The sequence below is a fragment of the Mesoplodon mirus genome (assembly GCF_964341445.2).
Source record: "Mesoplodon mirus genome assembly, chromosome: X".
NCBI lineage: Eukaryota > Metazoa > Chordata > Mammalia > Artiodactyla > Ziphiidae > Mesoplodon > Mesoplodon mirus.
In genome coordinates, this window is record NC_138981.1 from 111,522,370 (window position 1) to 111,640,272 (window position 117,903).

The window sequence follows — 117,903 nt, forward strand, 5'->3', positions numbered from 1 at the left end:
GGACGCTGTCGATCACGGACAGACGCAGGAAGCTCTGCCCGGTTCCCAACAGCGCAGCACCCTCCCGCTAAGCTCACCCACCTGCGCCGCGAGGGAACCCGGGGGGCCAGGAGGACGGACGCTGGCGCGCCAGAGAGCTGAGGGGTGGGTGGGGTAAGCAAAGCGCCGTCCGCTGACAAGATTTTATCTCCAGTCTCCCGGTTCCCAGCGGAACCCTCCCGAAGCGGCTCCAGTTTCTGGCACGCCTCGGGGCGGGCCGGAAGTGACGCACCTTGTCGCGCGTGATTGGCGGAAGCAGAAATTGCTTTGCGGCCGGCACGGAAATTGCTTTCCTTTCGGCTTCCGCTCCTGGCCCATGTGAGATACAGGCTGGTGAGATGACCTCGAGTCGGGCTGCGGAGAGGTGAGGGGTAGCGGACGGGAAGAGGGGTGTGGGTTTCGTTGCGGGTCGGGTTCCCGGGCTTTTGAGAAATGGAGTCGGCCTTTTAGCTGGCGTCGGTTGTTCCCCTCCCAAGACTTCGCCATTCGTTACCATTTCCATGATCCATCCTTTAAAGCCCTTTTAATTTAATTTAATTCGCTCCCTCCACTCCCCGGCTTTTTAGTCTCATCCCTGTTGGTCCTGATGCGGCCTGTCCGTCACCAGCTAAGTTAACGTGTTGCACTTTCCTCATCACGTGACTCCTTTTTCTGCCGCTGCTGGGGAGCATTTCAACCCTTCGCGCAGACAGTGACTGCGTTATAAACTCCTCTTATCTTGGAAACCTTCGCTCATTGGAGTCATCCACGACATTTTCTGTGACGTTTCATGCCTCCCGCCGGGGGAACTAAATATAATCTGTTTAGTAATGGGTACCTAGCGGAGTTTGACATATACCGTTAGATAATGGTAGACTCTATAATTTGTTTCTGGGTACCAGTCTCCTAAGTTAAGCACCTACTTTGCCGAGCAAGCTCCAGCTGCTTTCTTCCAATTCCCCGTTTCCCTATTCCTGAGAACAAGTGATCAAGATGTCACTTTTAAGTAAGCTTGCACCTTTACAGGTATCTTCCATGTGGAGGATTTAGAAATGTTGATTGTGATATTGCCTCGCCTCAAGGGCTAGCAACAGCGTCTTCTGCCACCTTACCTAGGGTCTGACATTTTGACAGCCTACCAGAGGTCAGTGGGAAATGGAGTGCCAATCAGTCACTGAAGAGTGTTAGATCTTTTTCATTTTCATGCAGTTCTGTATGGGTATTACTAACCAGTGCTCACCTCTTGCAGGTGATGCCTGCCTTATGCAGTCTAAATTTTATGTCTTGACAAATTTCCAAAGATGCTTACGCTGCTTGGTTTGCACCTCTTCCAGGGGATAGGACTGTTCTGTACTAAGAACTGCAGTTATGTTTTAGAGATCATTTCAATATAAGAAAAATTGTTTCAAGTGATAATATTTCTCTTTTATCTCCTTTAGCAGCCTTCTGGCTTTAAACCAACAGGAAGAACTAGAGGATTTGCCAAGAGAGTACCCTTTGAGCACCAGTGAAGATGAGGTGGGTGACACCCACTAAACCGCCTTCTCCAGTTTCCCTTCTGTCTCAAAATTAGGGTAGATGCCACATTTTCTGGAAAGAAAAGGGGTGACAACATTGTTTATACTTGCTCAGGTCTCACAAATAAATTAGTTACAGGTTTCCACCACTACCCAAATTAGAGTGTTCCTACGAAACTGTTCATAAGCTAAAATGGCATAAAGCAAAGAAGCTATTACCTTAGGACACACCTTGCTAATGGAAACACAAAATAAATCAAGATAAAGCATAGGTGCTCATAGACAATTCAAAGCTATGGCAACTTGATGCTGAGATGCTAAGTGTAGTTTCCCGGGAAGGGGCTTGGTGGTGCCACTCTGAGTATGTGCTGCCTCTATAACAACTCACTGCAAAACAAATGCTAGACGCTATTTTCATTTTAAGGCTTTTTGTTTGTTTTTATAAAAGCAAAAATCCTCTTCAGATTTTGTTCAGTTACCAAAGCAGGTACCAAAGTAGGTCTTTTGTGAAAGTGAAGCGGTGTAAAGCAAAGCAGACTTTCAAAAAGCAGAGGATACCTGTATTTAGTGTTTCATGTATATGATATTGTATTAAGTGCTATGGGAATTCCAAGATTGTATATAAGATACATTGTCCTCAGGTTGCTTAAGTTGAGTATATAAGACCAAAACACATGGTATTATATGATTTCCCAAGTTTGGATTTCCATAGAGGGTTATTTGATCATCTGACTGAAATATACATATGCATAATTAAGCTGGGTCTCCAACAGCTGCTATAGGAATTCCAGCTCTTTATTCTCTGGAGAAAACTACTTAAATTGGTTTTTTTATGTCAGTTTCTGTGTCAGATCACACTATATATTCTATACAGAAACATTATTCTCATGGCACTTTTCTTCTCAAAACAAGTTAAGACAGAGGCATGGCATTAGCTCCTGGTTACTAAGGCTCTATGTTCCTTACAATGAGGGACTTTGGCTTATTGAAGCATTTCTTTCCATTTGAGCTAGAATGCCTGCACTCCAGACCTCATGTGATTCACCAGTTCTCCACTGACCAAAAGAATGAGAGATTTTACATGGGCCTCAATTGCCATACTGTCTTTTCCCTCCCCTCATCATTCTGATGGTTTTTCCTTTTCTGTTTCCAGGGGGACAGTGATGGAGAAAGAAAGCATCAAAAGCTTCTGGAAGCAATCAGTTCACTTGATGGGAAGAATAGGTAACGTTCCCTTCAATTTGGACAGGTTATAACTAGCTGATTCCATGAGACTTATCTGCAGCTAACACTTATTGAGTGCCTAAGACAATGAAGATACAATTGTCAGAGCATGTACTTTGGAGACTGTAGGCAAGTTTTTTATCCTCTCTGCATGTCAGTTTCTTCAACTAGAAAATAAGATTGACATGTCCCAAAGTCACTCAGCTCATAAGTGACAGATCTAGTATTCAAATCCAGATATGTTTGAATTCAAGTCCAGTACCTTTTTCACTATGCCTACCTTGCATTGCCTATGTTTTTGAGGGGCTGAGCCTACATTAAGAGATGGTTAGACTACCATGTCCAGCTTAGGAACAGATTTCCTGGTTGCTTTGTGACAAAACCTGATTCTAGAATAGAAATGAAACCAAAGCATTGTTTGAAGAGAGAAGTGTTTGTTCCCCAGCAAAATGTATCCATTCTTTCTGTATTCTGTTTTGCTTAATTTCAGGCGGAAATTGGCTGAGAGATCTGAGGCTAGTCTGAAGGTGTCAGAGTTCAGTGTCAGTTCTGAGGGTAAGTTAACCAAAGGAAATTACCTGCATGGAACTTGTGGAGTTCCAAAAGCATAATGGTCACTTCCCAGCTGTTTTTTGTTTGTTTGTTTGTTTGTTTGCGGTACACAGGCCTCTCACTGTTGTGGCCTCTCCCGTTGCGGAGCACAGGCTCTGGACGCGCAGGCTCAGCGGCCATGGCTCACGGGCCCAGCCGCTCCGCGGCATGTGGGACCCTCCCGGACCGGGGCACGAACCCATGTCCCCTGCATCGGCAGGCGGACTCTCAGCCACTGCGCCACCAGGGAAGCCCCCAGCTGTTTTTGATGTGGTTAATGAATCATACCATAAACACTACCATGTGAGGGGGTGAAGAAGGGTAGTCAGATGCTCTTGAATTTCTTCCATTTCTAGAAGAAAGTCAAAAGGCCACAGTCAAGGTCTCCCACTGAGCTTGATAAGCTACTTCTAGGATAGAGGGACGTGAATGAAGACAGCTGCCTCTCACGAGCTTAGTCATGTCCCTGATTTCATTTTTATTTGAGTTCTCACAGTGCATTGAGTTCGGAAAGGCAGATAATCTCTCCTCTACTGCTGGAGCTCAGAGAAGTCAAGTTACCTACTCAAGGACCTTCACCTAGTACAGTGTTTCTCAAACTTTTTTCTTTATTGCTCCCCTGAGGAGCCTTTTTAGACATTTATTTTCCTCACTTCCTCCCTCCATCCTCGCCTATTCTGCCACCAGGAATAAGATTTTCTTAGATAAGGCTGAGCTTTGGAGGGACACAAAACTAATACAGTCAGCCCTCTGTAACTGTGGGTTCTACATCTGTGGGTTCAACCAATGTGGATTGAAATTTTAAATTTCAAAATATTCCAAAAAGCAAAACTTGAGTTTATTCCGCATACCAGCAACTATTTATATTGAATTTACTTTGTATTAGGTATTATAAGTAATCTAGAGATGATTTAAAATATATGGGAAGATGTGTATGGGTTATGTGCAAATATCAGTGCTGTGCCATTTTATACAAAGGACTTGAGCATCCTTGGATTTCTGTATTCTTGGTGGGTCCTGGAACCAGTCCCCTGCACATGGATGCCAAGGGGTGGCTGTATCTAAGTGTTTCATTTTTTTTTTTTTTTTTACCCCTGCCCACCGAAGAACCAGTTTTTACCCCTGGGTGGGGGAATGATACCACCCCGATTGAGAACATATGATCTAGTAAACGGCAGTGTTTTAACTTGATTTTATCTTGATAACAAGTCTAGATGCCAAATCTTTTCCACCATATTCACAGCTCACGCAGCTTGAATGAGTTATGTGCTTCTAGTAGCCATTAACATAACCTCCCAGAACTGGTAACAATATATTCTTCCAAGCTTATCCATTCAGCAAGTACTTACTATGCCTCTACCATATATCAGTTTCTGGGACTACAATTACGAATAAGTCGCAACTTCGTGGAGCTTACATTCTAGTGCAGGGAGACAATAAGTGAATTACAACAGGATGATGCAGTCAAGTGACTAAGTGTCTGCTTTCGGTTGGCTGGGCATGAAAAGCCTCTGCAGAGGCAAAATTTAAGCTGAGATCTGAATAACAAGAAAAGTCACCCATGCAAAGATAGGGAGCAGTATTCCAGGCGAGGGGGCAGCTAGTGCAAAGGCGCTAAGGAAGATACACATCCAGCATGTTTGAAGAAGGCCAGTGCGGCTGGAGCATCCTCCATCTGTGGAGGACATGAGGTTGGAGAGACAGACAGGGACCAAAGTATAATGGGGAGACACTGGAGGATTTGCAGCAGGATCATGACATGCTATGATTTACATTTTCAAAACACTCTGGCTGCTGTGTGAAGAATGAATTGAAGTGGGGCAAGACTGGAAGCAGAAAGACCAGGAGAAAAGCAAATGACTGTTTTAAATAGTTTTCTGTCTTCCACCTTCCAACACGTTTGGGAATGTAGGAAGGCAGTGGCGTCACTCTGGCTAGTGACTGAAGTAAGAGGACTATTCCTGCTTCCCTGCACACCTGCCTGTCTGCCAGCATTTTCTACTGAGGTCTCTCCCTATGTGATGTTGAGGTTTTGCCTCACTTCTCAGTCTGACCAGAAAGTTTGTCCTTTCTACAGGATCAGGAGAAAAGCTGGTCCTTTCAGATCTGCTTGAGCCTGTTAAAACTTCATCCTCATTGGCTGCCGTGAAAAAGCAGCTGAATAGAGTCAAGTCAAAGAAGACTGTGGAGTTACCCCTTCACAGAGAAGAGATTGAGCGGGTGAGTCAAAGAAAGTGTGGTCCATTAAGGGGGAGAAATTGAACTACAAGGAAAAATAGCGTAAGAAGAGAAGGGGGGATGGCCTGAAAAATGGGAGGAAGGAAAGTTGTGGTTGCCTCACCCTGGAAAAAATTAAAACTGATCTCAGGGGAAGCGTAGTCCTGAGAAGTAAGCAAGAGCTAATCTCTAGCATCCTGATTCTTTCTTAAACTAAGAAACATGGCCTCTTAGTTTCCTGCTGGTCCTTTGAGTTTGATGCTTAATTTCGTGGCTCTTTCTTTCTGTGTGCTTTGCCTGTTTCAGATCCACAGAGAAGTGGCATTCAATAAAACCTCACAAGTCCTCTCCAAATGGGATCCCATCGTGCAGAAGAACCGGCAAGCAGAGCAGCTGGTTTTTCCCCTGAGCAAGCAGCAGTCCATCTTTGCTCCCATCGAACATGTGGTCAGTGGCTGGAAGGTAAGTGCAACACGAGGATAGCACACCTTGGAAGGTGAGATTGCGCTGCGTGGACATTGCAGAGCCTGCAGTTGGTCTTGTTGGACACATTAAGCCAAAATGGCAGCTGCAGTCATGTTAGTTGAGCGGTCAGAAAGGGAGGGGGAGGGGGAGCAAGACTCGTAGCCAGTTGCCGTAGCTCTGTCATCGCCCTTCCTCAGCTTGGATTGTCCACTACATGGTTATTTGCATGTTTTTGTGTGACCACATCGGATTGCCAATAGAGAAGGAACATAATGATGTTTTCTTTTTCACACACTGTATTTTTTTAAAAAAGCTTTTAAGGGCTTCCCTGGTGGCGCAATGGTTGAGAGTCCGCCTGCCGATGCAGGGGACACGTGTTCGTGCCCCGGTCCGGGAAGATCCCACATGCCGCGGAGCGGCTGGGCCCGTGAGCCATGGCCGCTGAGCCTGCGCGTCCGGAGCCTGTGCTCCGCAACGGGAGAGGCCACAACAGTGAGAGGCCCACGTAACGCAAAAAAAAAAAAAAAAAAAAAAAGTTAGTAATCCTGTGTCGGTCCCTAAAGTTTCAATTTTTAGTCTGAACAACTTCAGAACAGCTAGCCTTTCTTTTCCAGTACATCATTGGTTATGCAGTCTATAATGCGGTGTTCTGTCTTTAGTAGAAAAATAGTCCAAAACGTCAGTGCCCAAACCATGGATAGATGGCTTTTCTGCTTTCTATAAATCCAAAAATGGTGTCCTATGTGTCAGGAAGTTGAGATAATTAAAGATCATCAAAGTAAACATGGCTTGCCGCCATAGCTAGAAATTGAGCAAGTCATTGCTTATTACGGGGATAAGCTCTGTTTTGGATACTGTTGCTGAAGTCACCAGCATTCTCTTTCTAGGATGCTTCCTTTCCCACATGAAAAAGAGACCAGGTTTAAAGTGTGGCTGCAGGATGGAAGGGAGACTTTAGGGAAAAAATTGAGGTAATACAATTTGCAGGATTCAAAAATAAGTATAGAAAATACTTAGAGAAAAGTCTGACCCCACCCTTGTCCCCCCATCTGCTCATTTTTACCTCCATACTCACCCAGAGGTCACCACTTTTTTATACGTTTTTTGTTGTTGTTAACTTAAGAGTTTTATGGATATATTTATGTTTACTTCATTTTTTAAATCAAAAAAGTAGTAGTACTACTGCACACTGTTCTGCACCTTGCTTTTTCCAAACGCTGGTATGATCTTAGAGATGGCAGGTGAATGCCAAGTTGGTCATTAAAGATGAGATGTGGGGTGGGGGGGCGGGTTGCACTGAGAACGGCACAGCCTCTGATCTCCAGGAACTCCCTGTGCAAGACAGAGTGGGGCCCAGATGCTGTACACAAACCTGCTGTACCATTCATTCTAAGGTTCATCTTTGAGAAATTATACCAACATGGCACAGAGAAGTCAGGGGGTCCTTTGTGGCTGGCAATGCCTTAGAGGGCAAAGCCCAAGGACTAGCAATATACTGGTATTTCTGGAGGTTAAGAATCCAGAGTGTCTGCACTTGTAGTTTTGGTCCAGCTTCCTAAAATTCCGTTTGACTCTAGCTGAGAAGAATTAAAGGGGATAATGTGTGAGAAAGCATTTGTAAACTGTAAAGTGCTAGAAATGATGTAAGGTAACTTCCCACCACTCCCTCCTTCCCTCCACTGGCAGCCGACACTAGCATTTCCCAAAGTGTTCTCCTCAAAACCTTCCTTTTTCAGTATGCCCTGGGAGTGGGACTGGGTGGGGGTTTTGGTAGGGTTCCATTGCTAGAAATTGCCACATGGCCCCTACTGGAGATTGGCGGTCCACAGTGTATGCTAGACTTTTTTTTAAAATAAATTTATTTATTTATTTTTATTTTTGGCTGTTGTTTGTCTTCGTTGCTGTGCATGAGCTTTCTCTAGTTGTGGCAAGCAGGGGCTACTCTTCATTGCAGTGCACGGGCTTCTCATTGTGGCCTCTCGTTGTGGAGCACGGGCTCTAGGTGTGCAGGCTTCAGTAGTTGTGGCATGCGGGCTCAGTAGTTGTGGCTCACGGACTCTAGAGCACATGCTCAGTAGTTGTGGCGCACGGGCTTAGTTGCTCCGCGGCATGTGGGATCTTCCTGGGCCAGGGCTCGAACCCATGTCTCCTGCACTGGCAGGTGGATTCTTAACCACTGTGCCACCAGGGAAGCCCCTATGCTAGCCTTTTAAAGGCTATGAAAAGATAGTAAAGAAACCCCTATGACTTACTCTAACCCAGGTAGGACAGACTGATTTTATTAAAAATCGAACACATTGAATTTTAAACTTTTAAAAAATGAAGTAAATCTTGTCAGCTGCTGAGGAACATGCTTTGCGAAGAGCTGGTCTCCATTCTCTCACCTTCTTCCCCTACTGCCTTCCTGAAACTTCTCTCAGAAGGTGTTAGCAAGGGGCCTCCCAATAGCCAGATCCCAAGTCCTCTGCGTGTTCAGCCTATTTGACACTATTAACACATCAAGTGGTTAAAACTTCTCCCTTGGCTTCTGTGACGTTGTCCTGCTGTTGTTTTCTTGTCTGTTTCTTTTGCTTTTTATCTGACTCTCCTTAGTCCTTTTTATTCTTGCCCTGTAGACATGGTACAGATCACTCTCAACTCCTTCTGAGTTCCGGGCCCATGTTCCATATGACTAGCAGGCCTCACCTGGCTCTCCCCTGTGCACCTAAATTTTTCAACAACAAAGAAAGCCTGGCATTTTCCTTCCCCAGACCCTGAAGCTCTGTACCACGACCTTCATGCTATAACTCAGTCAATGGCATAACTCCTCCCCTCAACTGCCAGCACCCCCAGCCCATGCAGGGGGTCTAGTCCTGTAATTCTGTCTCTGTAATATCTCTCACATCCCTGGTTCCTCTCCTCATTTTCATTTGACACCTTCCATAGAACCCCTTACACAATCACCAGGATTTTCTCTCCAAAACACAAAACCGATGATCACTTTCCTGCTTAAAATCCTTCAAAAGGCTCTCCACTTACAGAATAAGACAGAAGTGCCTGGCATCTTAGCTACACTGGACAGTGCATTGTTCCCTGACATACCTTTGCTTTCCCTAGGTCTGTGTTTTTGCTTATACTCATCTCTCCATTTGGCTTTTTCCACCTCCTTGTAGAATTGTGCTTATGCCTCAAAGCCTAATTCAAAAAGTCTCTTCCTGGGGCTTCCGTGGTGGCACAGTGGTTGAGAGTCCGCCTGCTGATGCAGGGGACACGGGTTGGTGCCCCGGTCCGGGAAGATCCCACATGCCGCAGAGCGGCTGGGCCCGTGAGCCATGGCCGCTGAGCCTGCACGTCTGGAGCCTGTGCTCCGCAACGGGAGAGGCCACAACAGTGAGAGGCCCGTGTACCGCAAAAAAAAAAAAAAACAAAACAAAAAAAGTCTCTTCCTTCCCCGAGCCACCCCACCTCGTAATCAGAATTAATTGTTCCTTCCTCTGTGATTACTCCTGTGGTCTAATATTTAACCCATTATGTTGTTAGTGGTGCATATGTTTCTTTCCTCTGAAAGGCTGTGAGCTCTATGAGGACAGGAACTATCTTAATTGTGTATTCCTAGCACCCTGCACAAGTGCCTGGAATGTAGCTGCAATCAATAAGTGTTTGTAAATTGAATTGAGTTGGAGGGAGATTACAACATTGTAATATAAATCACTTTGTAGCCTGTGATTGATTACTACTGCAAATACTAAAAATGGAAGAACATGCATCTTTACTATTCAGTAGAATAGGTTTATGGTTAGATCCATAGTGCCGTGTAACGTGTGATGATGTGTGTTTATGCATTTGTCCAGATACTTGTAAGTTTTAACACTGACCGTGATGTATATGGCCGTTGAAGAAAACCATATAAAATACATGCATGAGGTTTGAAACTGGCTCTTGCCCCGGGCTGTCTTTGTGCCTTGCCAAAGTGGACCATGACACAATCAGCCTGATTATTTTAGCCATCCTCACAATATCAGTCAAGCAGCAAATGGGGTCTTTTGTTGACACGTAAAGTCAGTGGTTCACAGTCCGTTCTTTCATCTGCATAGACACCACCTAGTATGCAAAGTTAACTGGCAACTGAGGAGTTGGAGCCAAAGTTAGAAACTGATGAGAGTTAAATTTGAACTGTCAGGAAGCAGGCTAATTACCTGAAGGTCTTATTGTTAAAGGCAGTGTCTTTTTGTGCTCATCTTAAGACCTAACCTCCCCTTTTCTCTAGAAATATTCTTAAAAGGAGGCTGATATGGATCTGAGGTCCCTAACTTTATGTTAAGGGTATCGTGCTTCAAATATACATAACAATACAGGGACCGTTTTGTTTTGCAACTCTTAAGACTGACAATTTGGTACTGCTGTTCCTCTCTCCTGCCAGCATTGACCTTAAGGGCATCCTGCTTTGATTCTTGAGAGAATGGTATTGTTTTACATATATTGGTAATCTGAACACAGAGTGATCCCCCCGGTAATATTAGAGAGTAGCCTCGGAGTCCCCTTGCTGAAGTTGATTTAAAATCAGAATAAAAGTTAAGGCTTTATCTACACAGCTGAACAGCGAGCCTGGAACCCCCTTCTCTTGCTGTAACAGTCAATCCTATCCAGTTTGTGATTCCAATTATAATGTCATAGAGTAGATGGTCATAGGATTGTAAAGAGGGAGACTCTAGGAGCATGATTTAAGACTTAGAGTGTTCTGTTACCTCCTTAAGGCAAGAACTCCCCTGGAACAGGAGATTTTTAATCTCCTCCATAAGAACAAGCAGCCAGTGACAGACCCTTTGCTGACTCCCATGGAAAAGGCCTCTCTCAAAGCCATGAGCCTGGAAGAGGTAAGTGTGCTAGGCCCTTTGATCCACCCAGGCATGCTCTCTTTCTCCCAGCATTTGCCATCAAGCCCAGGGGTCACTGTAAATGTCATTCGTTATAGGTGAAGATGCGCCGAGCAGAGCTTCAAAGGGCCCGGGCCCTGCAGTCCTACTATGAGGCCAGGGCTCGAAGAGAGAAGAAAATCAAAAGCAAAAAGTAAGGAGGCCCCTGTGTACCGGCCTTGGGTTCCATGGAAGAAAGTGACGAGGAAGAATCGCGAGTCCTTAGGAGAGAACCTTGCCCATGGTGGCTGGGGTCATGTAGGAGAGGTCCCAAAGAGTAGTGACTAGCCTCTTTCTTTTTCAAACCAATCTCAGAGAGTTTTGCCTCCTTCAGCAGTACCTGCTCCTGTGGCTTTGGCTTTCCGTCTTGGTTTTGCTAAAAAGAGGGCTGTTCAATTACTTTCTCTCCCTTCCGGGACATCACAGAGTGGTTCTGCCAAATGAGCTCTTGAGTTCTACAGCTGTGGAGGCCAGCAGGGCTTCCTTCCTGCCTTTTTGCCTCTTTGGATCCTATTCTGCTCTTCCCTTGCGTTCTAGAAGCAGAGGGGACTCTTCGCTCTGCAGAGGTCTGCCCTTGGGGGCTGCAGGGACTGAGAGTCCCGCAGGGCGTCGCAGGTCTCAAGCCAGCTCCCTGCAGCCAGCTAGCTCTGTGATGTCCGTTCTATTCCCCCACATAGGGAAACCCCTTGTGTGGCGGGGCACTCGTATGTGGTGCCAGTGGTTCAGCTAAATCTCTTCCCCCGTACCCCTCTCTCATCCTATAGGTATCACAAACTTCTGAAGAAAGGAAAGGCCAAGCAAGCCCTAAAAGAGTTCGAGAAGCTGCGGAAGGTCAATCCTGCTGCAGCATTGGAAGAACTGGAAAAACTCGAAAAGGCCAGAATGATGGTGAGGCTGCCTCTGGCCCCCAACACTTGAGCCAGCTTTCCCCGGAAAGCAATAAGGATCTCACTCTGCCTTTCTTTCCAGGAGCGAATGAGCCTTAAGCACCAGAACAGTGGGAAATGGGCAAAGTCAAAGGCAGTTATGGCCAAATATGACCTGGAGGTAAGAGACCATCAGGGTGAGAGACCATCCAGCCTCGCTGTTCAGCTGTGTAGATAAAGCCTTAACTTTTATTCTGATTTAAGACAACTTCAGCAAGGGGACTCTGAGGCTACTCTCTAACATTACCAGGGGGATCACTCTGTGTTCACATTACCAATATATGTAAAACAATACCATTCTCTTAAGAATCAAAGATGGAATTGGAGGAAAGAAAGGAAAATCCATAAGGATGCTAGCAGAAGCAGAGTTGGGAAAGAGCCATGAGGATGCCTGGAAAACCAGGACTCTAAAAAGGCATCAGAAAATCTCTAAGGCAGAGAGGAAAATGACTAGGAGCAAGGTGGAAAGGGAAGCAGCATTGAAGGCAAGTCCAGTTAAAGGGGAGAGGAGGGCTTCCCTGGTGGCGCAGTGGTTGAGAGTCCGCCTGCCGATGCAGGGGACGCGGGTTCGTGCCCCGGTCCAGGAAGATCCCACATGCCGCGGAGCGGCTGGGCCCGTGAGCCATGGCCGCTGAGCCTGCGCGTCCGGAGCCTGTGATCCGCAATGGGAGAGGCCACAACAGTGAGAGGCCTGCGTACCACAAAACAAACAAACAAACAAACCTTCTTTCACATGTTGATTCCTTGAGGACAAAGAATTTGTCTTCCATTTTATTCCATAGCTGTTAACACAATGGTATATGTGCAGTTTGAACAGTAGGTACCAGTAAGAAATACTTAAGTCAAATTGAGAGGAGGCAGCTCTAAGAAATGGACCGAGAAAGGTGTTACTGTGGTCACTAATGACAAGGTGCTCGTGCCGTGACCCTTTCCTCCAGGCTCGCCAGGCTATGCAGGAACAATTGGCCAGGAACAAAGAGCTGATGCAGAAGATCCAGGTGGCCTCCGAGAGTGCGGAAGAAGAGGGAGGTGCGGAGGAAGAGGGTGAACCCTTTGTCCCTGACGTGGTGAATGAGGTGCAGGTAAAGGCAGACAGACCGAACCCCTGGATGTTCAGGAATCACTCAGGTGACACAAAAGAGGCTGAGGTCCAGGGGGACCCTGAAGAACTTGCAGAGCCTGCAGTCCAGGAGGCTCCTGAAAGTGAGGAAGAAGGACCAATGGTGGCGGAAGAAATTCTGTTGAAAGAATTTGAGGAAAGGCGATCACTTAGACAAAAGTCTGGGCTCAACCAGATCGCCACGCCGGTGGGCAGTCAAGAAGCAAAAGGTGAGCAGTGGTGGACCAGGTGGGGAGAAGTGCCTAGTGCTGGTGCTCTTGGCAGACTGAGAGGAAAACCGGGTCCACCCACCTGTGTCACAGAGTGATTAGGCTTTAGGTACTTTCAAGAGAGTGCCCTGGGTCCCTGAGAGAAAACAGATTTGTAATGACCATTCTCCTTCAAAGGCATTTAATAAGCAGGTATCTGCATGGATCTAGAGTGCGTGTTCAGTCTTCAGAAAGACAGAAGTACACCATCCTTGAAGGAAGGGCAGGAGTTAACATCACTGGTACCCACAAGCCAGCGAGAAGTGCATGTGGTGGACTGGCAAATCTGAAAGTCGTTCACACCCACAGACACAGAGGCGTATTTTGAGACATTATGAAGTGTCTTCAAATCATCGCTGCAGTTTTCTGTCCGTAATGCTGGTTGATATGTTGACATTGGGTGTGATTTTCTTGATAGGAATGAATGACTCCACAAGGTACAGGGTAAATTAGAATTGTTACGCCATGCTCAGACTCGATTTGCATGTTATATATTAATTAGCAGCCTTAGCACCCTTGAGGCAGGTCAGAGTTCCCATTCTGGGGACAAAGCCTTATAAAGCCTGCTTAGGAAACTAACTGCCTTCAGAAGTCACCTGAATCTGGACAGATTATTGGGTCCGATTATATTTCCTAGAGGAATAATGAATGCATTTACACGACAGCAAGAATCTTTTTCAGTGGCAAAAAAAAAATTTTTTTTTTTAGAGCTGTCATTTAGAATGTATTGGAGGACCTTTACTTCGGGTTTTCAGCTAAAGACTTCTGGGATTAATAATTGCAAGCAGTCACTTCCGAGAGGATTGCAGAAAGCAGCACTGCAGGCTGAGATGGTTCCTCCCAAGCCCCCTCAAAAGCTGCCCATCTTGTGAAATGTGTAGGACAGTTGGTTGCAGAATGAAAGGTGGATTTGGATTTCCTTGGATGATAAATAGAATGATCCCAAACCTTTGGGGAAATAGTATCCTAAAATAGTGGGAAGGCATGGACCCCAAACAAAATGAGCAAGGAAAGTTGGTCCTTGAAAATAAACATGCATGTCCTCAGGCCAGATCTAAGTAGCTTCTTCCAATGGCTTCAAGCCAGAGCTAGAGAGCAGGATGAACTTGGGAATGGAGGCAACTTGAGTCAACGCAAAGGACAGTTGAGAAGCATGTCACGGCTGTGTTTCCCTCGGGGCTCTCAGAGACTAGCAGTATTTGCTCAGATGATGCTCATGGCTGGAAAGTGCGAGCTACTTGACTCTGCCACAGCAGATTGTGAAATGCTGCTTTAAGATAAAACAATGCTGGATACAGTTTTTACAAGTAGGAAATAACAGTGTAAATTACAAATTGGAAATCACAATTTTTTAGCAATTACAAATAATAAATGACAATGAAGTTGAATTTAGAGGCCACTGGCTAAAACAGCTCTTTTAATACAAATTTGGAATTTGGGGTGACCTTCCCAAGCAGAGTTTACTCTACGGGGAAATAAGCCACAGCTCCAGTTATACAGTGAGTCACTGGCAAAGCTGGGAATAGGACCCGGACATCTGCTTCCCAACATGCTGCTTTTAACTCCTAAACTCCATTGTCCGCGACTTGACAGGTAATGATTAGTGAACTCGCGGGGAGATCCAGCGAATGGGATCTTCTCTTACCCATTTGTCCTCGTTAGCATGTCTCCCATGGTGCCCAGCGCCCAGCGAGAGGTAAGTAGACGCTTGTTGACAAGGCAGCTCCCACCCTACTTTTCTGACAGCTTTCATTTCTTCCCCCAGATCTTAGCAGCCAGGAAGTGCTGTCTGAATTGAGGGCACTGTCTCAGAAACTCAACAGGGAGAACCATCAGTCCAGGAAGCAAGAACTGAGTTCAACGAGGACAGTTCTGGCGGTCCAGAGAGAGGAACCTGCCGGGGAGGAAGAGGAGCCTCTGTTGCTGCAGAGGCCGGAGAGAGCACGGACTCTGGACGAACTGGAGGAGCTGGGCAAAGAAGGATGTTTTCAAAACAAGGAGCTTCCCAGAGCTGCGGTAGAGGGGCAGCAGTTGGAGAGGAACCCAAGTAATCATCTTGGTGTCCCCAAGGAGAAGAAAAGGAAGGAGCAGATGATTGATCTCCAGAACCTCCTGACCACAAGATCTCCTTCCATGAAGTCCTTGGCAGTTCCCACGACAGTAGAGGAGTTGGTGAGCAGAGCCAGGGTCGTGGGCCATTGGGGGGTATCAGAGCTGGTGTGGAAAGTGTCCTTCCCGCGCGAGGAATAGAATCAGTGAAGTTTTGTGCTGGGGGGCACATGGCGGCAGTTAAGAGGTCTGGAATAGCATGGGCCTGGCTGGTCCCAGTGACAGTTTAGTAGATGCAAATTTGTGACTGCCGCTGAGACTCCCTCGCCTTAAATTCTGAGCCACTGAATCCTCCCTGGGGTGACTCTAAAGCCCTCAGAGGAAAGAGGGAGTCACTCAAAGCTCTGACCAGATGCCAGGCAGGACAACTCAAAGGTGAGTCAGTGAGCTGTTGACAATATTTTGCTCTACTCAGTGGGATCTCGAATGATCCGGGGGGCTCCCCGATTAAGTCACTGAAACTGCTCAAGTGAGGAGCCCTGGTGCCTGTCTTTTCAGAGATATAAGCTGGAGGATTCCCACATTCTGGCCAGGCCCACTTGGAGCTCCGCCTCCTAACACAGGCAGTTCCTTCCTCTACCCTGCAGTTTCCTTATTGAAAGTTTAAAATTGTGTCATATGATAATGAGCTAGGGATATTTACCCTAGAGAGAAGATTGGAGCTTGATTGGCTGCCGATGGGTTTGTAGTGCAAGACCATCATTGTTCCGCACTTCCCCCTAGGGGGCGCTAAAATGTCACGACCCAGCAGTCGAGCGGTCTTGCCACGAACATCGGCTCAGGAGGCAAGCTGTAGCTGTTGTTCATTTCTTCCCAGGAAGATGAAGAGAGAGATCAAAGGCAGATGATAAAGGAAGCTTTTGCTGGGGATGATGTCATCAGAGACTTCTTGAAAGAGAAGAGGGAAGCTGTGGAGGCGAGTAAGCCGAAGGATGTGGACCTGACTCTGCCTGGCTGGGGCGAGTGGGGTGGTGTGGGCCTGAAGCCCAGCGCCAAGAAGAGACGCCGGTAAGAACAGGGAAGAAAGCTTGTCAGAAGGGCACCAGGTTCTCCCACTTCACCCTCATGTGTCCTCTCTGCCCTTTTGACTAAGTCCTTAATGCTCTTAGTCAGACATCCTGCTGTTCTGCTTTCCAGGTTTCTCATTAAAGCCCCTGAGGGTCCTCCAAGGAAAGACAAGAATTTGCCAAATGTGATTCTCAATGAGAAGCGGAACATCCATGCAGTGGCTCATCAGGTGAGGGATAGAGAGCTCTTTAGCAGCCTCCTCTTTGCTGCCTGGCTCTCCTGCTTGGGAGGAGCGTTCTGGTGCTCTGTGGTCAAGAGGGATGTGTGATCTTGGTCACAGAATCGGATCTATTTTTGTTTTCACTGGCTCTGAGATGAATAATTCCAAACTGACTCTGCTGTTTTAATTACTGGCTGGGAAAGTTAAAACTTAAAGGATAATCTTTGCAGCAATGGTGAGGCCCCCAAATCTGCATTTTCAGCTAGTACCCCCAGATAATGCTGATGCAAATGGGTCTCACCAAACTAAGAATTGCTATTCTGCAGGCTTGTGTTTATAGTCCAGGTAATATTCAGAGGCTATAGGTTTAAGCTGTATCTTAAGAAAAATGAAGACCAACCGGTACTTATTCAGGACAATGAAAAGATTTAAAATTGTGTCATGTGATAATGAGCTAGGGGTGTTTACCCAAGAGAGGAGCAGATTTGAGCATGATCATGGTCTTCAAGTATAATGAAGGCTGTCGTGTGGAAGTCACATAAAGTAGAAGTTAGAGGAAAGGCAGAGTTCAAGGAAAAACTTTCTGCCGGTCAAAAGAGAGAAGGGGTTGCTCTGGGTTTGTGAGCATGTGTAAAAGGGACTTGGGAATGACACTGGACTCGGTGACCTTTATGTTCCCTTCAGTTCTGAAAGTCTGTGGCCCTGTGATCTGTCCCCAGCCGGTTTAATATTGAAATGAGTTGTATTTTTCCTTCTGAAACGGGAGAGGGCTATTTAATAGGTACAGAGGAGAGGAGAAAATATCATTTCAGTAATACTCTGTTGATCTTATTTTGCTGCATAAATTCAATTGTAATCCCAATTGAGGATATATAACCAGAAAATAGGCAATGAACAAGCAGTCATGGGATAAGAGGGAGAGAAAAGGGGTGCTTCACCGGGCCCGGATTCTAGGTGAAGGGCAGAGTACAGATGTCAATAAAGATCACCTTTCCCTTCCAAGAATCTTAACTATTTGTTTTTTTTAATAACAGTCACAGTAAATTGACAAAGAACTTTCCAAGAATCTCCCTTGATTTTCCTCATCTTTTTAATAACCTATATACACTTCAGGTCCCAGCATGCAGTAGAATAAAGCACTTTGAGCCAAAGGGGGGAAAACGTCCCAAGACTGAATATCTTGTGCAGGTGTTTTTTTCTATTCTTTTGCTCTGGGTGACATGCACAGATCTAGCTATCAGCCCCACTAAGACCCTCCCTTAACCTAAAGAACCTGTGTCCTGCACCACCACCAGGACTGCAGGCAGTACTCAGCTTCTCTTGAGTGTTCCACTGAGTATCTCTAGAGACTACTGATTGTAACTTACCCGTTTTTCTGCTTACATCTTTTTGCTCCTCTTTGGCCATTGGGGAGGTGTTTAAAGATTATTTATGTATCTGAAGGTAGCGCTTTGGTGGAGTGAAAAGAAGAATCCTGGGCAAGGAAATGAGACTTGGGAAGAGCATGAAGCTAAGTGTAATAGCCTGGTAGAGTTCAGGATTCAGGAGTAAATACTTGGGTTCCATAAAACATCAATCCTGTGAATCAAGGGGAGGAAAGGAAGGGATTAAGAGCATGAAGAGGGTAGGAGAGTCACAGAGATACACCAATACTCAGATGTGTCTTGCAGTCACAATGTTGTATAGGGAGACCCACTGGGGGCCAGCAACCCGCAGCTTCTGTAGTGTCCCTATAGCTACAGGGGCCTTGTTGGGATGGTTTTTCAATCCCTAGATTGTTGTGTAAGCCTGGGGGAAGGGAGGTTCTAATCCAAATCAGGCCCCTCTACTCCCATATGCCATCAAGCAGATTGGCACTCCTAAGGTTGGATGGGGGCATGGGGATACCTTAGCCTCTCAGAAGCTTCACTCACTGCAGCCACTGTGTAGAACTATGGCCTATGTGCTAAAACTACCTGACCAGGTGTCATTAGAGTTTACAGGCCTGGCTAATGCCACGTCACTCTGCCTTCCTTTCTAGGTGCGGATGCTTCCATATCCATTCACACACCATCAACAATTTGAAAGGACCATTCAGACCCCTATAGGATCTACATGGAACACCCAGAGGGCCTTCCAAAAGCTGACTATGCCCAAGGTTGTCACCAAGCCAGGCCATATCATTAAGCCTATAAAAGCAGAGGATGTGGGCTACCGGTCTTCCTCAAGGTCGGACCTCTCTGTCGTACAGAGAAATCCAAAACGACTCTCCATACGTCACAAAAAACAGCTGAAGAAAAACTCTGTAGATTGAGTTGCTGGAGTAGTGACACCTTGGTGCCCGGAACTGGGAGCCCTGACTGCTCCTCCATTGGCCCGGTTTTACTCCGAGCTGCAGGATGAGTTCCAAAACTGGCTTAGCACGCTGCGGGTGTAGTTAAGCCACATTTTAGAAATAAAGGCGTTTTTTAAATCTATTTAACTTGAGTGTGTTCTGTGTTGTCTCCCATTTCCTTCAAGTTAGACAAGACACCTTTGGATGCTCCCCATTGCATTTCTCCAGTCGCACTTGTCAGGGGACCTTATTTTCTTACCAAGGACTATGTTGTCCTAAGTTGGACTGGAGGGAAGTTACCCTAGCCTACAACCTTAAATCCATCACATCGGATATAACCATAAACAACCAGTTTAAAGAGTCAGGGATGGTAATTAAATACTGTATATTCTTAACCTCTGAACCTAGCAGCAGTATGCACAAATCATTCAATTGGATTCTGCTCGGGGCTGGTCCTAGGATGGTGCTGAAGCTGGGTTCAGCTTCAAGTCTAACCACTATGGTTTTCTTTTCATGTGTGAGCCTCCCGGCTTACACAGGTTGCTGTCTAGAGTAGTTAGCACTTTTACCCTTACTTTACAGATGAGGTAGATGAGCTTTCAGAAGTAAAGCTCTATTCTCTTCCTAATGCAGGGCCCACTCCTCCCCATTGTTTATAGTTTATTCAAGCATTACTTTGCTACACGGCAGTTTACATCAGCTTCTCGGCTCTGAGGAACCTGCCTTTCTCTGGATGACGATATGTATCGAGAGGGCCCCTGCAGCCAAGATTCCTCACAAGGAATTGGAGAAACCCCTCCATTGATTCCGAAAGGACACAGCCACTGCTGCACTTCACCTCCTGCCTTGGAGATGGGTCCCCCTACTCTTTTTAGACCAAGATGGGGGTTAATTTTTGTGTGTCACAGAACACTGAGAATTTGAAGTTATGAACCCTCCCCAGAATAATGCACAAACACCTACACCATTTTATATACAGTTTCAGGAGCTTTGCAGACATTTGGGATCCCTGCCACTCCACGAATATTCTTTTGCAATGCCCCCCACCAATATGGCCCTCTTTTCTGAGCCCATCACTCTCCAGATCAGTTCCCAAGTGTTTCCACCTCAAAGGTAACTAGTCCCAATGCCTTTATTTTAGAGGCTTAAGATTTTAGTGACTAAGCAGTGGGACCCTAGACTAACTCCGAAGCCAAAAGCCACGCCATAAATGTCTATAAAATTCCCAGTGGCAGCTGTGGACCCGGACTACCATTGCTCATCCTCTCAAGAACCTGCCCGGTGCTGGGAAGGGAACTGAATATGTTGATAGTGTTCAGAGCTCAAGGGATATTTTTAAGTTATCCATTGGTTTGAGATTATCCGCGATCCACTTGCTGGTTGTCACTTTAAGTCAGTAGCCAGTGAGGGGGAATGGTGGACCTCTGCCCACTCCTGCCTCCCCTGAAGAGACCATAACCTTCTCTTTCACTCTTTTGAGCACAAAGCTGCCACCTCCGTCCCACCCACCCCCCAAAATCGAAGCACCCAATCAAGTGCCCCCTGTAAACGGCCAATCCCCGTCTACTTTCTCGGGACCCTCTTCAGCTCCGTGTGCTCCCCGCGGCCCAGGAGTGATGCAAACGACCCCATCCTTCAAAGGGGAGGGAAGGCGCTGGAACGTGCTATAAATGACGCCCACTCCCAGCCTTCCAAGCCCCCAAACGGATTCGATTGTTGTTTCGTGGGGCTTTTTTTTTTTCTTTTCTTCCTCCGAACCTCCGAAGTGTTCTCCCTTCCCATTGGCCGGAGCTGCCCCTTGACGCCACCCTGGCCTTGCTCGCTGATTGGTCCATTCTGGATGTGCCCAAGCCTTTTTCCCAGGGTGTGGCCCCCCCGCCCCCAACAGGGTTCTGACCCCTGGCTCCTCCCCCCCCCCAGCCCCCCTCTCTGTTCCGAATGGTACCGCCCTGGCTCGGCTCCCCCTCGGCCCAGGCCCCTGCCCTTAGGGCCCCCGGACGGGGCGGGGCACGCTGGGGACGGGCAGAGGGCGGTGGTGGCGCCTTCCTGCCGAGCCCGAGGCCGCCCCCGCCACCCTTCTGCAGCCCTCGTAGGTCCCACTTTCCCCTGGGCAGTTTTCGTCCTGCCTTGGTAGCCCCGTCCCGTCTGTGCGGCCCCCACCGTGGTCTTTCGGTCATCCCGATCGGCAGCGTTAAATCCCTGCCCTCAGCGCTCCACACACGCCCATCCGCCTCCACCCTCGGGTTCTTGCAGCACTCCCTCTCCCCGCGTCTGCTCACCCTTCCCCTCCCGAGCCCGCCGAAGCCCCGGCCCGCCTTCCTCGCGGACTGTCCATCCCCAGGATCCCCCTCCCTGTGTGTGGCCCTTCCTCCCAGCGGCCTCCCCTTCGCGGCTTCCCCTCCCCTTCGTGGCCAGCGTGGTGGAGCACTCCCGGCCCACCCCCCTTTCTCCGTACCCCCGCGCTCCCTTCTTATGTTGTCCCTTCACGTCCCTCTCTAAGTCCCTCCCACACCAGCCCCCCCACACCGTACACACATAACCCTCCCTCCGAGGCGTCCCCCGGCGCCCCTCCCCTACCCCCGCTTGTCTACGCCCCTCCCACCCACCCCGTCCTTTTGTCTCCTCTTTGGTCTCTAAGTCCCCCGCCCCTCCCTCACTCCCGCCCTCGCTCCCCGCGAGCACGCTCTTATCTTCCCCAGGTCCCAGCGCCCCGCCCCCTGGCCGCGCCCCACCGGCCCCCTCCCTCCCGCGTCCCCATCTCCGCCCTCGGCGCTCCGCCCTCCCTCCCCGCGGCTCCGGGCCCGCCAGCCCGGCCGACCTCCCTGGTTCCCGGCTCGCTCCTCCCGCCGCTGCCGCCGCCGCAGTCGCCGCCGCCGCCGCTCCCCGACCCACCCTTCCCGGGTCGGCGGCTCGCTCTCCCGCGCAGTCCCCCCGCACAGACACACGCGCACTCCCACCCGCCTCACCCGCTCGCCCGCTCAGGCCCTGCGGCGGCCCGGCCCCGCGAGGCGCGCAGCCTGCCCTCGGGGGAGCCTCGGCGTCCCCCGGCCACTGGCACCTCGTGGGCGGGCGCACGGCCCGGGAGCGCGAACCCGGGCCGGGTCGCCCCCTCCCCCGCCTGGCCCTCGGCGGCCGTCCGGGACGCAGGCGCCCGTCGGAAGTGTTTGGGGGACGGGCGGGCCACGGCGCCTCCCGCAACCCGGGCCTGGCCGGCGCGCCCTGGGGGCACGCTGCGACCCTACCGCGTGGGATGACTGTACCCAGAGCTTCCTCCCGGCTCCCGCCCCAAACCTGTGCCACCAGCGCGCAGTGCACAGCAGGGACTAGCGGCTAGCGGGATGGGGTGGGAGGGGACTGTCCCGAAAATACCCTGAGGGACCTTAGCTGCGGACCGTGAGGCCCAGAGAGGTGAGGGCCAGTGACACGCCCCGGCCACCCAAGGAGAAAGGGCGATCCCACGCGGATCGCCTCGGCCCCCGCCTCCCAGTCCCGGGCTGCCCACCTCCCGGGCGCAGAGCTACGTTGCCTCTAGCCCTTTGTATCCACCCCACGCGCGTGGAGGACTGGAATTAAACCTCAATCCGGGGTAGCAGGCGCGGCTCAAGTGAACAGAAAACCCAGCCACAGGTCAATGGGCACTTTTTTCTAAAACAAAGTCTGTTCGGTGATCCCCAAATTGACCGCGTTTCCTCGCCTGAACCTCTTCTCCCAAGCCCTCACTGAGTCTTACCTATTTACCCACCAGACTGGAAGCTCTTTGAAGGGGGCCCTGTTTGTTTCTGTGGCTCCCTCAATGGATCCCTTGTGATTGGCGGACAAGTGGATTTATTTGTTAACTGCCCGCCTTTGGGATCTGTGTCATTATCGTGTGACTTAAGGTTGTAAACTCGGGAGGGCCAGGACCGGGTCGGGATTACTAGCTCGTGCCAGGCACAGCATGATGCCCAAAGGGATGGGCCGTCAATGTTTTTTGAGTCTGATGTAGCTAATTATGCAGGAGGCAGATGCCTACCTCCTCCTGGTCCTCAGAACTCCCAGTTCCAGAGCTGGATGTCCTGAGTAAGGAAGAAAATAAGGAGCTGCCTTAGCTCATTCCCAGTCCCAGGCCGACTTCATAGGGCCAGATCCGGCTGCACTCATCAGAACACACTGGGTGATGTGACTTTCCAGTACTGGGAATGGGTTTGCAGGGAGCCATAAACTCCCCACTTTAACTCCCATCAGTTTGCAACTGGAGCTGGGAGGAAGGAAGTAGCCAGTTTTTTTCTCCCTGTAAAGCAAACTGTCCCATATAAGGATCAAACCTGAAGCTCCTCATCCGTTTACCCCAAGGTCAAGCTGAACCCCACTGTGTCAGAGTAAGGAGGCTACAAACAAACTGGACCCGATCAACAGCAATCAACCCCAGGGAAAGAAGGACAGTGGAAGTGCTCCTTCCTCCCATTTATGGATGCAAGATTGATCCTGTACTTTGCAGCGGTTTATTTGTAACCTGGTCACTTTAGAGTCAGTCCAGCTCCCTGCCCAACTCACACCCCCACCCCCAGTCGGACAGGTCCTCTCTGTCCTTCCTCAGCCCTACACTGTCTTTACCCAAGCCAGCCTGCTCTAAATGGACACGGTCAGTGATCCAAGCAGAAACTGAAAACAGTAACAATCGGACAGTGTCAAGAGACTCGGGCAGAGATGCCTCGGAGCGCCCGGCCTCCTCCTCTGCCTTGGCACAGATGTTCTTATTGTCCTGGAAAGAAATACGAAATTCCCTCCCCAAGTGTGGAGGGGGGATGCTCCAGGGCTTAGCCTCCAAGGACAGAGTTGCTAGCCCAGCCCCAGTCTCTCTGCCCCCTAATTATTCAGAATGGGACAGTCACCATTCCTCTTTCCCATCCTAGCCAAGGCTGGTCCCCGAGCCATTTGTCCCCCTCACTAAGGAGATTAAGGGGAGTGGGGCTGGAGCTACATGAGGAGATTACTAAACTGTTCCGATGTTCTCTTTAGGGACCGTTAGCACATCAAAATACATATTTGGAAAATACAATTAACACTGGGAGTAAAACAGTAAACACAGTGTCACTATGCCAGGCTCAACAGTTTTGTTTTGTTTTGTTTTGTTTAAATGCTAATGGCCTCAAATGGGGAGCAGCATCCATCAGTTAAATAAACAAGCCATTAGACTGAGACTAGAAGTGTCAACACATGACTAATCTACTAATTGGGAGAAGGCATCGCTAGTTAGGAGCAAGGCATCAAAGCATGCTGGAGATTGTGGAGCAGGCTGCTGAAGCACATAGTATGTGGGTTTTGGAGACCCACATACTGAGTTTGAATCCTACCTCCACCAGTTGTTCGCTATGTGGCCTTCAATGAGTCAAGTTGTTTCATTTCTCTGAACTTCTGTTTTCCATTCTGTAAAATGGGGACCAGCACAGTACCTCCATCACAGGGCTGTTGTGGGGATGAACTGAGATAATACAAGTCAAGTTCTGAGCCTGCCACGCTGTCAGTGTTCCACGCCTTTTAGCTATTACTGATAATAATAAAGTACCTAGCACAGAGTATACACTCCAAAAATGGCAGCAATGAAGATGAAAAATAAATGACTTTTGGTTGCTAGATATTAGCCATAAAAGGTGAACATGGACCCCTGGTGTCCCCAGAACCTCCCAAATATAGCTGGCAAAGGGATGCTGTTGGTTGGTTAATTCCAACTTCTTAAGGCCATCCCTTTAACCCGGGATTAGCTCTAGCCCATAAGGATCACTGTCCTGTTCCAGGGTTGCTGGATTCTAGGGCCTTCTGTCCTGGCACCTGCCTAAGAAGCTTGAGTTAAGCTGGCTCTCCCAGGTGGAGACCAGCCTGGTAGTGGCCTGGGCATCCTTCCCCAGCTAACCAGACCCATCCTATAGAGAGTATTCTGGGTTGTTCTCAGTTGCCTTCTTCCTGTTGTGTGTGAAGACAAGTGGGGACCACTGTACTGAGAGGGGCCAAAGTGAGGAGGAAGGGGGCAAGGAGGGGCCCACAGGACGCTCAGGAGAAATAACTGTGACCTAGACAAAGTTGTTGGCCTTTGCTTCTTGACCCACCCTCTCCTTTTGAAGCCCGCTCTCCTCCCTGTCACCTGCCAAGGAGGTCTGTCCTCAGCCAAATGGAGTGTCCCTCTTCACTTGCCAGCTCCACTGAGATCCCCTCTCCCTTTGTCCCTTCCTGTTTCAAGAGAGTCTTGCTCTCAGCCTGGAAGGTTGGTAAGTACTGGTTTAGAAAATTCTCTCTGCACAGGTAAGGAGTTAAGCTAGTACTGGCTTAACATGCCACCCCCTCCCCAGGTCTTGTGGTTGCATAGGAGCCTCTTTAACTTGGAAAAAAACATCCTCAAGGTGCCTAGAAAAGAATGCAAACAGATGGCAGGGGATTTCTGGGCCTTCAACAGGCTGAGGTGGCATGGGCAGGAGAGAACTTTTACCCTTCGTTGTCCGTGATGCTGCTCTGTTTTGCCTCCTTGAAAATTCTGCCTTGTACTCTGGGCCCTGAGCCGGCCCAGCCAACACCCCGCCCCCAGGCACTCACCCTCTCCCCTCCAGTTCTACACCCGGAGTAACCCCACACCCCAGGAACCAGTTCAGTCCTCAAGCTCCATGCTTCTTCATCCACATCTCCCAGCTGAGCCCTGAAATAGGCCCCCTCCTGGCTCTACCCTTCACTAGCAAAGAACAGATTAACCTGATCAATTCAGCCTTCTCCACAACTGTTTACTGAGCACGCAGGGGTTAATGTGTTCTCCCTCCGGCCACACCCAACTGGACTGCAGTTCTCAAAGCACACCAGTCAGGTCTGTGCCAGAGTCTATGCAGTTGGCAACTGTTCTCTGAGCCTGGACCACTATAACCAGGCCCCCAACCCTGTTCTCTGCAAATCAAAGTCTCTTGTTCAAAGGACCAGCTGAACTGCCCCTGCCTCTGGGAAGCTGCCCACAGTGCCCCAGGTGAAGTCATCTTCCCGCCCACCCGCCTGGGTTTACAGCACTCAGTAGTCCCTCTTTGAGGGCCTCCTTGCACATTCTGCCTGGCATAAAAATTAGTTGCTGGCTTGCTGCTCTCCTATGGGATAGCTGTAACCTTTTTGTAGCTGAGGAGGGCTTCTGCTTCACTTTATACTTTGGGTTTCAAACCCACACAGAGGACTAGATAGCACAATGCACCCCCGTCACCCAGCTTCCACAATTACCAAGATTTTGCCACATTTGTTTCTGCTTCATGTTTGTATCCTGCATCCAACACAAACAGTACCTAGCACTGCCTTGAACAGCTCTTTCTACAAAGGAGCTGAGGCTTGGTGGGAAACGGTGGGAATTCAGGCTTGCACAGCAGGTTCCTGGGGGTGATGTGGGCCTGGGGCAGTGGGTAATTAATATAAAAAGTTGTCCATGCTTGAGTATCTATTATGAGCCAGGTGCTTTCCAGTTGATCTCATTTCACCTTCACCTTATTGGGGTAGGTACTGTTATCCTGATTTTGCAGATGAGAAAACGAGACTCAGAGAGGTGGAGGGACTTACCTAGGCCCCCCAGATGGACAGTGGCAGAGCTGAGATTCAAATCTAAGTCCTGTGCCCTTCTGCTATGCTGCGCAGCCTGCCTCAAAGAGCGCCAAGCAGGCTGCCACCTGCTCTGCTTCAGTTTGACAACATGCAAGACACGCTTTGTGTGTGTCCTTGCACTGTAGAGTGCATACACACGTGCATGCACACATGCATGCGCACCCACGCAGCAACCTGCATGTTCACAGTAGGACTGTAAAATAATTACACTGATCTTTGTCTGTGGGGTCAGTATTCTCATCTTATAAATCACCCCTTAGCCCTGTAAGCATGGAAGGAAGAGGGGGCGCTGAGGAGTCAGAGGGCTGAGCAGTGTGTGTGTCCCAGGGGTTGAGGGAATTGTGGAAGCCTGTCCCACATCGCCTGGGGCCAGTGTTCTCAAAAGGGAAACAAAGTATCTTTCCCTGATCCCCATGTTCTCAAAAGGGAAACAATACAACATCTCTTTCCCTGATCCCCCCAGTACAGTACCTTGTCTTCAGATCTGCACAAGGACCTTGCAACGTGCACCCTCCTCTTCAGCCATGCTGCCTCCCTGAACAAACCTTGCTCTCTGCAGCCTTTGTTCTTTTGCACCACCCCCCACCGCACATGGATTCCGATTCGTGGTATCCCTCTAGTCTGATACCCTCCCTACCTCTTTCCATACCTGAATTTTCCAAGTCAAGGTTCAAGACTCACCTCCTCCCAGAAGCCTTCCCTGATTCTGACCACCTCTCAACTTTTTCATCCTGTCTGATTTTTTTTAACCTGAATCTTGATGCTCTGCTCTCTTCCCTTGTTCTCTAGTTTCTTGTAATCTGTTTCCTTGCCCACACTGTAAGCCCCTTGAGCTCACAGGTTTGTCTATAGAGAAATAAAGGAAAGTTTTTCAAGAAAGACACATGGTCAGCTTCCTTTTCCTTCCCATGGTCCTTGCTTCCTCCATGTTGTCACCTGGGTTTGTAGCTTTGCTGCCACTGGCATCTTTTCTATGAAGATCATGAGGTAGGTAAAAAGGAGATTCACATGTTTACCTTGATATCTTCTTTTTACTTTTTCATCCTTGTCTTTGATTTGCTCAGGTGGGCAGAGGGCTAACTGGGGTCTAAAAAGCCTTAAACCACAGAAGATTCACCCTGAAGCTACTCTCTGGCTTTGCAGGTCTTTTTTTTTTTTTCTAAGCATTTGTGGGAGGGGAAACAAAATCTATTGGGCAGGTTAGTACCTGCAATACTACCGCCCATTTCCCTCCCCTTTACCTACTTCACCTCCCTCTCCCCCCTCTCTCCCCCACACATCGCCCCAACACACACACACACACACACACACACACAATTACAGCTAGAAAGAGACAGCTCATTTTCCAGATTTCAGGAACTCCAAACGGCGAAGTTTTGGACGACAGTGTTCCACAGACTCAGAGATGGGGCCACCTTATGCCACCAAAGGAAATCTTTCCACTTGGCAAGATGCTGAACGTTGAGGGGTCGCCTTAATCTTTGAGCAGTGAAGTTGGAATAGGTTTCCCCTGCTGGGCCAGGGAGGATGGAGAGGCAAGGGTTGAGCCCCCTCCCTTCCTCCCAATACCACCCCTGGAAATTTAAGGGGGGGCGGCGAGGAGCAGTGTCGTAGCCCTTAAAAAGGCCTAAGCTAAATGCCCAGCCTTCCAGTGCCTGTCAGTAAAGGCACCAAAATGGATTATAACTCTCTTAGTGTGACGTGTACCTCCCTCCCAGCTGAGCCTGAAACCAGAGATGCTTCAACAACGTTGTACCCGATTCTTATGCATTTTCACTTATCTCCTCAAGGAGGAGGGGCCAGGAAGGCTATTGCTGCCCCATTGTACAGATAGGGGGAACTGAGGCACTGGTCCAATTATCTCGCAGGAAGAGAAATTCCTTTTCAACTTTGGCGAACTCCTTATCCCTGAGGGAGTCCCAGTCCCCTCCGCTGGGGTTCTCAGCACGACGGAGTTCTGACGGAGCTTCCGGGAATGAAGGTGAAGAGAGGATGGTCCATTCCTTCCTGTAGCTCCAATTCCTTTAACCAGGCGTCACGGTCGCATCTTTTCCCTCGATCTTTTCTGGCGCCCCTCCAGCAGCTCTCAACACTCCCCGCCCCTGCGCCCCGCCCCTGTTTCCCAAAGGCCTTTCAAGAACCGCCCTACGCTGGGCCGCTCCCTTCCCTCAGCTAACTCGGGGACCCCGGGAAAGGCCTCTGGGCCTGACCCTTCTGATCCAGCAGGCTGAGGGCCCCAAAGAGCCACATGGACGGATAGGGGGGATGTTCTCAAGAGGAGCCAGACTCTCCCCAAGTTAGAACGCTGGCTCTGAGTATTCTCCATTGGAGCCCTGGACTTGCCTTTGTCTTTCTAGTTAAAAGGTGCCTGCCTGCCTGACTGCCTGCCTATAGGAAAGTGCTGCCCTTGACCCTTGAAGGGAGGAGGTTGTATCGATTCACCCATATTCTGCCCCTGTCAGCCTTTCCATCATACGGATTTGTATGATGGAGGGTGAGGGTGGAGAAAAGGCTCCCTGTGCAACACAGATCTGAATTCAGCCTCTGGCCAGGGCTGGGGAGATTGGTCTGCGTGTGGAGTTGAGGGGTCCATTGAGGCCTGGATTAATGGGGTTGGGTTCAGTCTGCAGCCAGGGTTAGGGCCAGGATTAGAAGTCAGGGCAGGTGTCTTATCTTTGGGGCCTCCTATTCAAGAATGTCTAGTCATGCTCCCTGTCAGGAGCTGGGTTTAACTGGGATCCCTTCCAGAAGGCAGTGAAAAGTCCCTAGAGTTGGCCTCAGGGGGCTTGACTTCTAGTCTTGACTCTGACACCCATTTTCTGTGTGGCTGGCCTTAAACAAGTCACTTCCCTTCTTTGATCCCCAGTTTCTTCGTCTGAAAAATGGGATCAGTCTTAGTCTCTAAGGTTCCATCTAGTTCTGAGAATGTATTACTTTGGGTCTGTGGGAATGTAAAAAAAGCTGTTCTACTGATCTTGTAGAGTTAAAAATAAGACAATGTAAGGGAAAAGAGTTCAAAAGAATGCAAAAGACCAGAGGAAAATGAAATACTATTTTTCTTTCATTAAAAACATTATAAAAGTATCACATGCTCGTTGTAGAAATTTTGAAAATACAGGAAACTGTGAAGATCATAAAAAATATTTGTAATCCGGGCTTCCCTGGTGGCGCAGTGGTTGAGAGTCCGCCTGCCGATGCAGGGGACACGGGTTCGTGCCCCGATCCCGGAAGATCCCACATGCCGCGGAGCGGCTGGGCCCGCGAGCCATGGCCGCGGAGCCTGTGTGTCCGGAGCCTGTGCTCCGCAACGGGAGAGGCCACAGCAGTGAGAGGCCCGCGTACAGCAAAAAAAAAAAAAAAAAAAAAAAAAAAAAAAAAAAAATATTTGTAATCCTACCACATAGCTTACCATCATTAACATTCCAGTCTTTGTATTTTACTATATATTTTAAATAAAGTGAAATCATGCTGTATATAACTGGTCTGTAACCTACGTTTTTTATATAAAATGTATATTGTAATTTTCAATGTCATTAAATATTTTTTGAAAACATTATTTTTAAAGACTTCATAGTATTCTGTTCAATGAATGTGCCATAATTTATTTACCCACTCTTTTGTTCGGTATTTAGATTGTTTAGCTTTTTCCATTATTATAAATATAATTTCTTATGAACATCTTTTGTGCATATGTGATTTTATGAAAAACTGGATCAAGAGGTATGAGTATTAAAATGTTATGATTGAAACATACGCAAAGGTAAAATAGTTTAACAGACCCCCATGTACCCATCTCCTAGTTTCAATAATTATCAACTGATAGCCGATCTTTTTTCACCTACACCTTCACCTATTTCTTCCTGCCAATGGATTATTTTGAAGCAAACCTTGTACACCATGTAATTTTGATAGGTGTATATCATGTAATTTTGATAGGTGTATTTTTAATATTTTGACACACAGAACCAAATTGACCTATTAAAATATTTTACTAGTTTACACTCCTACCAGAATGTTCATACCAGCTTTATTCACAATAAACCAGTCAGTGCAACCTGAAAACAACCCAAATAACTATCACCGGGTAAATAATTTTTAATGGTATATTTATTACAATGAAATACCACTCAGAAATGCAAAGGAATAAACTCCGATACAGGTAACAACGTGGATGAACCTCAAAAACATTTATGCTGAGTGAGAGAAACTAGACCAAAATACTATATACTGTATAATCTCATTATATGAAATTCTAGAAAATACAAACAAAACTATAGTGACAGAAAGCAGGTCTATGGTTACCTGGGGAGAGATGTGGGGGAAGATATGGACTATTAAAAGCAAAGTTTTGGGGATGATGGATATGTTCTGTATCTTGATTGTGGCTGTGGTTTTATGGGTAGATATATATACCAAAACTCATTAAATTGCACCATTTAAATGGACATTAATTGTAGCTAAAGTATCCCTCAATCAAGCTGATTTTTTAAACATGCTTCCCTAAACTCTTACCAACAGAGTATTATTTAAATAACTATTATTAAAATAAATTTAAATGTATACATATATGTTTGTGACCTTGATGGGTAAAAAATTCTATGTCAGTATCTCAGTATTTGACTTTGCACTTCTTTAGCAATATTGAATATTTTTCTTACTTTATTGGCCATTAGTATTTCTTGTTTTGCAAATTGCCAATTCATGTCCTTTGCCAAGTTTTCTAATGAGGTGTTTGTCTTTTTCATGTGGATTTGTAAGACTTCTTTATATATCAAAGATACTTAAACTTTGTCATATATTGTAAATACTCCTTGTCATCTAATTTTGCTTGTGGTGTTATTATTTTTTAAATACAGAAGATTTACATCTTTACATAGCCAAATCTATATTTTCACGTCCTTTATTGTTTCTTCGTTTAGCTTTATGTCTAGGAAGACTTTCCCTATTCTCAGGACCAGAGGAATATTCGCCTATTTTCTTCTAGGTTGCTTATGGTCTTATTGCTCGCTGTTCTTTTCCACTCTGGAGCAGAGTGTATAAGTGCAAGTAGTAGCTCTGGAGTCAGATGGAGCTGGGACCAAAATCAGCTCCACCACTTACTTACTAGCCCTGTGATCAAGGGCATATTCATCTTCCTCCACTATAAAGTGGGGATAATATAGTTTCCAACTTACAGGGTGGTTTTCAGGATTAAATGAAATAATATATGTAAAGAATCTGTAGAGAAATGAGGGTGCCATCTCTCGCTGGAAGTGTGGAAACGGGACTGGCATCCAGAGAGTCCTTAAGGAACCCCCATCCCAGGCTTAGGGGGCAGGGTAGGGAGTGGGGAGAGACAAAGATGGCAAGGGGAATATGTATAGCAAATTGATAGTGCTCAGGAAACATCAGCAACTGTATTTGGACATTTTTTATTTTGAGTTGCTCAGTATTCAAGCACTCTGATGATTTGAAGCAAATCCCAAGACACACGAAGGCAGATATTCCCTTTCTCTATCCACCAGCAGCTTGGTAGCAGGGATGTGGCCCAGGGTCTGCAAGTCAGATGCCCTCTCTCCCTCTGGAATTTGGAACTTGAGTGGTACAGCACTGCAGGGGAGAAAAGCAATTATTCCTGGAGATCTCAGCAGCCAGACATCCAGAAGAGCAGCAGTTGAGTCTCTGGAGGGGACCATGCAGTCACAGCATCCTGAGCAAGCCCCTCCTGTGGCATGATCCTGACTGTGCCTGCCTCCCCTGCTTCCTACCCTTTTCCTGAGGCTGGTTCTTTAACATAGTCACAGTCACAGTGAGATCCCCAATAGCCTCCCAACAAACTCCTTTCCTGCTTCAGTTAGTTCGAATTAGATTCTGTGGTTTGCAACCAAGAACCTGACTCATCAGGCTACTCTAATTTAACTATGGAATTTACATTGGCAGATGTCATGAGGTGCTAACATTTTTCCCAGAATAATCAGATATCCACAAACCATTTGTTAAATAATCCTTTCTCTTCCCACCGACTTGAAATGCGTAACCTTTTCCACCGAATGAGCTCTTGCTCTTGGGACTGTCCCATTGACTAGAATTCCTTGTCTCTCCTAGAACACCAGAGGGTTTTTCCTTCTCTTCTCCCCAAGGGAAGTCTCCTGTTCTAGAACCCCAGACTGCCTGCTTCACACTGAACACTCTGGATATCTAAGGACTTCTCTCTCTTTAAGCCGGGGGACTGCATTAAGAAACATGTCTGCTGACTTTAGGTCTCCCCATAGCAAGACATCTATTTGACGATTCCAGCCCCCATTTGGAGAAACTCGGAGGGGTTAGAAGTGCTTACCTAATGAAGAAAGAAATGCCCCAAGACAAGCACCCACTTCCACTCCACCCACCTCACTGGTTCCTTATTCTGTGTAATTCTCATTGTCATCTGTGGCAACACCCAGGAGAGAAGAGGACCTACTAAGCTTCCTCCAGACACAGGAGATGATCTATAGCCCTCCTGAGACCTGCCAGAGGCTACAGTGCTTGCCTCCTGGTCTATTTTCTTGGTGACATCAAAACTGAGGTTGTTGGGAGTTCCCTGGTGGCCTAGTGGTTGGGATTCTGGGCTTTCACTGCTGTGGCCCGGGTTCGATCCCTGGTCAGGGAACTGAGGTCCCGCAAGCCACGAGGAGTGGCACAAAAAACATAAATGAAAACAAAAAAACTGAAACTGAGGTTGTAGAGCAGTGGAGGTGCCATCTCTGGCTGGAAGGGTGGAAATGGAGTTAGCATCCAGAGAGTCCTTATGGAACTCGCAGCCCAAGCTTAAGGAGCAGGCTAGGGAGTGGGGAGAGGCAAAGGTGGTGAGGGGGAGGAGGAGAGGGTCCTCTGAGGCAGGGACTGTGTTGAGTTACAACATGGTACCACAAGGCCTGAGGATGTCTGGCTGCCAATGAGTGTATGGAAGGGCAGACACTTGTGGAAATGCCCAAGTGAAAGGACCAATCCATGTCACAGAAAATAACTAGATCTGAACGTGGCGAGTGGGAAACAGGTGGTTCCATAATTGTCTTCAGCAAAGACATGGTATTGCCGGGCTGGTCATGGGTAAAGGATAAAGGAGACAGTAGGACTGGGAGCTTTCATTTATTTTATTTGTTTATTTTCTATTTCCCAGCTTTATTGAGAAATAATTGACATATAACCTGGGAGCTTTTAAAAAGCAACAGGAATCGGCACAAGGGGCTGTTACATGGCCACTAAAATGATGTTTACAAGGATCTTTTTAATAACATGAGGAAATTCTTATTATAATTTTAAGTAAAAATAAAAAAGGCAAGCTATAAAATGGTATATTGAGTTGAATCACAAACTGTATGGGAAAACTATGCACTTTTGAAAAGACTGGAAGGAAATGCACTAAAATATTAACCACAGTTGATTGTCTTTGGATGGTAGTTATTTAACAATACTAGGTACAGGCAAACTATCAAAGACCTATTAAGTATCAGGTATGTGCTTGGCATTTTATTTAGATAAATTATCACATGCCTTTGCACAACAACCCTGTGAGGCAATTACTCCCACTTTACAGGTGAGAAAATTGAGTGTCCCAGAGGCTAACTAGGTAAACTCCACACAGCTCAGAAGTGGCATAATTAAAAATTATTGATTAAAAATTATGTTTCTGCTTTTTTCTATTTTCCAAATTTTTGACAATGAACATGTGCTTTCTACCTTTTCCCAACTGTCCCTTTCTTCAACTAATTAATCCTTCTTGGATTAGGAACAAAGGGAAGCATTCTCTCCCATTCCTCAGAATTTGTGATCTCTTTCTCAGTAGAGCAGTAGTTCCTGGTGGGGAGGGACTCAGTCCCCAGTCCTGAACACAGACGGGCACACAGTGATGCTGGATAGATGTTTGTGGAATAACGGACTGAATGAAGGAATAAATGAGTAACAGTCGTAAAAAGTTCATTGTGGTGATGTTAATACCATGTGTCTACAAGGTGTTTGGGGAAGAGACGGGCCTTTCACCAGAATGTTGAGAAGGGTACCTTTAGGGCTATACACCTTCCTATGAGACTTGGGTCCCCTTGCCCTGAGCAACCCAGCTAGTCATATCTCAAGTGATATCCCTAATCTGGGGGACTCCATGTACTGGGCCTGCCACCCAAGGCTTGTAGCTACCATGTCCTTCCTTCCACTAAAATATCCCTGTGTTTGTCAGGCCCCAGCTCCTCGCGGGCTGGAGCTGGGAGGGGGTCTAACTAAGGTCAGGGAGATGCTGGAATTTCAGAGCATCCTGGAAGGCCCTGAGGATAACAGGGAGTTGACGGTATTTTGCAAACTAAAAAAGATGAAAGATAAAGGAATTCACACGATTACTATGCCAATATGAAAGGCCTGGGATAGCCAAGGAGCACCTGACCTGCTCACAGGGACCTGGAATCTGGATTTGGAATCCCTGCCCAGTGACCCCAGTGGTGAGGCCAAGCAGGCAGTGAGAGGGGAGGGCAGGACCAAGGCAAACCTCTCTGTGCCCCTGGCCCAGACTCATCAGTGGGTGGTCACCTCCTAGCCCTGTGGGGCAGGGGGACAGGGGACAGGATACTGACTTCATTTCCTCCTAGCCCGTGCTTCCCCAATGGAAAAAGTGGAAAAAGCGGGCTGAGGAAAGTTTTCATTGAACTGGTAGCACTTTGTAAAATTATAGCCAATTTCCAGTAATCAGCATGAACAAGGGGCCAGCAGTAGGGCCTGCAATTAGATCAAGAAAAATAGCAATGTTTACAATCCAATTTGTTTTAAAACAGCAGATTTACCTTTATAATTATGAACCAGTGCAGGTTCCTGCTAGAAGCAGCTAGCCTGTGCTCCAGCCCTTCTGCTCAGATTAATCCCTCCACCTGCACCTACATCCCCCAGACTCCAGAGCTCTCCTCAGCCTTCAAGGCCATGCTCCTCCAAGAAGCCTTGCAGTTCCTCGGTCATTTCTCCTTCTTCCATACTCCCTCTAGCTCTTTCCTAGTGCTGAGTAGAGCCGTTTCACAGTCAACTCTGACTGTCCGACTGTGACCGCCTCTCCTAGAGCGGAAGCTCCCAGAAGGTCACAGCCTTTCAGCTGTGCTATCCATCTCAGCAGCCCCCGGACCCAGCACAGTGCCTGGCACAGTGGACTCCTCACCCAAACCTCATTTCTTGCTGCTCAATGGACAACAGTGTCTACCCCGCGGGGTCCCAATTCCCAGTGGACTTGCAGGGACGGGGGTAGCTCTAAGGTCTGGAAGATTCCGGATTCCCAGGGCCCTGGGGAAGCCCCCCTGCGGATAACAGGGAGTTGCCCTTATTCTGCAAGCTAGAAAGGAGTATTTACCAGGCCCGATTGCAGCTGATTTTGTCGTTCCAGGAATGGGGAAGCGTCAAGCCTAGCTGCATGGGCAGAGTGAGACAGCGAGGGGAATAAAGGGCTCCTTCCGCGGGAGGACCGGGTCTCCGGCCCTCATTGGATCACTGGTCTCCCCAAGTGGGAGACCTGAGAGTTGAGGCTGGGGAGGAGAGGGAAAGGGAGGGGGAGGCCCGGGGCCGCGCTGCCCTCCCTCCGGCTCCTCCTTCTCTCGCGGGCCCCGCCGGCCTCCCTCTTGGGCTCTTTGTCTGTCGGTCGGTCTGTCTGTCGGCTCTCTCTCGCACTGGCTCTCCTGCTCTCGCTCTCTCTCTCTCTCTCTCTCTCTCTCCGCCCCCCCTCGGTTCACGTGACCGACTGCTCTCAACGGCTCCGATCACCTCTTCCTGAGGCAGCACCTTTCGGTTGGTAACAGGAGACACTCGGGTGTTGGGGGCAGGATGGGTTTCCTTCCTCCGTTTTTTCCTCCTCGCCTTCTCGGGCAGCTCCGGCCGCTCCTCTCGGCTCGGCCTCCGGCCCCTCCACCCCTCCAGCCTCTCCCAGCCCCCATAGTGCTCGCTCCCTCTCCTCTCCCTCCCCTCTCCCCCCCACACCCCTCGCCCGGGCCTCCCTCCTTCCCCGATGCCAGCCCTCTTTGGGGAGGGGGCTTCTGCGCGGGGGACAGACAAAAGGGCTCGGACGGACTCCGGGGGCACCCCCTCTGCAGCTCCCCACCACGTGGCCCCTCCCTCCGCGGGCGGCGTGCAGCTCCCCCGTCCCCTTCCCAGCCAGAGGTCTGGGAAGTTAGGGCCCCCGAGGCATCATCCTTTCCCCGTTCGCGCCAATCGCTCTGCCGCGGGTGCTGAGCCTCCGGGCGCCTCGAACATCAAGGAATGCACCGGGCGCCGGTGGGGGGAGACGCTCCGAGGAACGAGGCAACGCTCTCGGTTCCCAGGCCGGGGAACCGCCAGCCTAGCTGGGGAGACTAGGACCCCGCCGTCGGAAGGCTCCTGGTCCTGTGGGGGTGGATGACAAGGACTCCAACCTCAGGGAGCCAGAGTCTGATGAGAGACACTCAGTCTCCCTCTCTTTTGCAGTACAAACTCAATGAAAAAAAAAAGATGAATCCGAAAGTGCCCTGCAAAAGCAGAGCTGGACCTACATATTCGTGAACTTCTGGCAGAACCAGATCGTGTTTCCCTGCCCATCTTGGCCAGCACTTAGCGAACTGCCGCTCCCTGGCCTACCAACCCCCGCCTCCAAAATTTGGAATTAAAAGTGAACTCTCTCTCATTCCATACCAGGGTAAATTTTTAAACGAAGGCCATTTAGAGGTGGAAGTTATCAAGTAAATCAGGCAAACCATTTTCAAAGCTGCCTCACTGTAAATGCACACTTAGCTCGTGCCTAGGGCCATGGTACTAGCCTGGCCCTAGATACCATGGGCATGTGTTTTAGAGCTTAGGTAGGGACAGTTTCCCTGAGCCCCGACCCCGCCCCCACCCCCCCACCCCCACCCCCCCCCCCCGCGCCGACCACAACTTAAAACCATTTTAGTCAATAAAGCTAAATTCCCTCAAGGGATACTGTCTGTGGCCGAAGCCACCCTTGCCGCACCTTAGGCATATCCCGAGCCAATCCTGATAACAATTACCCAAATGCTGGGAGGGGAGGGGTGCCGGAAGGAATTCCATCTCTCCAGGATCTCAGGGAGGGACTTGAGCTGAGAAATGCCCAGGTTTGATAGGTAACAGGTAACACAATACTTAACTTGCAATTGTGAAGCAATTATACTACAATAAAGATGTATAAAAATAAAACTTATTAAGAATGGTCACCACAGCTACAACTTATTGAGCACGTAAGGAAGTGCCAAGTACATAGTACACATCATATTTAATCCAATAACAGTCTCATGTGGTAGGTACTATTATTATCCCGGTTTAACAGATAAGGAAACTATGGCTCAGAGAAGGTAACTTGAAGAGGTCACACAGCTGGTTAGTGGCAGAGCTGGGTTTGGAATCCAGGTCTGGCCAACGCCCAAGTCCAGGCCCTCAACCACTCACTATACTATCTCGCCTCTTTCCCACAGCGAGTGATTCTAAAACTCTCCCAGAAGGAATAGGGACAGTCATGGGCCAGGGCACAATCTTGCTGGAAATTGGCTGGCTACCAAAATGTGGGGGGTCAACAGCGGCCCTGGGTTACCCCACTGGCATTGTAAATGCCACAGACTCCCAAATGAAAGTCCAGACTCCTAGATTCCGAACCTAGAATCCAAAGAACGCGTCCTGTCTGCCCACCCCCACAGAAATCATCCCACTTCCGGTTTCTGCTTTTCTGGTAGTGGGGAGATTTGCAGGCTACCAGGCCTTCAGTGAGCTTTTTGGAGGCAGTGTTATGGGGGGTGGGGTGGGCATGATAATGGACCCCCACTGCCCTACCCCCAGTCCTCCCTGGAGGGAGGACAAATAGGCCCATTGATTTGAAACTCTCCCAGAGGGCATTAGAGTAATGACTCTGGACTGTGTGATGCCTACACCCCCTTTGACCTCCCTACTGACCCCTGCCCTGGGAGGTTCCAAAGGCCACAAATCTCGGTTGCTTGTGGGCCATGTGGTTTGTGGCTGTTTGTAGTTTTGGAAGGGAGGGGGAAACTACGGGGGTAGGGGACACTGCTTCTCACTGTGCCTGGCTTCCCGAGAGAACTAGCAAGGGGCGGGCAGGGCCCCTTCCAAACCCTGCCAAGACACACTGCAACTACTGATACGGGCTCCATCATTTATTTTTGAAAGCAGCAGGGCTCTTGGCTCATTTGCATAAATGTTTGCACTGCCTGCTATATTTTGGTTCGGGAGAAGGGCACCAGAGTACAGAACATACATAACAGATTTGTAACTGGGCAGCTTGAGCCTGCCCCTGGCTAGGTGAGCTAGCCAGCCAGCCTAAGACGGCCCCTTCCACCCCCGTGTCTACTTTTGAAAGCCCCTCTAACTGCAGAGTCCAGCACCAGGGATGTGTGGCAATAGAAAGATCTTGCGCCTAAAGGGGTGCTTCTAAGCCGGGTGTGTAGGTGGATGGGTAGATAAGAGAGCATTTAACAGAAAAATATTTATTTATTTATTTATTTATTTGGTTGTGCCGGGTCTTAGTTATGGGATGAGAGCATTTTGACTTGAAAAGGGCTGGGAGTCTGGACTCCTGATTTCCATTGTTCAAAAAAGAAACATTTATTGAGTGACTTCTATGTGCCAGGCATTTCATTAGGCATTGAGATCACCTAATAAATATCAAGACCCTGTCTCCATCATTGAGGCACTCACAGTCCAGCAGCGCACGGGTGACAGAAACGTGATTAAAAACACCCCAAAAAACAAAACCCCTAAGTGCGTTGTGCCATCAGAGAGAGGATAAGAGAGGATTGCTAAGGTAGCACCCAGCTAGTGGGAGGCATGGAGTCTGGAGAGACTTGGTGGGGGATGTGATTGCTTAATCTGAGTCTTAAACATCAACCCCTGCCCCCCATCTCCAAGATGTGTTTTAACCTCTATTACTAATTCTCTGTGTGAGCACAGCAAACGTCCAAGCTCTCTGGGCTGCCTCAGTTTCTTCATCTCCAAAATGGGAGCAATAATCTGTGAAGTGGGCCCCTACCTCCCACCGTGCTTGGTCCTATATCCCCTACCTCCCACCCTGCTTGGTCCTATATCCAACCTCGACCCCAGGTCGAGAGCATAACTACCAGTTTCATCGAGATGCCACGCAAACATGTGGCGAAGCCGGAGAGTGGGGACTACTGAGAAGTGATGGGAGTGGGAGATGCGGTGGCGTTCAGGGGGTGTGGCCCCAAAGGAAGGTGCGGGTGGGGGGGGTTAATCTCCTCGTCACGCAGTTAACTATCTTTCCCCGGCGACTTCTCTCCCCCGGCGTCTTGAAGCGGGAACTAAGTAGCAGCATCGGGGAGGAGAGTGGGGCTGCTGGGGAGAAGGCACCTCAGGATAGCAGTCGAGCGCCGTCTGCTTCAGGCCCCCCACTCCATGCCGTCTATCTTGAGGATGGAAGCACTGAGGGAAGGGTTGTCCTTTCCTACCTTCACCCTTCCGCGATTGGGATCACCTTAGTTTCTCTCTGGAGTCGGGTATTTGCCCACACTTTGTTTTTTTTTAATCCTAAATCTGGCCCACCTTTTGGGGGGGTCACCCATTCCGTTAAGTTTCCTCCTCGCAGAGTAAAGAAGGACTTCCTTTTACTCGTCCTAAACGACCCCCCTAGGGCTTCAGGGGGGCGCGAGAGCCGGAGGCCGGGCCGGGGCCGAGCCGGCTGCGCTGCCCCTCCAGGATTTCCTGCACTCGGCGCGGCGAGGTCGGCTCGAACTTCGGCCTCCGAAGCAGGCGACTCGGCTTCCCTTTAAAATGCAGAAACTCCCGGCCCACACCCCCGCCCCTCCGGCCACCTCCTCCCCTTCCCCCTCCGCCCCCGCCCCGGCTTAAGCTCCTCCCAGAGCCCTGGGCGCGGGGGCCTCCCTGCCACCTGCCCGCTGCCCATCCCACATGCAAAGCGTGACCGCCGGGGAAGGAAGGCGAGCGCGCGCCCACACCGGCCCTGCGCCGCGGCGACAGCGACAGCGAGCAGCTCGCCTACTCCGTCCGTCTGCGCTTACCCAGCATGCACTTCCAGGCCCCGAGCTATCTCGGAGCTGCAGCCCCAGGGTCAGAGCGGCCGGAAGAAACAGGAAGTTTGGGACGGTCCTAGTCGTGGGGCCGGGAGTCCTAAACGGCAGGCCCTTCGCTCGGCTCTGCCGCTCCCTTCCCCCGCCCCCTCCCTCTGGCGGACTTCCCTGGGGTCCGTTTCGGGGGCTGGCCCGAACTCCAAAAATCCAGATGTGTTTGGGGGTCATTCAAGGCGCACTCCCAGGGTTCCCTTCGCCGTAGCATCTCCGGGCTTTAGGGATCGAGGGGTGGGAGGGGAGGGAGTGCTCCCGCCCAGCGGGTGGGTGGGTGGTGGTAGGCCCCGAGGGTGGTTTGTCTTCTGCCCGCGGAGAGGGAGAAGGACGCTAGGTGGGGTGGAGGTTGAGGGCTGGAGGTTAGCCTCCCACAGCTATCTCTTGGGCAGGTAGGACAGAGGTTGGAACCTCTGGTGTCGAGTCCAGAGTTACTGTCTCCCCTCCCCTCCGCCAGTTAGCTTCGCTCTAATCTGCCCTCCGCACCGGCTTCGGCTACCCCATCAGCAACCATCGCACTAACGTGCACTGCTGTTAACCAGGGCCGCCGGGGCAAGGGAGTCAGGATGCCTAACGCAGCCACGTTCCTCGGGCAGAAAACTCAAAGGGCACGCCCTGTTGAAGGCGCTCTCCATCCACACACCCCTTTGGCCAGGCAAGGACTGGAGTCTCAGTTCCCTTGGCCTCCCTCTCAGTCTCCATCCCTCCAACACCAGGCAACCTCACTCAACTATCTGCAACTATGGCTCTCCCTGGCCTAGAGCTGAGAGGGGTCGGGGTCACGGTGGATCCCAGTGGGTGGTGCTGATCCTAGCATGCCACTTGGCCAATCCTTTTACTGCAGACAGGCCCTTTGTGTGGAGGTGCTGGTTCTCTTCTCATAGCCTTATACTCCTAGCCGGAAACTTCTCACTCCCAGCTTACTAGGAGTTTCTAGGTTCTCCTGGTTACCTAGACCTAGTGTGCATCTTCCTAGATTTCCTGAGAAGGCGGCTGGTTAGGAGAACAAGGATGAATATTTTGGAAGTAGGGAAGTGAAGGTGAAAGCTCATTGGCTGTAGAATGATTGTGAGACTGTCACTGTAGTTTCTGTCCCAGACACCTCCAGGCGGAATTAATTTGCCTTTCCTCTGGGCTCCCATAGCATAGGATTTATACCTTTATTATCACATTGTATTGTAATTGTTTGTTTACATGTTTCTCCCCCCTGCTAGAAGTGAGTTCCTGGAGGGCAGAAACTATGTCTTATTTATCTCTGCAGCTCCCCTGCACAGATCCGGGCTCACAAAAGGGCTGTTGAATAAATGAATCAGAAGTGGAAGGGATTCAATTAGATGACCTCCAGGATCTCGTTCAGCTCTAATATTCTGTGATGCAATTTAAACACGCACCCATAGTTGCACTCACATACATGTAAACACACAGCAAATAGGCAAACACCATCATGCCACAGTCTGGGTGGAAAGCGAACAGATGTTACATGATGCCAAGTAACTGGCCTTTTGAAAGTTGCATCTTCAAACCTAAACATCTGAAGTGTCGACAACCAACGTCACAACTGGTTTGGCTGATTTTTTAAAATCAATTTATTTATTTTATTTATTTATTTTTGGCTGCGTTGGGTCTTCGTTGCTGCACGTGGGCTTTCTCTAGTTGCGGTGAGCGGGGGCTGCTCTTCGTTGCGGCGCGCAGGCTTCTCATTGCGGTGGCTTCTCTTGTTGCGGAGCACGTGCAGGCTTCAGTAGTTGTGGCACGCGGGCTCAGTAGTTGTGGCTCACGGGCTCTAGAGCGCAGGCTCAGTGGTTGTGGTGCACGGGCTTAGTTGCTCCGCGGCATGTGGGATCTTCCTGGACCAGGGCTCGAACCTGTGTCCCCTGCACTGGCAGGCGGATTCTTAACCACTGCGCCACCAGGGAAGCCCTGGCTGATTTTTTTTTTCACTGCTCTGACTTTTTAAGTAGCCATAGCCCTACATGTGGAAACAGTGAACATTTGAGCTGAAAGGGCCCTCTGAGATGCTCTGGTACAAGTATCTTCCTTTTACAGAGGAGAAGGTCCAAAGTCAGACAAGAGCAGAAATATCAATCCCGCATTCGTGCCACTTGGAGCGTGCACATGTGTGACACGTTTGTATGCAGACACGGCTGCTGACATGCACAGACGTGGGTGCATCCCTGAAACATGTGCCACCACTACACCTGGGTACACCCTCCCCCCAACACCCACCTAGCAAACAAGGACGCCCCCACCCCCGTGTGGCTGCTGAGCAAGGAAGGGAGGGCAGGGGTCAGCCGGGCCTAGGCAGCCCTTGCCAGGGTTCGAAGGGGACCGAGAAGCCTACAGGTTTGCAGCTGCCATTAACGTGCTTGGCTCGCCCAGCTCCCCTCGGCTCTCCTCGGTCTGCAGAGGGCGAGGAGAGGAGACATTCCGGGCTCATTCCAGCGAGCCGTGTGCACGCTGCAGGCGTGGTATGTGAGCAAGCGGCGGGCTTCCAGCTGCTGCCTTCGAGGGCTGACAGGCAACCCCCTCCCCCCAGACAAAACTCCTCACCCACCGCTGGCCTCTCTTCACATGGGCATGATTAAGGCAACCAGGACCATTGCAAGCCCTTCCCAAAAGGAGAGAAATTATGGCTTTTTCTCCACCTCGCCTGCCCACCTTTTCCTAGGGGAATCTCCTCTCAGACCCACCTCCAAGTGGAAGTCCAGGCGGACTTAGACCCCCCGACCCCCGCCTGCCCCGCTGGCCCTCTTACAGCATGCTCCTTTAACACTCCCGTGGATAGCTTGCACCCTAATCATTGGTGCCCACTCATTTCCCACCATCAGGGTCCTCTCTCCCACCTCTACCCCACTTAACGTGAGCATCCCTTCCTTGCCTTTGTAGGGTGCTTTATAGCTTTCAAAGCGTGTTTTATTTTACCTTTACCACAACCCTGTAAGGCAAGTTTTAGTAGCTTCATCCGACACACCAGGAGACTGAAGCTGAGAAGATAAGCAAGCTGCCCAAAGTCACACAGCTAATACGTGAGGATGGGGCAGGGCCACAACCTTCATTTTTGACTATCAAGGGCATGTTTTGCCCACTCTGCCACCCTAATGCCCAGTTGATGTCCAGCTCCCCAAAGTGAGGGAGACGCCTTTCTGCTTCTTTTGTACCTCCAGGATACCTGATGTAGCATGGGCTCTGCACACAATGGGCATTCCGAGGCCTGGGTAGACAACAGACTGATGATGCCACCAGCCAGAGAATCCTGGAAGCTCCGGGAAGGGAGAGGCACTTGCAGACCAAGGGTGTTGGGTACCACCAGAGTCTTTTCAGCAGCCCCCCCGACGCTTGTCTCAGTCCTAACTTGCTCAGGGAGAGCAGTGCCAAGGCCAGAGAGGGGAGCATCTCTAGGGTCTCCCCTCCCCCTCTCTACTGGGGCTTCGGAGTGCTCAGAGCTCATGAATAAAGCTAATATTGGAACTAGTCGTCTACTAGTTCGAGAGGGACTGTTGTCTGGATCCTTCTTTGCAGGGACAGATTGTGCCAACAGAATGCCCCAGGCCCCAGCCCTTTCTTGCGGCTGGCTCAAACCGAGGGCCTCCCCCCACCCCCCGCCGCTCCACACCGCCTTTTTATGAGTCTCAGCTGATTTCCCTTGAGGGCCGCCCTCCTCGGCAGCCCCGCCCCTCACCAATCGGACTCCCTCACTGTACCTGGGCCCCGCCCCGACTGTCCTCAGGGGCGGGGCCAGCCCTAGGGCAAGCTGGGGCAGGAAGTGGTTGCAATTACACACTCCCGCCCCGCACTGGCTGCCACTGCTGGAGCGACAGTGCTAACTCGGCCGGCCCCAAACGTCAGGGTAGGAGCTGGAAGAGGGCTCGGCCGGGGGCTCCTGCGCTGGAACGAAGCTCCTTTCCTGAAGGAAGGGAGTTTCCAAGGCTGGGCAACGCTGGAAACCTCAGTTGGCTGCTGGTCACATCCAAGGATGAAGGGAGGAGATCGTGGGTCTCCGTCCCCATCCCAGCATGGCAGCCACTAGGCACAGTCGTCCCTTTAAATCCTGGCCACTAGCTAAAAGCAGCTTTTCCCTGCTGTTTGGGCCCCCTGCTTGCGACTGCCCGGACTGACGGCCCTGACCCCTCCTACCAGGGGAGGACAAGCTTTGATCCTCTACTGCTGCAAATCACCAGAGCACAGTGGCTTTATATCCCCTACTCCTCCTTAGTTCCCTGGGCATTCCCATCTGGGGCCAACTCTGGGCCAGGTGGAGGGTGTGGCTGGTATGGCCTGAGCCGTGTGCTAAATACCACGTAGAGAGAGGGATGGGGGAGTTTGAGAACGTTTGGCTGGGATGGCTTTAGAACAATCTGGGGTAGACTTTCACTGAGAACATTTTTAGCTCAGCAAATTGGGGCTGCATTAGAGGAATGGCGGGAGAAGAGGGCTCAGTGAAGAGACTGGAGAAATGAAGGGGATATGGGAGTACGGGAGGGAATGGGGATGAGTGAACTAGTTAGGATTAAAAGAAAAGGCCTAAAAACCCGGTGGATGCAATGGGGGCTCCTCTTTGCCCTTCACTAACATCTTTTCCTGCAAGACCCAGGCTCCTTCAGTATGTCTGCACCCTGCAAAGCCCGCACTCAGCGGTTGCCTCCCCAGCTTCAAAGCCCCATTTCACATCCTACTAAAAGCTTCATCACACCCTCCTTTCCTTGGTCAGTTGAAAGTGCTCCTCTTTTCCCAGGCCAGGCCTGCCCAATCCGCTGAGGTGGTTGAGGGCTCGTTTGGGGGCTACCCAAAGAGGAGGGTCTCCCCTGCCCGCCCCACCCATCCTGGCAGGAACCAAAGGCTTTGTGGCCCCGTTCGAGGGGCTACTGATCAGTAGCCTTTTCCCATGGGCTTCCAGGCTCCCAAGAGACTGGGAAGCTGAGTCATAGGCAACTCCAGGCTCCACAGACAGCACAGCAAGAGAAAGAGGGAAGAAAAAAAAGAAAAAGGTGCAAAAAGACAAACGGGGAGGGGCAGGTTCATTACCTGGGGAGCGGACTCTTAGCCCTGCCTTAGTATTGCTTCACTCATACGTGGAGATCACAATCAGAAGATTGCCTCTGAATATGAAAGATGATGACAGGACACAGGATCAAATAAAGAAATAAGGATGGAGGTGTTTTGTAAACTAGTAAGTTCTATACAGATGTGACGGATTACTATTATTATTGCTATGCGTTATGAATTTTCATTTCGCTCCCATGGATCTGGTTTATTCAATACTCTCCTTAATAGAGGAGCATGACACAGCCAGGTTAGCCTTGAGGGTTTTGAGGCCCTGAGTGAAGCAGTGTGCGTGTGTGTATGTGTGTATGTGTGTGTATGTGAGTGTGTGAGAGAGAAAGAGATCCAGAGACACAGAGGGAGGGAAATGGGAGGGAGCGACTGGGTGGAACCCCTTCCCTCAACATTTGCCCCTGGAAAGATAGGGTTATAATAAACAAGGAGCCATTGGAAGGGGAGAAGACCTCACAGATTACATGGCCAGGGAGAACTAGGAGACACGTCTTGTTCGTCTCTGCACCCTCAACACCCAGAACAAGCTCCCTCTGAGCTCAAGTGCTCAATATCTGCCCGTTGAATGACTGACGGAAAGGCTGCTGGAAGGAAAGGGCGATGGGTGTGGCCACCCTTCTGTCACCTCAACTGCCCTAGTGCTGACCGTGCGCAGATGAGTCTCAGCTCCTTTCAGCTGTAGGAGCCATGTCCACCAGCCCAGTCCCCGGAGAGCTAATATGTCCCTGCAAGTCTGTGACAGTCACTGTACCCCTGATGTCTCTGCCACAACTAGGTGCCTGGTATTCGGACGCCCTGCACACAGCCAAGGCCACTTGCACCACACGTCATTGCTCTTTGAAGCTTCACAAGACCCTCCAGTCTCTTGCAAAGCCTCGGGACCATTCTGAACATCAATCAAAAAACAAATGGGGTCATGGATGGGGAAGCACTTTGTGACCAGCAAAGCCCCATACAAATGTAAGGGATTATTGCATTGTACCTCAAAAAGAGCATTCCGACCCTTTGAGGGTTGTAGTTATTTGGATTTTGGCAAACAGGAGTTTACCACATTATAAAATGTGTGTGTGTGTTGGGGGGGGGGCGTCTGCACAAGTGCATGTTCAGTGATAAGATCCACAGATAGAAACCTACTTGGCCAAGTAACACAAAGAGTCATTTAGACCATGCAGAGCCATACTGGTAAGTTAACAAGAATTCGAATTCCCTGGCCTTCTATCTTTTTCAATATGCTTCTATATAGGTGCTCTCATCAGATTCGTCCCACAACACTATGCCACTGTTAAGTCTCTGTGACTTGAGTTCAGTAGAATAAAGCACACAGTGAGCTCCGAGGAATCTACTTTTGAGACTTGCAGTCTCTGAGAACTTTGCCTGGGAGAAATTTTCAGGCAGAGAAAAACATGGTCTGTGTAGGTCCTGGCAGGGCGCTCCAGACCCATGCCAACTTCCCTCCATTCTCTGTCCCCACAGAGCAGCTCTACAATGCCTCCATAACGACCTCCACACCAAGAAGAAGGCTCTCTTTCAGTCAGTCATTCAATCAACAAACATGTTTTGAGTGCTTTCCCATCAGTTCCAGGCCTTCTGCTAGACCCTGGGGCTACAGAAATGAAGAAGCCTTCATTGCTCACCATTCACCTCTCGCCTCTCAAGCGACATGTTTTGTAGCATCTTTTCCCCTTCAAGGCTCTCCTTGATGTTCATTTTATTCTGCTGAGTGAAGCCAGGGCTAATGGTTTTGAATCCAGCCCTGGTTGTCCAGCCTCTGATTGGGCAACAAGGGGCCCCTTTGGAGAGGGCAGTGCTCAGAACATCAAATGGGGCTCTCAGACATGGGGCACAAGTATCACAAACCTCCAGAGGAGATGCAAGCCTGACTCTTTTTTCTTTTTCTTTTTTTTTTTTTTGTCCACACCCTTGAAGAATCAGGAGAAAAATCATGCGATTAGCATTGTGTTGGAATAGCATTCTCACCTTGGGCTTTGTCAGAGCAGTTGCTCTGGGTCTGGAAAGCCTCTCTGGCAAGTCCAGCTTAGGCTGTCACCTTTTGGTGGGGGCAGTTAAAGGGCTGTCTTATTGGTCCTCAGTACATGGTCATGTGTATCCTTGGTGGGGAAACTCTAATTAGTTAACTAGAACATTCAAACAGAATGCCTTCCTGGATTTTGGAATTTTCCAATTTAGTAAAGGTTAACTTCCACCTCCTTTCTTGTTTAGCTACTTGGTGTGGAAAACCTTTCTCACGTGCATGAGACCACTTTTTAGACTGTCAGTAGACTTTAATAAGCAACTCAATAGAACCTCTCTGTTGACTGGGTGTCTTGCAGGGATTTGCAACCAGTGGATCCCAAACTGGGGTCCCTGAACCCATTAAAGCCTGGGAGAGAATCAGTGAATTGCACTGGTATTTCATAAAGTCTAGTGAAACGAACCAGCATGAGGTTGCAGAGGTTAACTACAAGGGCAAGTGTTTTGGGCTTTGGCTGGAATTAAATGACCTCAGTGTGACTATCTTGGGCTGATCTGAAGTTCTGGCACAATTTTGTATGTATCTGATACGTTATTCAATGGAAAATTATTACTTTAAAATATATCCTGTTTAAGTAGATAAATATTTTGAATACAGAGGGTTAAGAACACAGACTCTGGAACCAGACTGCCTGGATTCAGATCCCGACTTCAAAACTTAGTAGCTGGGGGACTTCCTTGGTGGTGGAGTGGTTGGGAATCCGCCTGCCAATGCAGGGGACATGGGTTCGAGCCCTGGTCCAGGAAGATCCCACATGCTGTGGAGCAACTAAGCCCCTGAGCCGCAACTACTGACCCTGCATTCTAGAGCCCACGTGCTGCAACTACTGAAGCCCATGCGCCTAGAGCCTGTGCTCTGCAACAAGAGAAACCACTGCAATGAGAAGCCCGCACACCTCAGAGAAGAGTAGCCCCTGCTCGCCACAACTAGAGAAAGCTCGCGCGCAGCAACGAAGACCCAATGCAGACCCCCACCAAAAAAACAAAACAAAAACAAAACTTAGTAGCTGGGAATGGATAAACAAATTACGGCACATCCATACAACAGAATATTATTCGGCCATAAAAAGGAATGAAGATACGTGCTACAATGCAGAGGAACCTTGAAAACTTGATACTGACCAGAAACTAAAAGCCACATATTATATGGTTTCACTTAAATGAAATATTCAGAATAGTTAAATCTGTAGAAACAGAAAGCAGATAGGAGGTTGCCAGAGTCTGGAGAGTGAAAGGGGAGCAACTGTTTAACAGGTACGGAGTTTCATTTTGGGGTGATGAAAACATTTTGGAACTAGTTAGAGGTGGTGGTTGCACAATGTTGTGAAGGTACTAAATGCCAGTGAATTGCACACTTTATTTTTTTTCAGTGTTGAATTTATTTTTAATGAAAACATTGATAAATATTTTCTAGATTTCTAATTTTTGAAATGGAATGTTTTTATAGAACATTTTGTTAGTTCAAAACACTTTAAAAATTTTTTAATTGAAGTATAGTTGATGTAGAATATTATATAAGTTACAGGTGTACAATATAGTGATTCAGAATTTTAAAAGGTTATACTACATTTATAGTTATAATAAAATATTGGCTATATTCTCTGTATTGTATAATATATCCTTGTGGCTTATTTTATACATAATAGTTTGTACATAATAGTTTTATAGAACATTTGTTTATTCTTTCTTACTGAAGTATAGTTAATTTACAATGTTTTGACAGTTTCAAGTGTACAGCAAGTGTATCCACTATACACACACATATATATATATATATTCTTTTTCAGATTCTTTCCATTACAGGTTATTACAAGATATTGAGTATATAGTTCCCTGTGCTATACAGTAGGTCCTTGCCGTTTACCTGTTTTACATATAGTAGTGTGTATGTGTTAATCCCAAACTCTTAATTTATCTCTTCCCCCACCCCAAATTGCACACTTTAAAATTGTTAATTTAGGGACTTCCCTGGTGGTCCAGTGGTTAAGACTCCGTGCTTCCACTGCAGGGGGCGCGGGTTCCATCCCTGGTTGGGGAACTAAGATCCCGCATGCTGTGTGGTGCGGCCAAAAAGAAAAATAAAATAAAATTATTTTAAAAAATTAAAATAAAATAAAATTATTACTTTATTTTATGTGAATTTGACCTCAGTTTAAACCTACTAGCTGGGCAACTTTGGGCAAGTCACCGAATCTTTGTGGGCTTCAATTTCTTCATCTGTAAAAGGAGAAAATAATAGTATTTACCTTATAGAGTCGTTAGGAGTATTTAAAGAGTAACTATTTGTAAAATCCTTTTGAAAAATATTTATTTATTTATTTTTATTTATTTGGCTGCATTTGGCCTTGGTTGCGGCACGCAGGATCTTCCGTTGCAGCGCGTGGGCTTCTTTCTAGCTGTGGCGCACAGGCTCAGTAGTTGTGGCATGCAGGCTTAGCTGTCCCACGGCATGTGGGATCTTAGTTCCCCGACCAGGGATCAAACCCACCTCCCCTGCATTGGAAGGCGGATTCTTAACCACTGGACCACCAGGGAAGTCCCTGTAAAATCCTAAAACGGTGTTTAGCACACACTAAGTGACATATAACTGTGTGTTTAAAATGGGGTCTATGAGGGGAAAAATAATAAAACCTTTGGTAGTGAAAAGTTTGGGGGTCCCTGGTGAAGATAAAAATAGAAAAAGTGCTCAATGTCTTTCAAAGGGTTATCTAAAAATCCTCTGGTTCCAACCTCCCGGTAGCACTTGTTAGAAATTTAGAGTATGAGGCACCACCCCAGACCTATTCAATAAGACCCTGGGTGGGAGGGTGCCTTGGAATCTGAATTCTGACAAGCTCCCCACTCCCCCCAAGTGATTATTGTGTATATTAAATTTGAGAAATTTTTGTGTGAGCATTTAAAGTGAGTATGAACTGAAGGCAGAAGGCTGGCTTCCTGGATTTAAAAAAAATCTAAATCCCAGGTCTCAACTTGTTTTTTTAATCATCTCGTGACGACTATCTTCCCAAAATGGACAATTCTTCCTCTGGAGCCCCTTGAAGTTTAATGAGCAAGAACAGATACACAAGAACACATATAAACACACAGGCCCGAAATAAGCATGGTATCTTTACCAAGTTATCTACAGCAGCAAAACCATGTGCTCACTCTAGGCTGTTAATGTTGGAAGTACTATGCTGGGCTGTGTGGAGGACACAGTAAAACATGGCCCTTGCCCTCCAGATACTTGCAAATTCTAAGAGAGAAGATGGCTACTGAAAAGGCTGAGTGGGATGTCCTGGGAGTGGGTGATTTGAGGAGTGTGGTACGTGGTGGCGGGGTCGGGGGGTTGGGAGACAATAGTGTGGCCCGGACTTGAAGGGTCCCATGCCCCCACTGAGCACCTACTGTCAAACAATCCCAAAGTATTCCTGGAGTTCTGCCTCCTTGAATGCTCCCAGAAACTGTGGGCGATGCACCTTCTATGACTATGACAAGTCCCTCAGATGGGGAGGTAGAACTAAGGCACAGAGCACAGAAAAGAACTAAGTGCTAAGTAGTACTTGCCATGGGGCCAAGAGTTCAGAGGCAGAAGCATTCAGAGAAAGCTTCATGGCAGCGGGGCTTGAAGGATTTGGCCAGGTGAAGGGGCGCTCAAGTGTAGGCACACAGATAGGGGTGAGAATAGTATGTGTAGCTTCAGCAGGGCATGTCAATCCTGTGCCAGCATCCTGAAGCCTACACAGAATTACCACCACAGCCAGAGGAATGCACTGCTCCAGGAACTGGAATTTGGTGAGCTCCCATTGAATGTGGGCCACTGGACTGAGTGCTATTCTCAATCTTCTTTAGCCTCTTTGGAGGAAGAGGTAATAGTTCGACTGACTCAGAGGTCTTGCTAAATTTTATTCCATTCTCCTCTTCAAAAATACACCTCTCTTTTTCTTTATGTTCAGGTTGTAGCTTTTATTCCCAGGCTTGAATTAAGCAGGTGCTCCCAAGTTCTGAACTCTTTAAAAGCTCCTCACGTTAAAAGAAACAAAACAACAAACTACTATGGGGTGTCTACTAGGGGCCAGGCCCTTTCCTAAGCGCTTAACATACAAGAACTCATCTGATCCTTAGAACATTTTCAGGAGGTATTTATTAGGCCTCATTTTATAAATGAGGAAACTGAGGCTCAGAAGGAAGTCGAGTGTCCAAGATAATGTTGCTAGGAAGTGGCAGAGCCAGGATTCAAATCATATCTGTCTAACTTCAGAGACTGCGTGAATTAAATGGGAAGAGAAAGACTAAAAAGGACCAAGATTTAAAACTGAGTCTTTGGGAATTCCCTGGTGGCACAGCAGTTAAGAATCTGCCTGCCAATGCAGGGGACACAGGTTCGAGGCCTGGTCCGGGAAGATCCCACATGCCACGGAGCAACTAAGCCCGTGTGCCACAACTACTGAGCCTGCGCTCTAGAGCCCACGAGCCACAACTACTGAGCCTGCGTGCCACAACTACTGAAGCCCGTGCACCTAGAGCCCGTGCTCCACAACAAGAGAAGCCACTGCAATGAGAAGCCCGCGCACAGCAACGGAGAGTAGCCCCTGCTCGCCGCAAGCCACAACTAGAGAAAGCGCGCACGCAGCAACGAAGGCCCAACGCAGCCAAAAATAAATTTAAAATAATAATAATAATAATAATAAAATTTAAAAACCCTGAGTCTTTAATAACTGGCTAGAAGGGAAGCCAGGTCTGGGCCTCAGTTTCCCCACTATAAAATAAGAGGGTTGGATTAGATGATCCGTTCATTCATTCACTTAACAAACACTCATAGAGCCCCTACTCCGTGCCAGGGTGGGGGATGCTTGGAGGAGAGGACGGAGGCTGTGACACACGGATGAGAAATACTGGGTTCCTTCATCCAAGAAAGGGAAAATCTGGTTGGAGAGCTAAATAGGCAGAGCATAGAAGTGCTAACTAAAGGGACAAGCTCAGTACTGTGGGGGTACCACTAAGGAGGGAGTAGGGAGGTAGTGGGGGTCAGGGAGTGGGGAATCAGGGAAGGTGGCAGGAAAGAGCTGGCTTAAGTAATGGTTGAGTGGCATTTCAACATGCTGAGAAGGGCATAGAAAAAGCTGAGGGAGCAGTCAAGGAAGCGCTCCTCTTGTCCAAGGAATGGCAAGAGGGCCAGTTTTGTGAGAACAGAGGCCCTGTGAGCGACATGGGAGGCAAGGAGGCTGGAATCGGATCGGGGAAGGCCCTGAAAGCTAGGTGAAGGCTCATGGACTTGATTTTGTTGGCAGTGTGCAGCCACAGCCAGTTTTTCAGGAGGGCAGATGATTTCTTAGAGTTCCTTCCACCTCTAACACTGTCTCTTTGATTAAGAACCTTGTTAAGTGCCTAGGAGTCTTAGGGAAGGGGGGAGGCTTGACCCGGAGAGACCTCTGGGGTGATTTTAGTCCCCTTCCTCATTTCCCCCCCTTTGGCTATAAAATCCAGAAAGGTTGTTGGTTGTTTACAGAGTTAAGTTTAACCAGACATACTGTCTCCCCATCTAGACCCGGGGCTCTGAGAGGGCAGAGACCAGGCCTTCCTTAGCTGCAGTGAGCCACTGGAATGCTTCTCCAGCAGCAACCTGCTGCAGTAGGGTTTGTGCATTTGAGATTTACGTGAATAAGGGGCAATGAATTTTCCCCTGTGGCCCCTCCTAGAGCATAAGGTGAAACACTTGAGAGCATATAGTGTTTGTAACTCGTGGTCAGTCGTACTGACCTAGTACCAGCCCCACTCTTTCCCCACATTTGCAAGGTTCTTTCTGTACCCCGATCTCCCCTGGTCTGCTTTCAACTGGGGTGACTTAGAATGAGCCCTTCAGCAATCTTGAGACCCTGGGTTCCAAACGTGACTTCACCTTCAACTGACTGGGGTGCAGGGGATGAAGGGATGACCAGAAGCTGCAAATGTGCTTCATTCTGACACTCTAAAGATCGAAACCACTGGGATTTTATTGTTTATTGTTGTCATAGGGCTGGGCTGTTTTACCAGAGAGACAAGGCCTGTGATTGCAGAACAAAGCAGAGAATTAAAGCAATTATCCTATGAATTTAGCCAAAGGTTGATTTGGAGCTTAAATGACCCTGGGACCCGCCCCCCCCCAAATGCCCTGTTTTGTCTGGTAAGCTTCAGGAAGGTAGGGCCCAGGCCAGTGTCACCCCTAGGTCTCTGAGCTACACCTAGGGAGGCTGGTGGTGCCAACACTGATAATAATAACTCTTGCATGAGCCCAGTGGTTTACAGTGTACAAAATTCTTTCCCATCCATTATCTCATCTGATGCTCAGGGGTGTCCCTGTAAGGGAGGTATGACAGGTGCATTGATTTCCATATTTTAGAGCAGGGGGAAGACCCAAAATACAGTACCGGGCATCAGGCTGGCACTACTTAAATGTTAGGGCTTGCTTGAGGTCACACTGCTAGCTATCGACAAGACAGGACTGGGATCTGATTCTTAGAACTCTCCAAACAATCCTCTTTGCATTACACCAAGCTGCCTCTCTGAGTCCAGCTGTTATCGATGGGAGAAACAATTAGAAAAACAATCCTGCCTGAAAAGGAATATTTTGACATGAAATGGAGGCGCTATTCCATATTAAAAAGAGCTCCGGTTGTGGAAACAGGACTACTGGGGTTGAATCCTGGCTCAGGCACTCACTAGCCATATGACCTTGAGCAAGCCACTCATAGCTGCTCATGGACTCAGTTTCCTCAATTACAACATCAAGAGTTGTAGTGAGAAACAAGTGAAATAACACAAGTGAAAGGGCTTTGTAAACACTCTGATGTTGTACAAAGGTAAGGTATTATTATGATGATGTTGTGGTTCTAGCCTCAAATAAAAGAATCATTAAACTCTACATTCTTTACAAGGTTTCCCACAGCTCTCCCCACCCTGCTCCTTGGTTTCCCATCATCTCCTGTAGGGCAGGAAGTGTGGCCCCCCAACAGGAAAAGGCTCAGAAATGCTAGGGCTTCAGCCAGGAAATAGCCATCTTGCCCCAACCTTTATTTCGCCAGATAAATGATGCAGCCAAATGGTGAGACACAGACGAGTGGGAACGGAGGTGTCCAGAATCTGTTTCAGCCTCAAACCAAGGAGCAAGGTAGCCCTAAGGCCCTAAGGGCCTTAAGAGACGTGGAGATTTAGTAATTACCAGATTAATTAAAATCAGTGAAGACAGCCAATTTAAATCAAAGCAGAAGTGGTGGGGCCTGCATTATCAGGCCCGATAGAGGCAATATCCCCCCTTAATAATGCATTTTGAGTTCATATGTTGATTAGCTTAAACAAATTATTTTCCAGTATCCACTTTCCCTTGGTGCAACTTAGGCCAAACACTTTTTAAGGTGTGTGTGGGGTGCATGGCAGGGCAGGAGTGGTCAAGTAAAACAGCAAGTGAAGAGGTTCCCAAAGCAAAGTAAAATGGCAAGCGGTATGTCCACACTGCTGGCAATAGATTTTGACGTCGGTGAGGACAAGCAAGAGGGGTCATAGAACACCAGGCCTCAGCCAGCAGCAAAGCCACTGCAACCTTAGTGGCTCGCCCTCCTCCGCAATACTCACACACATCCTTCAAACCAGGTGAGGGAGACATACCAGGCAAGTCTCAACTGCCATCTCTAAAGTCCTTCCAAAGGAGAGAAGGAGAGAAGACACCCCACAGCTTAGAGATGGAACCTCTGGGCCTAGGACAAAGGAGGGGGGCGGGGAGGAGGGGGAGGAGGAAGACATTAATCCTGCAGGGCTTCCTTCCAGTCCACATCACCCTCTGGCTTCCTTAGTATAGATAAATATATAATAAATAATATCAATATATCTGCACATTAAAGATCTTTTTTTCAAATTCCTGCTATTCATTTCACATTCCGTTTACAAAGCCCTGAACCCTCCAGGAACTGCGGGGCACCTCCCCTAATACCCTGTAGGTTGAGGCAATGCCTTTGAAGTCCCCACCACCGACTCAGGGTTGGAGCTGCTAAGAAACACCCTAAGACTGAAAGTAAGTCCGCCCGGCAGCTTCAGCTCCATCGCAAGCTGCTCTCCTCAGAGTTAATGTAAAGTCATCAGAGTTCCAATGTGGACCGCAGGCTTCTCAGCCCTTCAGTGCCGGGGACAGCCTGGGATGTAAACACATACGAGGATTTATTCCTTTGGCCAGGAGAGGAGTCGTTAGGGTAAAGGGTAAGGGTCAAGGGGTTCAGTTTGGTGACTGAGGAGCCCGGGGAAAGAGAGCCAGGTTTTCGGCCCGAGTCGTGCAGGCTCCCCCCTTTACAGACCTTTCGTCCCCCTCCTCCTTCCTCCCTCGGGCCTCTCACTCCTACCCGCCCCCCCACCCAGATGCCTCCACGCCCAGGCCGGGGGCTGCCCTTTGAGTTCTGCCCAGGGGGGCTGCAGCCCCGGCCGTTGCCACGAAGGGTGGGCCGCCCCGGAGACGCGAGGCGAGGCAGCGAGCCCCGGCATTTTCCCTTCCCCAGCACCTGTCCCACTTCGGCGCCGGGGCTGGGGCTGCACCCGCGGGCGGCCTCGGTGCCCGTGCCGGAGCCACGCACCGAGGTCGCCCGGGTTAGGGAAGTGGGGGGCCGGGGGAGGGGCGGGGCGTCCGGTGGGGGCGCCCCCCCGCAGGCAAGACCCTACCCCCCCGCACACACAGAGGCTAAACGGAGAAAGAGAGAGCCACACATAAAGCTCGAGCGAAAACGCTTGCTCTCCGACCCCAAGCGGCGTTGCTCGCCCCCCCTCCTTCCTGGAGCCAGGGGCTGGCCGGGGAAGGTGGCTCCGTTCTTCCCCCGTGGCCAGTGCGGGGTCTGCGGCTGCCCAGCGAGGTTCCGGCTTCCCCGGGGCTGGCAGGGGGAGCCCCGAGAACTGCAGGCCTGCCCCCCTTCCTCCTCCTCCTCCTTCCCCTCCTCCCCCACGTGTCCTCCCGGAGCCCAGCGGCCTGATCCCAGCACCCCCCTCCACCTCCCTCCTCCTCCCGCTTCGCCCGCTTCCCCGGCAGCGTGGAGAAGAGCAAAGTTGCGACAGCGGCCGAGGGGCTCTGCCCAGGTGAAGGGGGCTCCGTGGGAGCGGGGAAGGGGGGGGACGGCGCGGCCCTGCGCCGGGGGCGGAGAGAAGATAAAGAAACTTGCTTTCCTCGGCCCCCACCCCGCGCGGGTTCGGATCTTGCGTGGACCCAGCCCTCGTGGCGAGACGCGGCAACGCCGCCGGGACCGAGGCCGGCACCGGGACCGGGACCAGGACCGCGCGCCTGAGTCGGCTCGGCGGGCGCAGGCAGCGGGCCAGGCCGGCACCCAGGCAAGGGCGGGGTGGGTGGCCGTACACCGGACCGAACCGGGGACTCCGGTGGCCTGGGCGCGGGCCGAACCCGGATCGGGCCGAGTTGGGTGGCGAAGTAGGACGTGGATTCGGGGGCGGGGCGCGGCGGGAGGGGGAAACCAGGCCCGGCCGGACTGGCCTGGGCGTGGGGGCGGGGGGCGAGTTCGGGGCACTTGCTGGGCTCGGGACCGAGCAGTAGGGCGGGGCGGCGCTAGGGGCTGGGCCGGACCAGCGGGGAGAGGGCGAGGGGAGGGGGAGCCGGGGGTGGAGTAGGGGCGTGGAGTTGCGAGCGGGGTCTGGCCTCGGCCGGGGGCGAAGGTAGATCGGCGGGGCCGCCAGCGGAGGGAGGGAGGCCCGCGGCAGCGCGGCGGCGGCGAAGGCCAGCTTCCGCGGAGTTTGTGCCCGGGCTTCCCGGGCTCCGGCAGCCTCAAGCGCACAAATGGGGCTAGGGGATTGACTGGTAAGCAACTACGAGTGTTAGACGGTGTTCGGTGGCGATTCCGGGAAAAGCTAGGAGAGACACTGTCTGCAATTATGCCGCACCCCCCCCACCCACCTCTTTAGCATCTGGATTCTGCTCTCAGGGGGCCGCGGACCCTCCCCGCCGCAACCCTTTCACTCTCCAGCACTCCCACCGCCTCCCCCCGCCCCTTACTCGGCCATCTGACTCTCCTAGGGTTGTGTGTTTGGGGGTGGACGACGGCGGGGGGGGGTAATACTTTTCCTCTCGCGGCGGCAGCCTAGTTCCTATCTTATTCCTACATGTAGCGTTGCTTCGAGTAGCATGGACATTGGGGTTTAGATAATCTACCCCCAACTAACGCCCCCCCCAAGCGATTTGATGGCTTTTAAGGAAGGGGACGAATCCCTGGATTTCCACGCCTGGGATGAGGTTTGAGGATTGGGATTCACCCCCAGCTCACTTCCACTACCAACCCCTCTTTCCTTGTGAGCCATTTCCACAGGGATCCGAACTTGATGGGGGGGGGGAACGGGAGAATTAATGTGCTTCTCTGTCTCTACACAGGGTCGGCGTGGCCAAGGACGGCTAGTCTCGGAGGGAAAGTAGCCACCAGTCCAACTCGGGTCGCCCCCACTATTACTTCGGTGAGGGGGGCAACGCTAAGAAGGGGATACTGGTGGGTAAGGGCCCAGTATAAGGGAGGGGGCTGGGTAGTCGCCCCCGAGGGACTCCCTTTCTTGGCTGGGAGGGAGACGCGAGCCCCGGCTTCAAGGGAGGGGTTCCGGGGAGGGAGATGGGGGGTGGCGATTAAGGGGGGCGGGATGAAGGGGGGAGTCACGCCCTGACAGCAAGGGGAGCCTCCCTCAGGCCCCTGGGAGAAGGGGACTGAATGTGTCTGCTCTGTGCTGCCGGGCAGGGGAGATCTGGGGTCTCCGGATTTGCACACTGGATCCAGCACTAGTGGCCTGAGAAGTCAGGTCGGGGCATAAGGTGGAGAGCGTTGGAAGAAAGAGAGAAAGACCTGGCCGTGGTGCACTGATCATTTCCCTTCCTCAACCTCCCCCTTCGTGGGGCGTACGGGGGGGGGGGCGTGGAGCTCCTGCAGCCTCTCGAATTGAGCGCCTCCGCCTCTCCTGGGAGTCTAGCTTTTTGCCCGGCTTGCTGCAGCTACCGCTGCCTCCCTCTCCGGAATCCGCTCGGTCCTCGCAGCGATCCCCTCCTCCTCCCCTCCCCTCCCAGTGTCACCGGGGCTGCTTGGCTCTGCCCCCTTCGCCGCCGCTTGCTCCCTGCTTTCGTCCCTCCCTCTCTTGCTCTCTCCCTCCCTTCGCCTCCTCCTCCCCATTCCTCCCCCCGGGCAGGCGGCATTCTGGGAGTTGTAGTCCCGCGGAGCGGTGGCTGGCGCCGCCCGCGAATTCGACCGGACTCCACTTCCCGTCGAGCCCTGCGACCGGCACCCACTCCACCAGGCTTCGCTCGCACACACAGACACACACACACACACACACCGCTCTCCCCCTCACTCTTTCGCTCGCCGCGGCTGCTGCCAGTGTGTGGCTCTGTCTCTCCTCCGCTTTGCTGAGCCCTCCCTTCTTCCTCTCAGTTCCTAGAGTCCGACCGCCGCCGCCGCCGAGAGAGAGGAGAAGGAGGTCGGTGGCAATAAGGGGCGGAGGGGGCATCAGATCGGGGTAGTATTAGGCGGGTGGTGGCTCAGAGGGGGTAAGAGGGAGTCCGGGTGGCGGCCTGAGCCTCCCCGCGGAGCCGACTCGGGAACAGGTGCGTCTTTTTTTTCTCTCCTCCAACCCCTCCACCCCTTTTGACTCCCCGGCTTTCTCGTATCCTCCACCCGCTCCTTTCTACCTCAAGCCTTTCCCCAACCCTGTCCCTTCTTCGCCCCGCGGCCGCTCTGCTTGCCCCCCGGGGGCGCCGTCCTCTTCGTGTCCCCGGACGTAGCGCTCCCTGGAGCTCGCTCTGTCCTCGCCCCTCCCTTCGGGACAGCTCCCCTCCACTTCCCACCTTCGTACCCCATTCTTGCCCTACCCTACCCCCTCCTCACCCCTTCTCCCTTAGCCAGGTGAGACTTGTTCGCCACGATCCGAGAGTCTTCATCCCGGCTGGGCGGGGGTCTCCATGGAAACGGGGGTCGGGTTGATCCTGGGGGGGAACCATTGGAATTACCCCACTCCTCAGAAAGGGAGGTGGAGGCTACGGTCTTGTTAACTACCTGGCCCCAACCCCCTGATCCAAGGATCCGACGATCCGAAGGGAGGCTGGCCAGCAGGGCAGAGCGAGAAAGGGCTTGTTTTTTTTTGGGGGGGGCTGTCCGTGATGAAGTCCTGAAGAGACCAGGAGAAAATACCCTCCAACCTCAGAGGGGAGGTGCGACGGGTGCTCTTAAGGGCTGCTTTCTCCCTGGTGTCGGGGTGCAGGAACCGTAGGGTAAGGGGTACCCCTAGGTGGCGGCGGGGCCTGGGTTCGGGAGTGGGAGTGCTGTGATGGGGGCAGGGGCAATTATCCGAGTCCCTGGAAAAAAGGCGGGGGATGACTTCGGAGCGCCCTGGCTCCGCTGCCCTCGCTCTAGGGGCGGGGGCGCCGGGCCGGGCGCGGCGGGGAGGGGGCTTAAATTGAAGGAGGATGAGATCGGGGGCAATTCATACTAGCCCCGGCAAGCCAGGGGGGAGATCCGGCGTGCAAGCTCTCCACCCGCTTCGCGCCAGGCCTGGAGGCAAGGGGTCTGAGAGCGAAGCCGAGGGCTGCAAGGAGGGAGGCTCCGGTTACTGGGCCGGGTTTCAGGATTGGGGGCAATCCCCCAGCCCTTGGAGAAGGAGGGAGAGGGATGGCCGCGAACCCCAGGGCTCCCCCACCCCGGGTCCTAAGGGGCGTGAGGAACGGACAGCAGGCCTGGCGGAGCTGGATTCGAACGGATCGCGGCTGGGGACAGGGGTGGGGGGGTGCTTAGTGGTGGGCTTTGCGGGGAGCAGTCCCGCGGCGGGGCGGGCGGGCGGGGCGTGGGGCTCCGGCGGGCGGCGGGGCGGGGCCGGGGCGGCGCTGCTGCCGCTGCCGCCGCCGCCGCTGCTGCTCCTGCTGGGGCCGCCGCAGCCGTTGCCGTCGCCGCCGCCGCCGCTTCTGGGTGGGGAACGGAGGCCAAAGGGAGTCCCGTGCCGGGGCAGAGGGCGCCGGCGGCGTGCGGTGGGGAGGGGGCCGTCCTGGGGGCGGGTGCAGGCGGGGGGTGGAGCCCCCGACGGGGGGCGGTACGAGCCGGGACGACGACGACAACGAAGAGCCCCGGGGACCGGGTGCATGGAGGACGAGGTCCTGTGAGAAGGAAGCGGGGGGTGGGTCCCGCGACGGGCCTCGTGGGCTTGGCTCCTCGAGGTTCTGCTTCGGGACAGAGCCCTGCGGGGGTGACCAGAGGCCCGGGAAGGGACCAGGAGGTGAGCTGGACGATGGAGCGGGCCCTCCTTGCTGGGGTCCCGCCGAGAGGAAGGCTGGGCCAGAGGGACGTCCGGGGCAAGGCTGGGAGGAGCCGGCCGCACCTCATTTGGGGATTTCGAGTTATGGAGGTGCGGGAGATTGTTGTAGGCAAAGACGTGGTCGAGGGGAACGGCGGGAGGGAACCACACTGCAAACCTGGGAGGCCGGTGGGGGTGCCCTTCTATTCCGCCCGCCCCCCCCCCAGTGGAAGCACTCTGGTTTTGTTTTATTGTTTTGAAAAATTTCAGTGTTGGCTGTGCGAAGCTGTCGATGCGATGATACTTATTTATTCTTGGTGTCTCCTAGAGCAGGCAGTAAGGACAGGCGTACCTTGGTGAGGATGCGTCTAGCCCAGGGTTTAGGGGCTCTTTATGCGAGTGTGGGCAGGGGGCCCTGTAACTTCTGCGGCAGCGGAATACTCTCAAGGCAGTTTGGAGGCAGTCCCCGTGGCACAGAGGTGGAGTACATTGCAGAAATGTTTGGTGAGACTTCTGGGGGTGCAACTGTAGGTTTGCATTACCCTGGTTAGCCCGTGGTTCTTTCAACTTAGAAGACTATTTCTCAAAGTCACACTGCTGAAACGTTCTTGGGGGAAATGAATGGGGTATGTATTCGGGGTTGGGAGTAGATGAGGTTGATAATAAAATTACCAGGTTGGAAGGGACTTTAAAGGTCATCTAATTTTCAGTTTACCTGTCCTGTCCTTGAATGTTGGGAGAGAGGAAGCTTTATTTGGGGAGAGATGGTAGGCAGCACAATGGAGCAGAGTTTAGGGGTACTTAAATTGGATGGTGATGTCACCATGTAGTACTGAAGAGGACAGTATGTAGGAAAGAAATTTGGAGGATTCCACTGGGGGATTAAATGGGGTAACCTAATCCCAAGAATCATCCAGAGGCTCCAAATAGAAGCAAAATGCAGGGGGAGGAACCTGTAAAATTTTGATGGAGAAGCAAAGTTAGTAGGAAGGACTGGGGGAGCTGGGAGGAGCAGGAGGCTTGGTGATGCAAGTTAAGAGAATCTGAAGGCTGATGGAGTTGACGAGGGACATGGCCATCTGACCAAGCTACGTGGATATTGCTAGGCAGTCTCATCTTTTGATATAGCAACTGAGGCAGCTGCCCTTGGGGTGGATGTAGGGGACAAGAGGCACAGGCCATGGGGCACAGAGCCTTACTCAAATTGATGTTACGAGGGTTGACCCCGTTGCTAGCTTTGCAGCAAAGGTAGGTAGGTTTATTTTTGTTATGGCCCTGAGAAGTTGCTGGTGAAGGAAGGGGAGAGGACTCTGATGTCTCGGTTAAGGAGGACTAGTTCTTGAGGCCACAAGGAAGCGATGGCAAATTGTTGGGACAGGGCAGAGGAAAGCTAAGTCCGTGGGAAGCTCTGCAGTTGGAGTCTGGGTTGGGCAGAGTGGAGGGGATTTCCACGAGAAATGGTGGCTGTACCAAGGGCACTTGTAGAGCTGGTTGTTTTGATTTACCAGGAGAGGATAGGGAGGGAAGGAGGATCCCTTTCTTTCTCAGTGATGTAAACTTTCTTGGGAAGCAAAGGGGGTTCATCCAGAGGTCTCTTTGCTTTACTCATGCTACAGTTCACTACATAGGAAAAAAAAGGTTAGTACAGGGGGCAGAGGATCTCAACATGATGAGTCTGGATTATGGGTTTTAGAGAGGGTATTCTTTTAGGGGAACAGAATTATGGGAGAAAAGGACTTGAATACTAGAAAGAAGGAAGGCAGAAAGAGAAGTCAGAAGTGGGTTGGTTGGACCCAAGTGAAGAGGGAAGAAAGGTGATCACGCTGGTTCCATGTTAGGGCCAAGTAGGAAAAAGTGGAACCTTGAAATCTCCAGGATAATGTTTTCCGAAGTAAAGTTTGAAGAATCTTTAAGGCTCTTTACACTTCCATGCTAGAATCAGTAAGGTTTGGGCAAGAGAGAAGGATGATCTTGGGTAAAAATAGGGCTACAGAGAAACTGATATGTAGGAAGAAGTAGAAATATATTTACACAAAAGGAAATAGGGAGTTTGGAGATACTATACAGGCTGAAAAGTGCAGAATAGAGAAAGAGGGTGGGTGGGTTAACAAGCCAGAGGAGGAAGGTGTTTATTCAGATGTCATTGGGAGCTGGTGTGGGGAAGGTAAAAACTTGCCTTTGATAGCTGCTGCCCTGGGAGGGCCCAGGAAGCAGAGGTTAGCTGGGATCCAGGGCTTATAAGTCTAAGCATTAATTAGAAAATCTAGACTAAAGTAAGGATATTGAATGGGGGAAGGAATTAACCATCCTAAATAGAATGGCCTTGAAAGAAGGAGAAAGTGGGAATACACCAGTTTTTCCAGTCTGCAAGTGGGAGGAATCCTAGATATATGGAGATGGATGATGGAAATTCCAGAAAGAAACAGGATAAAGAACAGTGGCCTGAGAGCCTTGGGCCAGAATTGGAGGGTGGGGTGGGGGCATGGAGGAGAGGCGCTAATCAGGGGTTGGACAGCTGGAGTGGTTCATTGCTTCTAGGCTGAGCTAAGTTTGAGGTGGACTAGAACGGCCTCAGAGGGTAGAGACCTGTTTTCCAGTGTCAACCAGCATCTGGGATTGAGAGAGGAGGAGTTCATGGTTGAGTTGGGTGGTTAAGTGAACACTAGAGTGGAACGGAGAGAGCGCTGGGGAAAGTGGAAATTGTTGGGATAAAATAGACAGGGAAAAGGAGAAGCCACTGATGATTACAGGAGGGGAGAAGGAAGGCCCTAGACCTTTGAGTTTTCCAAAAGGAAGGAAATTTCTTAATGCTGGAGTTCCAGTTGGGTGTGAGTCTCTGCTTGCCAGAAGGTTTAGCATCTGACCGGCCAAAGAGGGAGGTAATAAGAAGTAATCTACCTTTCGGCCACTAGGATGCTATACAGTATTTTATATAATCTCACATACAAACTAGGCTTTATTAACGCCAGTTTTTGAATGGTCATCCTTAAAATAACGTAGAAACTGTTCTCCTTCTAAATCATACGCTTTCCTACTGTTCATAACTTAAAAGCACTCTTTTATGATGAAAACTTTCTTTGGTGAACTAAAGTTGAATTCTGGTCAAGAGTAAAATTTAACTCTATTTCTATCCCCATCATTCCAATATGCTGTTCTGGTTCCCTCTTTTTTTTTTTTTTTTTTAAAGCAGAAGCCACCCTTTCCCCATAAAACATTAAAAAGTGAATCATTGTTTAAAAAGTGGCTGCAGGCTACATGTCAAGGTCATATTCTCCCTGCCCAATGGATTGTGATGAATTTGAAGAGAGATGATTTATTATTTGTAAAATGGGGTAATTTTTAGCTTATTCATGAGAGTATGTGACGCAGGATACATCTTCGTTTGGATTTTAAGAAGACCTTAAGCTAAGTATCCATGAAGAATCGAGAGTACTGAGGGGCAGGCAAAGTTCTGTGTTTTAGGCTTCTTTGACTGTCTGCTAAGAAACAAAATTTGGTTACCTCATTGCTAACGTATGCCTAGAAATCTTAGTGTTAGTGCCATTTAAGGGTACAGTCGAGTTTTGTTATAATGCTGGTGTCTGGGGACAAGGAGAGCAAGCAGGTTTTCATTTTTCCAAGTTCTATAGAGAAGTGCACTACGTGTGGCTCTGAGCCCCGGAGTGAGTGGATGCACTCTATACCTGGACCTGAGAGGTTATGAGGTGTCTTACTATGATGAGGCTTTACTCAGCGTGACTTGGTGGTACCACGCACGGGTTAGTGTGGTCCAGTGGTTCTCAGACTTTAGCCTGCATCAGAATTACCTGGAGGCCTCTGGAGACATACAGCCCTTGGTTACAGTCCTCATTCTTCTACTTCCTAGTCGTGTGGAACTTTCTTGAGCCTCAGTTTTCTCATCTATAAAATGGAGATGATAATCCCAGTCCCACAGGGCTGTGAGAATTACACAAGATGATGCATCTATAGTGCCAGGTCCATAGCAGGTGCCCAATAAATGGCATCTATTATTATAGTATAATCTAGTTTTTCTTATTCAATTGTGTCCTATGACATTACCTTTTTATATTACACTATGGTAAACATGGTGGCGGAAAGAAAACTATCAATAGCTCCTGAGTGCCCCCCTTATATCTTGATTCTCTGTGTTCTTTCTCCATATTCCTGTTGTATTAGTACATATTTAGCATTTACGACGTGGTAGGAAGAAAGAGCTTGGCTCATCACTGCATTATTGCGTCCACCTTTGAGATGGAAGTGGCAGCTTCTTTAACAGCTGTGCTGTAACCCTGCTTAGTATTTCAGAACAGGAACTGAAGGGTGTATATCCAGTCGAAACTTCAGGGCACATTTTGGTCCGTCCTTTAGAAATGACCCAAACGTAGTTTACCAGGGTGACATTTTAAAAAGCCATTGCTTTCTGCAAAGGGCTGCTGCTGTGTTTAATTATGACTGGTTGGGCTTTCCAGCTGTCTCTGACATCTGGAAGTTCTACAAGAGCTGGTAGATAGCGCCCAGGTCTGGTGTGGCTCTATGACAAGGATGTTCATCAGTGATTGGATGAGAGACATTAACGTCTCAAATAGCTCGGGTATCCCCAAACCAAACTTTTGGGCAGAGAAAAACGATGGGCTGTAAAATATAGTCCCTCTCTGCAGCCAAAGTGAACTTTGATGCCAACAATCAGCTATGCCAATACAGGGAGAGTGTGATACCAGGCCAATTTAAAACTAGATCAGTGAACAGATTAATAATTTCTGTTTGACTTCAGAAATGCATTATTATTCTCTACCTGTCCCCCTCCCCAGCAGATCTACCTTCCTATTTATATTATGCTTAGGCAAATATTAAAATGAGTTGTTCCCTGAGCACACATCTACTATAAGTGGCAGAAGGTAGTCCATAAGTCGGCTGGGTTTAAAAATTAGCTGTGGCTAAGCTACAGATAATTGGAAGTTGACTTTATTGTTTTGCCCCAGCCCAATTTTATTTTATTTCTGTGGTTTCTTTATCATGGAAGTAAGGAGAAGAAAGGAGAGAAAGTTTATGAGAGAGCGCAGGAAGTAAAAGGAAGTCAAAGACCCAATGCCTTTTTTTTTTTTAGTTAACTAATTAATTTATTTATTTTTGGTTGCATTGGGTCTTCGTTGCTGCACGCGGGCTTTCTCTAGTTGCAGCGAGCGGGGGGCTACTCTTCGTTGCGGTGCGGGGGCTTCTCATTGTGGTGGCTTCCCTTGTTGTGGAGCATGGGCCCTAGGTGCGGGTGCTCAGTAGTTGTGGCTCGCGGGCTCTAGAGTGCAGGCTCAGTAGTTGTGGCGCACGGGCTTAGTCGCTCCGTGGCATGTGGGATCTTCCCGGACCAGGGCTTGAATCCGTGTCCCCTGCATTGGCAGGTGGATTCTTAACCACTGCGCCACCAGGGAAGTCGGACCCAATGCTTTTTACATGGGGTTGTTCTTGGTTTCTGTTTGGGGTAGAGGGAATTTTAGTTTTTCCCCGTAGTTTACCAAGTAATTATCGAGCGCATATTGTGTGCTCTGTGTCATGCTAGACACTATTGGGAGGAACTATGAAAAGAAGTAGAAAATATTTTTTCTACCCTTGAGAAACCTATAGACTGGTAGCAGATTGAGCCAATATTGAGAGTTTGAAATTCTGTGAGCTAACTGTGTGTGTGTGTGTGTGTGTGTGTACCTTTGAATGAGTAAATATATAAAATGAGTTAAGCCCCATATTCTGGGGTGAGAGAATAGAAAAAAAAAAATAGGCTGATATGGCCTCTCCAAGTATTTGTGTAAGAGGTCCAGGAGAGTTTTTTTGTTTTTAAAAAGGCCAGGGCTTCCCTGGTGGCGCAGTGGTTGAGAGTCCGCCTGCTGATGCAGGGGACACGGGTTCGTGCCCCGGTCCGGGAGGATCCCACATGCCACGGAGCGGCTGGGCCCGTGAGCCATGGCCGCTGAGCCTGTGCGTCCGGAGCCTGTGCGTCCGGAGCCTGTGCTCTGCAACGGGAGAGGCCGCAACAGTGAGAGGCCTGCGTACCGCAAAAAAAAAAGGGGGCCAAAGTTTGGGGAGGAGGAATTCTCTTTAGGTGAAAAATTCCATATCATGAATGCTGTATACTGAAATGGAGGACCTGAGAGCCACTGTCACAGTTTATGGCAGGGAGGACACAGAAGCATCACAAAAGGGATTGAAGTCTCAGATTACAATGATTAAACTTTGGAGTGTGAAAGACACACCAAATATTCACATGGTCCTGCTGAAGACCAAATTGAGGAAAGCCAACTCATTTTTTTGATCTAGTAGAAATGAGAAGTGCTCAAAGGATGACCCTAGTTACTTAGGGTGACATTTTGAGGTGGCTTTGCATTTGGAAAAGGAACGATTAATTTCATGATGTTTAGGTTTTCTAGATATCTGTGACATCTAGAAGTTGTACAAAATCTTGTTCCTAGAGCCTAGGTCCAGTTTAAAGCTATGATGAGGTATTTTCCTTAAATAGAGTAAAATAATTTCCTTGCAGCAGGAAATGGAAGTGAGTACTATTTGAATAATAGGAAAAAAGTATCTTGGCAGTGGGTGGAAAAGCTAAAATGATCTGGAGTTATGAAAATATACGTGAGAGATTAACACTTTTGTTTTTGCCTACTTCACTGCTGAAATCGATTACCTTTGGTCCGTTCAAGTGCTTTTGTGTTATTCTCAATTTTTGCAGATGACATAGTAACTGCACATAGTGAGATATCTCAGATGGTTGAGAAGTGGGGGCTGAAAATGCCCTCCAAGTTTTGCCCCCCACAGTTTTGGCTTTGGGTACTAGCGTACAGCCGTCCCTTGGTATCTGCGGGGTATTGGTTACAGGAACCCCCGTGGATATCAAAATGGATACGAAAATCCGAGGACACTCAAGCCCCTGACAAAAAATGGTGGAGTAGAAGGAACACAGTCGGCCTTCTGCATCCGCGCATGAGGTTCACATCCCTGGATTCAGCCAACCACGGATGTGAAATGAAACCCACGGTTACCGCTGGTAAACTGTATATCATTCTTCAAGGGTATTGCCGTTGTGTGATTAGATGATTCTGAATGGGTTTTGGCAGTTTTAAAACATCAAAATGACTCTGAATGGATGGATTCAGCGCTCGTGAGGAGACTGAAAAGGCTGTGAGTTGGCTTGAGAAAGGTTTGGATGGTAACGCCCACCGGAAGAGCTCCAAAGAGATCACAAGCCTTGGTCACTGCTTTGAGGTGAATGTCTGGCTTCCCAAAGTGACTACTTTGGAGGTAACGACATTTATTCATTTGAATGAGTAAGCTCTCATGCGTTTAGCAGATAGTTAACATTCCTTTGTATCCAAGTCTCATAAATGTTTATAAGGCAGGGTTTTCAAACATGGAGGTACCCAAGGAGTCTGTGAAGGTGTCTGTGCTAGAGCCGTGTGCAGACAACTCCTTAGCCTTCTCGGTAAATACAGGAATGAATGCATCTGGGAACAGGATGCAGTGTCCCTTATAAGACTTATCCCTTGGAGTAGAACTCGTGGAACTATTTGGATAGAAAAAAAACCCTCAGGGTAACCAGGAAGTGCTAGAGTAGAAGGTGGGGATGAACAGTGCAAAGGGCCCCTTCCTCCTTTCAATTGCCCAGCAGATTATTTTCAGTTGATTTTGTGTGTTTGTATGTTTGTGTGTGGTGGTGTATGGTGGTAGAGGAACCTGTTTTGCATAAAGGGAAACAAAGTGATTGGGGCACGTATACGGGACTCTTGAATTTCAAGGAATGGTATTTGGTTAATGGTAGGGAAAGAAGAGGGGATATTGATATTGAGGGGAGAGCCGGAGGAGAATATTAGAATATCCTTATATGGGAAATCATTAAATTAGAACAATTTAAGTTGGAAGAACTTCCTCATTGGGGGGTGAGGTTTCAGATATGTAATTAAGTAGGAGAAATAGGAATGCTAGTCCTATACGTGAAAGAAGGCAGAGGGACAAGGAGGGTAAGACCTGTGGTGAGGGTTCTATATCTAAAGTCAGGTAAAGTTATCCTTGTTGGGTATGTGTAAACTTTCCTATTGAAAACAATGATTTTGAGACATTTTGACATCTCTCTAAAGGCACTCCAGTGACTGGGTGGAAGCCGTGGCCTTTTCATGTTCCCTAGGATCTCAATGCCAGTGACCACTTGGATCTCCTTGGGGGTGTCTTAGATGCTGCTTTTCCCAAAGTGGGGTAGTAGGGTGGCCTTTCCTTTGCTTCTGTGAAATCAGAATGCGAATACCTCTGTCTTACGGGAGCTTTCCCCAGGGCTCTGGATTTCTCTTGGAGCAGTAGGTCCCAAAGTTGGTTTTCTTTACTTATTAGTCATCACTGACCCAGCCCTCCTTCTTTAACTGTCTACTGGCCACGCCTATCCTCTTGAGGACAGATTCAGGGCCAGGCTTCAAGAGGAATATTTTCCGGCTCTTTCATTTTTTTAAAGTCATAATTGCTTCCAGGTCACAAGACAGTGTGAACCAAAAGAGTCCTGGGGGAGTACTACCAGATTTAGTTTAACTGAGGCCTTCTTAATCTTGAGTTTCTAATTTACTGTCTGGATGGCAGAGTCCAAGCAGGAGTAAATGGGCAGGTTTCATGCTATGTGTAGGGGTCCCAGTTGTATCCCATGCGTTGCCAGCACCAGTTGTTCTGCACGTAAGGGGTTTTTGGCCACAAAAGGAGCTACGTGATTCTGGGGAACTGGTCCACTAGACTAACAAACGCCCTGTCTGGTCATTTTCTTTTCTTTCCTTTTATTTTTTAACAAATTTATTTATTTATTTATTTATTTATTTATGGCTGCATTGGGTCTTCATCCCTGCGTGTGGGTTTTCTGTAGCCCCGCGGTGAGCGGGGGCCACTCTGTTGCAGTGCGCGGGCTTCTCACTGAGGTGGCTTCTCTTGTTGCGGAGCACGGGCTCCAGGCGTGCGGGCTTCGTTGTTGTGGCTCATGGACTCTAGAGCGCAGGCTCAGTAGTTGTTGTGCACGGGCTTAGTTGATCCGCGGCATGTGGGATCTTCCCGGGCCAGGGATTGAACCTGTGTCCCCTGCATTGGCAGGCGGATTCCTTTTTTTAAAATAAATTTATTAATTTTATTATTTTATTTTATTTATTTATTGTTTCTGGCTGTGTTGGGTCTTCGTTGCTGCGCGTGGGCTTTTCTCTGGTTACGGCAAGTGGGGGCTACTGTTCGTTGCGGTTCACGGGCTTCTCACTGTGGTGGCTTCTCTTGTTGCGGAGCACAGGCTCTAGGTGCGTGGGCTTCAGTAGTTGCAGCAAGCGGGCTTAGTAGTTGTGGCTCATGGGCTCTAGAGTGGAGGCTCAGTAGTTATGGCCCATGGGCTTAGCTGCTCTGCGGCATGCGGGATTTTCCCAGACCAGGGATTGAACCCATGTCCCCTGCACTGGCAGGTGGATTCTCAACCACTGCGTGGCAGGCGGATTCTCAACCACCGTGCCACCACCAGGGAAATCCCCTGTCTGGTCACTTTTCAAGGATAAAAACTAAAAGTTTTTAACAAGGTCTACTTTCGTAAAAAAAAAAAGAAAGTCAGATAGATGCTCTGTTACCTCCTGTCATGTCCTCCTCTTCCTCACATGCAGGATGAGCATGCTTTTGCTTGTCGTTGTTGTGAAATCTGCTTGTTTTGGCATCTTCCTTTCAAAACAGAACCAAAAAAGTCTACCCAATCTGTACAATCTCCTTTGAGATTTTAGTGCTGACTGTCCCTTATTACCAATTCTCCCAACCCTAACTTGGGCTACAATTCGATGTTCTTCCCCTTTTGAGAACATATTCTCTCTAAACTTTTCTAAAATGTCTGTCTTCAGTGCTTCCCCCCAGTGTTTCAGTTTGGCCCACTATGGTGAAATATTTCAGGTTCCCCTATTTCATTTTTTTCCTTTTTGGTTGTTATATGCTATGGGCTTCTCTTTTATGCCTTTCACACCTGCACTTGTCTTCGAGCATTTTTTTTTCCGTTTGGATTTTGGGGGGAAAGAGTTCTACCTCATTACGGTTTTTCTTCTACTACCTGCTCACCCTCAGCTTAGCTGCTCTTTTCACCATTTTAAGGTTATTGCTCTCCTATTAGTCCATTTCTCTTTGGTTTCCCCTGTTTCATAGTGCGGTGATTGTGCCTGGCTACCTGCTTTTTGCCGCCCGCTTCTTGGATTCATTCCCTTGTATCTTGGTCAGTCCTTCTACTTATGTGTACATGTGCCTTCTAAATCAAAAAGTTTTCTCTATTTATATTTTCAGCCACACTTATCACTTTGGATTGGTGGAGCATGTGTTCTCCTTTGTTCTCACCACGAGTTGGATGTGTCTTTTGAGTTTTTCCCCCCAAAGTGGGGACAGCTCACAGTGGTCCTGCTGCCTTCCAGGCAGTGACCAGCATTTGATTCTGGGGCCGTGCAGCTGTTCATTTCTTAGCAATTACATGGTTGTGACATCTGGGAAAATCCTTTGCGGTATTTCGTATCCCTGTGCTTCCTGGGTCACTTGAGATTACCAGGTTTCTTCCAAGTTCCTTTTAGGAACTTCGCCTTTTGCCTTTGATGTGATGGTTCCCATCAGAGAGGGAGTGAGAGAGAGACTGAGAGTTGTACACCACACGTGAGTGCAGGCACTACGAGCAAAAGCAAGCTGGGCCCCAAGTGTGTACACCGGTGAAACCTACCATGTGGGGCGTGTCTGTAGCATTTTCCCTTTCTGCTCACCTCTCCTGAGGCATAGTGTACAGCTGAGTGGTTATTAATTTGATTGGATATGATAATAACAAAACAAAACCCTGGGCCTACTGGATCAGAATCTCCAGGGCTGGGACCTATGAATCCGTTTTTTTGTTTTTTTTTTTTTTTTTTTTTTTTTTCGGTACGCAGGCCTCTCACTGCTGTGGCCTCTCCCGTTGCGGAGCACAGGCTCCGGACATGCAGGCTCAGCGGCCATGGCTCACGGGCCCAGCCGCTCCGCGGCATGTGGGATCTTCCCGTACCGGGGCACGAACCCGTGTCCCCTGCATCAGCAGGCAGACTCCCAACCACTGCGCCACCAGGGAAGCCCTGAATCTCTATTTTGAACCAGCACCTCGGTGATTCTGACTTGGGAAATATTGGTGTGCATTGTCCATCTTGACTCCTCCTGTCCTATGTGAGCCTTGACGCCACCGGTGCCTCTTTAGAAGTTCCCTTTGCCTGCTCTCTGGCTCGGGAGAACCAATCTTTGCTTCTTGTGTAGACCACTCAGCTGTGCTCTCCTGACTGTGCTTTCTACCCATCCCCTCCCCTCCCTGCCTCCGCAAAGGCTACTATTAATTAGCAGCAGAGGACTTCACGTAAGAAGAGATGTTGGTCTGACAAAATCATAGTGGAAGAGTGGGAGGCTGAGACTTAAGCAGATGCTCTATCTTCAGGATCTTGTGAAAGTGGGGCTGCCTAGGATCAGGTTTGCTCTCTAGGTAGTCATAAAATGCACATTGTATGGTAATTATTTTGGTTTTTACTTGCTTTTCTTGTTGTTGTTATTGTCATTTGGGGATTTGGGGGGTCTAAAAACTCCCTTATCTAGGTAATGGTATTTTATACGTTATTTTGTTTCCAAATGCCAGGATTCCCCCCTCTGATTTCTGTCCCAGGCTGGTCAGCCAACAGACTGAGCTGTTGTTTCCTAAACTGGGATATTCCAAGATACTCTAAGAAACAGTCAAAACTTGATCAACCAGGATGTTTAGGGAGTGGGATCCCGGTGACCTGATGTGATGCAGACAGTCAACCCATTTGTCTTAGCCCTTGTGGAAATCTCTCTAAAATTATGTGTGAGCCTACATAACTGTTTTAGGAATGTTAAAGATAACTTTCAGAAAAAGATAAAATCATGAGTCTCTTACAGATGTAAAAATGAACACGTATTAAAGATTTTATTTTACTCGTTAATCAGCAAGAGAACCAGATAGATGTTATAGACGGTTCAAAGAAAAAGTCCAAAAAGCACAAATTCATATGGAGTAAAGGAATTGAATCGCAAATGGAGGCAAAACTGTCATTTCCACAGTGGGGAGGAAAGTCAATCCAAACTGCATGGGACAAGACAGAGTTTGCATATCCATCAGTTACCTGCAATTTACAAAGGTGCAAAATAACTCAAAGACAATGAACTGGGTTAGAATCAGGCAGCTTGGAAGGGTGTGCTATAGATAGTGCATAGCGTTTTCATCAAAATACATTTTTTTAAAATAGTAGGCATGGTGAATACTTTTTAGGGAGGTTTCTTTTGCTTCATGTAATTTCTCAGGGTCACCACCTCAATTCTCATCCAGGTTTCACTTCCATATGACACGTATATACTGAGTACTTACTATACGTAAGATATTGCAGAAGAACCAGAGACAGAAAAGACAGTATTTCTTACCGTAAGTAGCTGATTGTTTGGGGGTGGGGGCAAGACAGACGTGCCACATCCCCAACTAACCACACAGCAGAGGGATTAAGAATCTGTGCTGTGGTAGGGGTGGGAATGAAATGTTTGAGGAGAACCAGAGAGGGAGGAGTTAACCGACCAGGGGCTGGGGCTGGGGAGATGACTTGATGACATTTAAGCTAGGCTTTGAGAGAGGACAGAAATGAAGAGGGGACACAGGAGAGGCCACTTTAGGGAAGGGTCAGGAGTTGGGGTGGCAAGGGCACAGGGAAATAGCAGGATGTGGCTGAAGAGGAGGCTAGACAGGAGGTTTGAGACCAGGTTGTGGAAGGCCCTGAATGCTGTGCTGAGAAATGTGGGCTTGATTCTGAAGACAGAGGAAAGCTATTGAAAGCTTTGGAGGAGGGAGGGGGTGATGTGATCGAACTGGTTCTTTAGAAGATGAATTGATTGTAGAATTAAGAGATTGGAGGCAGAGGGACCAGTTAAGAGGCTAGTGTGATACTCTGGTCGAGAGATGATGAGGGTCTGCATCAGGGCAGTGGCGAGAGGGGTAGAAGGAGAGGATGGAGATGGCATTATTAAGGCTTGACTCCTGATTGCATGTGGGTGGTGGGGGAGAGAAGGAGTTGGATGCTGAAATTTCCAGGCTAGGGGATAGTGGTGCTATTACCTAAGATAGGAAACACTCTGGGCGTGGGGGTGGAGAGCAGGTTTATGGTAACAGATAATGAGTTCGGTTTGAGTTTGAGGGGCTCGGTGGACATCCAATTAACAGCAAGTTGTTGGCAGCTGGAAATTCTGGTCTGGGTCTAAGGAGAGAGGTCAGGGCTAGAGATACAGATTTCGGAGTCATCAGCGCATGAAGGGGTGAGTTGAAACTGTGGGAGCTCTTGAGCTAAGCGAAAAGGAGGGGCAGGACACACACACACACACACAGAGGGAGGGGGCTTAGGGCAGAGGGAGGGGTGCGGAGGGGTTGGGGAGAGCCAGTGAGAGCCAGGCTTGAGCTAGAGAGACAGGAAGAGGAGAGACAGAGGAAGACAGAAGGACAAGAGAGGGAGACTGAAGTCTGAGGCCCGAGGACTAAGAGTAGAGGGCAGGGGGGGCAGCGGGGAGGGAGGAAGGGAAGGAGGAGGAAAGGGAGGAGAGAGTGGAGCCTGAGGGGAAATAAGAAAGGTGAAATAAAGGAGGGAAAGGACAGGGGCAGGAGGGGTGGGAAAGGGGAGAACATTGGAGGAGAGGGGACCATGGCAGGGGAGGAGAGAGAAGGAGAAGAGAAGCAGAGGAGAGGAGAAGAGAGAGAGAGAGCTGGGAGAATAATAGGGGGCAGGGGAATGATGAGGAGAAATAGAAATGGGAGAGAGAGATTGAGAGAGGAGGGGGAAGGGAAAGAGAGAGATGGGTGGGGTAGGAAGAGAAAGAGGGAGGGAAGGGGAAGGGGGATAGGAGAGGGTGGCAGAGGTGAGGACAGACCGAGGGCCAGGTTTCTGGGGTGGCAGGAGAGAAGGGCCCCAGATAGGCCAGCAGGCACTGGGTCTGGAAAGCCAGGAAAGGGGCAAGTACAAAGGAAGGGGCGAAGGCAGCAGTATCCTATGCGACAGGGACAGGAGTAGGATGAGGACCAAGGAGAGAATGGGGGATGTGGCCCTGCTCTCCTCTCACTGACTCTCTCCCTTGTCTGCTCCCTCTGTGCCAGCCACGCTGGCCTCCTGGCTCTTTTCTGATCTTAGCAGGCACCTCGTGCCTTAAGGACCTTTGCAAGGTTGTTCCTTCTGCCTGGAATGCTCTTCCCCAGATATCCACATGGCTCGCCTCTTTGCTTCCTTCAGGATGTTTAAATGTCTCCTTCTCAGCAGAACCTACTCTGATCACCCACTTACACATTGCAGCCCATTCCACTCCCTGCCCCCCACCATCGCCCTTGCCCCTTAGCCTGTGTTATACCACCTTCTAACATACTGTAACACAGACTCATTTAACGTGTTTATTGTCCATCTCATCCCACTAGAATATAGGCTCCATGAAGGCAGAGATTTCTGCTCTTTTTTGTTAATTATTGAATCCCCAGTACCTAGGACAGTGCCAGCACATAGTAGGTGCTCAATACATATTTGTTGAATGAGTAAGTGATATTGTGTTGAATATGGACAATCTCTGAAAATTGTATAAAGGATAAATGAAACCAACTCCTGAGGTGACTGTATTTTACTGTGGTTTACTTCTTTGGAAAGTGGAGAACAGCATAAAATTCTGATCCCTGTAGGGTTTTGTTCAGTTGAGCTTTGATGAATAAGGCTTTTAGCTAATAAGTTAATTCGAGTTTGAGGGTCTCAAGACAAGCTCATTGGATAAACCTCTTTCTCTTGATGCCTCATTTTCTCTGGAAGGTGAATTGGCTGTGCAGTGGTTGTCAACGGCGAGAGCCCGACATTGGCTGGTGAAGGGGGCGGTAGGTCATGGGGATGACAGACCGATAGGAAGGGACGGGGCAGACATGTGTGGTTCTTGATGGAGCATTGTTTTCTGTTTGTTTGTGGTCAGAGCGCAAGGAGTATGGCATCTGATCTGAAGGGCACTTTAAACCAGGTTAGGTATATGCATTATATCTATATAACTCCTAACTTGAAATTAGAATGAGTATTTTTGAAGGGCTTATAAAGAAAGCATGTGCTTCCTCTGGAGAGCTTAAATTGGTTATGTCACTCAAATACTTCAGTACTCATGGACTGGAGAGTTGACGAAAAAAAGATTCCCCAGTAGTCTTTCGGTGCCCTGTTCATATATGGGAATGACCCCCTAATTGTAGTTGGTTAGGCTAAATGTGTGTAGAACAATATACTGGCATCTCACTTGTCTGAAATAGATTGAATTTCCTCGAACACTCATGCATATCTGTCTTTCAGATAATTTAAAAATCACTCTAGGTGATTAACAGCATCCTCGTCTCCATCCCGAAACCTGTGGATTCCTGGAAAGCTGGTGCTCCCTCATCCCCATTTGGACCTTAATTTTCCATAGCAGGCTGGCTTGTGAGAGACTGCTTTAACATTTTGGTGCTCTAATTACCTTTATTTATTTAAATGTTTCCGCATAAAAGGTGGTTAAAGCAGCTGTCCGTGTTACAAGTTTTGATTTTTGGGAGTTCTTTTTCCCCAGGGGGAGTGGCCACAGCAGGTCCTAGCCGGTGGTGAGTGGCTGTCATGATCTCTACAGCACCGCTCTACAGCGGCGTGCACAACTGGACCAGTTCTGACCGGATTCGCATGTGTGGCATCAACGAGGAGAGGTGAGGAGGCTGGGAAGGTGGCCGTTGCCGGCTTCCAGTGAGCGGTGTCTGCTGCCTAGCGAGGTAGCTGCAGCAGGGCCTGAGGGGGGACCCTGGGGAGGAGGCTGCTGGTTGTTTCTAATTTTCCTGAGATGGGCTGGGGCTGGGGCTGTGTGAGTGGCCTGCTCTGCCATGCCGTCCCTGTTCAGATGAAAGTGAGGAGGCCAGCAGATGACCTTTTGCCGACTAGTATTTGTCTGCTCATTAAGAACTGTCAGATTGTGGATTAAAGGGAAGCTCAGGCAATTGCGAGTTTTATTTGCTGCATCCATGTTCTGTGCTCAAGGATACGTGTAAGATATTTTTGGTCCTTGATCTAAGCCTGGAAGAAAGGCGATTTTGTCATTCAGCTTTATACTGGAAACTGTTAGTGGGTATTCTGGTGATCAGCACTTCCCTGCCTCACAAGGCTAATGATGATTCGCAGAGAGATCCTTATGAAGTATCAAAGGAGGATCAAACTGCTTAACGTAGTTTTCGTATGAAATGGAGAGTTGGTGATGCTTGCCTGATCTGCGTGTGTTTTCAGTTTTCTGTTCACCAAAATACTGGGTTGACCAGGCTGTTCCATTTCCTGATCATGCCCCATATGAAGAGCACTCAAAATGGCCTTCAGATTCTACATTTGAGTTTCATAACCCTTGGCCAGAGAGCTGTGTGTGATGGTTGCAATGCCTCTCCCATTTTTAGAGAAGGTACGGCTCCCCCATGCTTGCCGGTTTCAATATATCGACTGTTGAAACCCAAATACATCCAATCAGTCACCTGGAACACAGAACGATATGGCTTTTCCTGGGATTCAAGGTCTGGCATTTCCTTGGGGAAATCTTGGAAGTGTGTGCATGGGTGTGTGTGCATGTGGGAGAGTGTTGGTAATATTGAAGGGAAAAGGAATGGACATCTTTGTGTGTATCTACTTTCTTCTGTTCTTAACTGGAGAAGTATGTACTTGTGTGAGGTTCAGGTTAGGAGAATAGACCTTTTTATTTTATTTTTTAAAGCCATTAGCTCCTATGGTTTAATGCTGTCTATACTGAGGAACAAGTTAGAGATGGACTTAAACGGAATTTAATTTTAGAATATAAAAATCAAGATCAAGGAAAATAAGACAAAATTCTTCTGAGATCTGCACAAGAAAGGTATTTTCCTTTGCATATGACGTATGTCCTTAGATAATAACTAAGAGATGATCTGGGGAAGGCAGAGTGCTGGTATTGATTTGCGTGAGTATTCATTGGCAGCTAGTTATAAGTAGTTGAGACTTTGATGTAGAGATCTGGACTAGAGCCTTCAAAAAATCAATGAACAAGTTACCTTAGTTTACTGTCTATTCTAAATCCCCTCTGAAAAAGGACCAGGAAGTGGGCCTGAACCTGATTTTCCCTCCTTATGGACCTTTCTTGGGATGTTAGATTACCAAATATGCCAGGTGGTTAAGATGACCTTTTTTAAGTGTTGACACTTCTGATCTCATCTACCCATTGCTGTCACCTTCCCACTACAGCCCAGGCCATGCTATAGCTGATTTCCAAAATGTGATCTCACCTTATTTAAAAACCATCTTCCTTAGCCCTTGACCACCTGTAGAACTTCAACATTTTGGGTGTAAAGCTGCATCTGGGGGTTAACTCTTAAAGTTATGTTTGAGAAGCCTGCCCGGCGCCATCAGATGTAGCTGAGGACTGTAGAAACTGGGGACTGGGCTTTATGCTGGCCTCAGGTGGCCGACTCTAGACAAGCCTCCAGCTAAGTCCCTCTGTTTGCTTGCTTGCTGTTTCCTTTCTTGTACCCATTCATGCCTTCATTCACCAAACATTTATTAAACTCAATCAGAGCAAACCAGTAGTCATGGGATATTGGTGGTAAGTGCTGTCGAGTGGCGTGTACAGGTCCCGTGGGAGTCTAGAGGCCAGAATGAAAAACTTCCTGGGGGAATAAGGGAAGGCTTCCCAGAGGCAGTGACCTTTGCGCCGGGGCTTGGGGGATGAGTAGGAGTTTCAGGTGAGGGCTGATATTTCTCACATGGTGTGTTTGGGGGAGACCTTGGCTGGAATGAAGGCAGTCTTGGGGTGCTATGGGAAGTCTGCAGGGGCTGGGATCTAAGCGAGATGTGTGCCATGTAGTTAGGGCCCAACAGGAACTGAAAAAGGTCTGGTTTGACAGTGGTGCTAGTCCTTAATAATTAGGAAAACAGCCCTGAAAGGTTATGGCTGTTTCTGGTTTAGGTTCAACAAAGCCTTGAGCATAACGGCCCAGGGTCATCTCTGTTGGGAAGAAACAGTGGGATTGATTTTCAGACCTGACTGAAGCCTGCTTTGACCCCTGCTCCCTTCTCCCCGCCACCCACGCCCTCCTAATCTTGCCCGGTTGACCCTCCTCTCCCCATGCACCCCTGCCCTGCAAGCTGTCTCTGTCCCAGGCTCTTCTCTCAATGGAGCAATTTAACGTTTGCTTGGCTTTACACACCCCTCTCCTCAGAGGGTTTGAAACGTGGCCGCAGGACATTTTCCCAGAGCCTTTGGGGGCTGGCACTCAGGTGTGGGTATGGCTGGAGTAGCCAGGACTGCTGTTGTCGCTGCCACCTCCAGAGTCTCTGGGCCGGTGGCTCTGCCGTTCTCTGGTGGCTGCCTTCGAAGGCAGGGTTTCTACTTTCAAGGTGACTTTATGCAGGGTGGGAGCCGAGCAAGGAGGGCCGAATATGCAGCTGAACTCCCCTTTGTATGGTCAGGAAGGGAGAAATGGAAATAGTGTCTCCCCTCTGTGGTCCCTCATGTGGGGTTGGTGAAGGGGGGTGGTTCCCTGCTGCTCCTTTTTCCTCATCACCATCCTCCCCGCAAAACCATCCCTGGCCTGGCCTAAGGCAGGGTATTGGTCTTGCTTTTCTGGGCTCTCAGGGGTTGATGTCGAAGTATGTTTGCCCTTTCCCTCAGGCTCCCCTTCCTTGGGACCCCAACTGCATCTCCAGCCCTCCTCTCTCCTTATGATCATTTCTGTTTGTCACCAGCAGTCACTGCCAGCAGTGGAACCCTCCCACTTCTGCCAGCCTAGATGCCTTTTAAAGGGAACAAGCCTTTCCCCCCCGTTAGTCCTTTCTGGAGCCCTGAAAAGATGGGGAGAGGCCCGCGGTGATCCCCTTGCCTTTTTTGCTTCTCTTGCCCCAGGTACAATTTTGGGGTCTGTCAACGGTGCCCTGTTCCAGTGGGAGGGAAGGAGTTAGTTCTTGTGGGGGTTGGTTGTGGGCGCCCTGACTGCCCTTTGGTTAGGATGGCTGGTGAGGCAGATGCTGGCTTCTTCCCTTGCTGTTGCAGAGCTCAGGTCGAGGCTCTGAAGAAGGGGGGCAAACCCCAAGGCAGTCTAGCTCCCCAGAGGTGCACAGAGCATTCCTGTGCTTTGCACCCTAGGAACCACATCTCAGGGCTTCCTCTGGAGCTTTATTCTTGCACCTCAGCTTTCCACTTGGCCACTCACACCATGGCTCCTGCCCCACTGGTGTCTTCCCTAGGGCAGCAGTGGCACGTTCTTGCTATAACTCAAAATACCAAACTTCCAGTGGGTGTTTGTCTTCTCTTCAACTTCACCCTCCCAGTCTGACCTTTTTTTTTTTTTTTTTGGTCAGGATATACCATTTTCTAAGATTCTTGCCCAAATTTTAGAGAAGACATTTTGAGGAGGTGAGGGTACAGTTGAGTTTTCCTCCTTTGGGAACCAGCTCTCTGGCCTTGAGCGTTTCCCTCTGCAATGTACCAACTTGAATTCGGGGTCTGTAGCCTTGAAGGCTTCCTTCCCTTTGCGATGGGAGAAAATGCAGTGGTGCTGGGAGGCCAAGCAGAGAGTGGGGGAGCTGGAAGGGGATAGGATGCAAGCAAGAGCAGAAAGGTAGGAAGGAGGGTGCTGGCTTGAGCTCTCTGGTACCCTAGAAAAGGGGAAGAGATACCCTAGAGGGAAAGAAGTCGTGCCCTTGAAGTGCCCCTTGATGCTCAGTGACCTGCCTCAAATCAGTATCATTATGTGCGCTAATAAATGTGTATCTGCTCTAGGCAAGCTCATCAGGTGACTAGGTGATGATTTGGATTTAGAACATGAAACACAATGGGGGTGGTTATTTGTTTTAGGAAAGGGTTACCCTTATGGTACCTGCAGCCAGCTTTCCCTGTAGACTTAAAATAAGATCATATTTACGAGAAAAGCAGTTTGCATGCCTTTTGGGATCTTCTGTGAATTATCTCTCCCCTTCTGGCAATGCCCAGTACCTCCTGGACGGTCACCTTGATGGATAAGCTCTAGGGACAAGGCAAAGGTGCTGGGGTCCTCCACACTCCTGGTGAGAACCCTAGAATACACAGCCCAAAGAGGGGAGTCTAGTCAGATCAGGCTCCTTTGCAGGAACTTGAAAAGCTGGGCACGGAGGCTCCGGTTTGCAGCCTGGACCTCCCCCACCCCTAGTTCCTTGTGATTCCCCCAAGCCACCAAGGGAAGCGAGACAGGAGGGTTTTATGGGAACCCAGGCAGGCAGGGGGCGTTCTGGGGAAGGTGGTGGTGGCCTGAAGACTAGGCCTCATGTCCCTTTTCTGGTTGTGTCTCCCACGCTAGAAGAGCACCTCTTTCTGATGAGGAGTCCACGACAGGTGACTGCCAGCGCTTTGGATCTCAGGAGTTTTGTGTCAGCAGTTTTTCCAAGGTAAGGGGCCATGCAGAACCACATGCCACCTGCCAACGGGTGGAGCTGAACTGCTCAGGCAATGTGCCCAGCCTGCCATCCCAAGAAGGGGGCCAGGAAAGGACAGGGTGTTTCCCAGGAGTTGCTGTATGTGAGACAGAAATTGGCCAGCTTCTCTTTGCTTCTGCCTGGTTGGTCGAGTTGCAAAGAGGACCAGCAGTCACCTCTCCCGGGCCTCGGGACACTTGCACGATCTACAGAGAGCTCGCTAAGATGGGCACGCTGCTCTGTCGTTGCAGGTGGAGCTCACGGCAGTTGGAAGTGGCAGCAATGCCCGGGGGGCAGACCCAGATGGCAGTGCAACAGAAAAACTTGGGCACAAGTCAGAAGACAGGCCTGACGACGCCCAGCCGAAAATGGACTATGCTGGGAATGTGGCAGAGGCGGGGGGCCCCTTGGTGCCACTGAGCAGCCCGGGAGACGGGCTCAAGCTTCCCACTTCCGACGGCCCAGAGGCCAGCAACGGCACGGCCGACTGCTCCTGGACTCCCCTCAGCACCCAAATGAGCAAACAGGTGGACTGCTCGCCAGCTGGGGCGAAGGCTTTGGACTCTCGGCAGGGTGTCGGGGAGAAGAATACTTTCATTTTGGCAACTCTAGGAACTGGCGTCCCCGTGGAGGGCACCCTGCCTCTGGTTACCACTAACTTCAGTCCGCTGCCAGCCCCCATCTGCCCCCCGGCTCCCAGTTCAGCCTCTGTCCCCCCATCTGTTCCAGATCCATTCCAGGTCCCCCTCTCTGTCCCCGCCCCGGTGCCCCATTCCGGGCTCGTTCCCGTCCAGGTTGCCACTTCGGTTCCGGCCCCTTCCCCTCCCTTAGCACCAGTCCCGGCTCTGGCTCCGGCGCCACCATCAGTGCCCACACTCATCTCCGATTCGAACCCTCTTTCGGTTTCGGCCTCAGTCTTGGTGCCCGTGCCAGCTTCTGCTCCCCCGTCGGGCCCCGTCCCCCTGTCGGCTCCGGCCCCTACCCCCATCTCAGTCCCAGTTTCAGCTCCTCCCTTGGCTCTGATCCAGGCTCCCGTGCCCCCTTCGGCTCCGACCCTGGTCCTCGCACCTGTCCCCACTCCAGTTCTGGCTCCGATGCCGTCGTCCACGCCTCCGGCAGCTCCCGCCCCTCCGTCGGTGCCGATGCCCACCCCGACCCCGTCCTCTGGCCCACCTTCTACCCCCACCCTCATCCCTGCCTTTGCTCCCACGCCGGTGCCTGCACCCACCCCAGCCCCAATCTTCACCCCAGCCCCCACGCCCATGCCGGCTGCCACGCCCACTGCCATTCCCACCTCTGCACCCATCCCGGCGTCCTTTAGTTTGAGTCGAGTGTGTTTTCCTGCAGCTCAGGCACCAGCTATGCAAAAAGTCCCCCTGTCATTTCAGCCAGGGACAGTGCTGACCCCGAGCCAGCCGCTGGTCTATATCCCACCTCCAAGTTGTGGGCAGCCACTCAGCGTGGCCACACTGCCAACCACCCTGGGAGTCTCCTCCACCCTTACACTCCCTGTCCTGCCATCCTACCTGCAGGACAGGTGTCTCCCTGGGGTGCTGGCCTCCCCAGAGCTGCGGTCTTACCCATATGCATTTTCTGTGGCCCGGCCTCTGACTTCGGAGTCCAAGCTGGTCTCTCTGGAGGTGAACAGGCTCCCCTGCGCTTCCCCGTCCAGCAGCACCAGCACCCAGCCTGCACCCGATGGGGTCCCCGGGCCTTTGGCAGATACTTCCCTCTCCACTGCTTCTGCCAAGGTGCTTCCACCACCACAGCCTCTGCTGCCAGCCCCCAGCGTGAGCTCAGCCCCACCGCATCCTGCCAAGATGCCAGGTGGCAATGAGCAACAAACAGAAGGGACTTCCGTCACTTTCTCTCCCCTCAAGTCACCTCCACAGCTGGAGCGAGAGATGGCCTCTCCGCCTGAGTGCAGCGAGATGCCCCTGGACCTCTCCTCCAAGTCCAACCGGCAGAAGCTCCCGTTGCCGAACCAGCGCAAGACGCCTCCCATGCCTGTGTTGACCCCCGTGCACACCAGCAGCAAGGCCCTCCTCTCCACAGTCCTGTCTAGGTCCCAGCGCACGACCCAGGCTGCTGGCAGCAATGTCACCTCGTGCCTGGGCTCCACTTCCTCGCCCTTCGTCATCTTTCCTGAGATCGTGAGGAACGGGGACCCAAGCACCTGGGTGAAGAACTCCACTGCGCTGATCAGCACCATTCCCGGCACCTACGTGGGAGTGGCCAACCCAGTGCCTGCGTCCCTCCTGCTGAACAAAGACCCCAACCTGGGCCTCAACCGAGACCCCCGCCATCTCCCCAAGCAGGAGCCCATCTCCATCATCGATCAAGGAGAGCCCAAGAGCACTGGTGCCCCCTGTGGCAAGAAGGGCAGCCAGGCTGGGACTGAGGGACAGCCAAGCACAGTCAAGCGTTACACCCCAGCCCGCATCGCCCCTGGGCTGCCGGGCTGCCAAACCAAGGAGCTCTCCCTCTGGAAGCCCACAGGGCCAGCAAATATTTACCCACGGTGTTCAGTCAACGGGAAATCCACCAGCACCCAGGTCCTGCCTGTTGGCTGGTCACCATACCACCAGGCGTCTCTGCTTTCCATCGGCATTTCCAGTGCCGGGCAGCTGACCCCCAGCCAGGGGGTGCCCATCAGGCCCACCAGCGTCGTTTCTGAGTTTTCTGGTGTGCCATCCCTTGGCCCTAGTGAGGCTGTGCATGGACTTCCCGAGGGGCAGCCACGGCCCGGGGGCCCCTTTGCTCCAGAGCAGGACACGGGCACAAAGAACAAAACTTGCCGGATTGCTGCCAAGCCTTACGAGGAACAAGTGAACCCCGTCCTCCTGACGCTCAGCCCTCAGACAGGGACCCTGGCACTGTCTGTGCAGCCTAGCAGTGGGGACCTGAGAGTGAATCAGGGGCCTGAGGAATCAGAGAGCCACCTCTGCCCCGACAGCACTCCTAAGCTGGAAGGCCCCCAGGGGGCTTGCGGCCTGAAGCTGGCAGGAGACACGAAGCCTAAGAACCAAGTGCTGGCCACCTATATGTCCCATGAGCTGGTCCTGGCCACCCCCCAGAACCTGCACAAGATGCCCGAGCTGCCTTTGCTACCTCATGACAGCCGCCCCAAGGAACTCATCTTGGACGTGGTCCCGAGCGGCAAGAGGGCCTCCAGCACAGACCTTGCACAGCTCGGAAGCCAGGTGGACCTGGGGCGGGTGAAAATGGAGAAGGTGGATGGTGATGTGGTCTTCAATTTAGCCACCTGCTTCCGGGCCGATGGCCTCCCAGCAGCTACCCAGAGGGGCCAAGCTGAAGTGCGGAGTAAGGCCGGGCAGGCTCGAGTGAAACAGGAAAGTGTAGGTGTCTTTCCTTGCAAGAACAAGTGGCAGCCAGACTCGGTGGTGACCGATGGGGTGACCGAATCTCTGCCGCTCAAGAAAACGAAGAGTGGCAAAGAGAAGGATGGTGAGGAGCAGCAGCCACAAGCCAAGGTTGTGGTCCGCAGTTCCCTTGGACCCAAGGTGAGTGCTGGGCTGAGGTTGAGGGCCGGGCCGAGACCCCAGCGGTCTGCTTTGTCCTGCAGACGTCAACCTCGTGCAGCGTTCTTTAATTTTATTTATTTATTTATTTATTTATGGATCTATCTATCTATCTATTTATTTATTTATTTATGGCTCCGTTGGGTCTTCGTTGCTGCACGTGGGCTTTCTCTAGTTGCAGCAAGCAGGGGCTACTCTTCGTTGCGGCACGCAGGCTTCTCATTGCATTGGCTTCTCTTGTTGCGGAGCACGGGCTCTAGGCGCGCGGGTTTCAGTAGTTGTGGCACGTGGGCTCAGTAGTTGTGGCTTGCGAGCTCTAGAGCGCAGGCTCAGTAGTTGTGGCACACGGGCTTAGTTGCTCCGCGGCATGCGGGATCTTCCCGGACCAGGGATAGAACCCTTGTCCCCTGCACTGGTGGGCGGATTCTTAACCACTGTGCCATCAGGGAAGCCCTCATGCAGTGTTCTTGAGTAGCTCTGTGAACTGAACTGATTGGAAGGCTTGTGTAAAGTGAATCGTGACCCTTACCAAGTAACATTCTCCATATATGGTGTTTTAGCGTGGGGAGGGGTGGGCTTCTATTTTGTAGATGTGGGAAATGATTCGGTCCCTGAGGCTAGGAAAGCCATTGTCCCAGATGAGGTTGGAAAGTGGAAGAATACCGTACGATACGGGGAGGGAAATCAATTAATAACAGGCCCTTCCTTGCATGGCCATTCTTCCTTTTCCTCTTCTAAGATGACTGCTGGCCTTGAGAGCTTAGGGTCCAGGGAGGCAAGGGGCCTTTGACAAGATTGTTCTCTGCACCACCGGGGTAAGCCTGCTCAGGATTTTCTTGGAGTTTTGTGGGGCTCGAGCCAATTCAGCTTCTGGGCTTATCCACCAGTTTCCTATCCCCCTAATGCTTGGGGTGGCAGCTGTAGGTTTCAGCCCATTGGGAATTTGGTGTCCAAGGCAGATGGGCATCTGGGTCTGGGTTCTTAATAGGCTAAGGATGATGGCAGGGTTCTAGGCAAAAAGGTGGGCTAAGAGGACTTGGCCTGAATCCAGTGTTCCTCCAAAGAGGATCTGAAGGACACTAGTGATCAAGGAGATTCTTGAAGCAGTTGAGGATAGGGCTTATTCAAAATATGGAGCAATTTGAGGTTATGTTAACAAGGCTTCAAACTGGATGTTGAATAGATTTCTAGCCAGAGCACTATGAATTTGTTTGTGGCAGAAACTCATAGTCTTTTTTGGAGCATAGAGCACTTTGGGAAGCTGATGAGAGCTGTGAACCCTGTCCCCCGAAACATGACCTCCGAACTTAGCCCATAATTTCAAGGGGCTCATGGACCCAACCCACTCCCCAAAGCCCACCCATGGGCTCCAGGTTAAGAACCCTGGGAGTAGAGTTTGGGTGGGTTTTTCTCAGTGACCCCATGACCACCTCAGTACGGCAGAGACATGCCAAGTAGGAACATAGGTCACTACACAGTAAAGCATATGTCTAGCATTTGCTCAGGTAACTGCAATCTGCTCTTGGTGGTAATAATAATAGTTCATGTCATTATAGTTGTTACCGTTTGTTGAATTCCTACTATATACCAAGTGCTTTCTACGTATGTTATCTAACTTAATCCTTCAAATAACCCTATGAGGTGAACACTACACCCAATTCACAGATAAGAAAATGAGTAAGTTACCCAAAGTTACACAGCTACTAAATGACAGAAGTGGAACTCAAACTCCAGTCTCATTGGCTCTAAAGTTCACGTTCTAAAACAACTATACCCCAATTTAAAAAAATTAAAAGAAAAAAAGAAAAATAAAGTTCATGTTCATCTTGAGCTATGCCACACTATCTTCCACTCTGCTTATGTATAGCTGTTTCACTGACCATTTAGCAAGTATTTGTTGAGCGGCTACTATGTGCCAGTCCTTCCCAGGCAGTGGGAATACATCTTCAGGAGGGCAGTACAGCATTTTGGTGAGGAGTATGCTTTCTGGAGCCAGGCACAGTGCCTGAGTTTGAATCCTGGTTCTAATTCTTCCTAGCTATGTGATATCAGTCAAGTTACTTCATCTCTCTCGCCCTCAGTTTCCTCATCTATACAATGAGACAGTGATAGTACCTACTCATAGGGCTGTGTAAAGATTAAATGAAATGATGATGTGAAATGTCCAGAATGGGCAAATTGACAGAGACAGAAAGTAGATTAGTAGTTGCCTAAGGCTGTCGGGGATGAGGAATTGGAGAGTGACAGCTTAATGGGTACAGGGTTTCTATTTGGGGTGATGAAAAAGTTCTAGAACTAGATAGTGATGATCCTTACACATTTCTGTGATTGTATTAAAAACAGTTGAATAATAAACGTAAATAAGTGTATGATATATCTCAGTAAATTATATGTCAACAAAGCTATTGTTAAAAAAAGATAAAATGAAGTGATATGTGTAAATGCTTAGAACAGTGCCTGGCACATAGTAAGTGCTCAGGAAGTGTTAGTGGCTGCTGTTGATATCATTAGTATTACAAATAGGATAGACCCTCATGGAGCTTTTGTCTTGCAGGTGACTCGCTGACAGGCAGGCACTGCCCCTTCCTATATTAGATGAACAGTTCACTGGGCCCACTGACAGATGCAGAGGGCAGAGAATAAAGTCACAGCATCAGGAGCTTTGAAGCAGCCCTTGGCAACTTCCTGTAATGATTTAGTAAATGTCCGTTTTTCCGGAAAGCAAATAACTTAGATCTTTCTTTTCTTATGTTCCATTTTCCTGAGAAAGAAACCATTGATTAGCAAAACTAAAATGAGGGGTCAATTCAAAGCAGCCTCTTTCAGGGTATGGCCAAGAATCAGAATACTCTCTGTAGTGTATACAGCAGTAGGAATATAATGTTATGTACATGAAACTTATATAATGTTATAAACCAATGTTACCTCAATAAAAACAATTAAATAAAAATATTTTTAAAAAAGAATCAGTCTCCTGTCTCCTACACCACCTGCCCCAAGGCCGTGCGGAATCCTGAAGGACCTTCTGAATCATCAGCAAAGAAAGTTCTGCTTCATCTGGTGCTGGTTGTCTTCTCATCTTTTGGAAAGTTCTTTGGAAAACCCTTCAAAACTCTGTTAACCAGAACATTCATCTTACATGGTCTCTTCATCACCGCAACTTTTTGCCTAAGTTGGAGTGTGTGATGATATATTTTTACTCTGAGTGTTGCCCTTGCAGAACATACAGACACAGATCCCTTCTAGATGTTCTGTTTTACTTGTTTTTGTCTCTCTTATGAAGTAAAAGTTAATGATCTGTACTTGAAAGAGCCAGCTAAAAATGATATTCAGAAATAAATATGACATGTTCAAATTGACACGCACTGAACTTTATTCCGCCTGACTTGAGGTAGTTGTTCTGTGGCCATACCTGAAGGTCACACTTTAAGCAGCAGTTGCCCATCTTCCTCTTTCCTTCCCATTTCTTTCTTTCTCCTAACACTTTGGTTTATAGGAACTGGCAGCAAGTAAAGGGAGAAACTGAATTTTCAGCTCAGCCCTCTGCCAAATAAGAAGCAGGAGTTCATGGGATAGCAGGAGTCCCTGGAATTTGATGGGGAATGGTGGTTCTATGGAGACATATTCCCCCCGCTGGAAAAACGTTGCATCAGTAAGACATCTGCCATCCCCTTAGCTGGAGCTGGGCCGTGATAACCTTTTAGAATGTGGCGTGCGGGTCTGCTTAGGGGGAAAACAACTCTTCCTTTCTTCCTAGGGCCCGCTGTCATTGTTAAAATGTTTTGCTTACTCTGCACTCCCTGGATACTACAATACTAGAAATCGCTACCTTGCCCTATTTCTTGTTGGGTGGCATGCAGAGATCTCAAAGCTTGTGAGAATGTGTGACTGCTAGGCTCAAGAGTGTCCTTGCAATGTGTAAGCACAACCATTGTGCCTACTGCATGCGCCGGGCAGTAGGTATGAGTGGGGATGACCAAAACCAGTGGAGGACACAAGTAAGGAAGAAGAGGAGTGAGAGCTGAGGTGAAGAGGCCCGGGCTGGGCGCCAGGAGCCCTGGGTCTTAGTCCTAGCTCAGCCGTTTTCTCACTGCAGGCACAGAGCAGCTAACTTGCAGGTTTGCCTGGTCCCTGACGGCCCCTGAGCAAGTGGACGCCTTGGGCTGTGTTGCCCTGGACAAATCATTTAACCTCTTATCTTGGAGGCTCAGTTTCCTCGTCTGTTCAAGGGTGTGATATTAGCTTTTCCTCTCTGGGTTGTTGGGAAGAACAAATCGAATATTAGAGAGACTGTTTGGAAAAGGTGAAAGGGCCTCAGAGTGTAAAGGGTCATTATTGAAAATGCCTGGGCCTTTTCGGTGTCTTTCCTAAGTACGGGGAGATTGGAATTGTTGCCGTGGTAGACTTTTCTTCTTGCCTTAGTTGAATCTTTTTTTCTGGTATTAATCTACGTGTGAAAATAGATAATTTTTCTCGAGTTGGCCCATATGAGAATTCGTTTCAGTTGTTGGTGTCAGTACTATTCACAGTGAAGTTATTTGAACAATGTAGTCATCCAACTTGCAGAAGAGGCATTTTTGTTTTCTGTCCATCTCTCTATTGCTGTTCGGATATAGAGAGTATGGGGCCTGACTTTGCACCTTTTCAAATGACTTTGGGTGTTTATTCGGCTTGTGAATGCAGACTCTGTGGACGTGTTTCAAATGGTGGGGTATGGATGTCTATGGGGATTAGCTAGGGCACTGGATTCAGTCCAAAAAGCCTCTGTAGCCCACTGTGGAAGGCAGCGGGCGGCCCCTTCCCCCAGCCTCCACCTGGGAAGCTTGTATCCGTGTGTCAGTATCAGGGCACAGGGCTCAACATTAAGAGAGCTTTTTTAAGAAGTGAAACTGACCTCAGGCCTGACTCTCTCCACCTCTCCACAGTGCCGGAAGCCACCTAGTGACCCCCAGGAACCCACCAAGAAAAGCCCCAGGGGGGCTTCAGAATCAGGAAAAGAGCACAATGGAGTCAGGGTAAAGCACAAGCACCGGAAACCAACAAAGCCGGAGTCCCAGTCTCCAGGAAAACGAGCCGATGGCCACGAGGAAGGTAGGCCCCGCGGGTCCTGGCCCTCTTGATGGGCTGCAGAGGGATCCCTGTGGCGGGTGGGGGGGGGAGGGGCTCTGAAACTGACCAGGAAAGTGAGACTTCCTCACTGTGGGAGAAAGATATAATTTGAAAAAACTATTTGTTTATTTACTTGTTTGGCTGTGCCGGGTCTTCGTTGCGGCACACGGGATCTTCGTGGCGGCGTGCGGGATCTAGTTCCCTGACCAGGGATTGAACCCGGGCCCCCTGCATGGGAAGCATGGAGTCTTAGCCACTGCACCAGCAGGGAAGTCCCAGGAGGAAGATATAATTGACACCTCTGAAATCTAAGCGGAGGGAGAAGGGAGACGGGAGTGGGGGCTTATGCTGCTCACCCTGATTGCTAGAATAAGGCACACTCTGAAGAGGTGCCTTTCAGACAGACAAGAGTCAGTCCTACAACAGAGTAGCCAACCTGTTACCCTGCAGTGGGTCTGGGCTCAGAGAAGAAATGGGTTTAATGAGGATTAAGACCAAATGGGGGTTATTTACACTGTTTTGTCTACCTTTGGTATATTTGGAAACTCCCATTATAAAAGTTAAAAATTAATAGCTAGCTAGCTAGAAGGGTTGGAGGAGTCCTAAACCCTTATTATTTAGGGACACACAGGATGTTTGGGTTGGGGAGGTGTGTATGTAACCCATATGCTCTGCCACTAATAGTTCCTTGGCGCCCTCAGCAGAGAGAAGCCCGTGTATTCCTGCCCATAGTAGCCAGTGTTCATAGCCTTGCCTGTCTGACGTGACCTGCCTCTTTCTAGTCTGTTCTTATATAGCAGTTTTCCGCTGTCCGCCGCTCCCCGCTCCCATCTTCCTGCCTTGCTCAATCCTCTACGATTCATGGAGGTTGCCCTTCTCTGGGACCTGCTCCAACTCAGTTATAACGTTGTGGAGGCGCAGCAGCCTCACAGTCGTCCAGACAACCGGGCCTTCCACTTTGTGGCGTGCCGGCGAATCGATGCCGTGCACTGCCTTTTTTAGTGTCAGCAAAAATGACCCAACTCCCAGTTTTCAAAAACCACCGGGAAAAGCTCCTTCTCTAAAAGAGATACGTAGGTGATAGCAGCATAGGGGAATTAATAAATGTAATGCAGGGAGAACACAAACCCTCCCTTGAGTTCTCCATTTGAGCCTCTTGGGTTGGGAGGGTAGGGGAGGCTTTCCTGTCCTGAGACTCTGATTGTGATATTTCTGCCTTCTACCCTGAAACCACACACCACTCCAGGTTCCTTGGAGAAGAAGGCAAAGAGCAGTTTCCGTGACTTCATCCCCGTGGTCCTGAGCACACGGACGCGCAGTCAGTCTGGTGAGTGAGTCTGAGGCTGAGGCCCATCTTGGCACTTCTCTGCAGAGAGGTAGAAGTCTGGTCGAGCGATTTTGCCATTGGCCCAGGTGGAGAGTTGGGAATTTGATTCACCGTGCCAAGATGCCCAGCTCCTTGCAGAGACGAGAGAGCCCAGGGTAGGAGCTGAGTCGTTGCCCACGGTTTTAGGATGATTTACTTAGCTTTTCATAACAGGGATTTGACATCTCTTGTTGGCAGCCAATGGTGGAAAGAGGAAAGGCCTGTGCCACTCAGGAAAACTGGTTCTACTCCAGGCTTTGGCATCTCGTGATTTTGGGGGCCAGTCTCTGGCACAGACATTTAACCTTTGGGCCTCTGTCCTCTTGCCCTGTGCGCCAGGCATCATCCAAATTGGAAATGGTCAGTGAGTCGTGAGGGCCAGCAGAATCACCTCTGGTCCCCTGAACTTGTATTGGTCAACCCCCAGTGTCTAAAAAAGGATAGCCCTTTCTAGCTACTACTGTTGCCTGCTAGCCTCCAAGTTGGTACTTAGTGCTAGAAATGGTTGCCCCGGTTCACCCAGATTTCCATGCAAAGTGGATGGAATGGGGAAGCAGGGCACAGTGTAAACTCAGTTATCTGACATTCTATTAACGGGCACCTCAGCACGTGGAGAGCGTGGTGGTAATTGGGGCTTGTAATGACAGCCTGGAGGCCTCGAAAAATCCTGAAGTGTCCTCTGAATCATCAAAGAGCGATTACATTACAGCCGTTCCCGTTTTAGTGTTAAACACATTGTAGTGTATTTGATTCTTTGGAAATTGGTGATCCCCGTGTGATCTCTATGGTGATTCGTGTTAACCAGAATATTAGATTAACTAGAACACTTCGTTCCCTGCCTAGTCTGTATAATGGAAAGTTTGCTGGATATTTGCTGTCTTTAAGCGGTCTGACTGACTGACTTGAAGCTTTGGTCAAGAGCCACTGCCACTCTGTTGGCCTCGAACCTTTTCTTTGCTTTTTTGGCCGCACCTCGCGGCTTGTGGAATCTTAGTTCCCCAACCAGGGGTTGAACCTGGGCCCTCGGCGGTGAAAGCGTGGAGTCCTAACCACTGGACCACCAGGGAATTCCCTCGAACCACTTCTTTCTTCTGCTGACCTCGCTTGGGTTTGGGGATTGTCGAGTTAATAGCCGGGCCTTGAGAGAAAGATGGTGGTATCTCAGAGCTGCTTCTGAGAAAGATGTCAGATCTCCTGGATCACTAAACCGGGCCAATTTAGGACTGTGCTTGTTGTTAGCAGAATTGAAGGCAGGCGTGGGGAGGAAAATGGCCTCTTGGCCGGGTGGCAGAGGAGGGTAGGAAAGGTCCCATCATCCTGGGGTGGTGGGGAGAGGAGAGGGAAGTGCCTGCCCAACGGTGAGGAACAGCTGCAGCGGGGCAGGGGGTGGAGCTGGGGAGAAAGCTCCACCCCTGGACTCTTGGCTGCTCAATAGGAGGTGGGGTCAATGAAGGGAAGAGGGCCTGGCTGAGGAGCATTTGGGCGGGACTAACGCAGGCTGTGTCACAGGAAAGGGGCTCCCTTCTTGCTTCACTTTTCCTGAGACTCTTTGGTGACAACTCCGCTTGCCCAGGGTGGCTCTGTCAGCAAGATTGGGGGTCACGTAGTGAGCATGGGTGGGGGCGCCATGTCAGTCTGCCCTCCCTCACCCTCTACTAAACCCTGTGGCCCTTTTCTGGCCCTCAGACAAGTCTTGGCACCTTATAAGCACTAAGTAAGAGTTTGTGGAGTGAATGAAAGTGGCAGGGCAGCGTGGATGAGGAAGGGTGTGTGGTTTGGATACTTGATAGCTGTGTAATATATTGGACCCTGTAAAGCGCTTAAGGGTGAATTATCTCATTTGAGCCTCAGAACAGTCCTGTGAGGTCAGTAAGGCAGAGAACAGTATTCTCATTTTATAGACGAGGAGACAGAAGTGAAGGAACTTTCTGAGAGCATACAGCCAATAACTGGCAGAGCCTGAACTCGAACCCAGACCTTCAAACTCCTAATCCAGGGCACTTGCTTCGACACCATACTCTTGGTCCTTTGAAGAGGTACCTGACCGTCCTCTGTACATCCCGTCCACAGGAAGCATCTGTAGCTCCTTTGCTGGCATGGCAGACAGTGACATGGGAAGCCAGGAAGTCTTCCCCACCGAGGAGGAAGAGGAGGTGACCCCCACCCCGGCCAAGCGTCGAAAGGTGAGAAAGACCCAACGGGACACCCAGTACCGCAGCCACCATGCCCAGGACAAGACCCTGCTGAGCCAGGGCCGCAGGCACCTGTGGCGAGCCCGAGAGATGCCCTGGAGGACAGAGGCTGCCCGGCAGATGTGGGACACCAACGAGGAGGAGGAGGAAGACGAGGAGGAGGGCCTGGTGAAGAGGAAGAAACGGAGACGGCAGAAGAGCCGAAAATACCAGACTGGGGAGTACCTGACTGAACAAGAAGAAGAGCAGCGGCGGAAAGGGAGAGCAGGTAAGGCCGGCCAGGGGCTGCTGCCCCAGGGAGCTGCTGTCCCCTGTCCCCAAACCACAGTGACTCTGGCTTCTGGGGACCCTCGGGCATCTTGGGTGTTCCCACCTCTGCCTCCTCTACGCCAGCCAAAGGCCTCTGCACCCAGAGAAACATGGTGCTATGAGCTCCAGCTGCCAGAGGGGGTCACTCAACTCCAGTCCTGAGGTCTTGGCTTGGGGTTGAGATTGAATGACATTGGACTGACCTACAGGTGAGCTGAGGACATGCAGCCCCGAGCTCTCCAATTTTTTATAGAAGTCTGAACCTGTGGGCAAGGCCACAGTGACGTCCTTGGTGTGGGACAACTCAATACCAGGGAGTTCTCTGGTTGGCGTGAGGGAGTCGGGTCTTTTGGGAGGTTGGGTTTTCTCTCCTAGAATCCTGGCTTCAAGAAGAAAGAGGGTATTGGCTGCCTTTCCTGGGATGCCTCCAGCCCCTAAACTAAAAAGAAGCACAATGGTTTCCTCAACCCAACAGAAGAACTTCAAGTAGAAGCGGGCACAACTTGGCTTTCTTGGTTAAAGCCACAAAGGTTATTAAGAGGCAGAGTGAAGCTTTCAGATGACATCATTTTTGTTGGACCTGCAGGCATCATTTTTGTTGGAAAAGCAGGCAGCCCAAGGAGAGAATACCAGACTTTGTTTGGCCACGTTAGACGCTATGATATGTAATCATGGAGGCACAGACTGTCACCAAGGCTAATATCAGTTTGTTCTGCTAAGTGCTCTTCGGGCCCATTCCTGTAGTGGATTTCTAGATGAGCAAAAGGCACATCTCTGGGTTCAATGAGAACACCTCTGTCTCTCACTCTCTTTCTCTGACGTCTGCCCTTGAAACAACAATTGACTGGCTCCTATAATGTATTCATCCTGAGCTGCCGGTAAATATCTGCAGTCTCCATATTAGCGAAAACTGAATAACCACATCTGAGTGGGTAGTAGATTCTGGGTTTGCTATAATGCAAAGAAGGCTAAACCTCATTTCCAGCTCTGTTTAAGTAGAGATATATACAATACCTATTCCTACACTTAAGAGAGTGATCGAGCCAATTTTCATCAACCGTGTGAGAGCGTGGGGATGATTTTCCCAGTTTTCTGCCATAGCCATATGGATTGGTCAGGAATGAGTTGTCAAGCAGTTGGCCTCAGCCACTTGTGTTAGGATGAAGAGGAGCTTTTGTATCACCCAGTCTTCTCTAATGAGATCTGGTTTCCTAGAAGCTTGGAAGCTTCTTACGGAACTTATCGGCTTTTGGAACCAGAAGGACCTTCGAGATTACCTGGCCCAGTTTTCCACTCAATGCGGAGATCTCCACAGCACTCTTGACAGGTAGCCTCAACTCAACCACCTCCAGGAGTGTGGGCGCGCCACTCAGCAAGGCATCCTGCTTGTTGTGGAGGCAGCTCCAGCTGTCGGAAAGTAGATCATTCTCCCTCCATGTGTATGTCTACGGGGTTTGAGTTGAGTTTGTTGGCTTTGGCCTGTGGTCTGGCCACCTTCCTCTAGATCTGGTGGTGACTCTTCATGAAGGAATTGCCTGGCAAACATCTCTTTTCTCCGAAAGCTCTGATCACTCCTATTGCTACCCTCTTTCAGGTTGACATCAGAGAGTCAGGCAGAGACCAAACTAGACAGGTCACTTTACTCCTCTCTGTTCCTCATGATCTTTCCTTTCGTCCTTGGCTTGGGTCTCTCTCTTCTTCATTTGCGGAGGGGATAGGAAGAGCCATTGCCACTCATACACCTGCTACCTTCACCCTCTGTTCCCTTCTGTGCTACTGTGAGGCTGCTCCACCACGGTTGAATAAACTCCACAGCCTGCCCTGCCCTGAGTACACAGGGAAGGGGCTGCTGCTTTTCCTGTGGCATTGAATGCTGTAATATGGCTTCCCTGTGTTTCCTGAGGTCCTCACAAGGCACGGTTCTGTTCCTTCCTCTTTTGCCTCAGCCCAAACTTGTTGCATCAAAAGGCCTGGTTGAGAACATGCTGGCTGGAAGTGCCATTAGAAGCCATCCAGCACAGCCATTCTTAGACAGATGTGGGGACCCACTAGGGGGTTGGAGCTAGTTGGGAGGAAGGGGTGGTATGGCAGCTGGCCTTCTAAGAACTGTGCATAACCTGCAGACAATTCCTCATGCTGTAATGATGGTTACATCCAGATCTGCCCTTGGCGATTTCACACGTAAGAGCGCGTGCAAAGGTCAGGGGAGGCGAGTTGAGAACTCTTGGATCTTGCTCAACCCCTTCGTTTCACAACCTGGAGAAACTGAGGCTGCAGTCACTCACTTCACAGACATACTGACCTTTGGCCATGTACTAGGCATGGTGGCCAGTCCTGTGGGGGAGATAAAGAACACATGGGCATGGCCCTACCTAAAGAGCTTACACTTAAATAATATGATAATGATACCTTACTCTTTATAACACTTTATAAGGGGTTATGTGGGTTTTATGCTCCCCATTTTACAGACATGGAAACTGAGGCTCAGGGAGTTATGACCTGCCCTCAGCAGTCACACAGCTAGTGGCCAAGTCATGTAACACTAATGCTAAGAGATAAGGATAAACTCGATCTGTCCCCCTACCTCTGGAGTTTAGGACTGACCCTGTGGGATGAGGCTCTTGGTAATGGAGCTCCCAGCGGGCCTTTTTGAAACTGCAATGTGCTCTGTTCAGTGAGCTATGACTAGAATTAGAGATGTTGCCCAGTGTGTCCCAGTGACTTGATTTCCAGCCACGGAGGGCAGCAGGTTTCTATGATTGCCCACCAGTTAAGTCGGCCCATGGCAGCTTCTGGTTTCAGGGAGTTTCTGTGGCTTTGATCTTTGTGTGCTTGGAGTGAGACCAACAGGGCAGTCAGGCGGGTAGAGCTGAGGCTATGAAGGAAGCCTTCTACCATTTACTCCCCACCCCAGTATACTTCACATTTCACTTCAGCAGAGCTGCTAAATTTGTTTTCATATTAGAGTGAAAAAAAAGACAAAGTGGGGAAAAGCTGAAAAGAAAGTTCTGATTTGCTCTGGGCTATGGGGAAATCCTTTTAAAATTACCCTCATCTTAGGGACAGCCAGATGGGCCACCCGCTGCTAGCAGGGCTGGGAGTTGTCTCCTGCGTGTAGAAGAGGGACTTTGATGCGGAAGCACAGTGTCCATTCGAGAAGCATTTAGTGGAATAGTCAGCACCGTGCCAGATATGGGTAGTGAATAGTTACACAACTTTGTACTGAGGTTCTAATCCCCAAAGTCCTCTGATTCAGCTTAGAGGAAGGCGTTGCTTTTCTGTGTTCCATTTCCCTGACATCCATTCTTTCCTGTTTCTTGCCTTCAGATTTAAAGGCCCGTAAGCAGAAGACTTCCTCCCAAAGTTCGGAGCACCGCCTCAGGAACAGGAACCTTCTCTTGCCCAACAAAGCCCAGGGGATTTCGGATTCACCAAATGGTTTCCTCCCAAATAACCTAGAGGAGCCAGCCTGCCTTGAAAATTCAGAAAAGCCATCAGGAAAACGAAAGTGCAAGACCAAGCACATGACGACGGTCTCAGAAGAGGCAAAGGTACATTACCAGCCAGGGGAGCTGTAGAGGAGGGGCATTGTGGCGGCCGGGGCCGGGCTAGGGTGGCACACTTTCCAGGCAGGCTCCTCAGTCAACAGTCTTCTGAGCGAGTGAGTACACGGTGAGGGGGGGGGATCAAATTAACCCATATTTATTAAAATATTTTAAACTAGTTCTAGAAGGGTTGGGGTGTGGATTTGAAGAATGGGAAGTAAAGTTAGAGCTAACAAGAAGCATCTGCAAACTATGGGGTTTGGCCCGTGATGGCTTTTCCTTGACAATCCTTGAATCTCCTTTGAGTTAGGGAAGAGCTAAAGAATATGGCAGGATGTTACCCTGAATTGCTTGTTAACATCCAATCAGGAAGCTTTTGTATGGGCTTAACTCACTGGAAACCAATCAGGGAGCTTTCTGAGTCAATCAAGGTAGAAAACAACTTACAGAAGCAAGGATGTTGATGTCCAGACAAAGGTTGCCTAAGGGTGGGGCTGAAGGAAGTCTTCCACTTGGGCCGGTCATAGTTCTACTTCCCCAACTCCACTCCTCAGTTACTTTGCTTCTCATGGAAGCAGAGTAGCAGGTAAGTGGGCACTCACCGATCAATAGCCAGGCAAGCGTTCTAGAACCCCTGTTCAAAATTGACGTCTCTTTTGGGTCTGATGTTGGCACTGGTGTTGAGTTCCGCATTGCACAATTCAAAAAAAATTACACCGTCCTTATCCTGGGTGAGCTGTACATTTGAGAGAAGTGAGGTTCAGGTTCAGATGTTTACCTGTAATATGTGTTTGTCTTGACAACTAAAAAAAAGGTCATATTGGGCTTGTTTTGGTGGTTGTGATCCTTACGGTTCTTTTCAGCTCCAGAGCAGGGATCCCTGCGTGGCACTGTTAAAAGGTAGGAGACCCAAGTGCTTGAGTCTCCCCTCCTTTCCCCTTCCTCGTTCTGGAATCTGGTTCCAGCTCAAACAAAGTACTCAAGCCTATTTCTTCATCTTTAAAAATGGAGATGATACTTCATGTCCTTTCCATCTCAAGAGGGTGCTTGGGGGAAGAAAGGAGGCAACGGATGTGAAGGGCTTTGAGAACAGTAAAGTGCTCTCTCTGAGGCTGGTGTGCATCCTCGAGCTTCAGGCCGAGGTAAGAATGAGGGGACAGAGGCTCGGAGAGGCAAGGTAGCAGTGCCAGTTCCCTGGGACCCCCAGAGGGGGCCCAGGCAGGAGAGGGGAAGGCTGGTCCGTGCCGGGTGCTCTGCTTGCATGATCGCTCTTAATTCCCACAGTAGCTGTCCTCATTCGATGGTGAGGAAACTGAGGCTTGGGGAGGTTAGGGGACGTGTTCGAGGTTACTCGGTGACCCGAGTGAGAGACTTGGGGTGTGAGGCCGGCCTGGCTGCCCCTGGCGCACGCCCCCCACTCTTTCCCTATGTCTCCACCCTGTGAATGGGTGGCTTCTGTCTATCCGGGACACACTGGGGGAGGGGACAGCTGGGCAGGGAGACACTGCAACCCTGAGCAGCTCTGGCGAAAGGTGGGCCTCCCCCTACCCTGCTCTTCCCCACACGCTCAGATGGCCCCATCCCACGCAAAGGTGACCAGCCGCCTGACATTCAGCAGCACACGCTGATGCTTCTGTCCAGTTATTCTGTCTGGCGGTGTGGCCACTGAAATGTTCTCCCAGAGAGGTTTTCCCCCTTCACAGGGCCTCCCTTTCTCCCTCCCGCCTTTCTTTCTCTCCTAGTCACCACCACCTGCTCCAGTTGCCCCCATGGCACAGTGCTTTGTAGTAGGAAGCAAGGTGGTGGGAGGGCGGGGGACGCACCTGCAACACTAAAGCTGGGGCATCGGCCAAAGGCTTCTTCCCGCAGGGGCTCCGAGCCAGGGAGGAAGGAGGGAGGGGGAGGTGGTCCCCATTTGCTGTTGCTCCTCCCTCAGGCACTCTCCCTTGTCCCTGGCAGCTCTGGCCCCTAGAAGGAGAGTCACCCTTTGGCTCCTGGCTTGGCTTAGCAAAAACCTGGGTACTTTACCCAGCATCCTCCAGTATCACCATAATGCACCTCTGTCCTCCCGGCAATAAAGCAGCATTCTACACTCATAGCCAGTGCCTTCCTGCTAGCTATCATACCTCTCTGCCCTTTTGGGATGTGGACATATAGCAGCTCTTGTCTTGGGATTTACCAGAGGAAACAAATGCCCTGGGACCTTGTCTTTTCCCTGCTGCCATTCCTTTCCTGGCTCCGTGTCTTTCTAGGCAACTCTTCTGGCTGCCCAGGGCTCTATATGTAGCTGCCTTGGATCAAGTCAACAAATGCTTGTTGCAGTGATGTGCCCAACCCCGAGTTAAGTGCTGTAAGGAACAAAAGAGAAGATGAAAATGCGAACCCTGACCCCGGGGAGCTTCTAACGTAGCAGGGGAGGCCAGACTTGTCCATGAAACAACCGGAGGAAACTGGCAGTCAGACATAAGGCATTGGGTTTTGTGATTCAGACTAGGTGTTCTGGGTGTTGCAGAGAAAGAGGGCAGTGGGGACCGACCAGAGTGTTGTAGAATGTTGTAGAAGACACAGGATTTAAGTGAGACCTTGATGCTCTAAGGGACTTGGGTAAGTGTGATGTATTAGTTATCTATTGCAGTGCAACAAACTACCCTGAGATTTAGCAGCTTAACCCAACAATAAACATGTATTATCTCGTACACTTTCTGGGGGTCGGGAATTCAGGAGCAGCTTCGCTGTGTCTGGCTTGGGGTCTCCCATGCCTGAAGTTGCAGTCATGGTGTCAGCCAGGGCTCCATTCATCTGAAGACTTGACTGGGGCTGGAGGATCTGCTTCTAGAGTGGCTCCCTCACATGGTGGCAAGTTGATGCTTGTTGTTGGCAGGAGGCCTCCTTTGCTTGCCCCGTGGGCCTCTCTAAAGGGATGCTTGAGTGTCCTCATGACCTGGCAGCTGGCTTCCTCCAGAACGAGTGATCCAAAAGAGAGCAAAGCAGAAGCAACATTGTCTTTTAGGACCTAGCCTTGGAAGTCACACACCGTCATCTCTGCCTTCTCCTGTTGGCTACACAGATCAGTCCTCTCCAGTGCAGAAGGGGGCCACACAAGAGCATGAATATCAGGAGGTGGGGATCATCAGGGACCATCTTAAAGCCTGATGAGGGCACATTCTTGTCCTCGGGCCCCCCAATGATTCATACCCTTCCACATGCAAGTCATACCCTCCTCTCCCAAGGCCCCCGCAAAGTCTTGTCCACTTATGGTATCAACTCCAGGTTTCGAATCTCATCATCTAACTTAGGTCCTGGTGCAGATGAGGCGCCTTGGGTCTGGTTCCTCGAGTACAGCTCCTCAAACACAGTTCCTCCCCATCTGAAGTCCCCTCCCTTCATCTGAAAGAGACAAGTTACCTGCCCCTATAGACTCACTAAACCATGCTGGGCCAGGCATGGGAACTTGCTCTAGACATTCCAGTTCAAGATGGGGGGATAAAGGAGACATGCAGGGGTCATTCATGAGGAAAGGACACTAAAGTTTTGTGAGCACCCACCTTGTGCATTGTTCTGGAGCCGCTCTAGTTCATTATCTCAAAGACCCCGCAAGGGAAAAAGTGAGGCTCCGAGAGGTTGGGTCTTGCCCCAGGTCTTATAGCTAGTGGCTGGCAGAGGCAGGATTCAAAACCCGGTCTGGGGGCTTCCCTGGTGGCGCAGTGGTTGAGAGTCCGCCTGCCGATGCAGGGGACACGGGTTCGTGCCCCGGTCCGGGAGGATCCCACATGCCGCGGAGCGGCTGGGCCCGTGAGCCATGGCCGCTGAGCCTGCGCGTCCGGAGCCTGTGCTCCGCAACGGGAGGGGCCACAACAGCGAGAGGCCCGCGTACCGCAAAAAAAAAAAAAAAAAAAAAAACCCGGTCTGTCTGCTTCGTGAGCTTGATCGCTTTCCACCAGCCCAGGTGGGCATGAGTGTGATCGGGGACACAGTGTGGTGAGAGGTGGGAAAAGCCTGGTGAGGGTTGGATGTGGGGGAAAGGTTTTTGCAACAAGAGTGAAGGCTTCCACAGCCGTGCCTCTTTAGTCAAAGCTAGCTGTCTCCACTTCTCTTTACTCTGAGAGTTTGCTCCCGCTTATTTATCGAGATGACTTGTAAAAACCACAATAAACGGGGACCGAGGCAGGTAAAGGAGGCATGCAGAGTGCTTGAGAGAGGCTGGGAGGTCTCCTCAACCTGTGCTTTCCAATCCCGCCGTTATTCCTTGGTTTCTGGGGTTGAGGACTTGAGCCCCTCAGCGTCTGCTCACCAGGTAGAAATGAGTGAGGGGACCTGTGCTGATCTAGGACCGCGTCTCTGCTTTCCAGGGCAAAGGGCGTTGGAGCCAGCAGAAGACACGATCTCCCAAATCTCCCACCCCACCGAAACCCACAGAGCCATGCACGCCCTCTAAGTCCCGAAGTGCTGGCCCAGAGGAGGCCTCCGAGTCACCTGCAGCGCGGCAGATCCCCCCAGAGGCTCGTCGGCTCATAGTGAACAAAAATGCTGGCGAGACCCTCCTGCAGCGGGCGGCCCGTCTTGGCTATAAGGTAAGGAGCCCTCCCAGCCACAGGATGCCGTTGCCGAAGCTTCTCCCCATTGGCTCTTCTGTGGCCTGGGCAGGGCTTGGTTTGGGGCTTGAGCCCAGGCTGGCCTCCTCCTACTGCGCAGACGGCCTCTGGGGCTGCCTTGACCCTGGCGTGGTGGGTGGTAATGCAAACCCTTTTGAAAGGCAATTTAGGATGAACAGAATTGAAATGGTAACACAATATCATCCAGTACATTCCTAGGCCAGAAATGGGATTTGGGGGTTTTTATGTCGTCTTGAATTTCCCTGTGCCATGGCTCCCCCACTCAGAGAGGGACAGGGGTGATCATCGCTCACTCTTTACATCCCTCTCCAGCTTCCCCTCGTTTTGGCTTCTGGTAGTGGTGGGGTCAGGAGTACATTTGGAGGGGCAGAGATGAGCTCACCCCACCTTATGCTACTTCCCTATGGATTGAAAAGAAATTAGGAAAGGAAGCTGCTGTTTATTTTGTTGTGTTGAGTTCTCATTACGTCGTGTCCTTTCATCTTCACTGTAAGCCTATGGCAGTAGGTTTTATTACCCCATTTTATAGGTGAGAAAATCAGGGGTTAGCATTGTTAAGTGATACATCCACAGTCACTCAGCTACTACGTACATGTGAGTCTGAATTCACACCAAAGTCTTTTTGATTCCCAAATGCCAGGGTAGGGGCGGAAGCCTGACTCATTTGCCATCATTCAGTTACCTTGTTGGACACTTTTGTTGATATGAGCTCCTCGACCATGTGCCTTTGCCCGCCACACCAATTATTTCCCCAGGATTTGCTCCGAAGGGTGGAGCTGCTGGGCTTTAGAGTAGGCCCTCTTTTTTTTTAAGGCTTCCGACACCCATAACTGACTCATTTAAAGACAGCTGCACTCCCAGCCAGCCTGGTTGGCATGGGACAGCCGCCTTGACAGTGTCTTACTGGCAAGCCATGTATCTGTCTCGAGCACCTCGTGTGGGGGGCCTGGGTAGCTGCCAAGGGAGATCGAAAGAAAAAATGATGACCAATGCTTGCCCTTTAAGTGAACTTCTTTTACCTGGGGCCAAACCAGCCAACAGGAAACCACAGGCCAACCAATCAGGACAGCAAGTTGGCCAGCCTGTCATGGGAGGGAGGGAGGGAAGAGTAGTCTGAGGCCTGGAGGAAGAGGCAACATCTGCACTGATGAGGAGGGTAGAGGGCCTTGTGGTCCCCTGGGTAGAGGCAGCGGGCACACACAGGCTCGCGCACTCGCTAGCTCTAGCCAGCCAGCCAGCGAGCTAGCTGTCAGTCAGGACGGCTGAGTCCCATCTCACCAGGGCCTGGGGGAGCTGATGAGAGGCCCCTGGTAGCTGCTGTCAGCCTCTTTCCCTTAGTAGAGGGGCTGCCTCTCCCCTCCCCGTCAGCGTATTCACCAGCTTCATCCTAGACTAGCTAGGCTGCTTCTAGGCCTGGAGTCCCGCTTCTGGTCCTGTCATCTCAGCCCAGGGAAGCTAATCATTACTATGGATGGGTGACCATACTGGCTTATCCTTGGAACAGTCTTGATTTGAGGGGAGGCCTGGAATTGACTGCCCAGGGATAAACATCCAGCAATAGTACTTAAAACAATTAAAACCAGCATCCAGGGATAGTACTTAAACCAATTCTTTCTTCCTTGTTCTCGAATTACTGCCAGGGGCTGTGCTTGCCAGCACATGTCTCATTTCTCTGGTCTGGGGCTGTCTCGAAAAGCCCCAGACTACAGAAAGAGTGCTCAGACACTTGAGGCCTGAGGGTTTAAGCTCTGGGTGGGCAGGTGAGCCTCTCTGAGGGCCTCACGCCAGCAAAGCACACCCAGATAAGTATTCTTGGTCATTAGAATTGTCTCCCCATGGCTGAGGACACGGCCCAAATTTGAGCCCCTGGCGATGGCACCTCAGGACTGATTTTGTTGGCAAAAGATTTTGAGATTTGCCTGTCAGTCTCTGGACTAAAGAGGAGGTTCTGAGACTCTTTGGACATTTGGAGAGCTTCGAACCTAACTAGGGTGATTTCCAGAGTTCGGCCTCTGTTTGCTCACGGCGCTCTCCCTGTTCCACAGGACGTTGTTCTCTACTGCCTCCAGAAAGACAGTGAAGATGTGAATCACCGTGACAACGCTGGCTACACGGCCCTGCACGAAGCCTGCTCCCGGGGCTGGACTGACATCCTGAACATCCTGCTGGAGCACGGTGCCAACGTAAACTGCAGCGCACAGGATGGCACGAGGCAAGAAGGCTGCTCCCCTTACCCCCCGCTGCCCCCCCACTCCCCGCTCAACCCCTCCCTCAAGAGAACCTGCCCCAGTTCGGACCGGTTTAGGGCAAGGCTGGATGAGTTCCTGCTGGCCAGTCCACATTGGTCACTGAGGGGAGGCTGGTGTTGTCTAGGGATCATCCTGTGCACGTGTCTCAGGCACAATCTCGGGCTTTAGGAATTGGGAGGTTGACCTTAGGGTAACATCCCAGATTTGATTCTTGAATTGATCTCTGTATACTTAAAAAACAAAAAAGACACCTGCCATTGTCTTAAAGAAGTTGCACCCTGGGGCTTCCCTGGTGGCGCAGTGGTTGAGAGTCCGCCTGCCGATGCAGGGGACACGGGTTCGTGCCCCGGTCCGGGAAGATCCCACATGCCGCGGAGCCGCTGGGCCCATGAGCCATGGCCGCTGAGCCTGCGCGTCCGGAGCCTGTGCTCCGCAACGGGAGAGGCCACAACAGTGAGAGGCCCGTGTATCACAAAAAAAAAAAAAAAAGAAAAAGAAATTGCACTCGTTCTCCTGTGCTCTATTCGAGGGCCTACTTCCTGAGTGAGACTGACACAAGTTGCATACCGAGTGGAGGGACATAGGTCAAAGGATGTAGGCTCTGCTTGGCCACCGGCCTGGTGTGTGGAGCAGCTCTGCTCATCCCTGCTCTGGGGCAATCATCTGGGTTTTTCCATTCATATCCCCCAGCATCTGCTCTAAGTTTATCCTCAGTCAGGGACCCATTCTGTCCTGAGCTCCAGAGCTAACAGCGGAGCTCCACTGTGCCACAGGGACTGTCCCGTCATGGTGGGGGAAAGATAAGAGAGAGAAATGGGAGGGAGGAGAAAGGTAGGGATAGAGGACAGTGCAGGCCAGCAAGTGGTTCCCCTGCCCTAAGTCTTACCCACGGTACACTGGGGTCAGCTCAGTTTGCTTTCCCTGATGAGGTGGCCTGAGGCCTAGACACCCAGGTTCCCACTTGGGCCCTGCTGTTCTCACCCTGTATCACCTCGCAGGCCAGTTCATGATGCGGTGGTCAACGACAACCTGGAAACCATGTGGCTCTTGCTGTCCTACGGGGCTGACCCCACGCTGGCCACCTACTCGGGACAGACAGCCATGAAGCTGGCCAGCAGCGACACCATGAAGCGCTTTCTGAGCGGTGAGTACGGCCCAGACTCAAAACCTTGCTCCTAGGTCTGGCCTCTGATCCCTGAGCTCCCGAGATGCCCTTCCTCTCCCTCCATCTCAAGCACCTCCCATGAGGGGCGTCAGCCCTCTTCACGGACTTTCCTTCTGGTGGCTCAGAAATCTCTGTGAACTTTAAAAAGTCAGGAGGTCGCTTCCTCTTGTCCCTGTGCTTTGAGTGTCCACATCACACGCATCCTCTTCAGGGCCCTGGTAGCCCGTGGGGACCCATTTCCCCACTCGGTATGTGGGGAGGCCTCCCTGTGGGACAGCAGCCCCGCTAGTAGATTTAGTTGGGGGCAAAATGTGTGGACTTGTGCTTTCAATGGTATGTCGGTTGCAAAGAAGTGACACTTAACACTTTGCTTTTGTTTTTGCACTTTGTACTTTCTCCCTGTTGGTGATCAAAGTCCAACCCTTGGGACCCCTCCGATACTTTATTCCTGACACTCTGTGGTAACTGTGATGTTCCCTCTGCATCCTCCTGTTCCTTTCTCTTCCTCCCTCACCTGCCCCCTCTGGAAAAGTAGTGTTAAGGCCCGTGGCAAGGGCCACAAGCCAACTTGCCTTTATTTTCTTATTAGCGGATGACAGCTGTTTGTCTGCAGCTAGATAGCTCCGCCGAGTTGGGCAGCAGGGAGCAGGGAAGGAGGGAAGTCTAGCCTGGGCATGCTCAGTGGGAATCTCCTCAGACTTGACCTCTGAATGCAGGAGCCCCGCCTCCTTCGTGACATCACAGCTTGGCCCTTGCACTAGCAGTGACTTCAGGCTGCCTGAGCGGCACTTGGTTGGATGGAGCAGCTGGGAGTTGGGTCGCTGATCCTCCTCGGAGGCTTCAGTGTTTGTGGTTCAGCCCCTCTCGCCTGGAAGCCCACAGGGCCAAGGATTTGCCCGAGGCTGCTCCCTCTCTCCTGGGCTGTGGCCTCAGTCCCGAACTCCCCCCATCCCGCCTCCCCCTATACAGTCCCGGGCTCCCAACCAGGGGCTCATTTGTTTATTGAACAAAGGTTAACTAGGTAGCTGATGATGGAGGAAGAAACAAAGGAACCTGAGCTAAAGGTCCCCATGGAAGGAGGACTAGGTGGGAATTGCCTTCTAGGTACTAATGAAAGCTGGAGGGGGAGCGATAGGAGGCCGCAGCCAGACCAACGCATCCCTGCTGGCCGCCCCACTGTGTGCAGGCCTCCCGCCCCCAGCAGGACCCAGCCTCTCTGGCTGCAGCAGGAGGACTGCCTCTTCCCTCTGCCGGCTCGGGGGTCCCAGGCCCCTGTCTGTGAGGGGTGGAGCCGCTTGGGGATGCTCCTTCAGGCGTTTGTTCTGGGCCAGTGAGGACTCTTGTTCACCTTAGCTGGACCATCACCGGTGCACGGGGCTCGGGGCAAGCTACCCTCTGTGGCCTCTTCCTGCACCCCACGCACCGCACGCACTCTCCTCCACGCGCACACGTGTTGTCTGCACTCCACACAATTCCCAGGAAAAGCTGGCACACAGGAACATCCAGAGCATCTCAACATGATAAAAGCACTGCACGAAGCTCTCCTTTGATCAGCAGGTCTCATCTAGGGGTCTCTTTGGGCTAGAGACTGCCCTCCTGAGGGCTTGGTGCCCTCTGGGTCCAAATAAAGCCGTCTCTGACCACAGTTGTAAGCAAAGTCTTTTCTTCCTGGACCCCTTCTCCAAAATCCCCAAGGAGTTTGAATGTTGAAACCATTTTAAGTAGTTAAAAAATTAGAAATAAACACGTTTTTCTCTCTACTTCTCATGTCTGTTAACTAATCCCAACTACTGGAAAGCCTTTTGATGCCTCCTTAAAGTAACTTGAATGCTAGCCTGTGTTGCAGAAGCAAGAAAAGACTTTTCTTAATTCTGGCACTTCCTAGCCTGTCCAGGCTCAACACCTTCATTCAAATCTTGACATTATTTCTCAACTTTATGGGCATGGAGCTATAACTTCATAGTGGGAGCCAGGAGCTGAAAGGAGTGTAAAACTGGGCCACCTCTTTTCCATGCAAATACTGAGTGCTGATTGAAGACAGAGCTCTGACTGGCTGTTCGGGAAAGTGCTCAATCTGGGTAGGACCTTGACAGCCGGGGGAGGCAGGCACCGGGAGGAGGGACTTGAGCCCAAAGGCTGTTTTGGGGGGATGAGAAGTATTACTCAGGGCCTTTATTTTAAAAAAATGAATTTATTTATGTGTTTATTTTTGGCTGCGTTGGGTCTTCGTTGCTGTGCATGGGCTTTCTCTAGTTGCAGCGAGCGGGGGCTACCCTTCACTGCGGTGCGCAGGCTTCTCATTGTGGTGGCTTCTCTTGTTGCGGAGCACGGGCTCTAGGCGCACAGGCTTAGCTGCTCCGCGGCATGTGGGATCTTCCTGGACCAGGGCTCGAACTCGTGTTCCCTGCATTGGCAGGCAGATTCTTAACCACTGCGCCACCAGGGAAGTCCACCTCCCCACCGCCTTTTTCTTTTAATTGAGAAACTCACCTAACAGGACCATTTTGAAGTGAAAAAATCAGTGGCATTTTGTACATTCACGATGTTGTGCAACCATCACCAGGAGCTTTTCGATTCCTTGAACTGGGTATTTCTCTTTTTTCATCTCCATGGCTCTCCCCTGCCCCATATCTCAAGGAATCACTGGGTAGAGTGGCTGCAGGAAGCGCCACAAGGTTGAGGGTTGGGGAGGCCCCTACACCTAGATGCCTCCGTGTGGACTTCCGGATTTCTTTTTACCTTGCCTGTCTGGCCGAGGTAGTTAAGAAGCCTTTTGCTTTTCATCCCCAATCATTTGCCTGACCAAATTCTCCATAGATTAATTTTCTTCTTCCTCCCCTAGTGGAGATCCCACTGGGCAGCAAATGAAGGCGAGTCCCTGTAGGATGTAAAGGGCGGAAACGGGGAGCCAGAGATATTATCAGGGCTGTGCCTCATGTAGAGCGTCCCTCGTTTTGTGCAAGTCCCCTGTTCTGGAAAAGTCTGGGAATCAAATCCTCTTTTAAATATACAGGGATGGTATCCTGTAGTGAATTCTTCTGTAAAGCAGAAGATGCTGGTAATTCGTGTGGGTTGAAAATGTGGATTTTCCTACATTGGCTTGGCTTAACCCGAGGCCCATTTCTCCTGAGATCCTGAAGGGTATAGTGTTCATTCGTGAGTTTATAGAGCACCTGTTAGGTTTCAGGTACAGTTCTGGGTGCTGGAGGTCAGACAGTGAACCTTTTCTCTCTCGTCCTTGGGCTCGGAACACCAAACCATCCAAACCTTCCGAGAGGCCTTTGGAAGACCTCCTCCTTGGGCCAGATTACAGGCAGGCATGTGACTGATTTCCCTTTGACCCTTTGAAGAAAAGAATAATATCCAACCTACCCAAGGGAAAACAGATTTCGTTTTTCCTCCTCTGTCAGAAAGAATGTGGGAGCTGGGGGGAATTGTTGCAGTTTGGGTTGGGGCATTGGAGGAAGTATCAGGACTGCTTTTCCTTCCACTGATGAAAGGGTTAGCAATTTACCACTTGAGGTCACTGAATCACAGGTTTTTGTTTTTCCTGCCAGAGACCTCAGCCATATGACCCCATGTCGAAGACTGCTTGTTTTTTGTTTTTCTCTCCTTTCATGTCCCTCAGCTGGTGACTTGGTTGGAGGAGATGGGGAGGGGTACGATGGGACCCTGGGACATAGAGAAACTCTGATTGCCAGGGTCACGGCTCACACTGAGTACTTTCAAAAAATTTTTTTTATCAAGGCAAAATTCACATAACATAAAAATAACCATTTAAAAGTGAACAATTCAGTGGCGTTTAGTGTGTTCACAGTGTTGTACAGCCACTACCTCTATCGAGCTCCAAAACATTTTCATCCCCCCAAAATGCAACCCCATACCCATTGAGCAGTTGCTCTCTACTACCACGCACCACCCCCCCCAGCCCCCTGGCAACCACCTGTCTACTTTGTCTCTATGGATTTGCCCATTCTGGACATTTCATATAAATGGGATCATACAGTATGGGGCCTTTTGAGTCTTACTTCTTTCACGTAGCATCATGTTTTCAAGGTCTGTCCACGTAGTGGCATGTTTTTAAGGCTGAATAATATCCACTCGTATGGATAGATCACATTTTCTCTTATCCATTCATCAGCTGACGGACATTTGGGTTGTGTCCACCTTTTGGCAATTGTGCCTAGTGCTGCTGTGAACACGTGTGAACAAATATTTGTTTGATTCAATATTTGTTTGTTTTCAATTATTTGGGGTATATACCTAGGAGTGGGATTGCTGGGCTGAGGGTTCTTTTTGAAGGCAAGGTAAGAGAAAAGAACTGAAAGTTAAGGGGAAGGCAAGGGAGAATCAAGGAAAAGGAGTCACTCCTCATCCTGATTGTACGAGAAGACATGTGAGGAAACGTGCCTCAAGGCTGCCCCGTCAAGCAGACCTTGATGGTCCCTCTTGTATGTGGGCCTGTTCCGACTTTGGCATCTTTGCCTGTGCCAGTTAACTTTGGGCTGTCTCAAAAAGGCAAATTCACCTACAAATGACAAAGATCTGTCGCCAGCGAGGAAAATTAGAGGAATGTGCCGGGGGCTCTGAAGGCAGCTCCAAGAGAGGGGCCCCAGGAATGTGGTGAGCAAGGGCTGCTCTGATGGAGTCCTCGTGTGACCTATGCGGGGCACAGCAGTCACTTGAATGCATATGTTCTGGACCCAGGCTGAGTAAGCACATGACTTAGAGTCTCGCGTTATAGTAATTTCTGCCCCGCCGCCCACTTTTTTCCCCATGTGTTTATTATGCTCTTACTGTGTGCCAGGCACCTGGGCTTTGGTACCAGGGAGACAGTGATGAACAGGACAGATGTGGGCCCTGCCTTTAGGGAACTTACGATCTCATTCCTTTATCTTCCGGGACACCTAGCACAGGGCTAGGCACAGAATAGACACCTACCTGACAGATGCCTTTGGAAGGAATTACTTCCAACTCCCAAATGGCACAGGGTACAGAAGAGGAAATAAGCTGGCAGCCGTGACCTCAGAGTTTTTTCATAGAATGCACAAAAGATCTAATGTACATGACGAAAGGTTTTCCACTCTGGCTGCTCAGCCATTACTTGAATGCTTCTCTCTGACTGCCTTTTCCTCTCAGAAGAAACCCTTCATCTCCTGGAAGGTTGCTAAAAAACGATTTCTTTCAGTAGCTCACAACAGCTGATGGACAGTTTTGCTGATAGAATATGTGACCCAAAGGGAAGGTATATTGGACTGTGGCGGTGCCTTCCATCCGGGAAGCTTAGCTCTGCTGCTTTAAGAGTAGCTGCCAACTTCCTCCTGGGATTTGGTTTTCAGGGGGCACCCTCACCTCACCTGTGCCCTTTGGACTCTCTCCTGTCCTGTTGCCCAGGTGTCACAGCTAAATCAGCTTGCCAACTGTACTACGTGGCATATTGGCAACCACTGGGCCATGTGCCCACAGATGACACAGTTGAATTTGTCATGGAAACCTGCTTTTTGTCCACGTGGGGCTGAGAGGTGAAACAATTCATCTAGATGATGCTTAGCTAGTGAACAAGGAGACTAAGGGGTGACCTGATGTCTGTTCTCAGATCAAGTAAGCAAAGGGTTTAAAATAGGGGGTTTTTTGGGAGAATTTGGTGGTCCAGTGGTTAGGACTTGGTGCTTTCACTGCCAGGACCTGAGTTCAATCCCTGGTCGGGAACTAAGATCCCGCAAGCCATGTGGTGCAGCCAAAAAAAAAAAACAAAACAAAACAAAAAAAACACTGAGTCCTAACCCCTTAGCCTCCTTTTTTCCTAGTTTCATCCATGTTATAGTATGTAACAGTACTTCATTCCTCCTAATGGAGGATTGGATAATATTCCATAGTGTTTATCCACAATTTTTTTATCCCTTCATCAGCTGAATGACATTTGGGTTATTTCCACTTTTTGGAGATTGTGAATAGCGCTGCTGTGGAACATTCATGTGTGAGTTTTTATTTGAATACCTGTTTTTAATTCTTTTGGGTATATACCTAGGAGTGGAGGCAATAGGTTTTCATGAGGATAAACTTGGCCATTCCCCTCCCCACCATGTTTTCAAAGACGAAACAGAAGGAATTATGCTTCCTTACCTTACTTTGAATTGGCAAGATCGCGATTGGATATATGAACATTGTGACCAACGGGGAATTGAAATCCTGGGATAGGTCTAGGATTCTGCTTGCAGAGTAATTCCCTACATCATTTGAAGCAGGGGTCGCAGGCCTAAATGGGTGGGGCCTGCTGAATTGGAGAACGCACATGTCGCCTCTCCCTCCAGCCAACTGTTGACATATAGGAATGTGGATGCAGTGTTGCCAGATCTCCTGATTTTTTTTTCAAGAAAAGTTGGAAATCCGAATTTTTAAGTGAAATTTCCCAATTTTAAAATGTTAGAAGTTAATTAAATTATAGGGGTTTAAAACATTGGGCCAAAACCTAGACAGTAAGTGGGCTACATTTGGCTGTTGGCTGCTGGTTTGTAACCTCTGATGGATAGCAGGAAGCGGATTTCTCTTGGGTCGCTCCCAGCCCCTCTTATGGTCCTTCCTCTTCATCTCCCATTCTCCTAACCCCATATGGATATACTTTGCTTCTAGATTCCTTCTCTAGCCTACCTCCTTTTCTCACTTCCCTCTCTTCTTTCATCAGATCACCTCTCGGATCTTCAGGGCCGGGCAGAGGGTGATCCTGGCGTTTCCTGGGACTTTTACAGCAGTTCTGTGTTGGGTAAGCTTTAAGTGGGATTCTTCCCACCCTTGTCTATGGCTCAGCGGTTTGGGATCTGCTTTGGATTTCACTGATTCTTCTCAAAGCCAGGAGTGACCTAATGGAGGTAGCCCTTCTTCACCCGTTAGTAGCTTACAGGCCCTTTCAGCCCACACTCTAGCCCATGCCTCCCCCAGACTCAGAACTTGTTGGCCAAAACCAGGAGATGCCATTGATTTGGAGAAAGCCATCCGTCATTAGCCCTCTACCACTCCCCACCCCGGGTACTTTAAAAATTCTCTCTTTTCCAAGTCCCTTTCTCCTCCGTTGCTTTGTCCTAACCCTGCCAGAAGCGCCTATGTGCGTTGTCACCTCTTCTGGTATTGCTCACACTCCAGAGGGACCCAGCCCCTCATCTGGCAGCTACCATTCCCTCCCTACCCTGCCCCCAAGATGCACACAGAGTTTCTGAGATAGCTGCTGTCTCCCGAGCCCTTAGCCTTCTTGCCCGAGCTTTCCTTTGTTGGAAGAGCAGTGAGCCTTTATCTGTGGCCATCATCCGGCATTCACCCATTGGACCAGGGGCTGCAGATCGAGGGAGGCGCCCACTACTAAGCTTGGGGGAAGCTGGACCAGGAGAAGCAGGCCCCACCCGAACACACGGCTGGGGAAGGGAACAGGCTGAGCCCCCTCCAGGCTTCTGGGGACGCCAGCAGGCAGTCTGGTGGCTTGGGAAAGCTGCGGTTTGAAGGACAAGTGTTTTCCCTTGCCTTCGACTGCTGATGACATCTTCAGGCTTCTGTCTCCAACAGTTGGGCAGCGTATCCTTCACACCAGCTTGCTTTTTTCCGGTTGAAAGGTGGAGGAGTATAAGGAGTCTTTGGCCACAAAGTACTACCTCCCGGGGCTAGAACTTTCACATGCCCTCCCAAGGCTGTGAGCCACGAGATCAGAGACATTTGGCCCTGACCGGGGATCTGGTTGTTCGTCTCCTGGTCACCCACCCCTGCACCTCTTTATCTTGTTGGAGGATTTCTTTTCTTTGGTTTTATGCGTATAGCTAAGTCCTAATTCCCTGTATGATGTCTTTACAGAGGAAAAAGACAGGTTTGCCTGTGACCTCCTACATAATCCTCCTGGGAGCTCCGATCAAGAAGGAGATGATGTGGAAGAGGATGATTTTATGTTCGAGCTCTCAGACAAGCCTCTTCTCCCTTGCTACAACCTCCAGGTGTCAGTGTCCCGCGGGTGAGTGTTTGAGAGATCTATGAGGAATAAGCACTAGGACCCCGGGCCAGGGCCCGCCTCCCTGAGAATGCTGGAGTTCTCCAGAAGGAAGCTGAGACCTGGAGAACAAGTGCTAGAGCATAGGAAAGATAATACATGACCAAGTCCAGCCTGACTTTCCAGCCCAGATTAGATATGTTCAGAATAGCTCTAGGTACATGGACTATGTGTGTTTTGCAAAACCAAAATCTAGATTCACTCTCTGAAGGATTTTTGCCCTGTTCCTGGGTGTAAGAGATGATCTGGGAGATATTTGGGCTGGTGAACTATTAGAATCTCTGGAACATTTTTGTGGTTTCTGGGGACAGCCAGACAGAATATTTGAAATTGAGATTCTTGGAAAAGCCGGGACATATGGTTGCCATAGCTATGGGGCCACCGGGGTCCTTAAGTAATCCACAGGCTGGCGTCTCATTGCCTTAATGTTGGCGAGATGATGGCGTGGCTGCTGTCCTCTCAGATTACCGTGCATATTATAACGAGGATCACCCGTTTTTGGAGACTAGGATATACTTGATACTTAGCATTATTAGACTGAACCCAATTTAACCTTTATTTGATGATTCAGAAGGGAGTTCAGCAGCCTGCAGGGCCGTGGCTGTACTGGTTAGGAGGATGCAGGATACACTGTCCTTTCGTTCTTGGCCTCCATCATTAAGTGTCCTCTTCTTGGTGTCTTCACATATTTCAAATAGCTTTGCAGACACTTTTAAGGATACTTTTTCTTTGATATCTATTTTTAAAATATCAGACCCTATTTTTTTTAAATGAAAGCACATGAAGTGCACATGATAGAGAGACGGGGAGGAGGGGGCAGTGGATTAGGAACCCTGTGAGGGAGCCCCTCAGTTGATGACTCTAACCACTAGACCACAGTTTCTTTGCATCCCTTCCCCCCTGGCCTGATAAGAATAAAAATAGCCTCTATGATGACACCAGTAGGGATCAAGTTTCACGGGCTTTTGGTCCTTATTCTTCTGGGCATAAGCTGATCCCTGAGGGCGGGGCTGGGCCTCTGGGATATAGTATTGCACAGTTAATTAATTCCTCCAAAGTATTCAGCACCTCCTTCTCTGAAACAGGATCTTGGGCCCCAGGCAGTAAAAGGACCGGGGTAGTGTGCTTTAGGTGCAGACAGAACACGGGGCAACCGAGGGCCGCGCACCACTCAGCAAGCTGGGCGGCAGGCAGGTTTTCCGTTGAGAGCTTGGTACCAGCAGAGCTGGTTTTCCTGATGTTACATCCTCCAGCGCCACTTCGGAATCTGCCCTTCCACACGGCTACAGCACGATGTGAACATTTATGTTCTTAAAGAAGTGTGTGTGTGTGTGTGTGTGTAGAATGATGACTCCGAGGCCCTGTGGCTTTCAGAAGTGCCTTCTGACTCATCAAAGCAAGACTGAATTGTGATCACCAATGTTAATGTTCTGAGGGGGTTTTTCCTCCATTCTTGGAAAGCGATGTCCAAGTGTCTGGCATCTGTAGTCCCTTTCCCTTAACCCAGAACCCCCCATTCCCTGATTGTGTGAGATGACAGAGGTTATTGTCATTTGGAAGAAATGCTGCATTTTAGGGATGAGGACTGTGGGTCTGGGTAGAAGTTTTAGGTGCTGTACAGAACATTTAATTCCAGAAACATGTCTTAAGCAGTTGTACCAGGTTAAACCCTGAGGGCTAGAATATAGCTCTGGCCTTCAAAGAATCTCCAGTCTGATAGAGGACACAGACAAGTATACCATTAACTCTAATAAAAGACCGAGTTCCTAAGCAGATTTATTATTGTAAAAAACTCAAACAGTTCAGAAGGGTGTCAAGGGAAAAATAAAAGTTCCAGTCCACCCCAGGTCCCCATTCCTGTGCCACAGAGAGAACCACAGTTTACATTTCTTTTATATTCTTTCTGAAATGGGCTCTGTTACAGGTATTATAATAGGGGTACAAGCCAAGTGCCATGAGACTGTGGAAGATGGGATGAGCAACCGGTTACATTGGAGGAAGGCTTCACGGGTGACAGGGAGCCTGCACTGGGCCAGCGAGGAGAGGAGGATGGAGGGTGTGGCACGAGCAAAGGCACTGAGACATTCAAATGGCTGGCACTTGGTGGGATGGGGATACAGTGTGTGTGTGTGTGTGAGAGAGAGAGAGAGAGAGAAAGAGAGAGAGAGAGAGAGAGAGAGAGAGAGAGAGGGAGATTGGGTGGAGACAGGGCTGAAGGGGTTGAATGGGGTCGTGTTTGGATGAGGTCTTGCATGATAATCATGCTAAAGAGTTTGAAGGGTTTTTAGCTGGAGATACTGGGGATCCATTGAAAGTGGTTTAGGGAGCGAGTGAAAAGGTCCGATGTTCTTTTTAGAAAACGAAGAATAACAGAGGACCCAGTGAGGGTGGGTGGGGGGTGGCTCTTGGCAGAGGGAAACCAGTTAGGAGGCTGATGCAATATAGTCCAGGCTAAAAGTGGTAAAGGCTGGAAGTGGGACAGTGGAATGGCGAATGGCGAGGAGGGACCACTGACATGGGGATGCAGCATTTCCTCGTGGTTTAGTCAAAGCAAGCATTTGGCCCGGGTCAGCCTAGCAGCCCCCCTCCCAGCTGCCCCCAGGCTGTCGCCCAGTCGGGTGTGCTCAGCAAAGTCAGACTGGCTGTAGCTGTAACGTGAGCTCCGGCCCTGCAGAAATGATGGTGCTCCGCTGGAGAAAAAACTTGTCTAATGCATTCCAGAGCCAAAGAGAAATGCCTTTTGGATTACCCGCAGTTTAGGCCTTTCTCCACGGCTCCCCCTCTGCCGGGGAAGATCTTGGAGAACAAGGAGGCAGGGGAAGCAAGAGTGAGAACAGGAAAGGGAAACCAGACAGGCTGGCAGGGATAGCTCGGTGCAGAACTGGTCCCAGCAGATGGTAAATTCCAGGTCACGGTGCGGGTAAGGCCTGGGGAAGCCTGCTCAGAGTTTTAGGTTCTGGAAGGCCCATGTCCCTCCCGCTCCCCGTTTTTGGAAGAGGTCACTCATGGGTTGAGTGCTCGCCATTTAGCTGAAAGCTGGGCCTGCCAACGTAGGGGACAGGAGAAAATATTTACCTCCGCTACACCCATGGGGTCTGTGGCTTAGTGGAGGGTGGCCAGACCGGCAGCCCTCCCACCTGCTCCCAGCACCCCACCCCCGCCGTCCCGTCCCATCGGCCCCCTCCCCTAACTCCCGTTCTTGCCTTTTCTAGGCCCTGCAACTGGTTTCTCTTTACCGACGTCCTGAAGAGGCTGAAGCTTTCCTCGAGGATCTTTCAGGCTCGGTTCCCGCACTTTGAAATCGCCACCTTGCCCAAGGCTGAGTTCTACCGGCAGGTGGCCTCCAGTCAGCTGCTGACCCCCGCCGAGTGGCCTGGAGGCATGGACGCCACCTCCGCCCCGGGCTCCTCTGAGACTGTGGAGCTGGTGCGGTACGAGGCGGAGCTGCTTCGGCTCCTAGGGTCCGAGGTGGAGTTCCAGCCTTGGAACAGTTGACCGGGAAAACAGCCCCTCCCTTTTCTTCTTTCTCCTCCCAAGTTCACCCTTCCCCCACCTCCCATGTCTTTCCCCCACCGAGCACCAGACTGCAGAAAGAGGCAATAATACGGACCAACAAGAAGCCGCCTTATCAATGCCAGCATTAGTGACTGGATTGTTTTTTTGTTTTTTTGTTTTTGGTTACAGTTAGTTCTCATCTCCCTGTCATCGTCATTGGTCATTGTTGTCGTGGTTGGTGACGGGGTGGGGGTGGGTGGGGGGGGGGTGGAAAGTTGAACTCCACGTCTGAGGACAAGAGGTCCCAGGGGTGGTGGGAGGTGGCGCCAGGGTCCCTTGGACTGGCCTCCTTGTGTGTGACCAAGACCAAACCTGGGCCCTGGGTGGCCACGGCCTGTCCGGAGGAGAAATGAGAAAAGCCCAAATCTCTGAGTGCCCCCTCTGTTCCCCTGTGTTCTTTTGTCTTCCATAGTATTTATTTTATTAGTATTTAATTTGTATTGTTTCATTGGTTTCTGATAAGTCTGTATCACTGTGATGATTTGAGACAACTTGTTGTATTGAGGGACTTTCTTCACCTCCTTTCTTTGTCTTTCTCGATTAAGCTCTGAAGCTGTTCCCTCCCTCCGAAAAAGTTACTCCCAGGATTTTTTCCACCACTGGGGAAGGGGCGGGGAGGGGTGGGGGGGGGCAATGGCCTGTGACTAATGACGGCGGCTGGTGCTGGCCCAGGTCTGGGGGGCGGGGGGTGAATCCTGAGTCTTTGGTGCTCACTCCTCCCCCAGTTTTTCCCCCGTTTCACCCTCCTGCCCTTTGCAGCAGCCCTGCTGTCTCGAGATTAGTGTTTACTGCGGAGGGGAGGATTATGGGAGTAAGGGGTTAATGAGTTACTCTTATGGAGGAGAGTTGAGATGGGCCTGAAGGATAAGGTCGCCCCCTCCTTG

The 117,903-nt window shown here is 50.1% G+C and overlaps 2 protein-coding genes across 3 annotated transcripts; both read left to right on the top strand.

Moving 5' to 3' along the window:
* The first annotated feature begins 318 nt into the window (after positions 1-318).
* On the top strand, positions 319-19,011 carry UTP14A (UTP14A small subunit processome component). Of its 2 annotated transcripts, none has more exons than XM_082610165.1 (15): positions 319-403; positions 1,458-1,536; positions 2,689-2,759; positions 3,250-3,314; positions 5,428-5,570; positions 5,874-6,029; positions 10,766-10,885; positions 10,984-11,078; positions 11,689-11,812; positions 11,894-11,971; positions 12,789-13,179; positions 14,984-15,390; positions 16,145-16,335; positions 16,465-16,564; positions 18,576-19,011. In XM_082610165.1, exons 1-15 carry the CDS (start codon positions 378-380, stop codon positions 18,846-18,848), a joined length of 2,319 nt encoding a protein of 772 aa, XP_082466291.1. In that variant the 5' UTR covers positions 319-377; the 3' UTR covers positions 18,849-19,011. The 2 variants fall into 2 exon arrangements, with proteins under 2 accessions (XP_082466291.1, XP_082466292.1); XM_082610166.1 differs by having other exon boundaries at positions 335-403; positions 1,461-1,536.
* Positions 19,012-57,279: 38,268 nt separating this feature from the next.
* Positions 57,280-117,192, top strand: BCORL1 (BCL6 corepressor like 1). The gene is made up of 15 exons (XM_082610703.1): positions 57,280-57,407; positions 57,975-58,086; positions 76,478-76,607; positions 81,237-81,324; positions 81,603-84,875; positions 89,819-89,984; positions 91,249-91,329; positions 93,439-93,828; positions 97,197-97,420; positions 101,764-101,985; positions 104,073-104,239; positions 105,275-105,420; positions 112,124-112,201; positions 113,275-113,428; positions 116,677-117,192. Exons 3-15 carry the CDS (start codon positions 76,522-76,524, stop codon positions 116,957-116,959), a joined length of 5,358 nt encoding a protein of 1,785 aa, XP_082466829.1. The 5' UTR covers positions 57,280-57,407; positions 57,975-58,086; positions 76,478-76,521; the 3' UTR covers positions 116,960-117,192.
* The last annotated feature ends 711 nt before the right edge of the window (positions 117,193-117,903 follow it).

Bases quoted from the DNA above. Each gene is read 5' to 3' on its own strand.
- UTP14A (XM_082610165.1), top strand. From the start codon at position 378: ATGACCTCGAGTCGGGCTGCGGAGAG. The intron at 404-1,457 runs GTGAGGGGTAGC...TATCTCCTTTAG, and splicing joins TCGAGTCGGGCTGCGGAGAG to CAGCCTTCTGGCTTTAAACC. The intron at 5,571-5,873 runs GTGAGTCAAAGA...TGCCTGTTTCAG, and splicing joins ACAGAGAAGAGATTGAGCGG to ATCCACAGAGAAGTGGCATT.
- BCORL1 (XM_082610703.1), top strand. From the start codon at position 76,522: ATGATCTCTACAGCACCGCTCTACAGCGGCGTGCACAACTGGACCAGT. The intron at 81,325-81,602 runs GTAAGGGGCCAT...CTGTCGTTGCAG, and splicing joins GTGTCAGCAGTTTTTCCAAG to GTGGAGCTCACGGCAGTTGG. The intron at 113,429-116,676 runs GTGAGTGTTTGA...TGCCTTTTCTAG, and splicing joins CAGGTGTCAGTGTCCCGCGG to GCCCTGCAACTGGTTTCTCT.